Source organism: Indicator indicator, chromosome 18 (assembly GCF_027791375.1).
Source record: "Indicator indicator isolate 239-I01 chromosome 18, UM_Iind_1.1, whole genome shotgun sequence".
Lineage (NCBI taxonomy): Eukaryota > Metazoa > Chordata > Aves > Piciformes > Indicatoridae > Indicator > Indicator indicator.
This window is the reverse complement of record NC_072027.1, coordinates 11,195,727-11,317,622: the sequence shown is the minus strand read 5'-3', so window position 1 is coordinate 11,317,622 and position 121,896 is coordinate 11,195,727. Positions and strand designations below refer to the sequence as shown.

Sequence of the window (121,896 nt, the reverse complement as noted above, 5' to 3'; positions counted from 1 at the left end):
CGCCATTGGCTGCTGCTGGAAGCCCCCTGCGCGGTGACGCCTCCGATTTGGCTTTCTGGTTGAAGTGAGCAGCCCCCTGCGGGGCAGGATTGGTGCACGGGATTCTGCCCGTTGATTGGTTACAGCGTCCGTCCCTTTCTTCTCTGGGGCCTGTTCCTTCTGACGTAAGACTGCTTCCGGTCCTATACGCAGGTCACACCTTACGTGACCCGTGCGTATGCGGCGCGGAACGCTCGCGCGCAGCCAATCCCGGAGCGCCTGTCTTCCCCCATTCAAAGTCGGCGGGTGAGACGGCCAATCGCAGGGCGCACCGCGCCTCACGTATGTTGACAGGCGTGCGAACCGGCCAATGGGGCGCGGCGGGGTTGGGGCGGCAGCGGCGGCGGTGGGGCTCGGTGGCGCTGCGAGGCGGCGATGGCGGAGCGGGGCGGAGGCGGCGGCGCAGGGGCCGGTGGTGGCGAGGGGGAGGCGGCGGCGGAGCGGTACGGCAGCGAGCTCAGGTACCACCGGCGGCCGGCTTTTGGGGACGGGCTCTTGGGGGCGGGGGCCGCGGTCTGGCCTGCCTCTGGCGTGGTCTGGTCTGGTCTGGTCTGGCCTGGCCTGGCTCGGCCCTGCTCGGCCTTCCCCCAGGTCGCTCGTGAGCTCGGCTTGCGCCCGGCGGGGTTGCAGGCCCGGGGCTAGGCCGGGACCTGGGCGCGGCCATGAGGCGAGGCGGGGCGGGGCCGGGGCGGGCGGGCCGGCGGGAGTTGCTCTCGCCGTCTCCATTTTCTCTTCCCGCGTGCGCCCGCGCCGGACGGGCCCCGCGGGGCAGCCGAGCCCTTGTCGCCGGGCCGAGGCCGTTCACCGGGGAAAGCTCCGCTCCCGGGTGTGGAGTTGGGCTGAGGGGTTGGTCGGGGCGCCCGGCGGTGTCCCCTGTGCCCGCTCTCGCCGAGCAGCGCTGCTCTGGCCCTGCAGGTCAGCAGGAGCAGGGGCTGCCCAGCGGCCCAGCGCTGAGCCGCGGGGCTGTCGCTGTTCACCTTCTCATAACCTTTGTTTTTTTCAATTTTGAGTCATCATGCCAACATTGGTATTGCACTGGCACTAAATGGTGGGCAAAATTGTTTTCCTGAGAGCAGCAGAAGAGCGTTTGTTGGTTCCAAAGGTGAACGTTTTTTCTATATCTACACTTAACAAGGCTCCCTGTGTGGAGGGTTGGGTGGCACAGTGGGTTTAGCGCGATGGTCAGGGTTCACATCCTGTCAGAGGTCACAGATGCAGAGGATGTAGGCAGGCCGTGCAGAGACCCATTCTGCACAATAATTAAACCCTTGGCACCCGACTGACAGCCGGGCCGTGGCTTGAGAGCTCCAGGACGCACATGCAGACAGGAGGCAGCTGCAGGTTGTGTTGAAGGAGTGTTGGCAGATCTGGGTATGGCTCTGCAGTGCTTGCCAACCCTGATCCCATCTCTAGGTTATTCATTCCATGACTGAAAATTAACAGTGGAGGACTAATAAACTTGAATTGTGAAGTGGAAGAAATTGCTGAAGTGGTTTCTTCACTAGCTAAGCACGCCTAACTTGGTCGAGTCAAGCCTGGCGTTTTTTTTCCATGCCCTTTCCATTTTTATTAGGGTTTTTCTGTGTTTGCTGTAAGAATTGGTTTTCTCTACTCCTGAGCAGCAAGCAGAAATAAACTGTGTGCCTTTGGCCTTCTCCACAGGATGGCTCAGCAGCAAGCACTGAGGTTTCGTGGCCCAGCTCCCCCACCCAACGCGGTGATGCGGGGCCCCCCGCCACTCATGCGGCCACCTCCACCCTTCGGCATGATGCGAGGGCCCCCTCCGCCACCTCGCCCCCCATTTGGACGTCCTCCCTTTGACCCCAACATGCCTCCCATGCCGCCTCCAGGAGGGATTCCTCCCCCGATGGGACCTCCACATTTACAGGTAAAGAAGCGGGGGGGAAATCTCTGGGTTTGTTGAGTTGGGATTTAGGGCTTGGGGTTTTTCCTTTTTATTTTTTTTTCCCTGTTTGTTTGCATGTGTGGGAATAATGAAAGGAGAGCAGGGCATGATGAAAGCACAAAGCTGGTGCATGGTGTTGTAAACCTAATGCATACCTGTGGTATGTAAACACAGCTTGTTCAGCTGCTTGAGGCGGTTCTAAATGAACCAATTATGCAGTTGGTTTATGCTCACCAGCAGAGGCTCTATTAGAACCTGACTTGGTGCTGGTGCCCTGTGGCCATACAGAACATGAGGTATAGCTTGTGTGCCCTCATAGCCAGCACCTGAAGTACACACCAGCCTTCTGGGGCTACCCAAATTCTGCCTGTATGCCCTTGGAGAGGCAAGGCTGGAGGGAGGGAGGAGGTGCAGCTGAATCATGTGTGGGTGCCAGCAGAGCCACACCTGCCCTTGCTGCTGTGCTGTGCTATTTACTGCTGCTCACCAAGGGGTGGGTGGGGAGGGCGGGAGTCATTCCAAGATGTAGGAATCTGATCAGTGGTGAGGTGTGTTTCACTGCAGCACTGTGTTCAGGAAGGTTCATCAGAAGTTGTCAAAACAGACAAAGGAAAATCTAGCAATTAAAGAAAAATCTCAGAGTAGGCTCCATGTTTGGCTGGAGCAGATGAGGTGGCCCTTGTGCTGACATGAGATGACTCTTGGCAGAGGCAGAATGCTCTGCCTTGTGTTCATTGTTCTGCTGGTTGGTTTTTGGTTTAAGCTGAAAGCAGTCCTAGCACTTTCAGGGGTTGGGTGAGCCTGCTGTGCTCAAACCAGGTAGAATTCTGTCTGTATTTCATGGGGACGAATATTTAAGTTCTTTTGCCTGCTTTTCAGAGACAGTCTAACAGGCCCCACACATCTGTGAAGAGACCATAGCTTGTTCGTGTTTCAGATCCACTGTTTGTGCTAGAATAGTGACTTTAGTGGTGGAAAATTTACTTTGAAAAACAGGGATGTGGGCAAGATGGAAAGAGAACATGCTGTCTTGGGGTATTCCATGACATTTTAGGCCCTGCTTTGCATATGGTTTTTGGTAGCAGAGCTGTGGGAGCTTCCCCCCCCCCCGCCATTACTCTTATATCAGTTCACCATGTAGCTCTGTTTGGCTTGTGTTCTGAACATGCTGCAGCTCTCAGCTGTGCCATCAGAGCTGTTTTTGCCATGCAGTCAGGGTGTCTTCTACAACTCACAATCACATGTGGAGCCCACTCATCAAGTGTGTAAATGTTTCACACCACATCAGCCCTGTGCTTTGCACCAAGTGTTTGAGCTTCAGCTCCTCACCCTGTTCCTGATGCAAAGGAAGACAGGATGCTGAAAGGCCTTGTGTGAGGAGAAGATGTGCTTGGAGAAGAGCTGGAGGGTGTTCTGGATGCCCTGGCTGGACAGCCCTTACCCCCTTCTAGCTCCCAGGGCTGCCCTGTAAGGGACTAATCTCTTTCTGGGGGCAAAGCAGCAGCAGCAGGCAGAAATGAGCTCTGCTGGATTTTTCTCACAGACTGGAGAGCAGTGAAGAGACAATCTGGTGACAGGTGGAGGAGCTGTACAGGAGAATGGAAGGAAAGAAAGGCTGTAGTTACCTTGCTCTTTTGTGTGTGTGTTTTGAGTTCTGTCCATGTGCTCTGGACTTTGTAGCAGGATTTAACAAAACCCAGGGATTTAAAGAGCAGTTTAAAATATCACTCTTACAGCAGAGATTTTGATTTCAGGGAAACTTCTAAAAGAAGCCGAATGCAGATAGGTGGCAAGGACACAGCACACACTGATCACTGCCCTGAAAGCTGCACCCCAGCTCTTGGCACAGGGTACAGCCTGGGGTTCATGTCACACTGAACCACCAGCTCCTGTGGCACAGGGCTCACTGCACACCTCCCGGGCTTGGTTCCACTCCTGCTCTGTCATCAAGCAGAGCAGCAGCTCAGACATCCCTGCCTGTGAGCTGTCTTGGAGTTGCCTTTGTGAAGAGTAACCCTTCTGAATCAGGAGTTGAGTGAGGACTGAAGTGATGGAGGTAGTGAGGGCAGCTGTAGGTGTGTGCAGAGTGAGTTCAGAACTTGGTGGATTCTACTGACTGTCTTTTTATAAGGATGTATTTGCTGTGCTGTTTGTTCTCAGGGAAATCCAGAGCACTCCAGATGAGCAGAACTTGCTGTCCCTAGCCTCAGAAAGCAGATGTTTAGGGAGCAGTGCTGTGCAGGGGCACTTCTGGCCTTCTTGTGATGATGCAGAAATGAAAATGGAGCTTGATAGGTTTTTTTGTGGGTTTGTTTTTTGTTTGTTTTTTTTTTCCAAATTAGCACCAGTTGGAATTTTAGTAAATGGGAAATGGAGGCGTGTAACGGGTTGTAATGAAATCCACTGCTCTGCTGTGCTGATGAATTGGTGCTTGCTCATAAGTTAAATCTTTGTTCTCTTTCTTTAGTGGAAGGGCTGTTGCGTGACTGCCCAGGGATGTTTGATTCACAGCTGGGCATGGCTAAGTGCTGGTTATTAAGAATAGTTCTTCCATTCTTTTTCTTTCTTGCACTGGGATATTTTCTCCATTTCAGGAGAGTTTTCTTTCACCCCACTTCTTCTCATGCTGCATTTTTTTCTTATGCTTTGCATTTCTGTTAGCATCTCAGAAGTGAAGTGCTCACAGCAGCTGCTGTTCCAGGGCTGGTGCTTCGTCAGGAAGCATGTTCTCTGAGCTGGTAGCATTGCATCACTGGTTTGGGTTGGAGAGGACCTTAAAGATTATCTAGTTCCACCCCTACTCTGCAGTGGGCAGAGATATCTTCCACTTGACCAGGTTTCTCAAGGTCCCAGCCAACCTGGCTTTGAACACTTCCTAGGCTTGAAGTCTTCACAGTTTATCTGGGCAACCTGTTCCAATGCCTCACCACCCTCATGGGGAAGAATTTCTTCCTAATGTCTGGTTTAAATCCATCTTCTTCCAGTTTGAATCTGTCACCCCTCGTCCTGTCACTACAAGCCTTTGTACAAAGTCCCTCCCCAGCTCTTCTGTATCTCCCTTCAAATGCTGGAAGGCTGTTCTAAGGTCTTCCTGGAACGTTCTCTTCTCTAGGCTGAACAACCCCAACTCTTTCAGCCCCGGAAGGTGTTCCAGCCCTCTGATCATCTTTGTGGCCTCCTGGACCTACTCCCAACAGTTTGTTGTCACTCTTGTGTTGGGGGATCCAGAGCTGGACAGAGCTCCAAGCTGGGGTCTCATGAGATGGCTGAAGCAGCTGTCAGGCCTGGCAGAGTTTTAAGGTTGCTGTGGCTATGCTTTGTTGGTGTGCTAATGAAGGAAAGCTCTGCTGGACGACTACATTATCCTCACTATTGTTGTTATATGCCTTTAGAGACCACCATTTATGCCTCCTCCCATGGGTAGCATGCCACCACCTCCTGGTATGATGTTCCCTCCAGGAATGCCTCCTGTCACTGCTCCTGGCACGCCAGCAATGCCTCCAGCTGAAGAGATCTGGGTAGAAAACAAGACCCCGGATGGCAAGGTAAGGAGGCTGCCAGGGCAGCCAGGCGAGGGGCGGTTGCTGCTGGCACCGCAGCACAGCCAGCGCTCTTGGTGGCTGTTTGTAAGGCAGGAGGAGCTGCCTGCTGCTGGTGCAGAGCCCTGGTCTGACGGTGAGTTCTTGGCCTGCAGGTGTACTTCTACAACGCACGCACGCGTGAGTCAGCCTGGACCAAGCCGGATGGGGTCAAGGTGATCCAGCAGTCAGAGCTGACGCCCATGCTGGCGGCGCAGGCCCAGGCCCAGGCTGTTGGTGCCTCCACGCCGACCACCAGCAGCCCTGCTTCTGCAGCATCTCCATCCACCTCCTCCAGCACTCAGTCCTCCACGACCTCCACCACCACCACAGCCACTTCAGTGTCACAGACCATCTCCAGTGAGTAACCCAGGCTGTCTCCAGCTTCATGGTGGTGGGGAGCAGGTGGTGGGGATGCTGCTGTGGGGAGTTGCTGCAGCAAAATCTTGGGATCCAGGAGGAAGTTGTTCCAACCGAAAGTGGAGTATGAGTTTCAAGTACACATTTAATCCAGAAGAACCTTGCATGCGAACCTGTTTGGTTTATTTCCGCCCAAGTCTGAAAGTTACTCCAAGACAGTGATGCTAGATCAGCATGCAGCCCTTCTCCCTTAGGTCTTTTATATTTTCCCTCTGCTGTTACCACATCATCTCAAAACTGTTATGCATCCATTTTCTTTTGACTGTAGCTAAAGCTAATTTGTTTTTAAAAGCATTTCACTAGAAAAGTTAACCTGAGGTAGGAATTACAGCTGTAGCCTTTGCCTCTTTGTTTTCAACATGGCCTCAGTGGCTTTAAGAGGCAGGATCTTTGAATGCTGCTCCTGGGCTGGCAGAGTTGGGTGGTTGCAGCATGGAGCTGCTTCTGCTTTCATTGGTATTATTCTTCTGATTAAGCCTCTAAGTTCCCATTTGCTAGAGCTGCATGAATGAGGAAAAAAAATCCCTAGAGCCCTTATTGTTCGTTGTGACCTTTGAATAATAGTGTGAAGTTTGCTGCAGTTGACATGGGCTGAGCCTTTGCTTTTAAGGGTTTTCCAGCTGAGAGAACAAGAAGAGAAAAGGAACCTGAATCCCTGCAGCATGCACATGGTGCATGTTTATCCACAGTCTCTGCAGATCATATCAACAGTGTGAGATTTGTCCTATACTGGGGCTTATGGGTGTGCTAGCAAAGTGCCTCTGGTGCAGAGAGATGCATATTCCATGCTGTAGGCACACAAATGTGTCAGCAGCAGACAAGGAGTAAGATCAGCTGGTGTGCACAAAGCAAGGTGAGCTGGTCATGGAGCAGCCTGGGCAGTGTACCTGAGTGCAGGGCTGGTTCAGTACAGCATCTGTGCTGATCCAGGAGCCTGTTGTTGGACAGTCCTGGTCACTGGAGATGTTCTGACAAGAATATGGGCACTGAGTCAGGCCAAGGAGTGTGCAAAAGATGAGCAGCTCCTGAACTGTTGTCACTCCAGCTGGAGGCTATAGCTGCATCTTCTGGAACTCCTTCATCTTTTTCTTTCAACAAAGGAAACAAGTCAGGCTTCACTCAGAATCTAACCCAAACTTCAGAGATCTGTGTGTGAAAGGGAGTCAGGTTTTGGTAACTCTCAAATTATCCTTTCAGTTAACCCTGAAGGGAGGACAGGTCATTAGAGCAGCAAATTGTGTTGCTCAAAGCATTGTAGGGCTCCCCTTTAATTCAAAAGGTAGCTTAGTGCTGTGTTGTTGAAATCTGATCTACTCTAACTGTTTTGCTGAGTACCAAGAGCCAGGCAGGAGGTGAGTGTTAGCTTCTGGCCCAATGCCAGGCTTTTGAGAACTGGTCCTACTTTTGAACACTTTTCTGCACCTTCTCTGAAGCATAGTTTCCTAACAATGCTGAGAATCTGTCCCACTTCTACCTGTTTTACCTGCTAAACTTTGCCTTTGCTTTCAAGAACTGTTACTGTTGGTGTCTGTGCCTAGGTGATAAAATTCTATCATTTAAAATAATGACTCAGCCGTGGCCTGTAAAAAAATAAAATGGGACTTGTGGCTGAGCTTCATTCTTGTCTGGTTCTGGTATGACTTTAGGACTTAAATCACATACTGACTGTCTGCTCTGTTTCCCTCAATTTTAGGCAGTGCTAAGAACCTTCACTCTTTCTGAAACACTTAGAAACAGATCAAAATCTTTATTTAAATCTGCTAATAGTGATATATTCTTGGGAATGCCGCTGGTAAATGCTGAAGAAAATGCAGAGTGTGCCTGTATAGAGCACAGTCAGAAGTTGGTGTGCTTGCTTTGTATTTGATTAGCTCATTTTTTACAAAAGCTCCTCCTCCTAAATCTCCACCAAATCTCAGTGTGCAAATTGGCAAGGCTGGTGGGTGAGTTGAACTGGTCCTGGCCTGGCTCTGATCCTGTTTGCCAGTGCTGTGATGCACAGCACATGTTATCCTCAGCCAAGGGCTGATTCCAGTCATGCTGCAAGGATTATGGAATTGGATGCCAGCAGTGCATTTTCCCACTGGGAGGCACTGAAGACCAAGAAAGTTCCTGCAGCTTCTGAACAAAAGTACTTGCTTTTTCCTTGCTTATTTACACTTTTTTTAATTGGCATTTTTCCATTCTTGGATCACAGCTTACTGAACATAATTTTAGACGGACTGGTGTCATGCACATGCTGCTGCCATTGTTACCAAAAAGCAGAACGTGTTGATTTCACAACCTTCTCCCATTTGAAACACTCTGCAGTCTTCCCTGTCAGTTTCCCTGAGCAGGAATGCAGAGCACATTTCAGGTTGTGTTTGTCCTTTAAATCCACCCTTGTTACTGCTCTAGACTTGGTAGGTGTGAAGAATGGGACAAAGTAAAATCTGAACTTGACTTTGTGGATATTAAATGTTACAGAGAAGGCAAAGGTGTGTTGTTTTTTTCAGTCCAAGAGTGTCTTCCTGCTGATGATATCTGAGCATATCTGCTGCTGTAAGGTCTGTGGGAAACAGAGAGCCAGTATGTTTGCAGTACCTCTTTTGCAGTGTCGAAGATACAAGGTGTTCTTTGTTTTTTTTTATCAGCACCTACCACACAAGACCAGACCCCGAGTTCGGGTGTTTCAGTTGCCACACCATCAGTCAGTGTTTCAACCTCTGCTCCTTCTGCTACACCTGTGCAGACTGTACCCCAGCCAGTCCCACAGACATTGCCTCCTGCAGTTCCTCATGCAGTGCCGCAGCCAACTGCAGCAATTCCTGCTTTTCCACCAGTAATGGTACCTCCATTTCGTGTCCCCCTTCCTGGCATGCCTATTCCACTTCCAGGTAAATTGGCAAACTGTAACTGTCTTGTCTGCTACATGTCCATGTTGTCAATTTGTTTGCACTCATGTGTCCACTGTGTACGGAACGTTCCTGAATCCTCTCCACTAGAGTAGCTCTGAACAAATTCAGGGTCAGCAGACAGACTTTTGCATTAGAATGTGGCATTTTTTGACTTCTAGTCCTCAGAAAACAGCTGCATTTAGACCTGTAAAAACCTTTTTCTGTTAGATGATTGGAAAACACAAGAATTGCACCAAACACTTCTCAGTCTCATGGCACACATCTACCTTGTCATCCTAGTTAATATTAAAGGAGAGCTGCTAGGCATGGCCCATCTGTGACTGGGAATATTGTAGCTCTGTATTTTACTACTTCTACCTGCTTTATTTTGACCTTAAGTGTTGTGCAGAAGTATTTCTGAAGGAATGGATTATAGCTGAAGGAAAGGAAAATTATGCATTTATGAGCAGCCTTTCAGATACACTGTCCCTGAGTGATGTGAGGTGTCTGCAGTTCCCTGGGCTTGCAGCTGCCAGGGGGGATGGTGAGTGTGCATACCAAGTGTTAAGTTTGAGCTGGGGACTGTGATGGAGGTGTTCAGGATGCCATGATACTGCTCACAGGTTTTAGATGAAAAGACCATCAGGAAGAAATCTTGGGTGGCAGCCCACAGGTTCCAGGGTAAATGATATCCTCTGAAGTCTTCATCAAACATTCAGATGCTTAAGAAAGTGATTTTAGGCTGGCAAAATTTTGTGACTGCAGCAAAGCTCTTCCTGAGAGGTTGCTAAAGCTATTCCTTGGTTAAATACCATATACCAGCATGCATGGATACAGCTGAGTTCCTGTTCCAGCCTAGAAGTAATTAACACTTTTTCACTAAATATCCACCAAGAGCTGGTGATTTTCAGTTGCAGAGGGAGGTTCAAGACTGCAGTTATGTTGGATATGAGTTAGTTTCCTGTAGTTTCTTGTTAACAATCACAAAGCAGCAGCTCAGAGCAGCTTGCTCCCATTTTTTACTCCCTACAAGCTGAGTGAGATCACCACCCACCCAGTTCCTGCTGTCCTTTCAGTGCATCGATCAGGGATGCAGGAAGGGAGGCCTTGACCTTGCATTGAATTGGCTGGATGAAAAGTAATCCATCAGAATGCTCCTGATAAAGGATATAAGCACCAAAGGAGTTAAAATGGATGTTAGTTCTTATAACTGGGAGAGAGGAACAGCTTGTAGCTGCCTCTCCTGTTAGGACAGGCTTCTAAAATATCTGGGCAAAGCTCCTTCAGTCAGTAATTTGCTTGAAAAGGAAATCCCAGTGTAGTACACTGTGGTTTTCACAGTGTAGGGCTTGTTCTAAGACAGGAAAGAAATTCCATTCTGAACTTGATGTTCAGGGCTGAGCAAAGATAAAGGACAGAGGGAGAATTCTGATGCCTGTGTATTTGTGAGCTTTGGAAGAAAAATAACAAGAGTTAAGCCTTAAAGGTGGGCAGCTGAACGCTCTGAGCTGCAGTTCTGATGCTGCCAGGAAGGAAACAACATGGAGTGAGAGATCATTCCATATCTGTGAGGGATATCGTCAGGTGAAAGTGGTCAGAGCAGGAGACACACTGGGAGGTGTGCTTGGGTTGGGTTTTTTGGTAAGCTCTGTCAGTTTCGTGTGTAGTGCAGTAGTTTAAGAAAGATAGAGCAAAACCATCTTCTTAAACTCATGTTTGAAGGTGATTTTTTTTTTCAGAAGGTCCCTGGTAACCAGGCTTTGGCCTCACCTCACAGTGAGATGAGCCCATAAGACATGGGAAGGATACCCAGCAGTGCACTGTGTGCTTCCACTAATGAGTCTAATTTGTCATTTTACTGAACTACAGAATAAAATCAGTCTAATTCCTTCAGCTAATTCTGGCTTGACTTGGTTGTGGTGGTTTATAAGCACTGTAAAGGAAAAGGAAACCTTTAAAATATTTAACTAGAAACAACAGAGAAGTCAAAATTACTTCATGGCAGCGTAAGGTGAGGTCAGAAAGGCTTATGGAGGTTAATGTGTTTGGGGTTTGGCACTAGATACATCAGCCAGCTGGAGAGCCAGAGCTGCACAATGCTGCGGCCAAGTGACTGCCAGGTTAATCTCTGCATTGTACTTAGCAAGCCAGAGCAGTGGAAAAGTTGATTGGTGGTATCTGATAATCTCAGATCTAAAAAGTAAGGCTGCTCTCTCTTAATTTACATGTTAAAAGCTAGTTGTGTGGTTAGGAATGCACTTGGCAGAGGAAACAGCCTAGATATTTAACTGCTCTGTGCTGCAGTCTCTCTAATCTCAGGGAGCCCACAGATGGCATTATTTGCACTGACCCACTTTTAAGCCCTGCTGTAACTTCCTCAACAAAAGCAATTTTCAGATTCATTTTCAAGTACATCAAATGAAGGCTTCCCCCCACCCCCAAATGTAGACAAGATCTTCATTCAGTGATGTCTGAGTCAATGCTTTTATATCTCAATTCATACTTTTTTTTTTTTTAATCTAGTTTGGGATTCTTTCATTGGAATTATAATTAAAGACATTACAATTCTGCCTTCTCAGAAATATTTTCCCATCAATTGGCAGGATTTTTGTGTGATTTCCATACCAGATCTCTAATGAAGAAAAACAGAAATGTCTTTGGTTCTAAACCCAGGGGTTTAATTTCACTTTGTGCTGGAGGATTTCCAACCTCAGATGATGGAATTGAAACCATTTAAGGGGAAGTTTCTGAAGTATTTCAGTTTCTGAGTGTCCAGACTGGATGAACATAGAGAGAACTTTTACAATTTCCTTTCCTTCCTTTTTCAAATGCATTTCCCTTCCTCCTGTCTGATTTCCCACTGAATTCTGTGTCTGATAGAGGAGAATGAGATGCTTTCCTCTTTGTGGCCTGTGTTATTTCTTACTGAGCTGGAGAGCAGAACAGTGCATGATGCTACCTTTTTGAGGACTGGTTATGTTGCTTTAAGAGCATTTTTCAGCTCCTGACATTCTTGATTACACAAAATAAAGAAAATATTTGCTGCCACTGACCCAGTGCAGCTGCGTGCCCCTCTCTGTGCAGCTTCATTGCTTCTATTTCTCTTCCCTCCTTATTCCACCTCCAGCCTTCCCCTATGACCCTGTAACCTCAGCTTTCACTCCAAGTGGAGCTTGGCTTTTGCCCCTACATGCCTTGCTAGTCTGAGTAGTTCAATCTGTCCTTCTGCTCTTGCCACTGCCTTCCACATGCAGCAGCAGCCTGCAAGCAGCAGAGACCTTTGGGTTTGCTCCGTGGCTGCTCCCTGATGGCTCTGTCCCAGCAGAGTCTGTTGGAGGAGAACCACAGCCCCAGTGGGGCATTTTCCCATGGCACTGCCCTGCAAGGAGATCTGAGTTCCCCCCTTGGCTGAACTTAAACCCCTGAGTCTTCAATGAAACACCTTTTTTCTACTTAATGGCATCCTAATAAGGTGCTCAAGAGCTGGTTTAATGTAGGCAGAAATGGTTGCAGCAGCTTACAATTAGTTTTCTGTTTGATCTGGCATAAAACATCAGAGCAAAACTGATGAACATTTCTGGCTGGGAGGCCAGCATAAAGTGGCACCCTAAATGGTAGCAGGAAACCTGTAGCATCCAGCCCCCCCACCGTGGTAGCTGACCTCTGCTGGCAGCTTTCCAACATGCTTGCTTGTCCCTTTTGCAGGTGTAGCAATGATGCAAATAGTCAGCTGCCCGTATGTAAAGACAGTCGCTACCACCAAGACCGGTAATTTTCCAACCCATCTTAGTTCGTTTTGTCTGTAAGTTGGCATGGTAGTGAATGTTGTTGTTTATCTTTTCTTTATTTATTTGCTTCCCCAACTGAATGAATATTTATATACTTTTCTTTTTCAAACCAGTATAAATGCAAATATCCCGTTTGGCCAGGAAATCACTTGCCCACATAACTGGTAGTGTTAGCTTATTTCATACCCAAACTCCAGAACACTTTAATCACTCAGTTCTGTAACAAGTGTGAATCTCCTCATGCCCATTCTCCTGAGTTCTGAGTTCCTTGTGTGTGGGTTTTTGTTTTCTTACCTCCACATGTGCAGTGACATGACTGTGCTCGCATGTTGGTGTGCGTGTTTGTGCGTCCCAGTATGAATTTCATTCTTCAAACTGTGGGTTTAAGTAAAGTCACTTGCTGAGAGCACTTGCTGGCAATGTGCAATGTGTGCTTTTCTGGGATTTCCAAAGACCTTTTCAGAGAAATGCTAAAACCTCAAAATTATAATCTTGTAGTTCTAGTCCTATCCAGTTTGGGTTTCTAGACTTGATATCCAGATCAGCTCAGTATATCCATTTGGTGGGGATGACCAGAGAAATAACAGGGTAATGTGGTATTCCTTTGGATATCTACTTAAGGGTGTGAATAAAACTTGCTTAGTTGTTTTTTTTTTCCCATCAGTCTGTAGCACTGAACAAAATCACCACACAATTGGGAATTATATCCTTCACATCAGCTTTTATCCAATGCTCTGAATTCACATTAATTTTCCAAGTCAGGATTTAAGATTTCTCAGAGTTCTGCTCCATACTGTATGGCTCAAATTCAAGCCACTGCTGTATTTTTTTTCAAGGGCAATAGGAATCTCTCCTAAATGACAAATTAAGCAGAGGAGTTGATAATTTTAAAATAATTTTCTACAAAGATCTAATACAGACTTTTTTAGCAAACAGAACACTTAATTTTGAAGTCTTAAAGCAAACATATAAAACCTCTCAAGCATTGTGCAGAATTGCACATCAGTGTAAAAGTAAAAACCTGAGTGGGGCGTTGCTGGTTGTACGGGAGAGGAAGCTGAGGAGGGATGCAGTTGAATCTGGACACAATCTTTATAGGCTGATTATTTGTAAATGAAGTCAGTGAAGTGCTAGGGTTTTGCTCTTAGGTACTTCCTTGTCACTTACTGGTTTCTTTCCCTTTTCCTTTTTTTTTTTCTTTTCTTTTTTTTTTTTTTTCCCCTCCTTTTTTCCCCCCTTTTCCCCACAGGTGTCCTGCCAGGCATGGCCCCTCCCATCGTGCCCATGATCCACCCCCAGGTTGCCATTGCTGCTTCGCCTGCTACGCTGGCTGGAGCCAGTGCAGTCTCTGAGTGGACAGAGTACAAGACAGCAGATGGGAAGACTTACTATTATAACAACAGGACTTTGGAGTCAACGTGGGAGAAACCTCAAGAGCTGAAAGAGAAAGGTGCTCTTTGTTCTTACTATGGCTGCATTCTAGGCAAGGCTGCTTGGAGCATCAGTGGTTGTGATTGAAAAAGTGCAGCAGAGTATATCCAGTCCCTTAAGAGTGCTTTGAAATCCTGATCATAAGTGTCCATTTGAGTTGGTTTGCAGTCTAAACATTCCAGTTTCTTTGTTTCCCACTGTGTTTGGTTCTAGAGGTGTCCCCAAATCCCCTGGCACTTGGGTAAATGTCAGTTCCTACTCCAGCAGACAGTAAGTGCTTTATGTACTCACTGTGTGAAGAGATTCCAGTTGCAGAAAGACAGAAAGTGAGGGGCAAATGCAGATATTTTAAAGGCTGTGAACCAGGAGAGAATGAAGATTGTTGGAATGTTGAACTCCAGAAGCTAAGCATTTAAACACATTTGGAATATGAGGGGAAAAAAGTCCTATTCTGGTTGTGTTCTATGAGCTGTGTTTCTCTGAATCTATATCATGTCCATGGGTGGTGTTACCCTGGAGTGAAATTACTCTTGTGTCATAAACAAGGAAGAAGGGGCAAAAATTCTGTGGTTTTTAGTCAGTTTGCAGCCTTATAGGAACACAAATCCAGTTGGACTCAAATAGTTGTTCTTTTATTGCCTGCTGAATCTTCGAATTCCAAGGAATCTTTGTTTAGAGAAGTTCAGAACACTCACACAGCTAGGTTAGTTCATACTTGTCTTCCTAATCAACATTAAGTAGCAGATCTTTTGACTGAGGTAAAAACATCAGACAGCAAATATCCATTTTGCTGAGTAAAGATTATACATGTTACAATTTTCAAATGGGGGCAGAGCAATCCTCAGGTGATTCTCCATCAGTTTTCTCTGCTTTTTATGGGGTTTTGTCATCAACATTTCTAATCTTAAAATGGCCCTCAGTGTAGCAATGTGGGCTGATACTTTTATTGACGTTCCAGCTCTTTCTGTTGGCACATTTCACTTAGCTTTTTGATATTAAAGGACTGCCTTACGGCATTTCGTTTTCCAGTCCCAAGCGGGTCTTGGCGAAGGAAATAATTATGTCTTTATAAGCAGACACTGCAAAATCCAGGAAGGACAGAAAGTGAAAACACATTAAAATTAAGTTTTGTTTTGCTTGGAAAATCATACTGAGGAAAATACATTTGTTGTGGTTCTGGAATTGTTTTGGAATAACACTAAGGAAAATTTTGTCTTTATTTAGAAAAAATGGAAGAGAAGATTAAAGAGCCAATTAAAGAGCCCACGGAGGAGCCATTACCCATGGAGACAGAAGAAGAAGAGCCAAAAGAAGAACCTATAAAAGAACTTATAAAGGAGGTAAAAGATCCTTGAAAGCAAATAGTGTCAGCATTTTAAACCCTACAGCCTACCAGTGAGGCTGCATTTGTAGACCAGGCGTATTGACAGCAGCCACAGTTTGAGTTCTTCAGTTCCTGGGGTGATTTTGGATTCAGCTGCTTTGCTGCTTTTTTTTTTTTAAATTATGTTTTTTTACGTAAGGAAAAGAGACATTTAAAGCAAAAATACAGAGTATGTGAGCTAAAATATTAGTAAGAGCAAGGAAGTCAAGTTAGCTCATCTCATAGACATGATCTTGTCTCGCTGATTTTTAAGGTGTTCAGGAAAATGAAATTTGTCCTGAATGTTTGACATCCTTAATAGGTTTTTTTCTAGTCCTTTAATACTTCATTTTGAACAGCTTTAAAACAAAGCTCACATGTTCTCCATGTGCTGTAACTGATAAGCTGAGTCTGTTAGAAACATGTCCTAGAAAATGTCTGTAGTGCAGGAAGCAAAATGAGGTTTTCCTGTAAAATATTTTGTCCTACTGAGAAAGCCTAGTTGTAGAAACACTGAGGTGTTGGAATAAAAATTAAAGCTTATCTGCTGATTTCTATCAACTTCAATGTAGCTTTGTAGGCCAAAGCACAGAATTTGGTTGCTGAGGCTTATTTCCACTCTACCTTGTTGACTTTGGAGCCTCTGGTTTTATTTCTGCACAGTCAGAAACGTGACTGCAGATTTTTGACTGTTTTGTGTTCCCTGTCTTGTGTTCAAGTGAATTAGTTTTAAGAATAAGTCAGAATCTCTTTGTGGGAACCTTCACCCTTGCCCCTGTGTTCAGGCCTTGACTCAAGGACTCATGGAGGAGTTTCCATGAGACTTCTCTGAAGTCAAAAGTTCAGCTAACACTTGGAGGTTTTCTGAATGGAGAATTTTGAGCAGCAGTTACTGCTAAAATTCCCACACTTCTGTTTCAGGCATGGATGAGCTGCAGTTGTCAGCTGGTTACCCAAATATTGCCAGATGCATTTTCCTGTTTAAAACAAATTGGTTGCTTTATAGTAAATAATTGTCCAGCTGTGATTGCATGAACCCTCTAACTTGTGTTTTCCTTGAGGAGCCGAAGGAGGAAGAGATGACTGAAGAAGAGAAAGCAGCTCAGAAGGCCAAGCCAGTAGCAACCACTCCTATTCCAGGAACCCCATGGTAGGTGATGGTTCTCCCTATGACTGTTACTGTGGGACTGGAACGTTGCTGCCTGTAAGCCACCAGGAAGGCTTCTGGGTTAGGTAGAACAGTCTGTGAAGGTCCTGTTCTTGGTGTACTTCTGTCTCAAATGATGTTGAATTTCCTCCAGCCAACACTTCCCGTGGTGTCTGTGTGGCTGTCCTACCACGCACAAACCACAGTCCTGCAAGGGATGCTACCAGTACAGATCTCATATCCCAGCCCCCTTCAGCTGTTATCAGTTCCTGCTGATGCAGAATGAAATACTGGCCAAAAAAATAAAATCCTGGGCTTGTTTTGCCCCAGGAAGAAGTAGGTGCAGGGAAGGAAGTAGGTGTGGGGAAGGAGTAGATGTGACACTTGGCCAGAACAATCCTTTGGGGGTTTTCACTTGGCACTGATACAGGTCAGATGCCCCATCTGTTTGATGTCATGGTGAGGTTACTTCTGCTGTAGTACCTGTTTGGATGGCCAAGGTGAAAAATGGATATGGTTTTAATTTTTGCAATTTAGGCGTTGACACTTTTTTTTTATTGATGTTTGTTACCTAAAACTGTCTCTGTGGTTGTTTTATCCCATCCTTTTTTAAGTTCTGGCAAAATCATTAGGTTCCTTTTTCTCTCGTTTTGTGAGACAGTGATGAGATGAAATCAGTTTTATCCCAAAAGGTTATTCACCTGTCAAAGCCTTTTTCTGGAGAAGCACTGAGCATGCTGCAGCTCCTGATGAAGTCACTTTAACATTGCACTTCCAGTCTGCTAGGGAAGAAAAGCAGCGATTCCGTGTCCCATTTGGGCAGCAGGAGTGTCTGGTAGTGGTGCAGTGAATGTCACTGGGTCTGCCTGGGACCACTGGGCTTGCTCCATTCTGAGTCTGATATCAGGTATGGACAGCAAGGTGTGATCCAGGTCTTGTGTCTGACTGTTAAATCCCCAGGTGTGTGGTGTGGACTGGTGATGAGCGTGTCTTCTTCTACAACCCCACCACGCGTCTGTCCATGTGGGACCGACCTGACGACCTCATTGGAAGAGCTGATGTCGACAAGATTATCCAAGAACCTCCTCACAAAAAAGGAATGGAAGAAGCAAAAAAACTTAGTAAGAACATGACTGAATGGTTCTGTGATCTCCTTGTCTTCACTGCTTTTGTGTTGGCTTCCAAAGCTGGTAACATCCAAACAATCGAGAGAAATGTCAGGAATACTAAAAAGTGTGTCCAGCTTTGGAATTGAAGAAGGCTGTTGGGAATGGAGGTTGATAGAGTCCTTTGTGAAGAAGCAGGTTGTCAAGGAAAAGAAAGGTTAACTGTTTTCTAAATGACACCAGACTGGAAAAAAAATCCCAACATTCTTCAGTGACAAAAAAAAAAAAGGTTGTGTGTGTCTTATAAGCAAGAGGAATTTGGGGGCCAGGAAAGATGTATCATAAGGTAGGAATAGTCTCTCACAGAAGAGCATTTATCTTGGAGAACACCAACTGGGATGCAGCTTGGAAACAGCTGCCAAGAGCAGAGAACATTCAAGAGGCTGCTGAAATAAGACCTTTCTTTGGCATGAGTTCTTGTAAATGATCCTGGGAGGACAGGGGCTTGGTAGTTGGAGGTGAGCAAAGTTGCAAAGAGGTGATCAGGAGACCCAAATGTGCTTAACTGGATGGTTCAGCCTGAGGGTATTTCCCCTGGGAACAAGAGGTCAGTGTTTTGTCACTTTAAATCCAAAGCTGGCCACAAGTCAGTTAGCCCTGCCGGCAAGTTCCCACAGTGTTATTCTGAAAGCCCCATTATCTCCTTTGCCTGGACACATCATTGCTGCACACATTGCCCTCTGTTTGTGTACAGGTCTTCATTTGTCAGTTAGGAGCTTCATAAACATGACATCTAAAGTGTTGTTGCAATCTGTTACAGTCAGAGAAGAGCATGAATCCACAGAGGATGCAAACGAGGACGAGCCAATCAAAATCAAAAAGCGCAAGTAAGTTTGATCAGTGCTGAGGGGGCTGTGGGGATAAACACCTGAGGCTCTTCAGCTGAGCAGGGGCTGTGCTTGTGTTCAGCAGGGCAGTAACTGATAGAATCACAGAATGGCTTAGGTTGGAAGGGACCTTAGAGATCATCTATTCCAACATCCCCGCCATGGGCAGGGATGCCTCTCAGCTGGACTCAGCTGCTCAAGGTCTTGAACATGCCCAGGGAGGAGGCATTCACAGCTTCTCTGGCAATCTGTTCCAAAGCCTCACCATCCTCCTACTGAGGAACTTCTTCCTATGATCCAGTCTAAACCTCCTCTGTGCCAGCTTAAAACCATTCCCCCTTGTCCTATTGCTAGACATGCTTATAAAAAGTCCCTCTCTGGCCTTCCCACAGGATCCTTTCAGGTATTGGAAGGCAGCTCTAAGGTTCCCCCAAAGTCTTCTCTAGGCTAAAAAACCCCAGCTCCCTCAGCCTATCTTCATAGCAGAGGTGTTCCAGCCCTTGGACCATCTTTGTGGCCCTCTTCTGTCTTTGGTGAAGACAGTTATCAGCTTCCTGCTGTTTTACTTGGGCAGCTCAAATATTTCCCTGAGACAGCTGAAATTCATGGATAGAGAAATAGCATCAATCATCAAAAATGGTATCAGCTGCTGAATCCAAGGACTATTTTGAGTGGAGTTCAGCATAGTTTGTTTCTGTTGCTTGTTTATCCATCTTGTTAATTTCCGTGCATGGAGGTTTTGTTGCCAAAAGCTTCAGGCATGCAGATTTTCCTGGTGATTGCTCTGCTATAAAAGCTCTCAGAGAACGGCTCTCAGGATCTGGAAGCCTGTGCTTCTGAGGTAACTGGCCATGCCCATTCTGTCCTGGTGGAGTTAATTTCTAACCTGCAGGGTTTGTTACATCACTTCCCCTAGTTACGCTGTGTGTTTAATTTTTTTTCAGGAAGGATGATAACAAAGATATTGATTCAGAGAAGGAGGCTGCTATGGAAGCTGAAATTAAAGCCGCCCGAGAGAGAGCCATTGTCCCACTGGAGGCTCGGATGAAACAGTTCAAGGACATGCTTCTAGAAAGAGGGGTCAGAGAAATCTGTGTGTGTGTGAGGGAGAGGGGGGTAGAAGAGTGGTTGAGGCAGAGATTTCAGCTCTTGGGGAATTCAGAACCTGTAGTGCTTTGTGAGGCCAACAATCTTATCCTTCCTCTGCGCAATGGATGTGTTTGGTACTGGCTTTCAAAGAGCGTTGTGGTTATAGGAAACCTTTGATTTCCAAGAGACCAAAATTAAGCAGCATGCAGGCAGACTGATTTATTTTTTCTAAACTATTTTTCCAAGTAATTACCTAATTGAAAGCTGCCATAGAAAATAAAGCAGTCAAACTGGACACATTCTTAATGCTCCTATGTGAGATGAGCAGTGAGTTCTCTTTGCTCTTAGCAAAGCTGACTTTTAGTCAACTAAATTTGAAATCTGCTTGATGCCAGTCAGCTTTGACACAGAAATGAAGCTATTAGGATGTAAATGTATAGAGAAACTTGAAGTACAGTGGTTCCAGCTGCCTATGCAGCTTTTGCTTAGTTTCCATACTTGGGTTTATGTGGTTGTTTTGATAAAGCTTTATTTAAGGTGAGCACAAATCCATCTCTTGTGGCAGAACTTTTTGTGCTCAAAACACATACAAAAGATGCAGAGCAACTGTGGGCTATGATAAGAGAATCTGAAGGCTTTTTTCTGATGGATTGATGGGTTTTTACATGCCACACAGCAGCTGTAATTAAGCGTGTGTTGTTATTTATCAGTTTTCAGAGCCAATTAGTGTTGAATCATCTGTTAGTGAGGGAAACTCCAGGATGAGGTACTTTTCCTCTTTTTATTAGATGTTCTATAGTTTTCCAGCAAAACTGTTCAGCTTCTGTATGTTTGAGGAGGCTTAACCAGCTAAATTCTGACTTCTTTTAATTAAAGGTTTCTGCTTTTTCAACGTGGGAAAAAGAGCTGCACAAGATAGTTTTTGATCCTCGTTACTTACTTCTCAACCCAAAAGAAAGAAAACAGGTAAAAGAGAAGTTAGCCTCTTTCCCCATCCACACACAGATCTTTAATCCTCTGCTACTTCTGTCCCTGCTCACCTTCCGGGCTAAGCAGTGTTGTTAGGGTTTGTCTGGTAACAGAAGAAGCCAGCAAGAAAAGAAGCAAGTTGATGGTTTCATTTCTCCTGTGGTTGGAAGATCTAATATTTTAACAGTGAAAGTTGTGTACTTACGTAGAGCTCCCAAAACCTGGATGAGATGGTGGGAATCACCAGTATCTCTTCAAAATATTGGTGTAATGAATAATCTGTTTATGACAAAAAGTGGGTGGGGGAAGACCTAAAGTGCATTTTTATTGTTAAGGAAGTTCTCACTCCAGAAGCTTTTCTTCAGCTGGATGTAGGGAAATGGAAAACTTCAAGATTGCAGGAAGTGTTCTGCTGGCTTAAAGGTATGACCCAGAGGAATGTCAAAATACCATGGAGTGTAAGAAGCTTCACAGGTCTCAGGCTGTGTTTAGATGCAGTTCATGCACTGCGTGTTCAGCAGGTTGGGGTAATCTACATGTTCAAACACAAAGGGTCCCTAACCCTTCGTTCTGCCTTCTCTGTTGGGTCTGTGGTGAGAGGAGAAGAAATGGGAGAAAGGGAAATAAGAGAAAATGAGGAAAGGGTTTGGGTTTTTTTTCCCCCTCCCTTTTGCCTAGAGTTGAGGTGGCCTCAGGTGTGCATGCTCTGTGTTGGTGACTGGTATTTCTGTAGGTGTTTGATCAGTATGTGAAAACGCGAGCAGAAGAGGAGCGCAAGGAGAAGAAAAACAAAATAATGCAGGCCAAGGAGGATTTCAAGAAAATGATGGAAGAAGCAAAGATTAATCCAAGGTAAGAGCTTCTTTCCTGCTCATAGGCATAAACTCTATTAGAACAAGGTGTGTTGGGTGACATTAGGCAGATTAACCTCTTTCAGAATGGGCAAAGGAGAAAATTCACAAGATCTTGTTGAAATCCTCTTTTGCCTGCTTGTGTTCACATAGTCCTATGAAATAACAGACCCTGTGGTTTACAGTGATTGCTGCGGTTGGAAGAAGTCCCCAGCACTCTGGACTGTCAGACAGGCCTTGTGCTCCACCACAAGTTTTCTGTAATAGCCTTCTTCTGATCAGTAGTCCCTGAGAAGTGCTAGGGAGGTTTCTTCAGTGTGGAGGGGCTGAGGAGCATCTGTGGTTACAAAGTGTGCTCATGATCATAAGGCAGAATGTTTTGGTTGCTTTAATACAGAAATTATTACATACCCCTGCTGTGCAGACCTGCTTGCAGGGATAGCAGGGAGGCCATGCAGTGAATGTACAGAACATGCAACATTTTACTGCCTGGATTGTTTGTTTCCCAGCTTTCTCACACAGAGATCATTAGCTATGTGCCTGTGTTACCAGCTGAGCCCCAAAGCATTCTCTTTCAGCACCTCTTGGCCTAGCTGACAGGAATTCTTTTACAGTGAAATAACAACTCATTTGTTTCACTTCAGCTTCATCTTTTTTTTTTCAGTGACCCATTTTGGAAATCTGGGGGAAAGCAGTGTTATGCTAACTTTTAAATTGCCTCAGAAGTGATTAATAATTCTTATTGTTACACCCAGCTGCTCAGTTAACAAGGGTAGCAGTTTTGTAGTAGCATGGGAAGAATGGAGGCATGGAAATGATTAAAGAAAAAGCTCATCAGTCATAAGCTTAAATAACTCTGAGACTAAGGTGGGCTGTTGTGTTAGCTTTAGTATCCTCAACTTCATCTCCAGTGATTGAGACTGACTCTTATCTGATTATGGGCTGGGGTGGGAAAGAGAGTTCCAGCTGAGATACTGTCTTGTTTAATCTTATCCTTTGTCTTCTGGTTTCAGTGTTTGTCTAAAGGTATTGCTGTACTCCTGTGAGTGCCAGACTGGTTTTTTATCATCTATCTCAGTCCAACATGCTCAAGAGTTTGTGTTCCACTTCACTTAAACAGCTCTTGTTCTTCAATATAGCTGTACATTCACTTTCTAATCTTTTTGAATAAGCTACCAAATTCTCTTCTTGTTTCAATTTACCCTACAGCAACAGTAGGCTGGATTTTCCAAGTCTAATTATTTCCATGCTGTGATGAAAACATTCGTATGATTATAAGTGTCTCACGTATTCTTGGGGCCAGATTTGCATCAGAGCTTGGAAAAAGCACAGTAGTGGTTTTTTTCGAGGTAAGTGGCAGTACCACATCTACTGCACAGCTTGGAATCTGGCCCTGGAGGTGAGAGAAGGCTCAGGGAAGGCTGTGGGGATCATGGGCCAAAAGCCCTCTGCCTGTAGTGTGGAGATGCCTCAGCTCCCTGTGGTTTGAGGTCAGGCTGTGCAATGTTCACTGTAGGAGCGAAATAACGGTTCAGCCATTGTGACTAATACCAGCAGGTGATTTTTCTCATGGTCAACTCTTAGCATGGTTTGGCTGCAAGTGAGTGCACCTAAAATTTTCAGTTCCACAGCTCTGAGGTACCTGGGCAGGCTGGTGGCTGAACTGCTCACCCACAAGAAAGGAAGTTTTGTTTTTTTTTTCTTTTTGTAGACCACTTGAGTTTTTCCATTTCTTCTTCTTGGTTGCGTTGCAATCTCTCTCCTATGCCTGCACTTTCTGCAGGGAGCTGTAGTCCAACAAACCACCCCCACCCCTTTTGTCTCTGACAAAAGCTTCCATGTGTGTGCCTACACCCTTCTACATAGAGCAGTGATGGAGCAGCTCTAGTGAGCCTGCAGGACCTTGGGTTTGTTTTTGCACTGTGCTCTGGCAAATCCCAGCAGAAGGAATTTTTCTCTGCTGAACCTGCTCCCCAGCAAAGACAGCTCTGCCAAATGAGTTCACTTGCCATTTTGTTGCAGAACTACTTTTAGTGAATTTGCAGCCAAGCATGCTAAAGACTCGAGGTTCAAGGCAATTGAAAAGATGAAAGATCGAGAGGCCTTGTTTAATGAATTTATCACAGCGGCAAGAAAGAAGGAAAAAGAAGACTCGAAGACCAGAGGGGAGAAGGTAAGGAAACTCTTTTAGTCTTAGCAGTGTGAGTGGAGTGAGTCTGAGAGAGGGGTGGGGATGGCTTGTGCCTGCTTTCCAGGGAGCCCTCAGACATGGTGCTTCTCTCTCTGTAGAGATTGTGCAGCCTAAACACTTCCCACATGTCCCTTCGGTCTCTCTGAGCTGTACTGACTTACAGTAGAGAGAACTGAATTGTTAAATTTTTTCCTGAAGTGAGTTTACTTAATCCCATTTTTTTTTTTCATTTACCTAAGCAAGTAGCATTCTTATCTGTAATAATCCCTGATTTTTTTAATACATTTTTTTGTTTTATTACCCTCAAGCATTAGAAGGAAAAGGATTGGTGTCCTGTTTGGCCCCAGAGCTGGCCATGGCCTCTCTGCTCTCAGTGGGGACAGTGAGAACCTGCAGTTCTCTGTAGGATCCTCCATTTAAATTGCAGACAGCTTCCATACCCATCCAAAGCTAGCACTGCAGTGCCTTCTGAATCTTCCAGTAAATATTTTCTGTGTATTAACTGCTGCTTATCAGAGTGAAGGGTCAGCTGCTAAAGCCTGAGGAATTCCACATGTCCCTTGGCCCTGTTGGCCATAGCAGAGCAAGGTGTCAAGGAGGTGGCCTCAGGTGTTAGCGCAGAGTGCAGCCACTGCCCTGTGTGTCCTGTGTGGTGTGTGAGTGGGGAAAGTGACCTCTGAGCATGATCACTGCTGCCAGTTCACAGCCTGTAATATTTATTTTACACTATAAACTTACTGCAGATTCCACCTGCTGAGAATGCTCCCAGGTGAGAAAAGGCTGGGTGCCAGCTGAGATCTGGGGGCAGTTTGGTTATTCAATGAGTTCTGCACATTTTCAAACCCAGCTGCTCTGCTTTGATTCCATTTTACACTCAGCTTTTCCCCACTGCTGGCTCCTTGCTGACACCTTTTGTGCTATCAGAGGGGAGCTGGTGTAGTTCAAAGCCAGACTGTTCCACACACCCTGATTCTGTGATTCTATGCTGCATTTTGGTTAAGAATATGCCATTCTAAAGCCTTCTTACAGCTTAACAGTGCAGCTGAAGACTTGAAAACCCAGCTGATGTGTGTTGTTGTTGCATGATTGCTCTAATGCTGCAAAGTTAAACGGAGAGATTGTGTTTGTTTGCTTTTGAAATAATGTTCTGTTGTTGTTTTTGTTGGTTTTGTTTTTTTTTTTTTTTAAGCCTTTTGTAACCATTTTATGTATTCTGTTTTATAACAAGTGGATAGACTTTACAGTTATGTGCTGTGCGGCCTGTCAATCAGTTCAGTCTGACAGCTGTCAATCACTGACACGCAAATATTATGGGATTCCCTAGTGAGGAAAGCATTGGTATCTCTGTGTGGTGACTTTAGCCTCCCGCCCTTCCGGTACTTTACATTTTTATAGTTTTTTACCTTGTGAAGTGATGATGAGAGTTGTACCTGCAATGTGTTAACTGCCAAAAAAAAAAAAAAAAAAAAAAAAAAAGACTTCTAAATACACCTGAAATATTTTCAGTTTTATTTTCCTTTCGTTTTGAAAGTGCTTAAAACGTGAAAGAAAATGTTAAGGCATTTAACCTGAAGCTTTCTCAGTCTGTTTTAAAAAAAAAAAAAAGAAAAAAAAAGTCCAAAACCTTGATTAAGGAGGATTAACTTCATGGAAATCTTTAATGTAAGGGTTTTAAATCATGGAAAGGTTTGATTTTTTGCTTGCCTGAGGTGTGGCTTGTTGGGTGATGCTGCAGCAGCCAGCTCTTCAGTGGGTGGGGTTTGTTCATCTGGCACATTTCAGTGAGGAAATACAACTTCGATGGCAGAGGAGGAAGTGCAGGAGGGTTTCAGGGTGTGGAGGAGGGGACCTGAGCTGGTTATGCTGAGCAAACTACTGCTGTGCTGTCCCAGGTCACAGCACTGCTCTGTGTCCTTGATGTGACCCATGCCAGCAGCTGAGCCTGACACCCCCTTGTCACAGACCGAGAGAAACCTTCAGTTGCAGAGGACCCACAGTTCCCTGTGCTGGTGGCTGCTCAGCTGTCCTGTGTCACCACCTCCCAACAGCTCTCGTACCAAGCTAGCTGCTGTGTACAGATCCCTAACCTCACAACATCACAGAGCTGTGACCTTAACAGAGTGTCCCCTGGGAAGATGTTTTGGACTAACTTGTTTGAGTTTTCACCTATTTTTCAAATTGAAACCCAAGCTGCAGCACCTTCGTGGAGGGTGGCTGAAGCTAAACCCATGGTATAAGAGCATTAAAGGTCTGGAAGTGTCCCACTTGTTTTCTGGGGAGGGAGCTGGCTGTGCCCTTCTGGTTTTCTGCTCAGCCACAGCCAGCATCTGAGCAGGAGTAAGCACACAGCTTGAGGGGGCTCAGGTGGCTGCTGGTGGTCCCGTGGAAGCACCATTCTGCAGATCATGCTCTTGTTCCTAGGCTTGGGCTGTGCTGCAGTGGGTGCCATGGTGCTTCCCACAGTGTTGATGCTATGGAGCAGGGATCCATGGGGGTGCAGTGTTGATGCTATGGGGCAGCATCCATGGGGGTGCAGTGTTGATGCTATGGGGCAGATCCATGGGGGTGCACTGTTGATGCTATGGGGCAGCATCCATGGGGGTGCAGTGTTGATGCTATGGGGCAGCATCCATGGGGGTGCAGTGTTGATGCTATGGGGCAGCATCCATGGGGGTGCAGTGTTGATGCTATGGGGCAGCATCCATGGGGGTGCAGTGTTGATGCTATGGGGCAAGCATCCATGGAGTGCAGTGTTGATGCTATGGGGCAGATCCATAGGGGTGCACTGTTGATGCTATGGGGCAGGCATCCTTGGGGGTGCAGTGTTGATGCTATGGGGCAAGCATCCATGGAGTGCAGTGTTGATGCTATGGGGCAGGCATCCATGGGGGTGCAGTGTTGATGCTATGGGGCAGGCATCCATGGGGGTGCAGTGTTGATGCTATGGGGCAGGCATCCATGGGGGTGCAGTGTTGATGCTATGGGGCAGGCATCCATGGGGGTGCAGTGTTGATGCTATGGGGCAGGCATCGATGGGGGTGCAGTGTTGATGCTATGGGGCAGGCATCCATGGGGGTGCAGTGTTGATGCTATGGGGCAGGCATCGATGGGGGTGCAGTGTTGATGCTATGGGGCAGGCATCGATGGGGGTGCAGTGTTGATGCTATGGGGCAGGCATCGATGGGGGTGCAGTGTTGATGCTATGGGGCAGGCATCCATGGGGGTGCAGTGTTGATGCTATGGGGCAGGCATCCATGGGGGTGCAGTGTTGATGCTATGGGGCAGGCATCCATGGGGGTGCAGTGTTGATGCTATGGGGCAGGATCCATGGGGGTGCAGTGTTGATGCTATGGGGCAGCATCCATGGGGGTGCAGTGTTGATGCTATGGGGCAGACCCATGGGGGTGCAGTGTTGATGCTATGGGGCAGGCATCCATGGGGGTGCAGTGTTGATGCTATGGGGCAGATCCATGGGGGTGCAGTGTTGATGCTATGGGGCAAGCATCCATGGAGTGCAGTGTTGATGCTATGGGGCAAGCATCCATGGAGTGCAGTGTTGATGCTATGGGGCAGACCCATAGGGGTGCAGTGTTGATGCTATGGGGCAGGCATCCATGGGGGTGCAGTGTTGATGCTATGGGGCAGACCCATGGGGGTGCAGTGTTGATGCTATGGGGCAGGCATCCATGGGGGTGCAGTGTTGATGCTATGGGGCAGGCATCCATGGGGGTGCAGTGTTGATGCTATGGGGCAGATCCATGGGGGTGCAGTGTTGATGCTATGGGGCAGGCATCCATGGGGGTGCAGTGTTGATGCTATGGGGCATACCCATGGGGGTGCAGTGTTGATGCTATGGGGCATACCCATGGGGGTGCAGTGTTGATGCTATGGGGCAGATCCATAGGGGTGCAGTGTTGATGCTATGGGGCATCATGGGGTGCAGTGTGAGCTATGGGCAGCATAGGGGTGCAGTGTTGATGCTATGGGGCAGATCCATGGGGGTGCAGTGTTGATGCTATGGGGCAGACCCACAGGTGGTTTGAGCAGTGCTGCTGTTGAGACTTGGCCATACCCTTACCTTACAGACTTCTGTGGTAATGTCTGGGAGTCGTTTGACTTTGAAGGAATATTTCTCATGCCAAGGCTTAGAAAGCTTCACCCTTTTGATACTGCATGCTTGTTTTAAGATGTTTTACAACAAGATTCTTGATTTTACAATGAGTAAATGGTTTGCTTAGCATTTTGTTCAGCTGCTGTAAGAAGAAGTGCTAGTGCTGTATGTATAGAGCACCTTCCACTAGCACTAACCAGGTGTTTTCTAACCTCTGCTTGCTCTCTTCATCTCCCTGCTAAGATAGTAAAGGAAAAACCCTATGAAGCCTTTTATGTTTATATGTTAATATTGAGAAGAACTAAAATTATTTGGGGTCAAGGGTGCAGAGTGTTGGTTCTGATTTCATTTTGTTCTTGCACTCAGTAACTAAATGCCTTTTTGGGGAATGGGGCTGGGACAGTTCTCTGGCAAGCCAGAATTGGTCTGTCCAGCTGCTGCCTTCCCTCATGAACCTCACTGACCTCACTGTGCTGCAGCTCCACTGATTTGGTTGTTTTCTGTTTTGAAGGGGATGAGATGGGGAGATGAGTAATAAAAACTGAATGGTCATCCCTTCTAGGCTTGGGGGGTTTAATGAATGTGCCATCCAGAGGGGTTGATGCCATGGCCCAACAGGGTTTGGGGTGCTGTGAAGGCAGCATGCTTCACCTTCTGTGGGGAGTCACTGGAGGCATCCCCTGGCACTCAGTGAGATGGGGCTGAAGGGTCAAACCAGGCTTGGGATGAGATAAAATGGAGAAAAAAGCTAGGCCCCAAAGTGCAGCAGGAGTAAGGCATCATCTGCCCCAGAGAAAAGAGGTGCTGTTTCTAGGAGTTTGGATGAAAATGTGTTCCTAGTTATCTAGAACAAAAAAAACCTGCCATGACTGATCCTCTTTGCAGGGTTTGATGTGATGGGCAGAGTGCTGGCATGCAACTTCCCATTGAAAATGGAGAGTAAAATACTTCCTTAAACTTCCAGATATATCTGTGTGTATATTCACCTTAACTGTAATGTACTGTGGGTAATTCTTGTTTGGTTAGATCCATCTAAAGACACTGCTCTTTGTCAGCAGCTCCAAGTATTTATCTCTGTTCATTGGACACTGGTAGTCAATGGAGTCAATAAATACTTGTCTGGATTCCAGTTTAAAGCTGCATAACTTCTGTAGCATTAATGTGCAAAATGCTCTCATGAAGAGTCAGTAACTTGTCACTTTGAGATATAGATATGAAAGTGCAAGAAAGAAGCATAAATTGGAGCAAAATGGTAAAATCTGTATTGGGGTAACTTGTCACTTTGAGATATAGATATGAAAGTGCAAGAAAGAAGCATAAATTGGAGCAAAATGGTAAAATCTGTATTGGGGAATCATTTGATAAAGAATATAGTTCATCTTGGATGTAGCAGATCCTCTTAATACATCTGCTTTAGCAAAATTGGCCCAAGGGAAGGGGACTTGCAGGTGCTTTTTAGTCTAAATGGAGGGGTTTAGTGATTTCTTTGTTGTGGGATGTGATATTAATGTGCTTCCCTCTCCTGGAGGTAAGTCAACTCCTTTTTTCATAAGAGCAGACTGTTGAGTCTCAAAGGATCTTTCTCAAGCTCTGTCTTTCTGTTTCTGTCTGTAAAACAGATCAAAATGGACTTCTTTGAGCTCCTGGCTAACCACCACCTGGACAGTCAGTCTCGCTGGAGCAAAGTGAAGGACAAAGTGGAGACTGACCCCCGTTACAAGGCAGTGGATAGCTCCTCACAGAGGGAAGACCTTTTCAAACAGTACATAGAGAAAATAGCCAAGGTATGCTTGTGGCCTTGGATGTTCTGCTGGCCTTGGGGCTCTTAATGTGTGGAGCAGCCAACTGGAAGACAGAGCAGTCTGTGCTTTAGTTTCATGGAAAGAAAACTCTATACCTATGTTACTTATAGAAATACCCCAAAATGACAGCTTGAAGCCTGGAAGTGCCTAGTCCCAGGAGGTGCTGCTGCAGATGGTCATGGTACCTGTGTGTGCATGTCCAAACACATGGTACACAGAGAACTTACCAGCAGAGCAAGAGAGGTGGAGACTTCTGTAAAGCCCCTCTTTTTAAAAGTAGAGTAAAGCTTCAGGAAATGTAGACACCACTTTGATTGCATCCCTCCAGGGTGGGCAGGCTTAGCTTGGTGTAATTTTTCACAGAAACACGGAACTTTCTGGTTGGAAAAGACTTCTAAGGTCATTGAGTCCAACTATCAACCTAAGACCATCGTGGCCATCAAACCACATCCCATGTCCACATGCTTCTTGAACACCTCCAGGGATGGTGACTCCACTGTCTCCCTGGGTTAACCTGTTCCAATGCCTGACCTTTTGTGTAAGCCCAGCTTCCTTTAGGAATACAGATGGTGCACACACAATTCCTTCACTGGCTCTTCTCTCCTCATCCAGTATCCCTTCAGGTAGTTCATGGTTGAGAATGTAAAATTGGGCTCACCAATAGTGATTCCACTCTCTCCTGTCCTCCCATTACCACCAACTTGTCAGTGCACACAAAGGAGATGCTCCTGAGAGCAGTGGTTGTGCGCTCAGCCTTGTGACCCCCAGACAAACCCCACAGCGCTCAGCGTAGCTGCTGAAGAGTTTGTAAGCCCCAGATCTCGAGTCAGGCTGGAGCCCTTTGTTCCAAGGTGCCTTGGGTCTGATAACCCCTTGATTCACTTGTCTAATGAAAGTATGAAAGGTGATGTTTTTATTGAGCTGAGCTTGCTCTTGCACTCCAGAACTTAGACTCTGAGAAGGAGAAGGAGCTGGAGAGGCAGGCGCGCATCGAGGCGAGCCTGCGGGAGCGTGAGCGCGAGGTGCAGAAAGCACGCTCGGAGCAGACCAAGGAGATCGACCGGGAGCGTGAGCAGCACAAGCGGGAGGAGGCCATCCAGAACTTCAAAGCCCTTCTGTCTGACATGGTGAGATCTGCAGGGCCTTGCTCAGCTGCTCCCCGAAGCTCTGCCCAGTGGGAAAAGCTTTTTGGCATCTGTGGCTATGTTTATGTAGACTTTGTGGTGAAGCTGCCACAGTCACTTCTCAAAGGCTGTTTGGGTTTAGTTGTTTGGGGTTTTTTTTGTCTCAAAACAAGAGATAACCCAAGGCATACAGAAGAGATCCCAGTGAAATACAGAAAAAATGGTTTTAAAACCCAGTCCTCTCCTGGCTCAGGTGCGTTCTTCAGATGTGTCCTGGTCTGATACCAGGAGGACCCTACGCAAAGATCACCGGTGGGAATCAGGCTCCTTGCTAGAAAGAGAAGAGAAAGAGAAGCTCTTCAACGAGCACATTGAAGCACTTACCAAAAAAAAGAGGGAACACTTTAGGCAGCTCCTGGATGAAACTTCAGCGGTAAGAGCTCTGTACATTCACACTCCACATTCCTGCCAGCCCCTTGTGATTTCTCCTTCTCTGGTTTTGTGTCACACCCTCTGATTTGTTTGGTTTGATTTCCAGGGGCCCCTTTATTTCACTACCCTTTTCTTCTCCATAACAAATTTTTTGTGCATTCTATTTCCTTACCTGTTCATTGCTCTTTTGGCTTAACATTCAGTTCATTGACATTGGAGCTTCTAACAGTGATCTTTTTCTCTCGTGCAGGATGTTGCATTTCCTCAGCACTGAGTTATTTGATACTTTTTGTGGCATCTTGCTCTCTCAGATAGCTAGTGTTTTTGTCCTAATGAATGGCAGTTTCTAATTTTACCAAGTTCACCCCTTTTAATGTTCTCCTGCTTTATCTCATGCTGCTGAATCTGAACTTTTGTGCTGTGCGATGCTCTGGGAATCCATCACCTATTCTGTGTCATGGGGTTTAGTGAGTCTTGCTCCTTTTCAGTTGTGTGCCAGCTTGCTTTTAACCCCAAAGTATTTACTTTTCTACTTTAACTGCTTCAGTTAGAACATTAGGAAGATTTTGATGTGACATGAAACTGGAGCAAGTTTTCTGTATGTCATTTTTAACAGCATATTCATATCCATCAATATGTGCTAGAAAAGGATGCTGGGATGTAAACCATATTTGTGAGGACTTTGTGCTGAAAGTGCTATCTCCAAATACTAGAGAAAAGTAAATGTATAAAGTCATCTGACTGAAAGTACAAATGCTGCAGCAAAAATAACCAAATCCCAGCACTTACAGCAGCAGTTTTGTCTGTGGATTTGGGAAATATGTCAAAGCTCTAGCTAGAGGAATACTTACATCCCATCTTCTTAGAATCTACTTTATTTGGTGTTTTGTTTTGGTTTTATTTAACTGCTTTTGCTTTTTTTTGAAAGATAACTTTAACATCAACGTGGAAAGAAGTGAAAAAAATCATTAAAGAAGATCCAAGGTGCATTAAATTTTCTTCAAGTGACAGGGTGAGTGGTTTGCATCTCTGTGGCTGCCTTGCAGTGCAGGTGCAGAGCAAGTTAATGGCTGCAGAAAGGGTTCCTGCTATGTGAGCAGTGTCACTGCTGAAAATAAAACTGTGGAAAGGAAACCCAGAATTGAGGTGTAATTGCTGCTTGAGCTGTGTGAAGCACTGCACCCAGTGCTTGAAGCTTTTCTGTTTGCCTGCAGAAGAAGCAAAGGGAGTTTGAGGAGTACATCCGGGACAAATACATCACTGCCAAAGCTGACTTCAGGACGCTGCTGAAAGAGACCAAATTTATAACCTACAGGTGTGTGGCATGGGGACAGCAAAGGGCTCAGCTTCTTCTTGTGCTTCTCCATCTAAACAGCTGCAGCCTGCTGTTTTTGTTCTGGTTTTTGGTTTTGTTTTCTTTCCTCCCAGCATGAGTTGATAGACCTATTATTCCTTTCATAATCTGTCAGCAAAAATCTACAGCAGCTGGAGACCTTTTCTTTATTTTAACATATGTAGTGCAAATCAAACCAGCACAGGGTGAGATTCCCTTTGGCTCTGGAACAGTGCTCTGGGAGCAGTACCCTGAGCTGCCAGGTGTTAGATTTGTGTCGTGGTGAAGGACATTCTTCATGTGTGTGCTACCCCTTGCTTTAGACTCCGGAGGGATCCATCCTGAAATGAAGGCTCTTGCTTCAGGACTCTGGAACAGACAGCAAAGAAATACTGGTTTCATTGAAATGTTGTTAAAACCCCCATAACTAAAGTGCCTGGCTTCTGTGGGAGGACTTCTTTGACAGGGGCCTCACAGGTTTGCAAAGCACTGGCCTTGTCGCTCAGCTCCAGGGGATAGTGAGGCTGATGGAGGGTCCTGGGTATGGATCAAAACTAGTCTGCCAGAAACACAAGGCTGATTAAAAAGGAGGGCACTAAATGAAGCTCTTTGGATCCCAACAAACCTCTTGATGGTTAGTGCTGTTGTGTTGGGATTCTGGTTTTGGGTGGAGTTGCTGTCACTGCCAGTGTTTGAAGCCAGAGAGGAGGGAATAGAATAGAACAGAATAGAATAGAATCAAGAAGGCTGGAAGAGACCTCAAAGATCATCGAGTCCAACCTGTCACCCTAAACCTCATGACTATCTAAACCATGGCACCAAGTGCCACGTCCAATCCCCTCTTGAACACCTCCAGGGATGGTGACTCCACCACCTCCCTGGGCAGCACATTCCAATGGCCAACCACTCTCTCTGTGAAGAACTTTCTCCTCACCTCCAGCCTAAACCTCCCCTGGTGCAGCTTGAGACTGTGTCCTCTTGTTCTGGTGCTGGTTGCCTGGGAGAAGAGACCAAACCCCTCCTGGCTACAACCTCCCTTCAGGTAGTTGTAGACAGCAATGAGGTCTCCCCTGAGCCTCCTCTTCTCCAGGCTAAACAGTCCCAGCTCCCTCAGCCTCTCCTCATAGGGCTTGTGCTCAAGGCCTCTCACCAGCCTCGTTGCCCTTCTCTGGACATGCTCCAGCAATTCAACATCTTTCCTAAACTGAGGGGCCCAGAACTGGACACAGTACTCAAGGTGTGGCCTAACCAGTGCTGTGTACAGGGGTACAATGACCTCCCTGCTCCTGCTGGCCACACTATTCCTGATGCAGGCCAGGATGCCATTGGCTCAGCCAGTCAGGCTGGGCTGAACTGAGACTGCCACATCCAAATTCTAATTATTTGCCTCAGCTAGATGTCAATTTAAAACTCTGATTGTATTGTTTTGGTCTCTCTAGATTTTGGCATTTGCATAGCTCAGATAGTGTTGTGCAAGGCCACTGCAGCCAGACAGGAGGAGTCTTCCTTTGGTGTTCATCAGTGTGGCACCAACATAGGTGGCTCTGTCCTGTCCAGGGTGGTGTTGATGTGCCTGCTCCTGACCTAGAGCAGCTTCTTTGTAGTGACGATCTCCAGGTCTCTGCACCCTTTCCCTGCTTCTCCTCCCCACTGTCTCTACCTGTGCTTTCTTGAGGTGGGGGCAGCTTTGGGAGGCTCCTGGGGTGTTGTATGGGCTCTGGGTTGTTCTGAGCATCCCAGACCACACAGGTGGTAATTGTTACACTTACTTTCAGATCCAAAAAGCTGATCCAGGAGTCAGATCAGCACCTGAAGGATGTAGAGAAGATCTTACAGAATGACAAGCGTTACCTGGTGCTCGACTGTGTGCCGGAGGAGAGGCGCAAGCTGATCGTGTCCTATGTGGATGACCTGGACCGCCGGGGCCCACCTCCACCACCCACAGCCTCAGAGCCCACAAGGCGAACAACGAAATAGTCCTGAAATACTCCTCAGCTGGGGGTATCTTAAATCCAAAAGCTTGCATGAGCCATCTGTCAGGTTTATACATACACATTGCCGTGAGTACAGTGCAAAACCATCTGAGGAGCAGAGGAAGAAGCAGCGTTTGTGAACATGAAATGGTCTCCGGGTGGGTGGGGGAGAGCCAACAACAAAAAGCCCACGTTGAAGGTATTTATGAGCTTCTCTGGGGCATGACTGACAAGAATGGGAGTGTGTGGGTGGTGTTTGGTGACCAGCTCTGGAGTGATGCAGTGTCTGTGTGTGAGGTGTGGGTGGTGGGATGTGGAGGCTGCCTTCTAGGCAAGGTCCTAGGTGTGAGTCTTGTGGTTTGAACTTGTGTGGCATTGTGTGCCACCAGCTTCCCAGTGTTACTGTGGGCCTTCGCTGGGAAGAAAAGTGCTGCCCAGGACCTTAAATTATTGGTTACTGTGTTTTGGAGACACAGCTCCTAGTCCTCTGCTTGCCTGCACCCCTGGGTTGGAGCTCAATCCATCCCAGCCAGGGTTAGAACTGAGAGAATTGGGCCTGAGAGACCAAACCAAACTTGTTCACAGCTCTGCTTTGTTCCTCCCCCAACCTACGGGTTAGACACAGACCAGGTTGCTCTGCCCAAGTGAAGACTTATCTGATAGCTTCTCCCCGAGGCTGGAGCTGCTGGGTGAGTGCCGACACAAGACAGGACGGTTGTACAAACACCTTTTTCTTTACCATCAAGTGATCTTTACACACTCTGGATTAGACTGTGGATCTCCCCTCTGGGCAACTCTTGTAAACTATACTCCTGTTTTGAATGTTAAACTCGTGTTTCTAAAGTTTAATTTTGAAACGTTGGGATTGTCCAGTTTCTGTATTTGAACGACAATAAACCAACCCTTTTTATATATGGATTGTACAGGCCCAGCACCCCTTTGTGCTGCCTTTTGTTGGACTCCTGAATTTAGGAGTAAACAAGGTCAGGTGGTGATGGCAGATCAGCTCCTTTCAGTGCCCAGCTGCCAGCACAGAGTCCTCTGAACCCCCCAGACAGGAGAGACCCCGGCAAGGCCCATCCACACCCACCAGCCTGTACAGGGACCTTGTGTCTCCTCCCCTGCCTCCAGGCACCAACTCTGTGGTCACATCAGGGACACAGAAGGTGCCCGGAGCAGGACCCTGGTGGTGGGCTCATGGCACCATGTCCTTCACCATGGGAGCACAGGGCTCTGCTCTACCAGTGGAGGGATTCCTCCTGGCTCATCCCTGCAGGAGGCCCTTCGTGGTTTACGATGGCTTTAAAATGCACTGAACTCGTTCATTAAATGAATGTGATCGCTATTAATTTAAATTTATCTTGTTTATGGGCACCAGATGTTCATTAGCATTTATTTATCTGCTTATTCTGTGGATAAAGCAATTACCCCTGAGGCAGCAGGGGGGGTGCTGCAGCTGCAGGCATGCTGTGCTGGTGATTGCAGGACAGTGGGGAGCTGCTCTGTTGCCCCTGCAACACTCTTGGCATGGTCCCCCCTGCCCCCCCAGCAGCAGGGAGAGTCTATGGGATCCTCCTTCAGGGTTGCTGGCAGTGTTTCCCATACCTTTCCCATCACAGCCCAGCTTCACCAGTCCAGGACTGCAGCTGAGCACTCTGAGCCAGCAAGGCGGGAGTGAAATGTGAGGTCAGGAAAAAGAAAGAGACTCAGCTACTAAAAAGCCCAGCTCCTCTCGGGGCAAGAGTTGCAGCCCATCCCTGGCAGGAGGGTCAGTCTCAGGGTTCAGTTTTCGGGGCTGTGTAGCTGTTTCCAGCTGCTGAGCCGACCCTGTCACCACTCAGTGGTTTCTTCTTCCTTCTGCTCCAGGAGCTGGCACTGAACCTTGAGGGTTCTGGGGATTTCAGACACTCCTGAAACAGCAATAGATGAGACCCCAGTGAGGGGCTGGAGCACCATAGGGCTGTGTCACCTGCAGCTCCCCCACCTCCTGGGGACATTTATTATGAACTTTGTACCTGTACTTTGAAGCCACCCTCACTGTGTTGTAGGAGGGGGGCTGTGGTCAGTGGCTAATAACAGGCACAGGAGTCTAATTTTATCACATCTCTGCACTGGTGGGAGCAAGAACTTCCAGTCCCAGATAATCTGTTTAAAACTTAATGTTGAGCTGCTCTGTGCTGGCTTTGTGACAACACCCTCTGTCTGGCCATCACCCTGACGCAGTAGCTGAGGCCTCTGGGTGTGTGGTGCAGGCCACTGTGGGCAGCACAGCTTCCAAGGCTGATTTTGTCCCTGAGACTGGTGCCAGTCACTGGGGCCTCCCAGCTCCTTGGTACTGCAGCCCCTGCCAGGCCTGGCCCTGCAGCAGCTGCAGCACCAACTTTCCCCCACAAACATCCTGAATGGGTCAGGGCTGTGGGGGACAAAGCCATGGGGCCATGGACAGGTCCTTAAACCATGGTATGAGGAGAAGACCATCCCCCTGGATGCACCCCTGTGTCTCTGCTGCTCATCCCACACACTACCCAGCAGCAGAATAGGAGTGGGGGGATGATTGCCCAGCGCCCAAGGACTGCTAGAGTGAGAGCCTGGATTCCCACACATTGCTCTCCAAATTGCCCTCACAGCCCCTACTCTTACCAGGAATCAGCACCTTTGGGGGCTCTGGGCCCCTCCAAGCTGTTCCTTGTCAGCAGAGACCCAGCAAATCTCAGTACACTGAGCAGGGACCTTCAGCTATGGCCTGGCTGCCACAGAGCCACCAGTATGAGGGGCACAACAAGCAGTGACTCCACACCAGGACAGGTTTGGGACAACTTTACTTCTGAGAGCAGAGTGCAGGCTTTCTGTACAGGAACCAAAAAAGAGCTTTTTTTTTTTTAAAAAAAAAAAAAAAAATTAATTTACTCTTGCTATTTTATTTTTTTAACCGTTTCATTTACAAAACCAAAACCAAACAGTTACTCCCAAAAGCCATCAGTTGTGGTACATCTATGAGCCAGTGCACTCTGTTCTTCCCATGTGGTCGCTCCTCTGAAGGTGGCCAGCTCTGTCCCGGTGCTCCCAGGCTCCCTCCAGGGGCCAAGGTCTGGCTGGGGTCCCCCTGCTTCGCAGCTCCTCTCCTGTGCTGAGTGTGGCAACTGGGAGGCCACAGCAGGACATGCTGGAATGCTTGTGGTGCCCCACAGAGACTATCCCAAGAGGACATTTGGCCTATGGAGCTTCCTGTGACTGTCCCCCCAGGGCTGCCAGTGCTGGATGGCTGCTCTTAGGGAGCCACTCCTGCAGTGCGAGCCTTGGCCCTTAACTGACTTCATCGACTCATTTGCTTTTCGTTGCAGGAGCAGTTTGCAGATTGGCTGAAAATTCAGCAGTTCTGTTTCTGTTGTTTTTTTATTGAACAGTCGCTCAAGTGGAAGGAGGAAGGGCCTGAGCAGTCTTTAGAGTAGAGAGGGGCAGCCTGGCCATGCAGAGAGGAGAAGTTACTGCTTTTGTTATCATTATTCTCGTTATGATAAGGTAGGACCTCAGAGGGCCCCTCGCTGAAGCAGTCAGGCGCTAACAGCAAGGTATGGTTGGACTCCTTTTTTTAAGAAGGTCATAAATTAGCAACTTTTATCTTTAAAAAAAAATCTAATAAATAAATAATTAAAAAAGAGAAAAACAGAGAGAGAGAGAGAAAGAGAGAGACAGTCACGACATGCAAGAGCTCACAACAGAACAGGTGAAAATGACCAAAGCAAAAGACAGGAGCTGCAGAGGTTTGCCCAGGCTGGATTTGGTTTGCAGTCAATGCAGTTTGGAAGCATCATTTATAAAGGTATTTCATATACCAAGAAAGGCACCACAGTATCTACAAAGCCAAATCCTCAGGAGGATGTCAATGGGGTGGGGGGAGGCAGCAGCCTGGCCAATGTGCAGCAGATCCCCCCTGTAACCTTTTCCCTTGCAACTCTGAACTGTCCCAGGTTAGGGTGGGTTTTGCTGTCTTTTGGTGAAAACACAGTAATAAAAAGACAAATGTGAAAAAGGGCAACAGGGACAATGTTCTGGTCTTGCAACATGACAGGTGGAATGGTGCTCAGGTCAAGTGTGAACCATCAGAGAAGGACTCACTAGAACCTCCCATGGGCACACACACCACGTGCCCCCTCCCTGTCCATAGCTGACAGCCCACACCACCACTTTGTCCGTGACCAGACACCTCCAGAGCCACCTGAGGACACTGGGACAGCAAACACTCAACACCTCTGAGCTCTCAACAGGAAATGGGGGTGTCTCAGAATTGGGTGTGCCCCAGAACTAAGAGTGCAGGGCACTCCTGCACCCTGTTCAGATGCTACCTGAAGAGCAACAACTGAAGGAAGGAAGAGGAAGGAAAAGGGAAAAAGGAGGAAAGAAAGAAAGAAAGAAAAGCAACACTTGAGATCTCATGTGTGCTGGTGCCCATACACAAGATTCCTAGGGAGCGCCGTGTCCTCCTAGTTGACCTTGTCCTGGAAGATGTACAGGTTGTTGGTGGCTGCCACGGCGATGATGTTCTCAGAGGGGTGCCAGGCTGTGTGCAGGATCTTTTTGCTAAAGTCCAGGCTGTCCACGCTGATTTCGTCTTTCCGCCGCTTGCCGCCCACGCAGACCTTGCGGGGCTTGAGGACGGCGCGGGGTTTGCTGTTCTCCCGCGAGGCCTCCAGCGTCACGTCGCGCTTCGTGTTGCGGTCAAACATGCGGAAGAAGTTGTTGTAGGAGCCGGTCATGATGACACTGCCAGCAGGGGACAGGATGGGTCACCAGGAGCGGCCCCGGCCCTGCTGCCAGCCTGCCCACAGTACCCCGGCTCTGCCCGACACATGGGGGCACAACCAGGCTCCCCACCAGCTCATGCCCCATTCTGCACCGAAAGACTCAGGCTCAGCCACTGGAGCTATGCCCTCACCATGACCTTGTCCTTCAACCTGGGGCTATGCAGACAGGGGGGACAACTCCTCTCAGGAGTAACAATGCAGGCAAAGCTTTAGCTGACATGGCCCAAGGGGCTTCCACCTCTTTCTTGAGGCAAACAGCCTTGTACTAGAGGATGCTGAAAATACAGAGGCAAAAATGAGGTTTGGAGTCTGGCCCAGTCATGCCTCCTTAACTTGCTCTGATGGTGCAGAGCAAAACCCATGTCAGCCCTGCCTGGCCACCTGGCCATGTATCCTTCTGCCACCTTCATCAGTGCAGCCCATGTGAGGACAGGGTCCCAACCCCAGGCTTGGCAAGCTGGACCCAGATACATCACTGCTGTCTTCCAGGTGTGAGTGAAATGGAGACAGGAACCAAACTCAATCTAGAAGAGAGCTGGAACCCCACCAGACCCCTCCATCAATATTTGGATTTGGGGCTCCAGGTTCAGGTGATCCTCGTTGTACTCTCCAGACCCCACAGCCAGCCGCAGCCTGGGGAAGGGACCACATGGGTACACTGGAGCCACCAGGACACCCCAAAGGTGCACCCACTATGCCAAACTGGGCACCTGGCAGGCTGGGAACCTGCTGCAGCTGCAGCACCAAGCACTCACCTGTCAGAGCCGTTCCAGACGCACTCAAACTTGTCGAAGATGCAGTCGTTCTCGTAGAGCGAGCACAGCTTGCTCCGCAGGTAGTCATGAACCTGCCAGCAAGGAGAAACAGAGCATGAGGACCCAGCACCAGCTGGCACAGCCCAGCCACCAGCTAATGCCAGCCTGGTGCCCACCAGGGGCTGAATCATAAAATCATTTTGGTTGGAAAAGTCCAACCACTAACCCAGCACTGCCAGGTCACCGCTAAACCATGTCCCTCAGCATCACATCTCCAGGGCTTTGACACCCCTCCAGGGATGGGGACAACCCTTTTGGGAAAAAAAATTGTTTTTCATGTTCAACCTGAACCTCCCCTGGTGCAACGTGAGGTTGCTTCCACACCGCAATTCGCCAGGCCACTCAGTCCCACATGTAACAATTCTTTCTCTGCTTTCCATGACTTAATGGCTCGATGCTCCCACCCCTCACATTTGTACTGGCTTGGGAGCACAGCTCAGGCAGCAACGCTGCAGGTGCCCAAGCACTGCTGATGCCCAGGTGTGCCATACTCACCTGGTAGGTCTCAATGGGTCGATTCTCCATGTTCAGGTCCCACACCTTGACAGTGAGATAGTCACGGGTCATGATGTACCTTCCACTGTGACTGAATTTGACATCAGATATTGAGGAGATGATCTCAGAAAAAAATGACCGGTTACTGGGGTCTTCAGGCTCTTCAAAAACTGTGGAAGGGCAAAGGACAAGTCCTGCCATCAGCCACCACTCAAACACCCTCTGGAACTAAGCAGAGGCACCGTGTCCCTGCAGGACATCACCGCAGTGAGCTGGGTGAATGCTCCCCACTGCTGGGTTTGGCCCAGGCCAGACAAACACACATGCTTTAAGGCTCTGACTGGGCACAATGGAAGCTCCTGTTTTGGATGTGTGCAATAAGCAGGAGGGATGACTGCAGACCAGCCGTCAACAGCTCCACGGAAGCCCAGACAATTTAGAGCCCTGTGTGTCATTTCTGCTCTCTGGAAATCGATGTGAAGCATAACCGAAAGTCAACGGCAATATTTTACAGCTGCTGCAACCTGCAGATGGAATCTGCTCAGGCTGGGTAAATCATGGTTTGAGCAGCCTGAAGGAGACTGATGAAGTTCCAAATTAAATGTATCTACAAATTTGATTTCAAAGCAACATCAGCTGGGCAAGTGTGGCTTTGGAGACCCATCACAGAGTGGCAGCAAGACAGCTGCTGCTGACATGAGGCCGTCCATCCAGCCTCCTCTCTCCACAGCTCTCCAGCACAGCACTGGTGGATGCTGCTGGGCAAGCTGGAGGAGTTCACACTGCTTCTCCACTGGAGAAAAACCCAGCTGCCAGCCACGCTGCCTGACCCTTGTCTCCAGGCTCTGTTACAACCCCTCTGCCATGGTGGCTGCTGGCTCTGACCAGCCAATGGCCACAGCCAGGGATGTGCCAGTGGCTCTGTGCCTGGCACAGTGCTTGGGCTTATCATCCCCTGGCCCCTGCACTACCGACACCTCAGAATGAGTACGGAGGAAAAAGCTCCTGAAGTGCCAGTCCACATGATCTCTGCAAATCAGCAATGGCAGTGCCCACGTCAGGACCCACTCCAGCTCCTTCAGTCACCAGCAGGAGCGCTGACCACACTCTGGGGCTGTACAAGGGAAGTGAGAGCAGCCAGAGAGTAAAAGGATCCCAGCAGTCTGGGGAGAGCACTGAATGCCACTTGTCTGTGCTGCCACCATGTCATTGCCCCCTGAGCTGTTTTACTGGCACGGATCAGGGTGTGTGGGCTTGCGCCAGGGCTCTTCTGGAGCCTGGCTCAGCTTTGCAGAGCTGGCACTTCAGTGCCATCTCTGCCTGTGCCAAGGGCACATGGCAGATGCCCACTCCTCCATGGGATGCTCAGACCCTGCCCAGTGCCAGTGCTGGAGCAGCAGGGCTCTGCCAGAACTGGGGTCACAGCATACTGGTAATGCCACCAGAAGCAGAGTGGACACTGGGCAGGGGCTTGTGGGGGGCTATTTTTGCTTCCCAGCTGAAGGCTTTTGTGTGGCTTCACTCCCACTGCAGAAGCAGATCTGTGCTGCTGAGCCAACGGATTTCTGAGCACTAATCCTGTTACACAACCAACCCAGTGCCCTCTGGCACCAAGATGCTCACACTGTGCCAGCTCCCTCTGCCCGCAGCCCTCAGCACCATTGGGCACAGACCAAACCAACGCCAAGATGGCCAAGAAAGGCCCACAGGGTGCTCCTGCTCACCTGCTTGGAAAGCCTCAGCAGTGCTCAGTCAGGCTGGGTGTTCCCCACCAGGAAACAACAGCAAGCATGAGAAGCTTCAGAAGCACTGCAGGCTGCAGGTAAGACTAGTGAGCTGTCCTCACCTCACCAGAGCATCTCCGTGGGCTGCTTATTCCTAACCAATGCTTGAACTGTGGTGTTGCTGTAACACAGTCAGCAGTGACAAGACAAAGGTCCCCTTGGGATTGCACCTGGAGCCTTTTGTTCCAGGAGCTTGGGAAGTACAACTACAGGTGGCTCCTAAAACAGAATTGAAAAGCCCAACGCCTTTGCTAGGGGAAAACAACAGCAGGAAGCCCCAGCAGGGCTCCTCATCCCCTCCCCACGTGCTTTTCAAACAGGTCACTTTTGCCAGCATGAGCAGGTACTCCAGGAACCCCAATCTCCCCTTTGGCTTTCCCTGGGGCTTTGGACAGCATGGGTGATTGTGCTTGGTGTGCCCAGGGAGATGTCCCCTCACAGCACCTCTGTCCCTCTAGCAGGTGCTCCTCCATGGGAGCTGATGCTCTCTCCCAGCCCAGCCACAAAGCTGCAGGTGACACATGCTGTGCCACACATCACACAGCCTCAAATCAAATGGGCAAACAAAATCTAATAAGAGAAGCAGATGAGTAAAAGCTGGCCCCAAGCAGGCAAACTGCATCCATCGAAATGAAGAGGGTGGGATGTGCAGGGCTGTCCCCTGGATCTGTATTAACCTCTGACAGTTATTAAATGTCTCTGCTGCAGGATTCGCCTCCAGAAGCCAACCTTGCTTTTCATTTTGAACTTTGATGAACTGTCTCAATTTCCACTCACGCCTCTGCTGAGCTGAAATTGACTGAGGCTGATGCTTCTGAGGGGCTGAGGGAAATCAATAAGGAGATGTCACAGGGGAGGTCAAACTAAGCCAGGATTCACCACTGGGATTCACCACGCTGCTGAGCTCACCCAGGGCAGGAGAGACACCACAGCCCCAGACAAAGGGAAATGCTGGGGGGGCCTCTGCTGAAGTGTGGGGAAGATGAATTTTGAGCCTCAGCTGGGAGCTGTCAATGCAGGGCTGCCAGACACAGTCAGGAAATGCCAGCCCAGAAAGGTGAGTTCTGCTCAGGATTTGGGGAGTATCACTTGCTATTTCAGCTCCTCCAAAGTGATGGAAGCTTTTGCCCCCATCCAGTTTCCTTCAGTTTGGAACAGGTATCAGATGTGACCACAGCTCAGAAGCCCAACAGCAGCAGCTGGTGTGTAATTCGCTCCAGGAAACCTGAATCTGACACAACCCCAGAGTTCCCTTGATAGAGATGACTCGTGTGGGGCTCCAGTAAATCCCACCTGGCTCACGCATCTTGACCTGGTGACACAATCACACTGTGGGGACTGAAAACCTCCTCAATTCCCCACAAGACAGTGGCCATTTTCTGCAGAGAACTCAAGCATGCCCAGGACACAGAGGTTTAGCTGTCCTGTCACACCACAGTGGCCCTTGCTGTCTTTAGGGCAGACCTTGAACTCCCCCAGGTCTGCCCCATCTTTGTGTGCTGTTCACACCCCACACAGCACAGAGCTGCCTTCCAGGAGCTGAGGGAGCACGAAGAGCAGCAGCAGGCAGCCACCAGCCCAGCCAGAAGTGCTGAGGGTGTCCATGCTGCTATTCCACCAGCAGCTGCTGGTGAGGACAATATTCCCAGTGACAATCTCCTACCAGGCTGAGCAGGGGCTGAGCCCCACCAGCTGCCTCAGCAGCAGCTTCTGCATGGCACCAGCCTAGGGAGGGCCAAGGACATGCTCCTCAGCTGCCCAGCTTACTCCAAACATGGAGAGGGCTTTCCTGCACATCCTGAGCCCTTTGCATCAGCCACCAGTGACAACAGGTGATGGGGCTGTTTGGACAGAACCTGAACAAGCCCAGCCCTCCCTGGCACTGACAGCTCCACAGTCACTGCACAGCGACATCCCAGTGACCCCCTCAGACCTGCTGCTGCTGGAACATCACTGAGGGGTTTCCAATGTGCTCCCCAAAGAGTGTGGGGCCAGGCCCCAGGGGATGCTGCTTCTCTTGGGGACACCAGGCAGCCATGAGAACACCCAGTGGCAGGGAGGACCCCGAGGAGGGTGGGGTGAGGTGGCAGGGCAGAGCTGAGCCCAGGTGTGTCTCCACACTCCCTCTTTTGGCCACTCTGAGCCCTGAGGCGGGGCACACTCACACTTGGCGTGGCGGTCGCAGAGCGCGGCGGTGCGCATGTCGCAGAGCCGGATGGTGCCCTTGCTGCTGCTGTAGACGAAGGTGTTGCAGTGGTGCGGGTGGAACTCAGCCGCCGTGATCACCTCCGTCAGCTCCTCCATGTTGGCTGGCTTGATGTCCACGATGTCTGGCAGGGCGAGTCAAGGACCCACACAGAGCCCAGCCCCCATAGGGTCTCCTCCTGCTTGCTCCTCCTGGTGATGTCTCTGAGCACCCAGGCTGCCCCTGCTTTGCGCCAACCGGGTGTGCCCAGGATGGCAGCGCAGTCCTGGGGCAGCACTGCAGCACAGCTGGGACCAGCCAGTGCCAGTGTAGGGGTCAGACAACATCTGTCACCTTTTCTGTTCAGCCAGGGACCACAGCTCCAGTACCAAGGCCTGTAGCCCCTCTGCCTGGCACAAGACCTGACTGTGCACATCTGGCCCCAGGCAGAGTAAACAACTTCTGTGGCAGCGCCAAGGCAATAAAAGTGCACCAAAACCAAAGAGAGGGAATCAAAACCCAGGGCACAACGACCAACAGAAACCCACCACAGCCCCAGGACACATCATTTCCAGAATGCTGTAGTGCAATGGGACACCTCAGTGACACCTTTTTGGTGGTGAGATTTCTACATCAATTCTTATCAAGCATTTTGGGTGCTGCACTTGCACCTTGGCCAAACTCCTCAGGTCACCTGAGCCCCCTGAGGTTTTACCCAAGTTCAGTGCTCCTCATCTTCCCCAAAACACAGCACCCTTCGCAGCCCTGCTCAGCCACAGCCACATCAAGATCCCAACAGTCACCCTCCTGTGACTGCTGAATTCCTCTCCAGCTGCCTAAATCTGCCCCAGGCTCTAAGGATCTCTTGCTGGGAACCACTCTAACCCACCCCTGCAGTGATTAGTGCCCCGCTGTGATCGTTCCTGATGCGGCTGTTCCTGGGGTGACTGGCAGGGCCTCATTTGTGCAGCAGTGACTGGCAGCCTGTCACCCTGCTGCAGGGCAGAAGGGAGCCTGCACCATTAATGTATCCTGTCTCTTTCTTCCCCAAGGCATCTGTCTCCTCCATCACCCACAGACCCTCTCCCTCCCACCCACCCCACAAAGACCCTGCAGGCAAAACTCCTTAACGTGTCTCCCTCAGCAGGAGGCAGCAGCTGAGTGATGCCAGCTGAGCCTTGGGGCTGCTGTGACGCAGGGTGTGCCCACTGGAGACAGCCTGGTGTCGGCCTGGCAGCACGGGCAGAGGCAAACCTGCTTCAGCAGGGGATTGGACTGGATGATCTCCAGAGGGTCCTTCTCCAGAGGTCCCTTCCAGCCCCCCAGCATGCTGGCATTCCAGGATTCTGTGAGAGGGGAGTGCCCTGGCAATGACACCAGGGACGGGGATTTCAGGCGTTCTGCAGCTGGACGCACAGCTGGCAGCACTGTATCGTACAGCTGAGACCCTGCCAGAGGGTGAAGCTCCTGCACCAAGGAACCATGAGCAGGGTGTGGGGACATGACCAGGTGAGATGTTGTATTACCTGCTTGGTCACCATCACAGCAGACAGGGGCACAGCCCTGCAGCACACACCAAAGGATACTAAAACTCTGGTTGGTGATTTCAAAGTTCCACAGGTTTATCCTCAGGTCATCTGCTGACATGTAGGTCTCATAGTCGCTGTTGACAGAGATGGAGTTGATGTGGTAGGTGTGCGCGTTGGCAAACACCCTCCGTGGCGTGGCCTCCACCATCAGGTCCATGGGCCGGAGCACAGGCACCTGTGGGGTGGGAGGCAGAGAGTCAGCACCCAGGGACAGCATCTGGCTGTCCCACCAGGCCCATGCCAGCACACAGCATGGGGGTGAACAAGCCTGTGGCCACAGCAGCAGCTCTGGCTCCCCGTGCCCCATCCCAACCTCCATGCTCTCACCAAAGAACCCTGATGTCTTCATAAGGGAAGGAGCAGAAGGACCGGCAGACACAAAAACCTTTTGATTTGGAAAGAGGAACCAGCATGGTGAGGCTACGGTGAGGCTACAGTGAGGCAGTGGGAGCCCAGTACTGGGCTCAGCTCTCCGCTGCAGCAACCATTCCTTTGGGAAAAAAGAACCACTCCAGCCTTGTTTTGCCACTGCTGAGCAAAGCCTGACATTCCCTTTCTAACAGAAATGCGTTTCTTCAGAGCCAGGTCCAGTGCAGACTTTTCACTCCTTTGCATTTGTTCTACAGTGAGGTGATGGAGATAAAGGATGAGATGAGACAGGGTGGAGGACAGCACCAGGCAGGGACGGATGGAGGCGCTGGGAACAGGGCAATGCATGTTCACCTTCAAACTGACAAACATCAGCCCTGTAACCAGCAGGGGTGCAGCAGGTGAGGAGCCACTTCAGGCATGATGCTTACCAGGCAACTTCATCCCCTAGCAAGGTGCCAGCCTGGGCTCCAGTGAGCTCTCCCCAGCCAGCTCTCTTCTCCAGCCACTTCATTACCCTCTGTGTTATCTGTCTGCTGCCCAAAGAGATTTCCCAGGGCTGCAGTGGTGGGGCTGGGAGCGTGACAGCCAGCTTGAGTGACAGGAGAGCGCAGGGAGCGCAGGCTCAGAGCCTAATGTGACAGCCTGCCTGCTAATCTGGGCTGACACGGGCAATGATGCAGCGTTTGCTGTGGAAGGGCTCAGTGCAGCCAGCTGGGGATGGGGCTCACCATTTGCTGGGGGATCACAGGAGCTGGGCTGTCATTCAGAACGACAGAAACATGATGGTTGTGCAAAGGGAGAGGGCTCCACGTCACACCAGGCCTTGCTGGGGCACAAAAATAACTCCTGCAAAGGCTTCAGCAGTGGATTTCTCCCAGCAAGATGATGCTGTGCCAGCCCTGGTGCCCAGCAGTGGGCATCAGTCAGGGCAGCCCATGTCTGAACTGCAGCAGTGCAGCCATCTACAACCTTAGGCACCCCAGCACAGCTCCCTGCCCAACTCTTACATGGCAGCTACTCACAGCCACAGAGCTAAGAGGAACTCTTCAGCCAAGAGAGTTCTCCACACGCTACTTCAGAGCCACACTCTGGGGAGTTTTTATGTCTGGAACTTGGTACCTCAGCAGATAAAACCCCATTGGAGGAACAAATCTGGTCATCCATGAGTGTTTTGTTAAGGCAGGATGTGTCATCTGCTGCACTGGGAAGAATCTGCACTGGAACATGGTAACCAGCAAGTGTCCCTGCCCCTCCTCACCATGTGCTGCTTGAGGTTGTCACTGAAAGCAGCAAGGGTTTGGGGCAGGAGCAGCCAGGAATGTGCTGGGAGTTCAGACCAGCCTGGGGATCTCATCCCAGGCAGTAGGACTCTTTTAGTTGAAACAAACACAGGCTCAGGTGAGCAGCTGCCAGCACAGCCTGGGTTTAATCTCCTCTCTGCTGAAGCCTGTCCTGAAGCTGGCTGGAAATGGCCACCACAGGGGAAGCTGACAAAGGGCCATGCTGATGGCTGGACCCCAGTATTGGCATTTGACATCCAGATAATGGGCAGAGAAGAAGATCCTTCTGGTCCCTCTCCTGCTCATCCTGCTCTTCGTCACAGGCCTGCTCCTGGATGTATCTCTCCCAGCATGCTGCCTGGTCTCCAGCAACATAACCTCCAGGACCAGGACCCACTCCAGTGCTGACAGCTACCTGCAGCAGGTTTCTGATCAATGTCCAGTAAAAGGACAGAAAGGGACAGGAAGGGTGATGTGCAGGGAGAGCCTGCAGACTGCTCCAGGAGCGACAGACATGCCCAGCTGGGCAGGCAGGCAGCCCACAGTGGCTGTGGTCAGTGACAGTGAAGAGAAAGTACCCACTGAATGAGGCAACAGGACAGCAACTGAAACTTGGGCTTTTTGCTTTTCTTGAAGCACATGAAGTCAGCACCAGCAGCCAATCTACAGCAGCCACCCCCAGCACTGCCAGTGCACAGAGCCCTCTCAATGTTTTCCTCCCTGGGGCAGCTCTGGTGCCACACACCCACTATTAGAGGGTAATGCAGTGTAACAAACCACATCAAGTGCATACAGAGGCTGTCAAATAAAATAAACCACTAACAAATTAAATTACTGCCTGTTTTCAGGAAGGGAGGGGGGGTGCCAGTCATTTTTCATTTGAGACAAAATATATCTTAATTTTCTTTCCTGCCTTCAGCAGGCACCCCCTGCATGAGCGTGGGTGCCACTCACCCACGGCACATGAGGCACTGGACTCCTCTCCTGTCTGGCCAAGGCTTCCCCATTCCCCAGATAATGAGGCACTCATCTGCCCCTGAGCTGCAAAATTCATTTTCTCATGGCTGGGGGTGGAGGGAGCCAGCACATCCTGGTCCCCCCGCCTCTGCCAGTGCTCCAGGTCCTTCTGCCACCTCCAGCCGCTGAGCCAAGGACCTCAGCACTGGTCACACCATGTCAGTAACTGCTGTCCCTTATTCCCACCAGGTCTGCCCCTTTCACTGTCTGTCATTTCTGCTGTCACCAAACACAACCTGCTCCTGGAGGAAAAGCTTCTCCTGGCAGAGCTTCTCCTTGTCAGTTCCAGTGCTGTGATAGATGCAGACTGAGAAGATGCAGAGTTTGTCAGGAGAACCCAGAGGTGCTCCATGGATTGCAGCATCTTCCAAACACGTGTCCATGTGCCAGGCAGACGCCCCAGCTCCAGGCTGGTGTGGCCACAGAACACCAGCACAAGTCCGACACATGCCAGGTTTGAACTGCCCATTACTGGGTCAGACTGGTCATACAGAACCTCCCCCCACTGAGCCCTGCAGTGAGATGGGACTTGGCCACCACTGCTGGGATCCTCCTTAGGGGCCACACTGGAGGCCAGCTGTATTCCTACCAGCTGTGACTACGACAGGGCTGGCTCACAGAGGGGACACCCAGTGCGGAGAAGCAAAGCAGTGGTGTCACCTCTGCCCAGATGCAGCAGCTCCCAGCATCGCCCTGGCATGGGTTCTGTGCCTGCCCTGCACAATGCTGCTAGCCACTGGCAGATGGGAGCCAGGGCAACCACTGGCTCACAGAATGAACCCATTCTGTGTGACGGAGAAAAAGGTTCTGCTTCTTCAGAACAGCAGTGGAAGTTCTGCCACCACCTGCAGGACTGGCAGCAGGGCAGCCTGGCAGCGTGGAAGCCACAATGTCAACTGCAGGGCAGCTTCCACCATGCCCCTTCACAAGCAGCCCCATGCCCACCAGCCCATCAGCCCCAGTGAGCTGCAGGATCTGGACACAAGGGATTAGCTGCAGCCCAAGCCCAGATTAACCCAAGCCCTGGGTTTGCAAGAAGGAGAATGTAATCCAGTTCCTGGCAAACCAGAGAGCAAAGCCAGCTGCTGGGCACAAATCTGTCAGCTCCTCACCTGCTCCAGCAGCTCCTCTGACTGCTCCCCATGTTTGTTTCCTGCCTACAAAAGGCAGGCTCTGCCACCAGCCAGCACTGCCTGCAGGTGAGTATCTTGCAGCAAGATGTGCTCCAAACACCATTTCCACGGCAGATGGACAATTTCACACTCTTCAGGATTTCATCTTATTGGACCTTCCCCATGAAGTGTGGAAGGTGGCCTCCCATGGGAGGATAAAGCCACTAGCTCATTACTGCTCCATACAGCTGACAGAGCTCCTGGGCTCATCTCTCCTCCCTAGAAATGTCCCTCCCTGCTAAGCACCACGCTGATGCCACTCCTCCTGGTGCTGAGCATTTTACTACAGAACAAACCAGAGGCACAGCCTCACTGCCAGCTGAAGAGTCACTTTCACCTGTGCAGGTCCAAGAGGGACAGGCTGCCCCAAAAGGATCTGGGTCCCACCCGGGGTCCAGGAGCAGGGGGAGGACTGTGGGCAGCAGGTCTGCAGGGAGGACAGTGCAGCCAGTGCTGAGGTGCTGGAGTCATGTGCAGAAGCTCAGTGACTGCTCCACCATGAAGGAGGCTGCTGGCACACCACAGGGCATTGGTGCAACACTGGGCACTGGCACCAGTACACTGCAGGGCACCAGCAGGCACTCAACATCCATCTGCAGGAGCTGGAGGGGGAGAAAGTCTCTTCTTCCGTGAAAGAAGCAATAGGACAAGAAGAAATGGCCTCAAGCTGCCCCATGGGAGGTTTAGGTTACACATGAGAGGAACAATTTCTTCCCCAAAAGGGTTTTTAAGCCCTGGGGCAGGCTGCCCAGGGCAGTGGTGGAGTCCCCAGAAGCAAGTCCTTACACTACCTGCCCCATACCCTCCCAGAGCCCCTCACCCTGCTGAAGGGCCGAAGCAGGGCCATTGTCCTGTCTCCAGCAGAAGACAAGAGCTGTTTGTAGGCAGCAGGTTCCAGCCACAATGAAGGCTGAGTTGCAGGAGCTTCTGCTCTGCTCCATCAACACCAAGATGCAGAGTTCAGAGCCTGGAGTTAGTCCATGTGGGCCAACTTCTAGGGACCATCAACACAAACACCTCCCATAGGCACACCAAAACCAGAGCCAGTTCATGAAGGGTTTCAAGCACAGGGCTGAGCATCTCCTGCAAGTCCCAGTTCACACACCAGATATCCCATTCTTTGTGCATTTTTATAGCATTTTGTTTGTTTGTCTGTACTGGAGAATTTGTCCTGGTTCAGCTACTTCACTCCAGGATCCCCTTCACCAAATTCTGAAATGACTTTGCAGAGGCCTCAAAGAAGAAACAAAACATTTTCCTGCAGTTCAAACCCTGAACTGCAATCCCTTCACAGCAATCTCATTAGAATTTCACTTCTCTTCAAGATGTCATTGTTTGAAAAGATATTTTTTAACCTCTTTCTCCTGATGAAAAAGAGCCACTAGCAGTGAAATCCCAACAGGCAGCTCACAATTTTCCTGTTATCCCAGGTAATGTGGACACAAGCACATCCCTATTACCTTGGAGCAATCCCAGCACGGGGGCAGGCAGAGAGGCAGGCAGGGGGGCAAGAGAGGGGCTGGCAGGAAGAGGGGGAAATGGGAAAATCTTTTTTTTTTTTTTTTTTTCCAATCTCTGTAGCAATGCTTTGAGGAGGATCATTTGAAATTGATTAGTTCTTCCATGTGCATTTTATAGCCAAAAAAAAGCCAAATGCCTGCCATTACCTTGTCATTCAAATAGTAATGCTCTGGAGGATGCATGCAAGCAAGAGGCAGACAGATCTCTGCTGGAGCTGAAATGCAGCAGCACAGCAGCCCCTCTCCCAAGCACCTCCATCCCTCTCCCAGCACACAGCCCCATTCCAGGGCACTGGGTGCAGAGGGACACAGCAACAGCCCCCACAGGAGACTGCGGTGGAGCTGAGAATTCCCAGATTTTGGCAAAATGGGGGATAGAAAGCAATGGCTGATGAATTGTGCTGGAATCGAGTGAAATGATAGCTCCTAATCAGAGAGCTGGCAGCTCCCAGTGTGACAGCCACAGACACCAAGAGCTGGGCACATAAGGGACCTGCTCATCAGCCCCACATCATGGAAGGTCATTCCTCACCTAGGGAAGTACCCAGTAGAGACCATGGGAAACCATCCTCTCCTGAGTCCTCAGTAACCTGGGTGAGACACAACCCTGCACACACTCCATGGTGCAGACACAGCTCTGTCTAAGGACATATCTAAGGAAAACCATCAGACTCAACTGGACGGGAGGGACTCCTCCTCTGCCCATGCTGGGCACAGGCTAGCTGGGTGGATGGATGAGGAAACCTCAGGCTGAGTGCTTGCTCAACACCCAGGATGATTTCTGGCTCTGCTTCAGCCCTAGGGTCACAGATTCAAGCACCAAGAAAGGGTCAGACTCAATCAGTTTTCACCACGGCAGTCAAGCTGGACACTGTGACACCTGCAGAGCTGAGTCAGGTCAGCTCAAGGGATAGAAATGTGTTTTCAAAAGGTTCACAAGCTTCACTGCAAAATTCAACACTCAGTTCTCCCAGAATCATGGAATCATAGAGCTGGTCTGATTGGAAAAGACCACTGAGATCATCCAGTCCATCATCAACCCAGCACTGCCATGTCACCACTAAACCATGTCCCTCAGCACCACATCTCCATGGCTTTGAAACCCCTCCAAGGGATGAGGCCTCCACCACAGCCCCGGGCAGCCTGCACCAAGGTTTGACAACCTTCTGGGGAAAAGAATTGTTCCTAATGCCCACCCTAAACTTCTCTTGGTGCAACTTGAGGCCATTTCCTCTTGTCCTGTCACCTGTTCCTTTGGAGAAGAAACTGACCCCCTTTAACTGGCCTGCCAGCCCTGCAGAGAGTTGATAACCCAGCTCCAGCAGCCCAATGCCAAGCAAACTCCTCCAGCATCTCTGTGTCTAGGTAACACTGCCTGAAATATGACAGTAGCTACACCAGAAACCAAACAAAACATTCTCTTGCTCTGCTGAGGAAAATGCTGCCAGCCACCAGGAGTGACTAGGAGGGGAGGTGAGAATTAACTCCCTGTCTGGGTTTCTCAATGGCTTCATCTGCTCTGGAGCTGAAGCCCACAAGGTGAGCCCTGGGTCCTTACAGTCACAATTCCATGGGCACAGATACAACCCCCTCAGGGATTCCAAATGCAAATCCCAACAGGATGCTCATCAATTACAGGCTGGGCTGGGTTGACTCATGTCAGGACAAAATTACTGTGCTCTTGGCATGTCTGTGGGCTAAAGGGGTCATTGTTTGTCTCTGCTCTAATGTCACAGTGTGGCTTCTCCCTGTTTGCTGAATGCCCTGCTCAGGGTCTCCAGAGCTGCCTGTACCCACTGCCTGTATCCCCTGTGCAGCTACCAGAGCTGTCAGGGCATGGGCTGAGCTCTGATGGAATGCATAGGGCTTGCAGTGCCCAGGGCTGGAGCTGGCTCTCTATATGCAGATTGAAGATCCCAAACAGCTACCCTAGGGCAGTTCTGAGGAAAAGCCAGCCTGTGGGCACTGCTGGCCAGGTACAGCCACCTCCCTGGGCACAAAGGCATCCCCTGGCCATGCTTCCCAGTAGCCACACAGAACAGCAGCTCTAATGGGGACTGTACATCTGTGCCCATGCAGTAAATCAGAAACACAACCTCAGGTGTTCACGTTTGACTGGGGAGGTTTTAATCTTCTTAAGCCAGGAGCAAAACTCATTTGGAGAAGGTACTTGTGCTCCCCAAGCTGTGCTGGTGAGTGGTCAAAGCAGGACAAGCTCACTAGCCATCTCCTCACCAGGACAGGCATGCCAGGCAATGCAGCATCACAGCAGGAGGCACCCAGCATGAGACAAACCATGGCCCACATGTGCCAGAGTTGGCACAGCCCAAGCACTGCTCTGGCAGCAGCTCCCACATCCCAGCCAAAGCACACCCCTCTGTCCTCCAACACCAAGCCACCAGGGCAGGATGGCATAACCAGGACTGCCACCCAGGGGATACTGGCAGCAATTTTCATCAGACCTTGGAGAAAGGCTCCTCAGCAGCCTTGGTCTGTCCCACTCACCCGCAGCATGGTGATCATGGAGGGGTCTCGGAGGCGACCATCCTCGTCCTTCAGGTTGTAGCCCTCGGGCCGCTTGTCCCGCTCGCTGACCTTCCATAGCTTCACGGTCTTGTCTGGGGCAGGAGAGAGCAGGGGGTCAGGCCTGGCTGTCCCCTCACTTCTCTTTTGTCCCCACCCACCAACCAACACAGTCCCAGGGGAAAACATCCTCTCAGAAGCTGCCCCTGTCACCACAGCACTGTGTCCCCAGAGCCTTGGCTTGCCTCTTCCTGCTGGACAGCCATTGGTATGTTGAGTCCAGACATACAGCCTTGGTTGAACAAGGGACCAGAACCAGTGGGTTAATGGAGGAATACCAGGAGAAGTGATTTCCCAGGGAACAGAGGCTCAGAGGTCATGCCCTGAGTGCTGGTGTTCAATACATTGAGTGACAGGGCTGAGCGACCCCAAGGAGGTGGCAGCTTGAGCAGGGCTAGGGAGCTGAACCCAACATACCAGCAACAGGCCAGCACCACACACGGATGCTCTGCTCCATTCTGCCACCAATAGATGTGTGTCACACACCTGTGCACCCACCCTTTCCAACAACTACACCCAGAGCAGACTCCCATCTAAGATCTTCCTCCCCCATTTCCTAGGCCATGCAGCAGTTACTCAGGGGGCACCGACTGCTTTCCAAGAGTAATTCCCAAATTCATTTCACTTCCAGCCATTGCAATCATTAAACACCAGGGATGCCCCAGCTCTGTTTCTCTTCCTCTTTGACCATCACACTGCAAACACCCCGTCAGCCACCCCTGGCACCAAGGTGCTGCCTTCCACACCTCAGCCCCACCACTGCCCTTCAGAAACACAAGAGGAGGGATGGGGATGCCTGAGGGTGGCTCTGGCTGGTACCACCCCACAGGTGTTGGGTTGTTGGGGTGTTTGGTGTTGCCACAGCAGTGTCCACACCAGCAGCAGAGACCAGGAGCTCTGCATGGCTCCAAAGCTCACCAGGCTCAGGGTGTCACAAGATGAGTCCCTGTGCTCCCAGCAGAGCTCCTGCAGGAATCCAGGTGGCAGTGAGCAGAGCAGCAGGTGATACAAGGTGCCAGCAAGCTGCTGGTACCACAACACCATGAAAGAACAAAACTCATGGAGTGGAGCTGGCCATGGGAGCTCCCCAAAGGGGTGAAATGGTGCCTGCAACTCACCCCAAATCCATCCTGACATTCCATACCCAAAAATTGTACAGAGCCCAGCATTTACTCTGGGCTGAATGCAGCTCTGAGCCTCCCCCAATGTCCCATCCCCTCCTGGTGTCCCACCACGCTGTGCCACAAAGCCCCCAGGGCACAGAGCCCCCAAAACACAGGGGTTTATTCTGAATAATGGTGTTTTCTTTCCCCCCTTCTGGCAGAGCTCTGTCCATAGTTTATCATCACCTTCACCAGGTCTCTCACACAACCCCATCATCCATCTTCATTTCCTGCTCCTCACAGCAATTCCATCGAACACCATTAATTTTGTGTTTACTAACCCCCTCTTCTTTGCAGAGGGGTGTCTGTGTCTAATGTTGGTTTAGCACCAAGAACAAAAGGAGACAGCAGAACATGGGAGTGTTTCTAAAAGAACTGTTTTGACAACCTGCTGGTGTAGGAGACACCCTCCCAAATGGAGAGATAATATCCCTGTTAATCAAAAAACTATTTAAAAACTCAATTAACACAACATTACGCTCTATAATTAATCTTCATTGCATTTCAGTGATTCTCCCCCCAAATGAGTTTGGATTTTATTACAATGATCAATAGAGTCAATTCTATGATACAAAGGAAGTTGGTTACGGAAGATAATTAGACCCCTCCTTTTCCCCTGAAGTAATTAAGTCACATCCATCTTAAGCTTCTATTCATCCCAAGCAATACTCCCAGATCCTGCTGGCATTTATCTGAGCATAACATGGAATGGCTGAGCTGAACCCAGCCGCAAATGGAAACAGATCAGCTGCAGGTTCTCTTTAAAAAAAAAAAAAAAAAAATAAATCAAAGAGTGAATAAAAGCCCCAAAAAGCTCCCAGGATCCAAAGAATAGAAAAGAAAAGCTGCTGGCAGGGGAAAGAGCCTCTCTCCCTTGCAGGGGCAGAAGGACAACACTCGAGCACAGAAATCAAGCTCTCCAGTCAGTTTTGGACCTGTGACACTTGTGTCACCCTGGAGGGAACTGACATTTTTTTAACATGTTTGTTTTGTTTTGTTTTGTTTTGTTTTTTTCCCAAAGAAACACAGAGCTGAGGGATCTGAGCTGAGGGAATGCTAGCGCCGGTGTCAACGTGTGCCCGGCCGGCCCGGGCTGCCCGCGGCCACCTACCGTTGGTGGAGAGCAGGAAATAGGCTGCGTTCTGCTGCGGGAGCCATCGGATCTTGTTGATCTTCTCCTCTATCTCCAGGCTCTTCAGGTAATCGAACTCCGGCTCGTGGCTCTGGAAGGTGCTGTAGACATTGTACTCGCCGCGGCGGTGGGGCTGGTGCTTGCTCTGCGAGGGAGACAGGCGGCCGTGAGGCCCAGGGTGAGGGACAGCCCCTGGTGGGGCTCCAGGGATTGTTAGGTGACACCGAGCGCCGTGGTCACAGTCACACGGCACCGAGCTGAAAGCCAAGGCATGGCCACTGCTGGTGCACAGGCTCCTGCATGCTGGTGGGCTGGGTGGGAACAGAGTAGGAATGGATTGGGAAGAAAGATGAGAGCAGGAATGGAGAGAGAAAAGTGTGAATGGAATGGGAATGGAGTGGGAACAGAGTAGGAAAAAAGAGCAAACAGTGGGACTGGAATGGGAATGGCGTGGGAATCTGTTGGGAAGAGAGTGGGAAAGGAACGAAGACAGAAGACAGCAGGAATGGAGTGGGACTGGAGTGGGAATGAAGCAGCAGCTGAGCAGGAACTGAGCAGGAATGGAGCATTTGTGAATCCCTGCTGGTCCCTGGAGTGCAGCAGTGCTCCAGAGCAGGAGCTCAGCAGAGCATGCTGGGCATGCTGCTGGGAAGCTGAAGTTCAGGGAAAGCAGTGGAACAATGAAATAGGAGATGAGGAATGGGATGGGGCTGAAAAGACTGGTGAAGCACCCGTGTGTGGAACTCTTAACCCAGCAGCTCTCTCCCGCACTGGCAGAAATAATTTTGAGGCTCTAACTTTGAGAATAATGTCATACAGCTGTGACTGCTTCATCCATCCAGACTTTCTGGCTGTTTTAGTAATGTGGGAGGGTTTTTGGGGGGGTTGGCCATGAGATGGGCACACATGACACAGCATGACACAGTCAAACCCACCAGCCCAAGGCACATCCAGCTGTGAAGAGCTTCAAACAGAGCACAGGAGATGCCACATGGCTCTGGAGGTGCTGTACCAGCAGGTACCTGGGCAAGCTCATGGTGACAGTCACTTGTGAGACTGGAGTCTGCTGGGAGAGATTGGGTCAGGAGTGACACTGATGGAATTAGGGCAGAGAGCAGGAGCTTCTCCTGAAAGGATAAAACAGGCACTTTGCATTCCCTGTCTCTTACCTCCTGCTCACGCTGGAATATCACAACTCGGCCCCCTTTGTCCCCTGTTGCCAGCAGCTCTCCAGTGTGGTTGAACTCTACTGTAGAGATGATGTCAGCTGGAAGAAGACAAAGACCATTCCAGTCACAACAGCTTGGCTCTTGCAGGCACTGTGCCCATGCTGCCTGCCAGCACCTTGTCCCAGCCCCTCTTTTCCATTGCTGTCACAGTAATGGCCATGACAACTTGGAGGACTGTGGCCATGACCCACGACCCACCTACACTCCCGTCCCTTGCCCCAGCAGCCAAGGTCAGGGTCAGCATGGAGATCCGTGCTGAGAACAGGCAGGGAACCACTGCAGGCTGTAGCAGCCCCAGCTGGTCAGCATGGCATGGCACAGCTTGGCATGGCATAACTTGGCATGGCACAGCTTGGCATGCTCTCTTTGTGCCTTGTGGAGCTGTACCCACCACTCTAGGTGATGTGACAATTCCTGGGCCCTGGGGAGGGCTCAGTGCCACCTGGCACCCTAGCACTTTGTCTCAGCACCCCTGCAAGGGGCAGGTCTCACTACTACCTGGCTCTTTTGCTTCCCTCTGGCACTTTGGGGGGTGGCTTGAATGACCCTTGGAGGAGACAGAGCAGATGGATGAAGGTAGGAGTCAGTTTCTTCTCCCAAGGAACAAGTGATAAGTTGAGAGAAAACAGCTTCAAGTTGTGCCGGGGGAGGTTTAGGTTGGACATGAGGAACAATTTCTTTGCTGCAAGAGTGGTCAGGCATTGGAACAGGCTGCCCAGGGAGGTGGTGGAGTCACCATCCCTGGAGGTGTTCAAGAAACCTGTGGATATGGCACTTGAGGACATGGTTTGATAGCCATGGTGGGTTTGGGCTCATAGTTGGACTTGGTGATCTTGGAGGCCTTTTCCAACCAAAACAATTCCACAGCTTGATGATTCTGTTGTCCACCAGACCCCCCTGACAGAGCAGCCCAAGTGACACATCACCTCTGCCACTTCTCTGTGCTTGCTGCTCAGTCTCCCAGTGACACCTTTCAGCTCTCTGTCACCCTAAAAGCCACCAACCTCCACCAGCACCTGCCGTGACAGGGGATGTGAGAGCACTTCCAGCCTGTGACCCATGCTGGCTTTGACCTGCAGTGCCCACCTGCCAAGCACAGCCAGCAGAGCTGCTAATGAGAGGATTGATTTGGTCTATTTTTAGAAGCAGGTCAGAGGTTAATTCCCCAGCAATTAGTGCCCAGCTGGTGCTCGCCCATGGCCAGCAGCAGCTCTGAGAGCCAAGGAAGGGATGAGCAGACAAAGCCCCAGACACAGTGCTGGGCACAGGATGGGGTTTGCCACGAGAGGCACCTACTGTGGTAAGAGCAGCTGGCTCCAGCTGACAGTCCCCACATGTTGGCAACTCTTTGCCCTCTCAGCTCTTCAGCCCCTCCACACTGACTGGGCTGTACAGCCCCCACAGCCCTAGGAAGAGGCAGAGTACCCCCTGTGCTTGCTGCAGCTGCCAACACCAGCTGTACAGTTGGGGCACCAGTGCCACCCAGACCACAGCTCTGGCCCCTTCAAAGCCACTGACCAGTGCAGTGACAGCTCTTGCTTACTAACTCTGTCACGTGCCAACAGAGAAAAACTTCTTGTCCAGAGAAGCTGTGGATTCCCCCTCTCTGGAGTGTTTGAGATCAGGTTGGATGGGGCCTTGAGCAGCCCGGTCTGGTGGGAGGTGTCCCTGCCCATGGCAGGCAGGTTGGAACCAGATGATCTTTAAGGTCACTCCAACTCAAACCATTCTATGCTCTGGACTACACAGCCTGAATTGTCCTGTCTCTTTCCAAGCATTTTTATCCTTCTCAGATACTCCCTGGAGAGTCACCACAGCATATCAGAAAAGGATCAAAACTCCACTGCCCCCAAACCAGCAGCTGGCACAGGGTTCCAGAGCCACTGAGGACAGTCTGTCTTCCAAGACATCAGCAGAGGCAGCACGCCCCCGTGCCACAGTGTCCCCCAGGTGAGGCACCTCGGAGTCCCTTCCCCAGCTGCAGACTCCCCTAAACCAGCCCATCTTCACCCCAGGACAGTTCCTTAGCTGAGTGACTCAAGAGGGCCTGGCAATCAGAACAGCTGCCAGCAGCAGGTTGTGGCCAGGCAGCCACCATGTGCCCAGCACATCACCAGCACCCAGCACTGCTCCCTGGTGCATGGCTGCTCACCACATGCCAATGCACAAGCAGCACCCTGACCTCAGGCACACCCCAGTAGCCTCAGCTCACCCTGATCATCATTCAGGGGTTTCTTCACTTTGGGGTTAAAGTCACTGAGTGGATCTGCAGTTCTCCAGATCACCTGCTCCTCCTCTTCTGCATGGGTTTGAGCTATTGGTTAAAACATTTTTCTGTTTAGCAACTGGGAAAACAGGTCATGGAAGGCTCTCAAGATGGTTTTTATCTGGTTTCCCTTAGGCAACGGAATCTACACACACTTCTGGGTTGCTTCTGCAGTTCAGAACATGCACTGGAGGCACCCAAGATGTCCCCACACTGTATGCAAGGTGCTTCCCTCCTCCCATGCTCCTACATGAAGCCACAGCACACACACAGTTGGGCCTTAGTCCCGGCAGGAAAGATCAACAACCTGCTCCCAGAGCTCAGACATGGTTTTGATGCTGCTGTTAAACAAGGACCTACTTACAGAAAAAAAACCTCTCCTGTAGCTACCCAGTCCTTTACCCTTGGCTTTGACTGACCAATGGACCAGAGCAGCAAGGACCCACAAAGTCCTCTGCATGAGGGAAAGCTCTGCAAAGGGACTGCACTGGAGGTGCAACCTCAGAAATTAAATGAGAAAACATCCATGAAATGAACATTCACCCAAGAGAGTTCTCTTTCTGCAACCTCCACATTCAGGCAATACATCTCAATGGGCAAGACAGGTACTTTAAATATCTGTGAAGGTTGGCAGGGAACCCCTGAACAGGGCACATCCCACCCATGCTGCAGTGAGCCTGTCTGACCTGTACGGCATTTGAGGACCCTGCAGAATCTGAAACCAATCTGTGATCAGGAAAGGACACCAGGTCTAACACATACAAGAACAACCAGACCCCTGAGGAGCTGCACCAAAGGCCATCTCCCACTCCCACAGGTCACTGCACCTATATCTGCAGGCAGATGCCACAGCCAGAAACAAATGTGCTCCAGCACTGAGAAATTCTGTGTTTGGAAAAAAAGCTCAGCTAAGCCCCAGTCCAAGCACAGGTTTTCACTCCTCTAGCAGATGACCTCCACCCTGGTGAGCATCACAACGTCTTCACTCAAGCCCTGCATCAGCAGAGGCGTCAGGTGGAGAACAGACCCGGGACAGGCTCAGAACAGAAGCTGTAGCAGCTGAGGAACAGCAGAGGCCATTGGCAGGCAGCACTCGTGCCACTCACACCAAGGGGTGTTCTTTCCTTCTAAACCCACTCGGTTGGAAATGTACCTGCCTCACACTATTTCATCTACTCCAGCTGCTGGTTTTAGGTCATTCACTTCTCAATGGATTAAAAATAACTTCCCATGCTGCAGTCAGATGGTTTTCAGACAGTGCCTGCTACTCAATGCATCATCCTGTCAGCAGAACCACCACCTGAAACTTCAGGCTGGGTACTACAAGGGTCCTTGTGTCACTCTGGCCCCATCAGCCATTTATTCTGTGCCTGTGGGGAAGGTGGATGTGGGTTCACAGGACCTCACAGGTGTCCTGGACATCTTTGCTCTTGTCAGCCATCAGGATTTCAGACAAAGATAGCAACACGCTCTTACACCTTAAAAAACCACCACCAGTTCAAAAAATCTCTTGTAAGTGGAAGTATCAACCCAACCCAAACCCACCACCACCAACAGGAGCACCACCCCCACCACCCATGGGTTGGGCTCTCCTCCACCTCTCTGGGTCTAGAATTACACAGGAGAACTTCCCCAGGGGTGGAATCGAGGAAGCTCTGAAGGGGCTGAGATTCAGGAGCACATCTTAGCATCAGACCCCTTCCAGAGACATCTCTCAGCAAACTTGGGCCCCTCCAGCACAGGCTGGTGGGTCACAGGCTGCTGCCTGCCCATCCCCACACCCCAAGACACGACAGGGAGATAATGAATTAAAATTCACATGGATTTGCATCCAAATGATCAATAATTTACACCCATTTCTCCTAAGGTTCCTACAGCATTTTTGTGACAAGAGCAAGCAAAAAGCCTCTCTCTCTTTGCCTCTGCATTTCCTCCATCACCTCCCACTCACTCCATGCCCCCAAAGTGGGAAGCAGCAGAAAGCTGTTTCCATGGAGACACTCCCCTCGCCAGCACCGCCCGGCCTCCTCCCTCGGCAGCAGCTCCTCAGCCTCCCTGCTAAAAATAGCCCGGACGGGATCTGGTTTCCGCCGTGGCCACTCGGTTTTATCAGAAAATAGGAAATGTATAACACACCCTCCCCCCGCCCCCCACATCTCCCCGTGTGGAGGGAAGGCTTCCCGCCAGGAACACGAAAGCAAACCCCTCAGCAGAGGGCATGTCAGAACCAGGGCAGCTGCAGTTGGTGCCCAGATCTGCATCCCTGGAGCAGCCTGGCCTGGAGCAGGGAGCTGCCCATGATGCCATCCCTCTCCTCCTGCTCAGTGCAGGGGCCTGGGTGCATCTCAGGAACCTCATCCCACTCCCTAGGTACCTCATCTCCACTCCCAGAGCATCCTAGGCTACTCATCCTTGCTCCTGGAGCATCCCACCCCCACCTGGGGCTCTGCTCACTGCTATGTGCCCCCATATCCCATTGTCAAGAGTACCAGGCACAGAGAAGTGGCTCATGCCCAGCACAGCCCAGGACCGTGCCTCTCCTGACTGGCACAGCTCTCCAGGGCCTGCCTTGCATAGAAGTGCCAAGTTTTTCCCCTTTCTTCCAAAGTCAGGCAGTTTCTAGGGGGAAGAACAGTTCCAGCTGGGATGTGATGGTGCAGCCCATGGCACATGGCGAGATGGTAGCACAGGACCAATCCGATGTGAAGAGCCCTGTATGTCCCTCAGAGCACAGCGAGCCAGAGAGGGTCACAGTGGGGACAGGTAGGGAAAGCCTACCTGCAGGCTTCAGCTGAGGTAGCTGTGTTCCAGCACCTGCAACCCCAGAGCCTAAACTACCATCTCCAGTCAGCCTCTCAGAAATGTGCTTCTGCTGTGCTCACCATGACAGAACCTGTTGGGTGTCAGGCACTGGCAGCAAGGGGCTGCCAGCATGGCAGTGCCAGCATCCCACACCCTGCTGCTGCTGGCAGCAATGTCACAGAGGCGCCCATCAGCATACTGCTGGCACCCACCTCATGCTGCCTGCCAGGAAGTTCTGGGCACCCTCAGCCTAAAGCCAGGGACACATGGGTCACCACATGGCAGCGTCTCCCTGGGTGCCTCTGCTGCCACATCCCTGCATCCGTGGCAGCCAAGCAGCCTCCCATGCCACCATCCACCTACAGGGCAGCTCCTCCACAGATCCACAAACGTTTCTGCAAAGCTTTTCTCCCCACTAGCCCCAGCCCCAGGCATGCTGCAGCCCTGGCTGCTCTGCTCTGCACCTCACAACTGATGGTCCCCAGGACATGTACTCTCTCTGTAACTGAGGGCAATCTGCAAACACCAGGAGTTCAGAATGAGCAAGAAAGACTCAATCTTGTCACTCATTCCTGCATCTCCTTCCTCTCTGGCTGCTTCCCCAGTGGGACAGGACTCTCTGGGGGCAGGCAGTGTGGTCTACCATGACCCCATACCAACAAACAGCCTCAAGAGCTGTACAAATGACACCATCAGGCTAATTCCTTCCCCCAGTTCCTCAAGGATGGAGCTCTGCCTTCTTCAGGCATCTCCTGACCTGTACCAGATGGCCCCAGCTTGCCAGCATGCTCCTGGCCATCTCTGCCAGCTGGGGTTGGGCACCAGGGACACTGTGAGGAGGCCTGTGTCCAGAGTTTGGCTCTGAATGGCCCCTTCTCTTTATTTCATATAAGTCACCCCAGGATGACAGCCCCCATCCCTGCAGATGATCATGAACTGGGCAGCACCACAAATAACAGCAAATGGGGCTGCGAATGGAGCAGCGTTTGGATCATTCCCATCCCAGGCTGTGATTTGCTAAATCCAGTTCAATCCTGTAAGTGTGGGATAAAACCTCACCACAAACACGGTCCTGCTCCCCCCATGCCAGCCCCTCACACTCAGAGAGGACAAGAGCCATGCAGCCCCCAGCAGGAGCAGCCCTGAGCTGCAGCACAGCCACCTCCCCCAAGCCCACTGCTCAGCTGCGATGGAGACAGCAAGTGGGACACCGACAGGGGCTGCCAACTGGAGAGCAAAATCTGCATCTGAAACCACTCGGGTGGATGCAGAAAGCACGAGGAGGTCATGAAAAATTAAAGGGTTAGGGAGGGGAATGAAAGACAGAGCCATGGCTGGTGATGGGAGAGACAGACCACAACCCATCCATGGCCCTCTGCAGGGTCTCAGAGCAGCAAAGCTCCACACCTGCATCCCAGCACTTCGTGACCGGAGGTGGATCTGAGCTCAGAAGGGGCTTTCAAGGAGGCAGACCCTCGAGTTTCCACTGAATAATGCAGCACAAGCCCCAGGAGGGCTCCTGGCTCTGACCCACAGCCTGTGGGTCTTGCCTCGTTCCGTAAAGGAGCAGACGTTGCATGTCTCTGTTTACAAGAATCCCTTTGGCTTCCCTGTCTGCATCTCCTGAAAACAAACCCAAGTACAGAGTGAGGGGTGGTTTTTAATAACTGCAGCAGACTGGCAGCAGGAGAATTCACACTGCACATCAGAGCTTCACAGGCAGACTTGGGGAGTTTCATGGGGAGTTGTGAACATGCTGGCTCAGACACTGCGAGGTGTTTTAAAAGGAACCAGGACCTGCTCTCCCTGATAAGTTCAGATTCACAAAACACAATCCATCCCCAAACCAAATCCATACCCAGCCAAGCCTCACTCCCAGGCTTAGACTGTCCAGTCAAGCCTCTCTGTCCTGGGGACCCTGGCCAGCACACAATGAATGCTTCTGGGCCTTCTCCTGACCTGCACACAGAGGGAGCTCTGCACCAGGAGGGCACCCAAGGAGCCATTCTGACCATTCAGGGACTGGGAAGCTTTACGGTTCCCTTCTTGTGTGGACAGCCAAAAGAGAACACCTTGGGAACACCTCCTATGACACAAAGCACCCAGCAGTTCCAGTGTGAGCTGTGGGAAGAGTGGGACCAGCCTTGTGCCCCCCCCAGCACGGCCAGCAACCATAGCAAAGCCAGAAGCCCCTGTCCTCATGCCACAGGCAGAGCAAAAACCTTGTCCAGAGACCTGAATGCAGCCTCCTTCCCTGCCAGTGAAAAAGTATTTGCCAGGAACCAGACTGGGGAGGACTCCAGGGCCCCTTGGCCACCTAAATAAGGGGCTGAAGCCTGGGCAAGAAGACAGAGCTGGTGCAGACAGGAAAATGCCATCAGAGTCCCTTCAGAAAGAGGCAAAGTGCCATTCACAGGGTGGCACAGGCTGAGCCCAAGCCATCAACCCTCCCCAAACTGTGCAGCCCATGGCGGGGGAGCAGCAGTATGAGACCAGCAGAGGACAGACTGGGATCTGATGGCATGCAAAATCCACCCATGATTGATCAGCATTGATTTTCCACTGCTGAGGCAAATGATAGCCTGGCAAATGGGAATCCATTCCGCTGCATTAAACCCAGTAAGGATCTGGTATCATCAGCAAAATGCTCCGAAACACCAACACCATGAAGCACAATGCAGCATGGCACAGCATGGAATGGCACAGCATGGCACCAAGATTCTATGACTCATAAGGCACTTGACAGACACACTTCTTTGTCACCTCAACACACCTTGACTTCAGAGGGTCCCATCACAACAACCAAAAGGCAGGATTGTCCACCTCGAGCTTCCATCTTTCCAAATCCTCCTTATCCCCATCCTCCCTTTCTGTCCTGCTGGACCCAAATCCATCCCTGCCTGGCTGTTGCCACTTGTTGCTAACTGCAGGTTCTCCAAAGCAATTTTTCTGGGCTTGGTGGAGTCCGGGATCACAACCACAGCTCCAAAGCACTACAGGAATCCCAACTAGAGAAGATTTCTGCAGTCAGAACTTCTGCAGTCAGCCCAGCACAGAGCAGAAACATGCCCACTCTCACTCTCCCTACAGAAGGTGAGGCCCAGGAGATGTGAGGAGCTCCAGCCCCTCACAGCATGGCTGTGACCCTGCATCACAGGGTCACAACCTGCACCTTCTGCCATGAGGTAATGGACAACTGTCCCCAGGAAGCAGGAGAGGAGGGAAAAGCTACAACTTGATGGTGAAGGTGTATCCTGGGGTCAGCTGTGCCTCACCCTTCCAGCTGTGCAGGGACAAGCAAGGAACAGAGCAGAGAGGGGAAAGAGGAGGTGGAGAGGTGCAGGGGGTTGGTCTGTGTTACAGGCTGGGCCAAACCTTCCGCCCCTCTGGGAGGGACACACCAATCCTGGTAAGCTCAGGAAACACCTGTCCTGGGGAGCTCTGGCTGCTTGTGGACCTCCCAAGAACCCACAGTGTTTAGTGACCCCTCTGGGTCCCACACCTGCACAGGTGACCCAGGATCAGGAGCTCACAGACACTGACACACAGCTTTCTGGGCTCACAGATCTTTACTCTCAGCAGGAACACAGTGACTGCTTCTCTGACAAGACCCATGCCATCGTGGCTGGCTCTGGTTGCTGGCACACAGGGGGACCCTCAGGGTAGCATTAGGGTGCTGCCCTGCAGACCCAGGACACCCTGAGCACAAGGTCAGGGCTGTGGTAGGAGGGTGGGTGCAGACCCCAGGCTGGCAGCTGTGCCAAGGAGCAGCATGCCACACACACTGCCTCTCGGTCACCTCGCTGACACCATCTGTTCACTGAGCAGCCAGACCTGGTGGGTTTTAAAAATGTTAATTAGAAGTACCCAAATGTCAGCTAAACGAGAAAAATTTGGAAGCAGCAAGCCTTCCTCTCATGTAGAGCAGCTGTTTTCAGCTTCTGACCAAAATTTGTTATCAGCTTGCACTGATGTCACTCTCTGTCACATTATTGCAGCCTGGTGTCCCTGGCAGAGGAGCCTGGGCTGAGCATGGAGGTGCAATATGCAGAGATCTCCTCCGAGTGGGGTTTCTAACGGGACTCTGACACGGAGCAACCAGTAACCAGCACCCCCAGCAGAGACTCACTCCATGAAGGATCACAAAATGCTTCACAGACATGGAGAATCACAGCACCAGTTTTACCAGTGGGCAAACCTGAGCATGGGACAATTCAAAGAGCTGCCTCAGTCCCTCAAGTCAGAGTCACTGTTTGGGCTACTCAGCTCAGAACTTCCCTCCTGACAGAACTTCTCCATTTTCTCTTCCTTCCCAGCTTTCTAATACCTGGGTAAAGTTGAGATCCTGCAGCCAGGAGTGGGATCCTGCAGATCCCCTCAAAAGTCTGCCAGAAAGGGTCTCCCCTGGGCTCCTCCAATCCAAAGACCTTCTGGCCACTCAGCTCTTCTAGATCTTCAAGCTCTACAGTGTGTGTAAAAGCTGTCACAGGCGCTGGCACTAGCACAGCCCTTGGGTGCTCACACAGGCACATTTCAGATCTCAGGATTGCAGGTTAGGCACAGGATGGACACCACAACTGTTCCATTGCTCTGAGGTGAAATACTTCACTCTTGTCTCTTCTGAAGCTCCTGGGACCAGGGCATCTCCTTTCCAAATATCATGGTTGGCAAGATGCATGCTTGCTGTTCAGCAGTGCTGGAGATGGCAGCCCTTGGGGCTCAGGCTGGTCACAGATCCAGGATATTCCCTCCCTAAAGATCAAAAGCTACAGTCATAGAATCTTGTTGGTTGTAAGAGACCATTAAGATAGTGAAGTCCAACTCTTAACCTAGCACTGCCAGGTCACCACTAAACCATGTCCCTCAGCACCACATCTCCCCAGCTCTGAAACATCTCCAGGGATGGGGACTCCATCACTGCCCTGGACAGCCTGGGCCAGGGCCTGGCAATCCTTTTGGGGAAGAAATGATGGTGACACCACTCAGAATAAGCTTTAGAAAGCCAACACAGCAAACACCACCACCGGACAAGGATGGCCTGTTGCAAGGGGACACCTTGTGCAGACAAGGTGGACCCACTGCAAAGTTTTCACAGACACCTGAAAGCAAGAGCATCCTTTGTGCTGCCAGTCTGGGGACAGCCAGGGAGGAGAGTGCACAGGGGGAGAAAGGCCAGCAGGTCAGCAGTGAGACATGGGTGGGCTTGACACACACCAGACAAAGAGAGGAGGCAAACAGGGAATGTCCTGGTCCAGTCCCATCGCCTGTGGGTCTTTGTGTCCGTCCTCCAGCCCAGGGTCCCCTTTCCAGGAGGTGGCATGGCCCCTCAGCACCCACTACATCCCAGTGCCTTCAAAGATGAGTGCAGCATGCGGTCCTGCCTCCAGGACATGTGTCATTCCCATGGCTGATGGCCACTGTCAGGCTGATTGGGCTCTGCAACATCCCAGGCCCAACTATGATGTCCACCACAGCTTCGCCACTCCTCAGCTGGGGCACAAGCCCCTCACATTCACCCAGTACAAGCCTGACAGAGCCACGCACAGGGCCAGTCCCCAACACACATTTTGTCTGCTTGGTTTAAAACCCACCATACACAAGATCTTCTGTCTGCTCTGAGATCTCCTGCAGCAGAAGCTGGCTGAGCCATCTCTCTCAATCTGCCCCTGGAAGAGCTTGTCTCAAGGCATTTTCCATGCAGTATTTTAATTAAACTTTCTTTCCTTCACTTCAGCATTGAGTTCATTAAGGCATGTTCTGAGCCACTGAAATGAAATGCTTCAAGTAATTTGTGCCGCAGCCAAAGGAGGAGCTGATGGCTGCAGATGGGGCCAGCTCCTGAACACTGCCTCCTTGGCTGGTGACAGCAGTGTAGGTACATTGCTGTGCCTGGCATCTCTGGGCACTGTTTGAGGGAATGGTTCAGAACATGTAACTAGCACCAGCCTCCAAAGAGCCCAGCCCAGTTCCAGTGTGACACAGGAGGATCCTGCCTTGGTGGTGCTTGGTGGGCTCAGCACCACACAGCAAAGCCCAAAACTGTGCTGCCAGGGGAGAAGAGAGCACCTGAGTGATGCACATGCTGCCCTCACCCTGGGGATGGCCCACAGTGTGTCCAAGAAAGCTTTTGGGGGCCTGCTGGTAAGGAAGAGAATGAAACTTTCCTGGTTTGTAAACAGCAAATGTAAATAACTAATATTTGCTTTTGAAACCCACCAGGAATGTCACCTGGAATCTTGTTCTTCTTCCAGCCCAGATAAGATCTAAGGCACTGCTGGAACATCTCCTCCTGTCTGCCCAAAAAAGAAATCAGCCCACTGCCTCCCTGAGGGATAAATCACTGCTCAGTCTGGGTCTGGAGTGGAAAGCTCCTGGTCAGGATATTTTTAGGCCCTGCTAGGTCATGATAAGAAGAATTCATCTTTCATATTTGCTGTCTTAAAGCTTAAGGATGCCACAGTCGGCTCCTAGCTAGGCTGCTCACCACCAGCATCTGCAAGAAATGCATACAGCAGAATTCTGAAGGACCCTTCAGCAACAGGACAAGAGGGACCTGCTGATTCCTCTCCAGCTAAGCCTTTCCATGAGCACAAACCAGTTTGGTGACTTTCAGCAAAGGTTAAGCGTGCAAATGGCTAGGATTCCAGAGAGCTGGAAGAGTAGAGAGCCTCTGGAGAGCTCAGGGAGGTCCCTGCTTCTCTGCTGACACATTATGAGCACTTAACTTAGGGTTACGAATGGGGTAGATGCTGTGTGGGTGGTGCACCCCTGCATGGGACCCCAAGCTCCCACCACCCTTGTGTGAACACAAGCCAGTTACCTACCCTGGGAGGACTGTCCCCAGAGCACCAAGTGACCCTTTGGCTCAATGTGCCTTTGAGGACATCCCAACAGGAGCATGCTGGTGTCCATTCTCCAGGTGACCAGACCAGCTCCTCCATGCAGAGCAGGTGGACTGCAGAGCACCTCACCAGGCCAGCACCCAGCCTGGGGCAGCCGTGGGGCAATGTCTGCCTCACCAGCAAATGCAGCTGGCAATCCCCCTTGCTCCTCATTTGCAATTATCCATCCTAGCATGGAATTTTCCTCTTGGAAGGAAAACTTGCTTGATTTATTTTAATCGAGCTTTAGTGGAAATAGCAGACAAACCTTGCTTGTTAGCAGGGAATCACCTCCAGGATGCAATGGAAGCATGGACACTCAGATCAAAGGAAACCCCCTCCCAGTCAGATGGGATTAATTAGGTAACTGGAGGTCTTTGCTGGGAGGTCTGTCTGGTGTGGAGCTGTCATCAAAGCTAGCACAGCACTTCCCCAGGGACTAAATATTTTGGACAAATTCATTAGACTAGATAATCCTGACATCACTTATCTGCCACAGTGCAGGAACCAGAGGTGGACCTGAACCTGGTGGTTCTCAGTGAGGTCTTAACACAGTGACACAGGAAAACAAACCAGAGAGCAGGGAGAAACTGCAGACAAATGCAGAGACCACACCTCTGCATCGTGACAGGGCTGAGCAGCAGCAGAAAGCCATGGCTCATCCAGGCAAGCCCAGGAGTTGGGGCCTCATCACTAAAGAAGGTGGAGAAGTCTTTTCCTTCTCTGTCCACACTTTGTTTGAACAAAGTTCTGGTTCATGGTGAAGAACATGACTGACATGTCACAGATAAACAGCATGGCACCACGAGCACAAAGCTCATCAACACAAGGCAGTTATGAACACAAAGAGTGTGGGAAATAGCTGTGGTCCAGCAGACAGGGCTTGTGGAGTGTGTCTCAAGCACCCATGGCCAACACCAAACACATTATGCAACATCCAACACTTCCCACTGAAAGCCCACAGTAATAAACAATCTCTTCTCTCACAGACTACCTTCTAGAAAAGATTTCAAGCCTTTACACATACTGCTCTTTTCCACACCTCTGTGAGATAGGGTCTAGGTACCCTAGCTCTAGTCCTCCCTGTGTTGTCAGTGAGAAAGCTGGTTACCAGATCCCACCAGATGTTCAGCAGTGCTGCTTTTATACCATGGCCTACCCAAAGACAAGGCACTGGGCTTCCCTCTCTTCACATGGCTGCCCACTGAGGTACACCAACAAGTGAGTTACATTTTTTGAGTAAGGCCATAGTAGAACAGATGTAAACCTGCTTTAAGCATGAGTCATCACCAGCTTTGTCTCAGCTCCCCATCCAGACACCACAGCTCACCCACCTCTGGTGACCCCCAGCATCACTGGAGCCCACTAAAGTCTTCTCTGCTCTGTTGGTGCCCTGCACCCCTCATGACTGTGGGACAATCTCTGCCACAAAGAGGGACTGGTGCCACAAAAGTTCACACACACCTGCCCTGGGTGGGATGAGGCAACATCCCAATGTGGCACTCAACAGTGATCCATAGAGGAGGAACAGCAGTTTCTGGTGCCAGATGACATCATGCTTTCAATGTCACATCCTCCTTACACCAGTTTGTTGCCTGCCTGGTACAGCCTGAGCCAGGTTTAATTGTTGTGCTGGCTTCCACTGTGCAGTGATGGGATCAGCTGGGGGTTTAATGTAGTGGAGCAATGCTTCAGGCATAGCAGAAAGATGCACTGAAAGGAGAGACAGGGGATCTTCATCCTGGACACAGGGGACACAAGGAGCAGCACGGTCCCCCAAAACAGCCATGGCAGCCAGAGCGACTGCAGGACACCCAACACTGACACAGCCCTGTCCAAGCAAAGGGTCAGGGCATGGATGTCAGCAGCTGTAATGGAAGCTGCTCCCCACCCTGATGAAACCTTGGCTCAGAATGGGGAGCTCAAGCTGCCCTATGCTGGGGCTTCCTTCAGAAGGGAAAAAGTGAAATCACTGATTAACCTCAGCTGCTGGAAGAACGCCCAGCAGGAACGTGCCTCAGAATGGTCACAAATCATAAAATAATAATAATAAAAAAGCCACAATGCTCTGGGGACATGAAGAGATTACAGAGAGTTGTTATTTGGCTGATTTTCACACTTCATTAGCATATGCATAATTTAACAAGTGAACGTGCTGAGGGCTGGCAAGACATAAGAGCCACTTTCTCCAAACAGAAACTGCAAATTGGGACAGCCACAGTTGGATTGGGTTTTAAAATTATGATGGAAAGGCAACAGACACCAGTCCTAGGCCTTCAGCAGAAGGTGTCGTCCCCCCCCCCCATTTTCAGGGATCGAGAAGCAAGCAGAGAGCTGCCATGGGAAGCAGTAAGGTGGCACCAGCGGGGTGTGGGCACAGCAAGAAAGGGAGAATTGGCACAGGAGAGCTGCAAGCTGAGGAGAGCTGTGAGCTGAAGAGTACAGTTCACACAGTGGGCGCAAGCCTTTGCAAAAGCAGCACCTCTCACTCCTTTGCCCTGCTATCCGTGGCAGCCACATTTCTAGCTGTTCCAAGCTGTAATTTCTCCATATTTTAACAGATGTTCTGTTTATGGAACTGCAAGAGGATTTAGGACTTATGAATAATGCCATGAGGTCTGGGAGATGTTTCTTTATTTGATTAACTGACCACAGACCATTTGTTTTACAACAAAGATGCTCAGCAATCCATGCACAGTGAGTTATTCAGACCCTGTCTATCATGATGGTTGACATCTCCCTGGTACCCTTCATTAGGATCTACACGACGGGAAGGATGCAGATGATGAGAGCACGTCCCCACTGCCCTCCATGATCATCCATTAGCCAGGGCAGAATCAATCGGCAAGAGACCCAAGATCGTGATGGTGGGAACCGAACACACAGACCAGATCTGACAAGCAAAGCAGGCTTGGGGAAGTCCTGCTCTCAGGGCACCCTGGCGCTCTGCTCACAGAGCAGCTTTGCACCTTTCACTCATTTCTGACTTTGGCTATAACAGTATTTGCTCCAGAGATAACAGGCAATCTCTCCACCACCCAACCACCTCTCAGTGGGACCACTCCCCATCACACTGCCCATCCCCACTGCCCACTCCACCCAACACCACCCAGCAGCAGCTTTGTCTTTGCTAATGGAGCTGAAGGAGCAAGGAATATCCCGGAGTGACAGGCAGGCTCCCAGACACGAAGCAAGGCCAAGCTGACCCTTTAGCTGTGAGTCTCTCCAGTGCTGCAGAACAATCAAACTGTGAGAAGCAAATGACAGCCTTGTCATATCCAGCACTGCCTGACATTGTCCTCAGTGAAATGTCACTGCACCAAGGCAACCTGTGAGCATGGGCAAGTGGAGCTCACTCTAAATCAAAGTGGAACTGACAAATGCACCTTAATTGTCCAAATTAAACTGCTGAGGGCAAGTACCTGGCACCACCCAGGTAACACACAGCTGCTCTCCACAAGCATCTGATTCTGACCAGTCCAAGTTCCTGAAAAGGCAACTATCAGTGGCTGCAGGAAGGGTTATTTTTATTCTGTCTTTGGCTCTCAATAAATGGACAAGAAATTTTGTGTTTGACTGCAGGAGGAGAACTTTGAGTTTCTCCATCAGAGGGAACACAGCAATGCCTGGCTGGCTCTGGATGTGGGTTTGTTTTGCCACACACAAATAATTACGAGTGAGGAGGCAGGACTTTGAAGTTGGACTTAGGAGCATGAGCAAAGCTACACTGAGAGTAATTAATTATGCAAAACTTATTTGTGCCTGGAATGTCAATACTTCAAGATGATGCAAATATGCACTTTTTGAACCTCTTCTAAAAACCCAAAGAATCCTTGGGATCAAGCCATATGGTCACAGTCAGCTTCCCAGAGCAAGCTTAATGCTGCCACCAGCCAGCAAGGATTTGGTCAATTAGTTTATTAAGGTGTTTATGCAAACACAAAGAGTTGGGGAAAGTCTCCTCAGTTTCTCTCTGACGACCTTACTAAGCATCAAAGGGCTGAAAAATGTTAATCTATAAAAATTAAAAAGAACAACCTTCTGCATCAGTCCCAAGGATTGACTGGCAGAAGAGATGAGCTGAAAGAGGCTTGAGAAGAGCTGGGTCCCGCCAGAGGTCACTAGGAACAGGCAAGATAGTCCCTTCCCACCTTGGAAACCTGTGAAATCTTCAGCAGAAAGCTGGTGAGTCAGCCAATTTATTATTATGTATCCCTGTCTCAGAATGAGGAGTATCTAATTACACTAATTGCTTCTGGTTTGGGAAGGTGCCTCTAAACAAGAGTGTTTCTGCCTGCTCAGGCTGCGGGTCAGGTTTTACATGCTCTGAGCAGATTAACTTTACTCCTAGTGAAGAATTTAATTACAGGAAGTGATTAGCCAAGTGCTCCCCATCAATGCAGCTGCAGCAGGAGCTGCCCAGGAGTGCTCCTGCTGCTTGGGAAGCCCAAGAACGGTAGAATCACAGCAAAGGCATTTGGGGTTTCAGTGCTCCCAGCACGACCTGGATCTCCACAGGCCAATTACAACATGCTGACTCAGGCAGCATTCAGCAGGGCTGGAAAGAGGGGAAACCAATAAAAAGCCAGCAGGAGACTGGAACTCCATTTTAAAACACAGGAATAACATCATTTTATGGGCTTCTTGTTTTCTAATTGCAACACTCCAAGAATCGATGGCTTTTGGAAAGTAAACGCAGACAGCAACCGCCTGCAACCCCACAAGCAGAGAGCAGCGCTGCTGGTCGGCACAGACATTGGCTTCCCCGTCTTCCAGAGGGGGATGGGACAAAAGGATGCCTTGAGTATTCCCCATCTGCTTTCACGTTTTTCACTACAGCTTAATAACTGTGGCAGCAGCTCCTCGCCAAGCAAGCTAAAGCTGTAATTAAATACACCTAAAATAGCCTCCCAGCCTCCAGACAGCTCTGCTGAGAGCACAGCAAAGGTGGCTCCTGCCAGGCACTCCGTCGGCATGCTCAAGCTGGAGGTGCAAGGGTTACACCAAGCCTCTAGTTCAACGTGCCACCATGCAGAGACCATCTCAGACACACCAGGCAAACACAGTCCCTGTTCATCAAGCCATCTCTGCAGCTTTTGGGGCACCCGCAGCCCCCTGCACCCACTGAGCCACCAGAATATCTCCTCTGCAAGGATCACCGAAAGCAATAGAACAGCTACTAAAACCCCACCTAAAAGCCAACATTAACTCTGCAGAATTAAAGTCTTTCCAAGCACTCTGCCAAGACGGGGTTTTCCCCAACAAACTACAGATAGGATGAGAGGAAACTGCCTGAAGTCGTGCCAGGGGAGGTTTAGGCTAAACGTGAGAAACAATTTCTCCCCTAAAAGGGTTGTCAAGGCCTGGCCCAGGCTGCCCAGGGCAGAGGTGGAGTCCCCGTTCCTGAAAGGGTTTCAAAGCCAAGGAGTTGTGTTGCTGAGGGACATGGTTTAGTGGTGACTAGGCAGTGCTGGGTTAACAGTTGGACTCAATGGTCTTAACGATCTTTTCCAAGCAAATGATTCTCTGATTCTAGCTCACAAGGACAGTATCACAGCATATTTTCTTGTGCTCATTATCACCTGCGTCTCTTTTGAAGCCTGCACATACACTGAAAAGGTATTGCTGGACCCATGAGCCAGGAAGCCACCTGCTGCTAGCCAATGCCTGCAGCCACCGCTCTGAACCTGGTATGCTGGGTATCAGCTATAGGTTCTTCAGGGGAGAGGGTTTCATCTGAAGGCCAGAGACTGTATGTGCAGAGGGAGAAAGGCTGCTTTTTCTGGCAAGTCCTAGTCCACCAGATTTCATCACCTTGTCAATAATTTCACACGTTGTCAGAAACAGATTGCAAGGAAAGAAGGAGGTTTGGTGAGGCAGGAGCTCTCACAAGACGGAGAACAAAGTGCCACAGAAGTCAGGGATTCAGGACAGTGTTGCCTCAAACCAGGGCATGGCTTCTCTCCAGAGCCATGATGCTCATTCCTGGCCAGCCAAGGGAACAGCTCCACAGTCTCCGGTCTGGCTGCCTTAGCACTGCATGAGTGAAGATCCATGGGCAGAGCGAGCAGCTGTGGTCCCGTGGTCAGAAAGGGACACTGGCACCAGCCATACTCATCACAGTGGTCACTCCCTGCATCCAAGCCATGGTGTAAAACACACCAAGGACTTTGGGCAGGACCCTTCACCCGTCCCCAGTAAGCACAGAGACAGGGCAAGACCCCATGGGGTCAGACACCTCCTGTGCGCTGGGACATGAGCATCCCTATGGTGACACTTCCTCCACAAAGTGCAAGGAAAGGTAAAAGGGATCCACAAACAACCTCTCAGTCTCAGGGCAGGGTCCTCTATGAGGAGAAAGCAGAGCTCTGCCACAATTAAAGACCAGACCTGCAAGAATGAAGCTGCCAGAGCTGCCAACCTTGCAGGCTGCCAGGGCGGCAGGGTCCCTGGCAAGGGGAAGCGCACCAGACGTAAGCACAAGTTGGAGCCAACCTGGCAGTTCTCTCTAAACACAGCTCTGTGCAGAGTCCCTTCTGTAGGAGGTCCCTGTCATCCCACACCACTCTCCTGCCACTCCATCATCAGCAGGTCCCTCACTGGACTCACCTATCCTGCAAGAAGCTGGAGAGCTGGGGAAAGGCAGGTGTGAAAGAAGGAGAAGGGCAGGAGCAAGGCATGGTGCCCCAGCACCAGAAACTACCTTCAGCACTAGAACATAGAGGCTACCATTTGAGAGGACAGATGTCCTGGTTTCAGCAGGAATTTTAGCAACACTCTCAGTCTGGGATTAGCCACACCAACCCCCACAGGACACCTGCCCAAAATACAAACTGACTGATTCCTTCTGCCCCCATCACATTTGTGTCAGGAGCTATTTCTGATTGCTATGAACACTGCAGCACAGGAGCTCTGTGACGCTCACAGGCCCAGGAGGTGAAACTCTGCTGGAATCCACATTATCAGCCACTTTGCAGTATCTCCAACTCCCCTTCAGGAAGGATCTCCATAGGTTTTTTCATGTTTTCACAGATAACTTAAAGGAACATGTTCACCAGAGTCCCACCTCTCCCGCTCCTGCAGCTCAACTGTTAACACACCAGGCATGGACCTATCAGCTCTTCCGTGAATGAACAAAGAAGGAGGAGGGTTGGGAGTGCTGCCTGGCAGTTGATGAGAGGAGGACCCTAGACATAGACATGAAGGCAGAGTCACATGACTGCTTTCTCCACTTTTCTGTGAAGGCAAATGGCCTAATCCTTCACATTAGGTCAATTGAGGAGATCTCCATTACTGCCTTGGGTGGGCCAGAGTCCTCTGAGAAGAAACAGAGATGGAGGTGCCTTTGTGAGAGCAAGGCAAAGATGCCCTCCAGACTCCTGAGCAGCTCAGGGAGGGACATCCAAGTGAGGGATCTGCAGAACAATGTTATGAGTTTGTAGCCTTAGCAACAGGTTGGCACAGTTATGGAAAGACAACACAAAATACAGGAGTTCTGAAGACTCCAAGAAGAGCAAAGACAAATGCCAAACTCCACAGCTTTGAATTTGTCACGCTACATGCCACCAGTGTTTGAGATGGCCATGATGTTGCTGCCTACCATGCTGTCCACATGCCTCACAAGGTTACACAGCACTGCCTGCTGGGCACTGCCTCAACCATGGGGATGGGAACCTGCCACAGGAGCTCTACCTGCTTCACTGAGCTGTCCTAAGGACACTCCACACAGCCTCCCACTACCCCCATGCTGAGATGGTTCATTTCTTTCTCCCTTTTTCTTCTCAATCAGTGCCCAGGCAGGAGCAGGTTTGCTCATGGCCACGACAAACCCACGTCTGTGCAGTGAAGCACATGGGCACACAAGGTGGCAAGTGAAGACACAACCAACCACCTCCAGCTGTGTGGGCTGCTGGATTTGCAGCTGCTCCTCCCTGGAGAAAGGGTGTCCCAGAAATGCTCATGAACCTTCCTCTGCCCTCCTGTCTCCTCTCACAGGTGAAATACCCCCCTCAGAATGAGAGATGGTGTCCAGCTGCACACAGGAACCCCTCGTGTGACAAGGGCAACTTGCACTATGGATTTTCCTGCTAAAGTAGACGGTAGGAAAGTCAAAGACCTCCACAGCCATTGTCTACAAGCCAGACAGACAACCTGAGGAGAGCATCAATTCTCCTGTCCTGGGGCCTAAACCATGCAGGACAGCAGGACTGCAGGCACAGATGTGTCAGGACCAGGATGTCACAGTGGTATTTAGCAGACAGACAGTGCTGGTGACAAAGTGCCACAGCTGCATCTGCATCAACAGCTACGAATGACCAAGAGATGTGCTGGTCAGGGCCTGTGGGCCAGGACACTGATTGGTAACCTTCACACAGGAACAGAGGGCAATGCTTGGCTTCAAGAACCCAAAGCTCAGCAGGGCTGAGAATCCAATGCCCAGCAAGGCTGAGAACCCAGAGCTAATTGCACTGAGCCCAGGGAGCTGCTTCCCCTGTAACAAGGTTAGGCTCCGGGAGCTGCAGATCCCATCTGCAGGAGCAGGCTGCCGAGGATCCTGCTATTAATAGCCACTGGTACACACTTACCTCCAGCTGAGGGACACGAGCAGGGAGGAGACAACCAGATGGATATAATGCATTAGAGTGACACAAAACCAAAAAAAGGATGATCCACTTCCCCACATCCTCACACACATCTCAGGCTTGCAGCTGGGCACAGACAAAGTGTCACATGTGATTAACTCGTGAACATCCTAATTAGAGAGTTCTTAGGTTAGATCAAATGTCCAAGCATGACAAGACCTCCCTGTCTCCTCCCAAGAGCCCTGCACAGACAAGGTAATGCTGCAGACTTCAGCTCCAGCTTCAACAAGCAGTGCTGAGCCTGGTAGTGCCCTAATGGGCAAGAATCAGTAAATCCAGTAAAATAGGAGCGAGAAGCCACAGCTCATTTGTGATGCACTTTGAGAGTTGCTGCTGAAGGAGGGCTGAAGGAAAAGCAGGAGCTGCTGTTCTCTTGCCAACATTACAGCTGCATGGGGATTCCTAAGTGCCTGACTCGGGCTGGATCCCCATGCCAGTCTCCCAGCAAAGGGAATTGCCACCTGACAGGCACCACACTGACAGGGAATACTGAGCTCTGACCATCTCAGGACCTGTGGGGAGAAACACATCTGGCTCCATCAACACCAGGGACAACCCTGGCTATGAGGTAATCTCAGCATGGCATCACAAACACAATCTTGGATGAACTAAACCAGTTAGTTCCACCAGTATTGGCCTCTGACTTAATTTTTATGCCCAATGACTAAAAAAAGATGCTTCTTTGCTACTTGCATCACTGAAAAAAAACTGAGTAACCTGTTTTTAGCTGGAGTTGCTTCAACAGTAACACCAAGCTGCTGCATTTCACAGGACTCCTAATGAAAATATCCCATTACGGTGCCAAACCACCAAAGTGTGAAACAGGATCCATAACCAAAGCACTCAGCTGAAGGAACCTCAGACCTAGCTGGGACTGGGGGAGAGGGGCTTGCAGCTGCACACTGCTGGATGTGACACATCAGGAGATACCTGCACGGTGCCAACAGCATGGCAGACAGCCCAGTGCTGGGCCAGCCTGGCTGAGAGACGACTTCTCTCTGGCTTTCTCATTCAGCATAGCCTCATGTGCTCACTAGCAGCAGTCAAGATCTTCCTTACAGCAACTGGGCCTCCAACACCTAGCCCCAAGTCTGCTTCCTGCTCTGACATAAAGAGCACAGGGTTGAGGAAATCACAGGCTCAGAGCATCGTTCAGTGTCTTCCAGCCCAGCAAAGCTCCTGGGACTCAGAGGCACTGCCAAGGTGGTCAGACCAAATCAGGGCATGGCCATGTGGAATCACACTGGTGTGGTGGCTGCATAGACCCTCAGCCAGAGAGCATGACTAAGGATGGGGTAGAGGGACACCTTCTCCAAATTCGAGGCAGAGTTCAGCAGCACATCACTGTCTGGAGATGCACAGGTCCTCATCCATCCCAGTGCCTCCTCACACACCCGCTTTGTGCAGAAGGTAGCTGCTGCAGGGGTGCTGGTGAAGATTTTGATGGGTTTATGCAATGACACTCTGGCTTCTGCCAAGAAAGCAGGCAAGGCAACCAAGCCAGCCCTGGACACCTGCGGTATTTGTCTGCTCCAGCTGAGAGCATTGCCCCGAGCTGGTCTGCCCCAGCGGCAGCAATTGCGAGCAGACAGCTGGCACAGCACTGCTGCCAGCCAGCGATTTCAGTGGGGAGCCAGTTACAGAGCACCGCTGCTCATGCTGCTGCTGTAATTAAGGGTCTGCCAGCCTGCTGCAGCCAGGGCCAAGTTTATTCAGGACTGGGAAGGAAGGCTCTCAGAAACCACCTCTCTCATTCTCCCTCCTTCATTTCCCCAGTCTTACACATGCACAATTCCATGAACAGCTTGCCAGCCAGATCAGAGCAGCTTCCGCCTCTGCTGATGTCTAACCTCCAGCAGCAGACCACACCTCCTGCTTGGAACAGCAAGTGCAAGGGTTCCGTGTCAGAAGGCACAAATCACCTCAGAACAGAGGCTCCCTCCACCTGCCAGCAAGGTGGAAATCAGCTGACACCTATAGGGTTGGAAGGGAAGAAGGACAGAGAGGAAGGACTGGCTCCTCTGCTCCCCCCGACCTCCCTCACCTGGTAGAATTTACTCAGCCCACCAGTGCAGCCTCTGCCACCCCAGATAACACTGCCCATCAGCTAGGAATGGTGGGAGAGTGGCAGCAGAAGGGACTTGGCTGGATGGCACTCAGTGCTGGTTCAGCACCAGGCTTGTCAGAGAGCTCACTTTGCTTACAGAGCTAACAGAGGAACAAAGGACATGCCTCAAGACTCACCACCAAGGCTGCTCACTCCAGGACTGCCTGGTGATACAGCTGACCACAGGTAGTGTCTCGACCACTGTCCTCGGCCCTGGCCATGACCAGGGGACACCCAGGACACCCAAGACAGCAGCACTGGGCACAGAACACCAGTCCCAAGCTGGCTGTCACGGGGTGCTGCAGTGGGCATTAACCCAACCCCAAGGATGGTCAGAGGGCCAGGGCCAGGCAAGGCCACTACCCAAAGAGGTACTGACCACAGGGTCACACCAGCCCAGAACATGTGTTAAACAACAACTCAAATGTGTTTATCTGGCCATCAATGTGTATGTCTCTGAGGACTTCTACATCCAGAGTGAAAACACCAAGATGGAGCTTGAACACTCCAGTTGTCTTCCAAAGTCTACAGCCCCCTGGAAAAGAGCATGCTAGGGAAGCCACATGTGTGGGACCCGTGTCACTGTAGATGCATCACAAACAGTGGCTGTGCCAGGTCTGGCTCCACTGATGCTGTGCTTCAGAGTTTTGGACAGTTTCCATTTCAGTACCCCTGCACTGAATGAGCTGCAGATCAAACCAGACAGCCAACAGCATTTTTAAATTGAACTACAAAATTATTTAAAATACCCTTTGAGGATGTTATCAGAGGGTTAACACCCACTCTGGCTCCAGATAACACAGCAGCGGGAACTGGTAATGGGCACCACAGAACATGATTTATTTTTGCCGAGCAGCTTGGCATCTATAAATCTCAGCACTCTTAACAGTTAAAGTTGTTATTCTGATGACAAAACAGACATGAGGGAGATAAGAGCCTTTATCTCCATTAATGTTTTATTGTTACTCAGAAAGCAGGGATAAGGGACAGGTCCAGGAGCAGGGATAATGTTTTATTGTTACTCAGAAAGCAGGGATAAGGGACAGGTCCAGGAGCAGGGATAATGTTTTATTGTTACTCAGAAAGCAGGGATAAGGGACAGGTCCAGGAGCAGGGAAACCACAGCGACTGGTTTGCATTCACGGGGAGTGGAGAGCATGCTCGTGTTTTACGACTGCACTAGGGAATCTTCTGGGACCCAGGGCAAGGCAGATCGAAACGGGAGGTTGGCTGCTGCTTTGGTTTCTGGTTTCTGCTCCTGTTACCTTTCCTTTCACAGGATCTGCTTTAGCTCAGGGGATTTAGTCCCTCACGCTGCACAGCCACTGCCACACTGCACACAAGCAAGAGAGGAAACAGTTTTTAAAAGAAACAAAAAGGCTGCAGAGCATTTCTGTGCAATGCAGACAAACAGCCCTGCCACCAAGGCAGGACCCTGCCAGACCCACCAGCCACCTGGGAAACACTCTCTGGTCTCTGCCAGGCCCTGCTGCCTGGATTCCTGCAGCCCCCCACCAGCTTCTAGCCCCTCTGATATCTTCCTTCCCAAGGCACACATCACACCTCAAAGATCTACCACAGCCTGATGAGCTGGCCCCAAAACAGAGTGAAGCTTCAGTAGCAGGGCAATTGCAGGAAGCTTGAGCAGTTAAATCCTGAGAAACAGAAAACCTACACAGATCACACAGCCAAGTATCAGGCCCTGCTGTGCCAGGAAGGGCTATAGCCAGGGGCTCACAGCCCCATTGTTCCTCCTAATGACTGTCACTCACGTTTGCTGCACACTAAAAGACAGAAGAAGCATCATGAGCCACCCTCAGCAGGTGTGTTCCTGCTCCATGGCTCCTCCACCTCCAAACTCCCCAACCAAGCACTGCTTGGGGTGTCTTACATTGACCTAGAGTGGGCATGACACCAAGGAGCAGTGGCTGCTCTGGGGTTTCCTTCACATATGCCCATCTGAACTCCAGGCAAAGACCAAGAAGCTCCCCTTAGATCTTGGCAAAGCCTCCATCCCCTAGGCAAGCAGCAGGCAACACCCCAGGGCATCCACCAGCACGGGCAGGGTCAGGCAGTGTGGGTAAGGACAGGCAGCACACTCCTCCACCAGAGCATCAGTGACAAAAGCCCAGGTCTGAGATGTGCCAGCCCTGCCCAGGCAGCACCACACTGCTGAGTGGATTCAGAAGCCAAATGAACCAAGCAGAAGCCTGAATTTGATGAAGGGGAAGTGCAAAGCCTGCATTGCTCATTGGAAACACCCAGGCTGTAGAAAAGCCTCACCAAAACTACAAAGTTCTCCTGCAGGGTGTTACCCCAGCCTGTGCCACCCACCTGGCACTGTGCTGTGCTTGCCCATGCTGCTCCTGGCAGAGGGGCCGAAGCTCGCTCAGGACAGGAGCTGTCTGAACTGTCAAGGGCAACATGAACCTCATTCAGCTCAGGCAACTGCTGAATATCACTGCAAATCTGGCAGGGAATAACACAGGCATGTCAAAGACAACAACAGCACCCAGGACTCCCCTCACTCACTGACACACCACACAAAGTCCTGCCAGTCCAGTGGAATTCGAAAGGCACAGTGCAGGAGGAGCAGCACCACTCCCTGCTCCACCAATGACAGCAACTGCTGCAGGAGACAAACTGCCCAAAGCCCCTCCAAATGCTTCCCCTCGAGAAGTCAGGCTCACAGAACATCAGGTGAAAGACAAGCAGGGTGCTGGAAGAACAGCTCTGACTGGGGACATTGACTCCAGTGGCTCAGTTATGCCTTTCCAGGGACACCAGCTGTGCTCAGCACTTCTGACAAGCTATGAACAACGTGCTCAGTGTCTCCAGTGCCCAGCTGCAGGGGCAGGACGGCCACAGTGGCACCTCACCCTGTCCAGGAGTGCTGGGGCCAGACACAGTGTGCCCAGGCCAGTCCCAGGTTTGCTCTGCCCCAGCTGCCCAGCTCCAGGGCAGGGCAGTTGCCAGTCCCCCAACTCACAGGGACTTTGGAAGGACTCAGGTGCCACTGCACAGGGCTGCTGGGTGCCTGGCAGTCACAGCAGCACCACACTGATGCTGAGAGGAGAAGTCAGAAGGCATTGTTTGGCACCCCAGATCCCCACTCCAGTCCCGCAGCAGCCAGCACCTGTGTGGCACTGCTCAGCACTCCCTGCAGTGTCCACGCTCGATACAGCCCTGCCTGCAGCTGGGTGCCTGCTCAGCACCTCGGTCTTGGCACTTCCAGCTCCCAGTGGCAACCCAGATGGGGAGGAGCAGGGTGGAAGCAGCTCCTATTTTTAATTTGCTGGGTCAGCCCCCTGCCCACCAACATACCTTGGCTCTGCCCGCCTCACCCCTGTGCCAGCCAGAACACACCTCCTGTGGTGGTTACAGGAGCCACCAGCCCACACCAGTGGCCCAGGAGCTACGACTTACCTTCTCAAAGGATCTCTTCCACAAACCTTTATTACCACAGCTGAGCACCACTGAGCCCTGTGCCAGGGGCACACCTCTGCTCTAGTTCCCACAGTTTAGGGTGGCTGATGATAACCTGAGTGCCATGGCAGACCTCCTGACCTTCCAGTCACAGGACTTCACCAGGTTTTGTGGGAGGAGGCACTAGGGTTTTGGCAGAGAGCTGTGGTCTCTTGTTCACAGAAGCAACCCCAAGAGCCTTGTCCAGGAGCAAGGCCACACTGGATCGAATCAAAAGCACATCCAGCCCCATGTTTCATCTTCAGCAGACAGCACGAGATACACACAAATGGGACAATCACATAAGTTGTTTCCACTCATATTCTCTTCCACTCTCTAACAAGGTGCAGCTCAGGGGCCTCCAGAGCTTGACAGTTTCCATGACTTTGTCCAATCTCTTCCAGATGCTGAAAGATCATGAGGGTTGACTATCCCATGGGAATGTTTCCCAGGTCTGCTCCCCTTCATATGACTGCAGCCCCACTGGACCTTCAGAGGTTTCACCCCGGTGCTCATGGTGTCTATGCCACAACATAGCCTCAAACACATGTCAACGGCTGCAGGGCAGGAGCACAAAACACTTTGCATCAACTGCCAACCTCCTCACACCCCACAGCACCAGCACAACATGGTCACTCTGAGCTGGAAAGATCACCCCAAGTACCCAAGAAGCCCTCTGATAAGACACCAGCACTCTACAGAGCCTGGACACCACCACAGGAGCTGCCTGAAGAACATGCATGTCCAAGACAAAGCACAAAATGGAGGGAGGCACAGAGGGGACAGGACAGGAAAAGCATGGGGAAAGCCCCTGGGGCCTCTGCCACCACTTGACCAAGTGCAACAGTCCCACGTGGAAACCTGAGGACCAGGTTTCCAGTGCCACCACCCCTGGGCTCAACATGTGAGCACCCACAGTGTGGCCACAGCTTGAAGGAAAGTCCAGTGTTGGGTTATGACCTGATGCAGCTGGTCCCAGAAGATGGGCCCCTAAAGCAAGAGAGACCAGGGAAATGCTGAGGTTTAGGGCCAGACCACTCCACACTGCTGTCCACGCCTCCCAGGGCTGACTCAGCTTTCCCTATCACCAGAGAGGAAGTAGGTCCTGACCTGGCACAAAGATTGGAAGGCAGACACGCCGATCCCCGTCCCCTGCAGACAGTGTGAGCCCCACAGAAGCCATCACCAGTGACCAGGGGCTCTCAAACCCATCTGTGGTGGGTCCAAGCCACATTACTGCCTGCTCCCAGCCCCTTGGTAATCCCGGGATTACAGACTCCCCAGGCACAGCTATTCTCTCATTAATCTCTGGATTAAAGTATCCCCAAGTCGGCTTTGACGCAGGGCACTGCCGGGGCCGACTCACCGCTCTCCTCCCAGTGATCCCTGGATTAGAGAGAAGGAGCTGTGTCCGTGGGTCCTTCCCACCCAGCTGGAGCCCACGCTCAGGAAGAGGAAGGGAGGACTAAGCACAGGACACTTATGTACTTCAAAGCATAATGGACAGATTGTGTTTTGTAATCAAAGTGCTTATGTGACAAAATAACAACTTCGAGGAGGTTCCCAGATTAATGAAAGCCCAACCCAGCTGATCCCCAAACAGCACCTCGCTGCCTTTTGACACAAACACCCCACAGCTCTACCCTGAGGAAACACCTCACTCACTGCTGGGCTGGGGACTACACATGGGTCCCCCAAATGCCACCACAGCGGGCTCTCAGCAAACTGCCCAGCAAAGAGAAGCTTTCAGGGTCTCAGCAGAGACACTATGGGTCTGGTACAGCCTCAGGCTGCTTCTGCAGCTCATCCCAGGAGGATGAGCAGGAACCAGGGATGTGCTCCCCATGGACAGCTGGGAAAGGCTAAGGGGACCCCCAGCTCAGTCCCAACCCCTGGGATGGGCATGGGGAGGTAAAGACTAGAAAAGCCCTGGGATGGGCACACAATCAGCTGATGAGGAAACTTGTGACCAGCTGGTCAGGTTGTAAAGACATTGAATGCTTCTCTCTCCCAAAACAGAACAAAAGGGCCTGAACCTATCCTCTGCCATAAGTGGAAGCTGTGACACATCTGACAGTGCTGGGTACCCAAAAGTCCTTTGGAGGTGCTGGTGGAGGTACTGCTGTGGCCACATCCCTGGCATCAGGGTGGAAGGAGCCCATCATCAGGACTCCTTCCCACAGCACGATGGCAGGGTAGGGATAAAGCAGGATGGGAATGACTGAGAGAAGTGAGGGGGTTACAGCTGGAAGTAACAGGATTAATGCAGGAAAAGGAAATGAAGGCTTAGTGATGGATTTATCAACAGCAAAATCTATTCAGTTTGGGAAGCGCTCCTCAAGGAGATTAAGGACTGGCTGGGGCATCAGCCAGACCCATGGGAGAAGGGGTGCAGGGAGCAGCCATACAGTGGGTATGCCATGTCCCCGAGGCCATGCAGCCCTGGCACAGCTGTGCTTGTGTCCACAGAGGAGATGCTTCCTCAGCAGAGCTGTCGGGAGACAGGGATATTCCTCTGTGGGAGGTCAGGTTGGCATCAAGACACAGCTGGCCTCACACCATGGCCATGAGATGAGAGCCCTCCCAAGGTCCTTCTATGGGCCACCTCCCCCAGGCAGTGCCAGGCAGTGCCACCACTCCTCCTTCAAGCACACTGATGGGAACCGCATGTGCCAGGGTAGGACCCAAGCTTGTACACCTGCAGCTGAGGCATTTGCACCAGAGTATAGATGAGGTGCACAGCCCAAAACACACACCTCACTCAGAAACTCCTCCCAGGGCCCTCCCTGGAGCAGGTCCACAGTGCCTGGGACAGAGGACAGTCACACTGCAAGAGATCTTACTGTTGGCTGTACCAAGCCATGCAGAAGGGGCATCTAACCATGGATACTGTGGGCCAAACCCTGGCAGGCTCTCCACAGAGAGCCCAGGACATCCCACAGCATCAGAAGGAAGTAGGAACAGAGAGAGAGAGAGCAGCCTGAGGAGAGATGTGCACAGTGGTTATGCTCCTGGTCATGCTCCTGAGTGGTGCCAGCCCAGCCCAGCCCCAAACCAGCCCTGCCACCAGACCCAGCTTCCCCCATCCAACATTCACTCTCCACCAAAGACCCTGCCCTGCAACAGGGTGGATGTTTACAGAGATGAAACACCCTCATTCCTCAGGTGGTGTCCTCCCAGGCTAAGCCTGACTGCCAATACTCTTGTCCCACCTGAACCTGCTGATCACAGGGCCTTGGTGACCACTGTCACTCTCATCAGGGCAGGTCACACAGCAAGGGATGTTCACATCATTCCTCCTTTGTTTGATGACATTTATCCAACTATAAGGCACCAAGAAATTCAGAGACTTGCCAGGTGGCCAGCAATGCAATACAAAAAGGTGACACTCACCGCTCAAAGCACAGGAGATGGGCATTTTGGGTCAAGCTACTGGAAATGGGCCAGTGCTAGGGGGTGTGGGTGGGTCTGAAGAGCCCTTCAACATCTCTAGCAAGTAAGTCTAAAAGTGGAAGCTACTCAAGCAGTTTGTTTTGTGTGCAAATAGTCTCAGTTTGTCCTACTTCTGGCTGGGCACTCAGCAGAACAGCGAATGAGGATGGATTTATGCAGCAGAACAAACCAAGCATAGTCTCTGGACATCCTTCACATGAGACTGCTGTTCCGGGGCAGCACTGTGAGCTCCGAGCCAAGAACAACACCCTGGAACCAGCTCTCACAGCTCCTTGTGCAGGGTGAACCCTTGCCACAGCAGCCCCACAGCATGCATGACATCTCAGTGGCAAAACAGCCCCTGGCAGCCCAAGCTCAGCAAGCACACGGACTGCACTTCCTCCATTGGCAGTACTCTGGGCACCACCACACCAGAGGAGGCGTTCAGCTGTGCCCTCCTGAAATGCCATCCTCACCCCACATTTGCATGAAAATACCAGACCTACTTAAGTGACAACAACATTTCAGTAAACCAAATTACATAACCCCATTTATTCCCTCTGTTGACACCCCAGAGACACTTTCATTTCCAAAGCCAGTCTTCACCTCCTGGACAGGACCTAGAAGGACTTTTGTTTGAAGCAGAAGATGGGTTACCAACCACATCACTTTAGGCACATGCTGCTTTCTTGTGTAGAAGAAATAAAAAAACTTTTTTTTTCCACCCTAGCAAGATCTGTCACATGGAGAATTAGAAGTCTTAAACACAACAAAGTGAGCAGAAGCTCTCAACCAACAGGGAGCCATGAAACACAGGTACCTCCTCCAGCCCCACCACAGCTATGGGACCACCACTGCACAAGAACTTGTGGGTGTGTCAGTTCTACAGAGAGGTTTGCTGCAGGTTTCTGGTATAACACACAAAGTTATTCTGAAAATGCCAGCATACATCTTGGGGAAGTTCACCACAGATTACTAAACAGGCTGGATGTTATCACTGAAACCTTGGGCTGGAAAATCCCCAGATCTCCTGGTGCCACAGGCTGAAATCACTTCAGGCTCCTCTCAACCCTCCATCCTTCTGACCAGAAGAATCAAGTACCCAGCAGGTCACAACAGGGCAACTGCAGACACATCTTTCATTTGCTGGCTACTGCAGCTGCCTTTTCTGATGCAGCAACAGCAAAATCATCCTTTCACGAGGCAGAGCAGCAGGTGATGTGAGCCAGGTGCCTGGGAAGCCTGGGAGCATAGCCCCATTGTGCTCTCCTGAGGCACCAGCTTCTGCCATCCCTCTCAGAAACAGCCCTGGCCAGTGTGGCCTCCCTGCCCACCTGCCACCAGCCCCATGGTGTCACCTCTCTGACCCTGGGGGCTGTCAACACCAGCACTTACATTTCAGCTACACACCAGCAACAGTAACTCACAGAGGATCATTTTCCATGGCTCACCAGGTATCCAAAGCTTTCCATTACTATATTAAGCCAAGATAAATCCTCCTTTAGCCATGCGCCAGAGTCATAAAATTCCCAAAGCCTGGTCTGCGTTGGCTTTCCTCTAGAGCCTTAGGAGGATCAGACAGTAAGGGAAAGCCTCTTCAGCGACTAATTAAGCTATTAATAAATCTGTTCAGACTCTCTGGTGTGGAGCCTGGTTTTGAAGTTCCACGCAAGGGGTCAGTGCTGCCGGGAGGGATGGGGGTGGTGGCTGATTTTGCCTCACAGCAGCTGCATTTCCCTCCTGAAGCCGGGGAGCAGAAGCAGGTTGTGGTGGAGCTGCTGTGAAGTCACCAGCTTCTCGACTGGCGGCAGCTTGGTCCCCTCCGTCCCCACCCGGCTGTGGAGCCCGTCTCTTTGTGGCAGGCTGCAGCGTCATGTGCAGGCTGCATCTCCCTTCGCGATGAGCCGAACATGGCCACACCGGCTGCTCCCGAGCCATCACGGGAAACCGGGCTGGGCTGCACCCGCGGCTCGGCCGGGCTGTGCCACTGCCCATGGCCACAGCCCTGGCATCTCCTCGCCCCTGCAACGCGCGGCTCTGCACAGGCGTCTCTCCCTGCAAAGGCTTTGCAGGAAAACCAGTCCCGACACAGCTGCTCAATGATGTTCGTTAACAGGGGTGCCAGCGGCAGCCGCCCGTTTCCTCCCGGTGCCAACACAGCCCCGGCCACGGGCTGGGCGCCGAGGCCATGAACGCAGCCTCCCAGTGAGCCCAGCAACCACCAGCAATTCCTGGCCCTAGAAGGGCACTGGCCCCGCTCCGCCGAGGAAGGGGCTGCGGAGGGTCCCGTGCTCGTCCCGCTCCCGCCCCGGCGACCAGGGTCGGGGGAACCGGCCGGGCGGTGGAGGCTCTGTCCCGGCCCGCTCCAGCTCGGGAGCGAAGACGAGGGGCTCCTGGCGGGAGGCTCCTGGTTCTCCGGCTCGCCACCGGCCGCGGCTCCGGTGGCATCAGCCCGGCTGAGCGGTGCGGAGGTCCCGGAGCCCCGCAGGATCGGCTCTGGGGAGCCCGCCCCGGCGGGAGGGACCCAGGGGGACCAGCGCTGCTGAGTCACCTGAGCGGGTCCGCCGCACGGCGCAGCCCGCACGGACGCCCGGGACCCCCACGCCGCACCCGGGCCGCGCCGCCGCGGGGCTGCCCAGTTCGGTCCGGCGAGGAGCGATGCCCGGCCCCGGCGCCAACAGCAGCCCCGCAAGCGCGGCCAGAGGTGCGGGGAAAGCGGCGGGAGAGGGATGGGGCGAATGTAGGCAGAAGCCGGGCCCGGGGACCGGCGCGGGGCGTCCCCCACCTGCTGCGGGCGGGCAGCGGTTTACCCCCGCAGCGGCTGCCGCTCACCTTCCGTGGCATAGCTGTGGTCCCGCAGGAAGCTGCCGCTGATCTTGCGGCTCTCAACGTCCTCCTCCATTGACGGCGGGCTGGCGGGCGCGGGGCGTCAGCAGCCGCAGCCGCGGATCCATCATCCCCCCCCGCGCCCTGCTCCGGCGGCCGGCCGCGAAATGCGGCGGTGGGGGGGGGGGGCGCAGGGGCGGCGGAGCCCGCTGGCTCCTCCCATACGGCACGGAACGGCTCAGCTCTGCACGGAGCGAATCTGTACGGCCTGGTTCGGCATGGAACGGGATCGGCCCGGTGTAGCGCCACGCTCCACCCGTCCCGTCGTGCTCGGCACATCCCGGACGGGCGGGGCGCAGAGCTGCCTCTGCCCTTGCCCCGGGGAATGGTCCTGTCCCGTGATACGCTCCTGTCCCGGGGATGCTCCCGCCCCGACTGCACACCGCTGCCCTAAAGAGGAACGGCGTCTCTTCAGGTGAGTTTTGTGTCCGAGAAGAAATGAGCCTTGGCACTGGCCGATCCACTGGTGACACAGGAGAAACTCATGGAGTGCAAGACCCCAACTCCACTCCTCTGAGCTCCTGCACCCGCGGTCAGAGGTAACACCTATCAGCAGCCCTCGCTCATCATTGCTGGACATTGGCTGGGTGCCACAGGGGAGATGGGCACAGGCCCCATGGCACCTTTACACTCTGTGCCCACTTGCAAGCACAGTAACCTGGCATCCCTTGAACCCCTCACAGCACGGGACCAGAGCAAGGCATAGGAATCACGGAGTTCAGCACCTGCCTTGGCAGAGCACAGTTCTGCGATGGCACAGGAGCTGTCCTGACAGCCCAGTCCCCCCAGCAGCAGGTTGCATTATTGTTACTGGGGCCCATGGGGAGCCAAAGGATGCAGGGGAAATGGGCACCAGTGCTGGACAACGCTGTCCTGCAGCAGTGACAGTGCTGTGCTGCAGCTGCAGTTCCTCTCCTAACTGTACTCACAATCAGAATCTCATTGGGAGGCTGCAAGATTTTACAGCCCACATGGTTCTGTGGAAATCACACTGCCTGCCTGGGAGCTGCTACTGCAGGGGAAGTACCTCTGAATGAGGAGACTCAGGGATTCCAGTACAGCCAGTAGGCACAGCTCGTGGACTGGTTACTCCACAGCACCTCATCATCGTCACTCCTCAGCACCATCACACTGCCACATGCCTTCTGGAGGACCATGTGGGTCCTCTCAGACAAGAAGCAGAAGACAGGAAAAGCTCTTTGTGACCAGGTGCTGTGACCTGGTGAGGAAAGGTGACACCCCAGGGTGAGAGCTGCCAGCCTGCCCAGCACACTTGCTGACATGCTGTCATGTAGGGGCTGACATGAAGTGATGTAAAACTGCACCTTGAAGAGCTTTGGCATCGCTCATGTGTGTCTGTACCTTCAGGGATTTGTCACTCAACCATGTCACTCCATGGGCCATTCGTTGCTGTGGGCATCACTCATGCAACAAGCCAGAAGCACTCACCAGCCACACATGAGCCTGAAGGCTCCATGCCCAGAGCCATCACTGGAACATGAGTTCCTCACTGTAATCATCAGGAACTTCTGGAAAGCAGGCAAAGATGTTGTAGTGGTGGCTGAGGCTGCTCTGGATGAGGTGGCTGAGATCCACAGGTTGGTCTGACTGCCCACTGTGATGCAGCCCAGGACCTGGCCATGATTCCACAGCAAAGTGCAAAGGTGCATTCACCAAAGCTCTCTTGCAGGACAGAAGGAGTCACAGCACAGTGACATCACCCTTTAAAAAACACCTCCATGTGGCTGGTGGCTCTGGGTTCATGCTACAGTGCAGGGAATACAACCACACACAGCACCACAAGACACAGAACTGCCGCTGGCTCTGGGCAGGGAACTGACACCTCTGTGCTTGTGGTCTCCACAGGAGACAGGAAGGGAACAGACTTCCCATGGGAAAAGAGAAGAAATGTTAAAACCAACCCAAACCTCACTAGACTCAGGAATGGGATCACCTCTACCTGCTGGCTCACAGCTGTGTAGCTGTGTGAAACACAGGAGCATCAAGCTCAAACTGCACTCCAGAAAAGCAAAGTAAAGGCAGGTTTTCAGTGAGCCAACACTACCATATCTCAGACCTCATGGGGCATGCCCTGGTCACAAGGCAATACCCAGCCGACCCACAAGCCTCTGCCATGCTAAGCAATATCTTCTAAGAAGTACAAACACAAACAAAAAACCCCTTCCCCTTCTCAGCGGGCTCCATCTCCACTGTGTTTCCATTCCAACATGTGCTGAGCCCTTCCTCCTTTATTAACCAGAAAAATTATTCTGCCCATTGTGCAAGAATTAAAATTATGCATGCACAAGTCCTGCAAAGTTTCTCTGCACCCCATGTCACTGCCACACATCAGCCACCTGTTTATCATGCATGGCACATAGGAACTGCATCAGGAAATTCATTTATCCTCAGCTCTTTAAAGCCCAGGTGCAATAACTGTGAACACATTCGCTATCCTGAGCAGGGATCCATTTGCAGATTAAATTCACCAAAGGTCAGCTTGTAGCTGCCACAGTTCTCCAAACCCCAGTGCCTGCCCTCTTACAGGCTCTGACATCTCCTGAAGAGCCAGAACACTTTCCACTCTACTGATTTTTGCTTCAGTTATGAGAGGCTGGAGAGCTCCCATGTGCAGGTTTCTGTGGGACTGAAGCAGTATGTCAGGAATAATTGAGTCAAACCCCTGATCTGATGCTGAACACAAACTTCCTCCATTCATTCACTCTGCTCTCACATCCACGAGCACTAAATCTGTTCTCCTCATTACTGCTCTGGGTTACAGCACTAGCCCCATATTTTTAACCATTAGATATATTATTAGATAACAGAATTTCTGTTAAACTTGTGGGAATCACATCTTTTGATGAGCTGATGGCTGGCATGGTGCCATTGCCAAGGGGTGCAGCCTGTGGCAGCAGCCCTGCTGGCAGCCCTTGCAGGCAGCCCCTCTGCCCTAGTCCAGCTCACACTGCTGCTCAGGTCCCAGCTTTGATCTGGCTGAAGGTTCTGCCACAAAACCGATGTTCTGGGAAGGAGAGCAGCTAAAGCTCTTTCACCATTTCTCTCATCATGTCCAGTTCTCAGTGCATTTATGAATGTGCTCCACACCACACTGGCTTGCAGATTCCAGTAGAGAACACTTCCAGTAGAGAGCACTTCCAATCTGAGCAGCTAATTAAGCAGCACAAATGGGGCAATTACATTCCTATTACCCCACACGCAGTCGGTGTCAGCCAGTCAGGCTGGTGGCTGGTCCCTATTTAAGGGATGACCCAAAGGGAAAGGGGCTGTCCCTTTGCTGAGCCCTGTGCTCGGCCCCACCATGATGCCCAATACTCTGAAGCCTTCTCAAAGCAGCACCTGGTCCAACACTCTGGTGGTTCAATGCAGAACCAGAGGTGCAGACAGCAGGGCAGGCACATTTCTTTCCAAAGGACCACCAGCACTCCAGCCCTTCATGGCAGGTGAATAAATATCTCTGCTGAGGAGCTGAGCATCCTGAGGGATCAGCATTGCCTGTGCACAGCCTGAGGAGTCCAAGGAAGGCTCATGAAGCACACCAACTTGTGATGGCCAGCAGAAAACATTCCCATCTAGCCACTGAGGGTGACACAGTGCAGGTAAACATTCTCCTGCTGAAGATCTTGTGCAGGGCTATCCTCTTCACCCGCAGGCTGGGCTGCTGCACGGTCACCAGAGAACATTTTTGAATCCCACTGCACGTTACCAGGCTCCTGAGCTTCCTGCACATTCCCCAGCCATGCTCTGAAACTATGCCCTTAGGTTTCTCTTCCAGCACACTCAAAGAGCCAACTCAGATTCCACTATATTAAGTCAGTTTGCTCCTCACATTTTCACCTACAAGTCACATAAGCAAGCTGGGTAGGCTGTAAACCACGTCTGGGATGATGTCCCAGTCACATGAACCTTAATTAGCATGACTGCACAAAGACCAAGATCAAGAAAACTGGGACATCAGGTCATGGGCAGCAGGCAAACTGCAGCCCTCTTGTTCACAAATGACAGAGAGTGAGGGTCAAGACCTCAGGGCAGAAAAGGGAAGAATCAGTTCATTGAATGCAAAGCAGGCAAAGACTTCTGCCTCCCAAAGGTCGAATGATAAATGGATCTACTTGGCCTTCACCCCTCCACTGTGCTGTTCCTGGTACTGGTACAAGCTGTACATGATTAACAGCACACCAGTAGCAAGCGTGGCCACACACCCAGTCTGGCTCAGGGAATAGCTGCTCCCCAAGTGCCTTCTCTTCTTCAATGAGACTTACCAGTTCTGTGGTACTTTAGCAGGAATTTCTACATTTTCACTCTTTCCCCACTGGCAGTACATTACAGGGTCTGAAAACAGCCTCCCTCTGCCCATTCACTGCTTCTGCCCTTTGGTCAAGCTGCCCCAGCCAGTGGTCCTCACCCAGATTCTTCTGAGGCAACATTTTGCTCTCCCCTTGTTGTACCTAAACAGCTAAAATGGAGCCAGTGGGACAGGTCTGTCAGTGCAAATCACAGGCGTTTTGCACAGGTAGTGTCAGATTTTGCACGTGTCAGTGTGTCTCTATGTAACCATGCACGTGGTGCATATGCAGTATGGACAGGTCACAGAATCACAGAAACATTCAGGTTGGAAAAGACCCTCAGGATCACCAAGTCCAATCAATAACCCTACTCTACAAGGTTTACCTCTAAACCATATGCCCAAGCAACACATTCAAATCACCCTTAAACACATCCAGAGTTGGCAACTCAACCACTTCCCTGGGCAGCCCATACCAATGCCTGACCACTCTTGTCCTGAAAAAATTTTTCTTAATGTCCAGTCTAAACCCACCCAGTTGCAGCTTGAGGCCATTCCCTCTTGTTCTATCACTAATTACCTGGGAGAAGAGACCAGCACCAGCCTCTCTACAATGTCCTTTCAGGTAGTTGTAGAGAGCAATGAGGTCTCCCCTCAGCCTCCTCTTTTCCAAACTAAACAGTCCCAGCTCTCTCAGTCACTCCTCATAAGATTTTTTTCTCCAGGTCCTTCCCCAGCTTCATTGCCCTCCTCTGCACTCACTCCAGCACCTCCACATCTCTCTTGTATTGAGGTGCCCAAAACTGAACACAATACTCAAGGTGTGGCCTCACTAGAGCTGAGTACAAGGGACAGAGCTACTCCTGCTGGACACAGCGTTTCTAATACAAACCAGGATGCCATTGGCTTTCTTGGCCACCTGGGCACACTGCTTGCTCATACTCAATTGCTTGTCAATTAGAACCCCCAGGTCCCTTTCTGCCAGACAGCTTTCAAGCCACACTTCCCCTCATGTTACCATGAGCTCTGGATGTACCAAATGGGGCCAGGCACGCTCACATCAAACCCACCACCCCTGATGGCAGTAGAAGCATCTGGAAATAGCAGCTTTTCTAAAGCCAAGGCATCTTTCTCTTTCCCAAGTCACTCCTACAGTGCAACCAATGCCCTCACCATGCAACTGGGATGAACACAGCACTTCCAGGAGAAAGATGTGAGGAGTTACTTCTTCTTGTACTCTGCAGATGATCCAGCCATAATAAACTCATTTTCTCTATGCTATTACAAATTCTATTATTTGTAAATCCACTGCAGAACATGTACAATGCCCCAAACATGGAATGAGGCACAGGATATTTCATGAGGGTCCAAGACTTGAGTGCCCTTTCAAGGCTACAGGGTGAAGTGTTTGTCACGTGTTCCTCACATCAGAGATATAATTAGCTTAAATACTTACACAGTAAATAGGATTTGCCACTTCTAAGGATTAAGGCCACATGTTACAGCACCAGTGCATCTGAACCAGCTAAGGAAAAAATTTTTGCTTGAAAGCAGCTACTCTGAGCAGAGCCGGAGATGAGATCTTCTGTCAGCACTGAGGTCCTGTTTGCCCCTTTGCATTTTGATGGAGTCACAAACTCCACCACAGCCCACAGTGGAAAGCCAAAGCCTGCCTGGAGCTGGCTGAGCATCCAGTCATGAAACACCGCTGTGGACACCAGCACAGGAGGTCTCCTGGGGACTGCAGGTCTATATATAGAGCACATAGCACCACACAACACACAAATACTGGCTCCTTGCCCCTAAGTGCTCAATGTCTGCTGCAGAGAAATGCAATACAAGGGACAAAGATGACAGCAGAACATTGTTCATAAGATAACCATTACAAGATGTCTAAAGCTGAATAACTAAATTTAGTGAGCACAGAATGGAAAAATAAAGTCAGTAGTTTGTTTCTTGGATTCCCCTCTTGGCTTCTTTTGAGTTGGTGAACACAATCACATGCTAATTCCACTATTTTATACCAAGACAGAGCTCCCCAAATGGTCTGCATTAGGCAAGGTCTCCTATTGGAGGGGAACATGAACTCACATATGTATTTGAGAAGATCAGGCAGTGAGTGCAAAGCTCTACTCATCTTCAGCTGGTTGTACAGCCCAGCCATGCACACCCCTGGCACCAGATGCTCACTACACACAGGCCTCATCCCCATGGGGCTCCAGGGACCAGTAGCTGCTGGCAAGAACGTGGATGGGAGCTGCCTTCCACAAACCGCTTCATTCAGCACTCCCTTGCTCAAAAAACTTCAGTCATCAAAGGCAAAAAACAATTCCATGGAGCCAAGATGACAATCACCCACCACAGTAATAACAAAAACCCAAGCCCCAAATCTTTGGAAAGCTCTCAAAGGACCAAAAGTCTGCACACCAAAAGTGACAAAGGGAGAAACCGAGCTCAGTTTGAGTGCAGATAAAAACTGTTCATGACATCATGTATTTTTGCTGAGCCCTCAGACACACCCCACACACCCTGGGGGGGAGGTGTGATTTGGCAGGATGGCTGTTTAGTTCTTTCCAATTACTATTAAATACACAACATTCTGTGTGGTCCCAAAGGTAGACTTGATTTGAAAGGATGTATGCCAACACGAGACACCAACACATCCAGGTCATTTTGAATCCTGTATCCTGAGCTGCGGTTCCTGCACTGCCTTCATTTAATCTGAGCATGGACTACATCAACAAGTAATGAAATCACAGTAAAGATTAAATTGGGCACATCTTGTAATACAAGCACAGCACTTTTCACAGCATTGTGAGCTTGGTGCTGGGATCAAAACCATTCTGCTTGTCCTCAAATGTCATCGGGCAGCAGAAGGAAGAGAACACCCAGATGCAGCCTGGCCACCCTTGTGAGGTGGAAAGCACAGAGGCTGAGCAGCCAGAGGATTAATTCCCCAAAGCAAAGGAAGCTGCATGTCTGGTGAAGCAGCCACTGGGACCTGTACTGGGATCAGCTGAAGTTTCACAGCCAGTGAAAGGACAGACAGGGTCTCAACACAAGGCTGGTGGGCAATGCAGAGCTGGGTAAGGACAAAGAAAACAGTTGTTGGCTGCACCACCAAAAACACTACTGGTAAGTGGTGATCTGCTTGTCAACTGCTTCAACACTCACAGGGGTTTGTGAACTTGTGGTGGTACTTCACAAAGCGACACCAGCCATGGGTGAAGGGCTGGCACCTGATAACCATGTTGGCTCCCAGCTGCCCTGGCAGCAGGACACGGTCTGTTGGCAGCGCACTGCAATGAGCTGAGCCTGAAATCCAGCTGGAAAGCCAGCCCAGCCTCCTGCATGCTCTGGTGAACTCAGGATGTATTTTAAGTGTGAAACACTTTTGGTATGGGAAAAATCACCAGAAGTCATCACAGCAGGCTTTGCTTCACCCACCCCATTGGGACCACGTGGCCACATGCCCCAGAGGCACAGCTTGGATGCCTCACAGGACGGCAGCTGTAGCATGGGGGCTGCCCTTGAGCCCCTGTGCAGGAGCTGTGAAGCCCAGAGCCCTGGATGGGAGCACTTAGGGCCAGTGGCTGCGCACCTGTGACCCTGCACCATACTCACATCATGCTTGTGTCTGCATACAGTCACACACTCTGTTATAACAGCCTACAAAGAAAAGCACTCAAGAAGGGAACCTCCCAGCTTAAACCATGTTGGAAGCACCTGAGCAGTACCTGAGGGTCACAGAGTGTTGTGCTCCCCCAATTCGACTTTCCTCACGTGCACAGGCTCTAAATTCAGTCCTCAGTACTGAACCCCCATGACTCAGTGCCACAAACTGGGAGCAGCACATGAGGGCACACAGGGTGGCTGGGACTGCAGCCCTGCGGGCAGGCACTGCCTCAGCACAGCCCTCCCACTTCATCCCATGGCATTCCTCTCTTCAAACACCTCCAATTCCACATTGGGATTTCATCAGTGGCTCCTGGGACTGCACTTCCTGCTGCACAGGACCTCCAGATATCTCCAGTGGAGATGGTAGCACGGGGAAACACAGGGCTTGGGCTTGCTGGAGCACCCATCCCTGTGTGTGCCCCAGTGCCTGGCTGCTCTAGCACAAAACATACATAACCTGTTTTCAGTGTCCCAGCATGAGGGACTGAGTTGTCACCCCTGAAAATGTACCCTGCTCTGCCCTGCCAGCCTCTTGCCACCAGGCAGGACAAGAGAGCTCGATCTTCTGTTCATCCCCTCAGTCACTGCACAGGAGCAGCTCCCAGACACTGCCACATCCCAGCACTGGAGAAGTCCTCTCTCCAGTGTGTACTCATTTACATCAGTTTCCACTTCTAGAAATCTCCAGGAGGAACGATGGGATATGAGAATGATGCAGGGATATAAATGGGATGGAACAACACACATAGGCAGGATGAACATAGAGAACGGCTTAGGACAGCAGCCAGGTCTGTGCTCTCCTTACATCAAGGCTTTAAAAAACACAAACCCAGTGGTGCTCTGGACAACGATTATGAAAGCACAGCTTAGAGGAGAGAATAAAAAAAGACAACACCATGGGGAGCCTTGAAAGTTTGCATGATTCTCAAAGCACTAGAACTGCAAAACCAATATTTGTGTGCCACCAGTATTTACATATAATCTACCTCATGTCATTTGGGAAAACAAACCTGGAAAACTGTTAATTCATAAAAGATATCATGTCTTATTAATGTTCATACAGTAATCACAAACACCACAAATCCGTCTGTTAAGTAGTCAGCAAACAAGACAAATGACTGTGTTATGTTAAATGGATTATAAAATGCCTGAGGGAAGGAAACCTCCCAGCCCCAACCAAGCCCTGACTCCAGCAGCAGGTGGGTCACACAGGAACATCAGTGTGTCTGTGCTCACACCCTGACCTGCCGTCCCAAAGCCTTCTCCTGAACACTGCACAAGCAACAGCATAAGCAATGAGGTCAGTGTGACACTGTGTAGATGCACACTGAAATTTGGCAATGTGATCATTACCATTTTACTGTCCTTTAAAAGAAAATTACTTCCTGAACCATCCCCAGCATGATAAGACTGGAGCAACATGCAAAGTAACATCAAATCCAATTGCCCCTGTCCACATGGGAATCCAGTTGCTTTAATTCAATCTAATAAACAAAACTGATGTAATTCCTGTCATGTTTTTGAATGATATCTGAACGTTCAAGGGAAGAAACACTCACACATGGAGAATAATTGATTCATTAGCACGAGCATCCCCCACCCATCAGCATGTTCTCTGGACACAGCACAGTGCTGAGGCATGAAGCACTGAACATCCCATTCCTCGTGCAGTCTTACTGTGGTTACTCACCTAAAACAAACAATTGTGCTCATTTAAAAAAGGTATTTGAGTGGCATTACCCCGAGTTCACACGGATTAGTAACTCACTCCACACCCTCAGAAGAGCGTCCTGGGCAACACCCAGCTGTGCTGCAGACACTAGCACCTGCAGCTCTGGGTCTCTACCAGCCTATCCCAAGCATCTCCCACGCTTCATCTCTCTTTGCCCTTCCACTCCACTCTACATCTGACCAGGGAAGAGTCACTTACAACCCTGCAGAGCCTGTTTCAGATCCATGCACACCATCATGTGGAACTCTTGCCAACAGCCTATGGCAAAGAGGCTCCAGTGCTCCATTTTCTGAGACCTACATTTAGGGAACAAAATGTCCAGAGTATAACAGCCATGTTCCTTCACTCCTGCCCTCAGATAATCTGTGTCAGAAAAATATGGCCATGACATTCTATCAAAAACCCTCTCTGCGGTCTCCTCAGCCTCACATGTGAAATTTCATCAGCGTGAGGTTTATGGCTTTTAAGTTTAGACAACAGGGAAAGGGATGTCAAGCCCAGCAAACCTGCAATGATTTTCTTCTCAAGGACAATCATCCTTGAAAAATCACAAAGCCAGCAGAAAAATGAGAAGGTTTGAGGGCAGCCCAAGCAGTGGAGGACTGTAAATGGATTACCTGCAGGTGATGAGCCTGCTGTGTAGCTGTGCATGCTCACAGTCAGGATACAGGACCCCAGAAGACGAGGAAAAGCTGTTTGCCTCCCCAGTGAGAATACAGGGAAGGCACAGGACCCCTTGGGCCATGGCACGTGTCTGGGCAGCCTCTGCTCACCCCCATGCAGGGCCAAGCCTCTCTCTTTTCTCTGCACCAGGCCCCCTCAGGTGCTGTTCATGCACCAGGAGCTGTCACTGCAGTCCTGCACCTCTCCTGAAAATGAGCACCTCTGGGTGACTCCTGACCCTTTCCCATCATACTACAGAACCTACAGAGCCTCCACTCAGGCTAGGAGTCCCCCAGGAGCACCCCCAGGCACCACCCTAGGAATGCAGCTATCCCAGCCAGGGGCAGCAATGGCCCACAGTGGTTCCCACACCCATGGGAACACCACAGACAAGAACAAGCACATGGCAGCATTGTGTCTCCCTAGGCACAAACACTTTTGCCTCTCACTCAGGCTACTCCTGTTTCTAATCAGTTGGATTATTTGTTTTCTTCTCCAGTTATTCTGCCACCTGAGGTTAACAGTGTGGGTGGAAATAAACCTAAACTGCTATTAGGTCAGTCAGGTCAGTTAACCTTTGTTTCAAGATAATAACATCCAGCTACGTGGCGGTGAGTCAAAAAATGCACCTTGGTGGGTTTTCATCGTGGGATAGAGTGGTGGGTTTGTTGCCATCTGCTTGTGACTTGCTCACTCATTTCAGCTGAGGAACATCGAATTTAAAGGCAGAATCAAGGCAAAAATAAAAGAGAAGCCTCCTCATCAGCTTCTGCTCTTGAATGCACTGGTTTTGTTTTGAAATTTCCACTTCAGGACCGTTACTAAGAAACCAGATTACCGAGCAGTAAAACCAGCATGCAGACTGGTGTCAATCCAGGATCTGCACACACGTGCCTGCCTGTCTGCGTGGGCGTGCACGGATGCCCCACAGCTTGAAGAAGGAAAGAGGGCTCCAAGCTGAGCTCTGCCTCACAGACACCTCTCTTGGACCAACACGCTTCTCAGCTCGCTGCTTCCCAACACCTGGGGATCACTGCTGTGCTGTAAGCTGATCCAGCCCAGACCAAGGGATGGAATCCCTACAGACACCCATTGCAGTAAGTCCTTTCTCACTGGGTAGCTCAGGCTTTAAAGACAGGCTTCCAATGCCTGAGTACCAAGGTCCTCAGAATTTCACAGTCCCAGAAGCCGGCAGCATCTTGATCTCTGAGCAAGAGAAGTGCAGAAGGGAGAGACTCAGAGGAGTCCAGGCAAAACCTGAACATTTATTATGCATTTATTGTTTGTGGTTGCCTTAGAAGGGGACCAATACCCCTTCAAACCTCTTCCAGAGAAGAACCCAGCCCCACAGGGACAGGATCTCCTACAGAAGCATCTGGAGGACACAACCTGTCAGCTGTGCCTTTTGCACAGGCCAAGCCCAGCCATGGTGCTAAATGAAGCTCAGTGAGCGCTGAAGGGCTCTCACGACATCTCTTCCTCTGCAAATCTAAAGATATCCCCCCAGTTGCAAACAAGAAGATCAATAAAGATCAATAAAGACAAGAAATCAAGAAATGTAAATCCTGTGCCTCACTTTATAATGTTTTTTTTATTTATTTTGTTTTTAAATAACCTTCATCAAGTTCCCTGCCCTTTCAGATACAGAGACTTTACGCCTAGACCACCAGTGAGTAGTAACCAAGTGTTTAGCCCATGGCTGTGACAAGCTCCAAGACTCAAGATCTCCAGATGGCCAAGAGGATCTCCCTCTGCCCACACTCCCACAGAGCTGGAACCTTCAAGACCCCCAGACCTCAGCCAGATCTGGTGGAGCAGAAGCAAGGCCAGGAGTACTGGACGAAAGCAGGTCTGGCTGCCACACTGACACATGCCCTGAGTGTGACCTTACAAACCCCATTTCCAGAGGAGACCAAGACAAAAAGTCATACTGCTGTGCCACACTGCACGGAAAGGAACAAAAGCAGCCAGCAGCACCAGAAATGAATCTGTGCAGGGACAAAAACTGATGATGAAGAACACAGGACTCTGTAAGAACCCACTAATGTAAGTGATTAATGATAGTGCTGAATACGCGTTGCCCAGACAAGAGGTGGCCTACGACAGCAGCCAGCTGACCACTCTCACATCATCTGCTGGAAAAGGAAAAAGAAGCAAAGAGTGCTGAGCTGTATACTGGAAATGTATCACTAAATGCCACGAACTTGGGTTTGAAAGGAACTGCTGATTGTGAATAAATACACCATATGGCTTTACAAAGCTGATAGCACATTTATCTCCCAAATATAGCACGATCTGCCTATGACAGTCTGGGCTGCTTTTAAAATCCACATTAGAACATTGTTTAGAGTATAGTATCAACCAGGATTCACTGGTTGCTGTTGAACAGTCACTAGCATAAGGCTTTTATGGTCAGAACAGGGTCCTGTAGATGGCAATTACCCCTGCACAGCTTCACCATCACATCAAACCATTTCAGGAATTTCTGGGACTTTCCTGGTGAGATGGCTTTAGCAAAGCTGTCTGCAAAGAAGTTAAAGGTTAGTCCTCAGGATGCTGCTTCTGTGAACACTCCCGTTGACAAAAGGAGAGCTATGACCCTTCATGCCTTCTGCCAGTGCAATAGCTTGTGACATTTCTGTGCTACCTCTGGCTACTGAGCATCAGGTCTGGCAGCCCAGGGCAGCAGCTAAACATGTCTCTAGGTTTGATCAGAGGCACTGAGCTGCGTCTCTGCTGTGTGCCAAATGCAATCTGTGCTGTGGGGGGAGCAGTCTACTGCCCTGGGATTACAGATCCAGCAATCCCACCAACCATGGGCAAAGCTGTCCATGGTGGAGCCCAGAAATAGACACAATTTCCCCACTTTCCCTTACAGGTAGGTCACCCTGACCACATTCATCATCTTGCCTTCTCCCAAAGCACTTGAAATAACTGCACTTGGAGCCAGGCCCCATGCCAGAGCTCAGGCTCCCAGCCAGCTGCTTTCCCTCTCTCCCACTCAGAAGCATCTCTAGCTGTGCAACCCTGCAACCTCAATCAGGTCTCTTCAGAGCGGGAGGGATGACAGAAGGTACCTTTGTGCTGATTTAAGCACTAACTAAATATAGATGACTGGGAAGCACAGCTGAACCCATCTGTAGTGAGTGAAGAGCAGTCACACAATAGAAACATCTCCAGAGCCCTGGAAACATGCTGCAAACGTGCTCTGTCTTTGCTGGAGCAGGTTTGATGTGCAGATCACAGGAGGCCCAGCACCAGGAGCCCGATGGTTGCAGGGTAAGTTGCTGAGCAGCACAGAGGGGTGGGAAGCAACTTCCCGACCCAGACTGGGAAAGAAGGAATATCATCTTCAAAGTCCTCTGACAGCAGGATGCACACCCACAATCACAAGTATTTCTGACTAACCCCCCCAATGACATTTTTTGTAACGAAGGAACGTGCTGCTTCAGCCTTCTGCGGGCACTCGTCGTGAGGGCACACAGGGGCAGGAGTGAGGTCCCACCGAGCGTCAGGTGGGACACGCCAATCCAGGAGCACTGCTGGTTGGTGCTACTCACGGGTGTGACTTCCCCCGCCAGGTCGGGCAATGAACTGACAGTCCCGGAGAGCAGAGAGCTCGGCCACGGTCACGTTTACCGGCGCCGGAGCCCTGCCGAGTTCCCCACGGAGCGAGCGCTCGCCGTGCTTTGCTTAGAGCCGGCCCTGCTCCCGTCCCTGGCCCCGTCCGAGGCTGGGCCCGCTGCAGGCATCACCGAGCCGCCTGCCAGTGGCACCTTCACCCGCCACGCCGCGCTCGGTTCTCTCCTCCTCGGGGGTAGAGACGACCCGGCTGGTCCGAAGCTACCAGCAAAGGCCGAGTGGCACCGAGCCAGCATCCCTCGCAGGCGGGGAGGCGGCAAGCAGATCTCCCGGGGGTGCCACCCAAACTGTCCAGCGTACCCCGAGACGTGCCGGGGAACCCTGCCCCGGGAAGACCCCGCCACCTAGGCGGCTGGGGCGGCACCGGCGGTGCCACCGGCACCGGCAGACACCGCCCTCGCCCGGCAGCCGCCGGGACTCGCGGCGGGCAGAGCGAGGCGGAGCCGGGAGGGGCGAGGAGTGCCGAATAGCGCCGGCCCCAGCCGCTGCGTTCGAGGCTGGGCAGTGCCTGCTCGGCACGGGAAGAAGTAGCAGGGACGGAGACAGGACTCGGGGTATCTGGGGCTGGGCAGCGCCGGGACAGGTCCGAAAGCCGCGGGTCTCTCCCGGAAGGAGTACGGGGACAGTGCTTACCGACAGTGCTGGGGACAGTTCTACCGACAGTGCCTACCGACACGCGTCTCGGTGACAGCAGCACCACGAGCAGGGAGAGTAGGGCTGCCTCAGGGCCCGAATCCCGCTCGTGTCTCTAACCGGGTCTCTAACCCTTCTCGGCTGGAAGAACCCCAAGTTCTGCCAGGTACCACCCCACTGGGCATCCCGGAGCTCCCCACCAGCTCTACTCAGGGCAAGACTCACTATCTCTCGGGATGAAGAAGTCCAGAGTCATGCCAGGGGCTCTCCCTGCCCTTCAGCTGCAGGATGTCTGCCCCTCACAGCTGGCACTGCACAGGGGCTGGGCAACATAGGGGGATCGTAGCATCACAGAACCGTTTGGGTTGTAAAAGACCTTTAGGATCACCTCATCCAACCATTCTGTACCAAGGCTGGTGCTAACCCATGTCCCTCAGCACCACATCTCTGCCTCTTTTAAACACCTCCAGGGATAGGGATTCAACTACCTCCCTGGGCAGCCTGTTCCAGTCTTTGAGAATCCTTTCAGTGAAGAAGTTTCTTCTAATGCCCAACCTAAACCTCCTCTGGGGCAACCTGAGGCCATTTCTTCTCATCCTATGTCTTGTTCCTTGGGAGAAGAGACAAATCCCCACCTAGCTCTAACCTCCTTTCAGAGAGTTGTAGAGAGCGAGGTCTCCCCTCAGCCTCCTTTTCTGCACCTCCTGTGGGGGAACAGGAATGGAGAGAAACAGATGTGGCAAAAACAAGGCCTTGAGTTCAGGAGGATGTGAAACAGTTCTCACACAACAGGCTTTGTTTTGCCTTTGTGCCTACGACTTTGGAGAGGGCATTTGCCTCTTCTCCCCCAGCAACAATTCATTTGTGCACAGTCACCCAAAATTAACCTCACTAGATGCTATGGAAGGCCCAGACCAAGTGGTTGGGTTCCTGCTCACAGCACAGGTTCTGATAAATGCAAGAGCAAACATTAGAGCAAGTCTGATGTTCCTCACTAAAAAGCAAGGGTTGGTATGGCACTGAGACAGAAATTAAAGTACAGCTAAATCTGGAAATGCAATTATTGCAGAAAACTCAATCTTAACTCAGTGTTCTTCCCCCATCAGCCTTAAACTAATGGCCTCTCTTCATGTAATTATAGACTATTAGTTACACCAAACCCTATTTGCATAGTTACACAACCTCGCTGTACCTCTAACACACATCCCCTTCTGTAGCGTTAATGCTGCTCCAGATTTAATTGATGTGGGGTTTACTCCAGGGTAATTCAGGACTTCAGCGAAGCTCCTGACTGCCAGTGCCTGATTAACTCGGGTCAGAACCATCAGAAAAATAAACCCACTTGTGCTCAGCACAGCAGGGACAAAACTGACCAGCTGATGGTAAGTGCAAGGGTCATTGTAACAACAAAGCTAAAGTCTCCAAAAAAACCAAACAAAAATTACATATTTCAGGTTCATTCCAAGCCAAGGATTTGGACTGTAATTCCTGTTGTCCTAAGAGTTCTTCAGCACCCAGAGCAAGGGTTGCTCTGCAGAGCCACATGCAGGGATTAAGTGCTGCCAGAGGAGACAGCCAGCCCTAGCCTGCTGGTTCATGGACACTAAACATCCCAGACCAGGGTCACTGCTGAACATGTGTCTAAATCTCAGCAGTTCCCAAGCAGACCTTGCCTCACTTACCCAACTGTCCTATTCAACTGAGCTACAGTCAGAGGTAAAACCTGAACTTTCTTCTTATGGTCACCCACACAGGAATCCACTGTCTGCAGCCTATCAGAAAATAATTATTTTTTACATGCATCACTCAAAATATTCCAAAGACAAAAGCTCAGCCTAGAGGTGCCCCTAAGGTAGAGAGCTTAGTTTTAAGGTGCCTCTGGCTGAGCTTTTACGTTAATGATCCCTAAAAAGCTAACCCTCTAACTTTAGGGCACCTTTGAGCTAAGCTTTAAAATCAACTCAAATGTAAGTGATTAAACATCTTGGCCTTTGTGTCACCTAGTCAAACACACACCCTCACCCCCTTGCATGAGCAGGGACATCCTCCAATAGATCAGGTTGCTCAGAGCCTTGTCAAGCCTGACCTTGAATATCTCCAGGGATGGGACCTCAACTACCTCCCTGGGCAACCTGTTTTAGTGTTCCACCACCCTCATGATAAAGAATTTGTTCCAATCCATGCCCTGGGATAACTCTTTGGCGGGCAGTAGGGACCAAGGGCTGTCTGTATCTGTGGCAAGGCAGAGTAGGTCTGCACCAGGGGCTGGTGCCCACCCTCATCACAGTCATGCTCTGATCTGTGCCTCTGCTCCCAGGAGAGCCAGAGCTGCCAACCAGAGGCACAGCCAAGCAGACAGTGAGTGCAGCCACAATGATAACGTGATAAACAGTTGAGATGTTGACCAAGGAGACTCAGACCCAGATGACAGCCTGTGGTGGCTGTACAGCCAACCCTTGTTTCCATCCCTGCAGCTGTGATTCATGACCTTCCCGTGCTCCCTGCACTTGTTCTCCAACACAAGTCACATTTGAGCAGTACTGCTCCTCTCACAGCTGCCTCTGATGGCAGAAGGATGAAGCACAACAGGGTTCCAGAGCCCTTCACCACCTTCAGCAGCTCTCCCCACTGGTATCTCACACAGGCTGGTCCTACCCCTTGTGCACTGTCTCAGTTCTGGGTACCCTCATTACAGGAAGTTTTATTTCTCTGTCTTCTATTTCCCAGGCAAACAGAAATCTACTCACAGTATAACATGAAGCTGTGTTGTCCCCCATGACAGAAAAAAACATCCAGCATCAGAATTCCACACCCGTGATTACAAACCTTCTGCTTGCCAAGGTTTGTAATGCCCTACCACCAAAACTTTCTATAAGCTGCTGATTTACTCATTCTAAATTATTTGCACGAATAAAGAACATTCAGAAATGAGCTGCAGAGCAATAACAAGCTCCTGGGGGACTTTTCAAAGCAAGAAATACCGAGACTTGCTGGTGCAGAACAACCAGTGAGTTTATTGCTCCCACCAGTAAGTTTATTGCTCCTACCAGTACTGCTCGAGCCTTCTCACAGCCACAACTGAGCTCCAACCCTCTGGCCTAAGGTGACTGGAATTAATAAAATGGTACAAAAACTCATAGCATGCCTTTGTGTGGGGTCTGGCTTGAAAGCAGCAGTGCTTCTTTGGTGTACACCTCCTCAGCTTGCTCTCACTGGACTGCCCAGAGTTTCAGCACTGCGGTATCAAATCTGCATCATTATTTTTCTGTTACCAAAAAAAAAAAAATCTAGACCTGAGCAGTAAATTTAAATGTTGGATAAAGTATTTAATATTAAATAAAGATTAATATTTAAATGATCCCTAACTAACACACTATTGCACAGAGATCCCACCACTGTAGCAATGAACAGCTGCACTTACCAGAGTGATATGAGACCTTCAGCCTAACTCAATGTCAACCAAATCTGGAAAAAAATTAAGTTACTGAAAATGTATCCAAGGTGCTGGCCTGTCAAATTAACAATGCAGTTAAAGATCCCCCAAGCACAGTAACAGATTTCAGGACAGGAAATAACTATTACATGTCTAAGCATCACTTAAATTATCCAAAAGAATCAATACTTCCACAGGAAAAGCCAGCACTTCAAACCTGCTCACAAAAGTACACAAAAACACATTTCTGTTTTAGTTCTGGAAGAAAAACATATGCATGACTAAAAGTTTGGCAACTGCATGACCTCAGAGAACTCACTTCCCATCTTTGTGCTTGCTTCCGCCTCTGCAGGAAAAGAGATTGTTTTCTTAATTCAAAGGCTTTTCTCTGAAGGGTTGCTTAGCTAAGGGTTTAAATGATCTTTGATATCCTGAAGTTGAACATGTTGCTGATATAAGAAAGGTTTGCATTTAAACCCTAGGCACAGTGTGACCAGTACAGCTATGTTCACTCTGAAGGGGTTTATTTTGCAATCACAGAGTCTTCCCTGCTGCAGCCTCCCCACAGTCCTCACAGACCTGACAGAAGCATACACACGTTTCTCCCAGGGCACCGGCCCCTCTATCACTCTGCCCCTTTTCAGCAAACAATGAAGGACTGAAGCCCACAGGGCAGGCTTCGCATCAGGGATGTGTTTGGATCGATTTTCAGTGCCCACACCACCTTGAGAAGAAGGCAGATTCAGATAGTTGTGATGCATCTTAAGTAGCAGACCAAGAACTGCTTTCTTGCAGCAATGTTCCTTCCCATTCTGGCACAGCTCTGCAGAAGCAATCAGGGTCCCAAGGGCAGGGTGGTGAGTTCAAGTTCTGTCAAACTGCTCAGCCAAGCTACAGTCTCTAGGGTCAACAGAGCACAGCTTGTGTCCTATGTGCTGCTAGGCTGACTGAATTCAAACATGCCATACTGACCACTCATCTGGAGGCCTCATTGAGTTGTGCTGCTGAAGCCCAGGCAGTATTTCCACAGGGTCTCCAACCACAGTGCTGTACTCATGCTAGGACACATGCCGTGGTACAGGGAGGACTGGCATTTCTGGACAGCACCAAGTACCGGCAGTGCAATTGCAACAAAAGGTAAGGCAAGTGAAGCCATCACACTGCCTGCTCAGCCACCATATCTACCACCTAAGGCACTTCACCTGCATCAGCTTTCTCCAGCTGGACCCTCTCCTCCCCATCACAACCCTACACCTCCAGAATAACAATAACAATTCTGGATCATTTCCATGGGCAGTCAAGGGCCACGATTTCCCAGCAAAGCAGAGGCCAACAACAAACTGGTCTACAGGGAAATAAATGAGTGCTCAGCAGCAACCTTCTAAACCCACTTCATAGGCACTGCCAGAAGAGGATAAACAAGTGTGCTTGAACTTCAGGCTTATTACAGTTTTGTTCTCTGTTCAAGGATCTTTGCTGACCCAGATCTTTTGCTGACAGCTTTGGGAATTTGGGATGAACAAAGAAGGAATTCTTACAGTGAGATAATGGAAAATGCATTGAGATTTCAGGTCTGGGTCTGGATGGAGCCAGGATCAGAAGGGTCTTTGGAGGAACATTTCAGCAGGAAGGGGTGAGCACAGAGAGTGCTGCAGAGGCACAAAGGGACACCTCTGCCAAGCTGGGGCAGGAGAGCAGCCTCTTTTCTCTGATAGGGATAATTTCATCTGTTTAGAACTTCAGAGAACAGGGAGGGGGAAAGTTCATACTGTCTTCTTGGACTGCAATACAGCAGCCTAAGTTAATACCATAACGTAGCCTGGAGTTACTGCCTAGTCCCCTGCCTGAGCTTTCCACTCTGTACCTTCAGCCTTGGCCAAGGCATCAGGCGCCATGGTGAGGTTCTCCCCACAGCTCTGCTTTTTCTCTGGACACATGGTGGGCAGCAACTGAGGCTAACCGCCTCAAACCCATCCACAAGCCCATATCTGACAGCCCTATCACACGGGCAGCAGGACAAGCACTGCTCCCTCCACCTGGGCGCACACAGCGCTGGAACTCTGCATTAAAGTTCACTCAGTGCTGAGCAGGTTTCGTTTATCCCGGGTCGCTGCAGAGCTGGTTTGTGAGGGCTGCAGGCAGGCTTTGCTTTACCCGGTGTGGAGAGGCTGCACATGTGCAGTGCTTGACGGGATTTGTTCGTTTTCGGGCGGCAGACAAGTTAAAAGCCACCGTTACAAACGACAAACACCTACAGAACACGCAGCAGAACCACAGCTAAAGTCCTCATTCCGCGGCCCTCTGTTTGTTGCAGTCAGAGCAGCGCTGGCAGCGCTCAGCCCCAGCCCCTCACCCCGCCGTGACAAACACCCGATAAGAACCTCTGAGCCCCGGCCCGCAGCTCCCCCCGCTCCCCGCCGCGCTCTCCCCGGAGACTCTGCGCGTACCTTCCGCGTGGCAGCTGGCGGCGAGAGCGGAGCGGGGCGGGCGCAGCAGGTACGGAAGGGACCGCCAGAAGCACCGCATCTTCCCAGCCCGTAGTTAAAACAGCGAGGGAGGGGGGTGAAGGCAGACAAAGCTAAAAGAAAAAAAAAAAGGGGGGGGGGGGAATCCCACCAAACCAACCAACAACAACCAAACAAAACCACCAAAACAAAAAACAAACAAACAAACAAACAAAAAAACAACCACAAAACCCAAAAACCAGCCGGCAATAACGTGGCCCCGGCTCAGCCCCCTGTAGCCCTGGCAGCTACACGACAGCAGCGGGGGCTCGGCGCGGGGGCTGCCCGGCGGTGAGAGCCGGCCGGAAGCTGCCGGTGCCGCCGCTCCCCATGCTGCCGACTCCAGCCCGCCCGGCTCCGGGCTGCTGACTAAGCCGGTCCCGGCCGCGAACACGGCCCCGGGAGGAGCAGAGCCGGGCGGGGGGCCCCGTGGGCAGGCTGTGGGGATTCCGCCGAGCCCCAACCGCTCCGCCCCGCAGCCGTCGGGCTCCGCAGCCGTTCCTCGGCTCTGGCCCCGGGAGCGCAGTGGGCGGAGGGGCAGCCACCGGGACAGCCACCGGGACAGCCACCGGGAGAGTGGCGGGATCCTGGCGTCATTTCTGCTTTAAAACTCTGCTGCGCTCCCGAGCCATGAGTCGTTCCCGTGGGACTCCCGAGCCCTCGAGGCAGGAGCAGCCCAGAGACCCGACGACTGCTCCAGCCCCCGCAGCCGGGAGCCCTCTTTGGATCGGGAGAGAGAACTGAGAGGCATCGGAAAGGCACCTCCAGCCCGGAGTACGCAAACTACAGCAGAGATGAGAACGCGTTTTGCTGTGTTAGGGATTCTGTCAGGGCGCTGCTGCCAACTCAGGTCCTGCAGCACTCAGTAAGTGGAATGGATCGGGATCAATATTCCCAGAGCTTTTCCAATCACGGTCCAGAGATCTCTCACAGTTTGGCGCACTCCAAACCCTCCCTGCCACGGCCTGCCCAGGTGCCATAAAAGAACATACCACAGCATCAGAAGGGCAGGTTGGAAAGAAATGATGAGAGAAACCACTGCTGCTCACAGCCCTGCTTTCTGCTGATTAATTACTCTATGGACAAGTTTTGGGGTTAGGACTATGCCACTGGCCACCCCTTCCTGATGCTGAGTCCCTGTGTGGAGCATAGGCTCATTCTTCACCTGATCTCAGCATCTGGCTGCAGACTTCTAATTCTGCTGCTGCTGGCAGATGACAGCACGACTGCATCTATACTGGAGACATGCAAAGCACCTGTGCCAGTGAAGAGAGGAGCTTTTCATTTCACTTGAATATCTTTATTCAAAATATCCTTTCTGAATTTGAAAAAAATCAATTCAGGTCTGGGCTGCAGGCAGTGCAAAGCCTTCCTGCTTAAGAGTTGATGGCTGAAGACCAAGTACTGCTGTGTATCCAAAATCCAACCCAGGAAACAAGGGATGAAATAAAGAGACAGTATTTTATAAAGTACTCTCACTTTGTGTGTTCATGCAGGACTGACACAATGAGATTATTTAATGTACTTGCCTGGAAATGCAAACCACTGTCTCTAAAGCAAGGACTGCTGGTCAGCTGTGCCTGGAAACTATGCATGGGTTTACCCAAGGAAGTGATAAAGTTGTCTCTTGATTCCACAGAACAACACAATCACTTTTGTTACTGGTTTCACTGAATATGGTCTTTAAGTGTCATCTTCCAGCCTTTACTGTTCTGTGAATCCAAGTTAGCCCAAGAAGAAATCACAGTTCTTTGCTGTCCTAATCCCTCTGGATTCCTCCTGCACTAAGTCTCAAATGGGAAAATAAAGTAAATTTTTAAAAACCATGGTACAGTTCCATTAACAAAATGATAGGGAGTAAGAAGAGGCAGCCTCCCATTTTATTAACCCTCCACTAACAAACAAGCACTCGTGACCACTTCAAATGAACTGCAGATTCACACACTCCCACCCTCACCCCTCCAAAAAAAAGATTTAACAAATTGTTGAATATTATTCTGAGTTTTGTGCCCCACTATGATCTCCAGAGGTTATAGACTGAACCTCCCTTCTGCAGAAGCAGCCTAAGGGAGAACAGCTGCTGAGGTGGAAGAGGGGACAGTACTGGACAGAACCACATCCCTCCTAGAGTAGTCAGAGCTCTGCTGTCAGCATGGGCTGACTTTGTCCTCTTCCTTGTCTTAGAAAACTAGGCTTTTAAATAAAGCATCCCACAGGAAATACAACTAAATAGAAGAAAAAGATCTAAGAGGCCATCTCAGTTCCTACATTCATTCTCTCAACAGCTACCCAAGGATCTGTGAGTGTCTGCAATTCCAGCAATGCTTTCCCAGACACTGCTGCTCCTATTGGCAAGCCCTTTCCCCGGTATTATCCTCATGTCCCAAACCATTTAGGTGGAGGATGAAATGGTACTGGCAGTCTCAACACTGTGGCTTCAGGCAGAAAAACATTGACAGGGTTCTGCAAGTGCAACTAAGCCTTGCTGGGCAGCCACCTCATAGGCTACCTTCTGATTCCAGCTTGTCCATGGTGTGGTCCACTCACAGTGTGATCCCAGAGAACACCACTCATGTCCTCTGGAGCTCCAAAACAGCACAGGCCGTTACATATGAATGTACAAGGTCACTGAGGGACACAAACCAACCCACTCCAGACACAGGAAAGCAGGATTCTATCACTGCTTGCTTGGCCTCCTTACAGCACAGGCCAGTGGATCTAAATTTAGATGCCTAAATATACTGTGAAGTTAAGAAAAGAGGGATATGATAAAGATTTTGCTTATTCTTGAGGGATAAAGAACATATAGGGAATAAAATGTGAAACAGAAAGGGAAAGGAATGAATGGATTAATGGGCAATGCAGTAAGAGAATATGAAAGTGAGAAATGAGAAAATGTAAGAAAATGCCTAGCAAGAAGTTTAAACCAGAACAATCACAGGGAGAATGGAGCTGAATGAATAAACCCAGCTTTAAATTTGGAAAATTGACCGAACCTATTTCATCTCAATTGTCCATGGGTTTGCAGCCCACATTTTGGCTAACTGCTGGACAGATGTGCTTGCAGAAAGAGAAGTGCCCAAATGCCTGAGGAGCACAAATCACCCTGAAAGCTGCTGGGTGTGCTCCTAAATTCCCCAATTGCCTGCATCATCCCTCCTGCACAGACACAGTTCTGTACACACATATGCACTGCAGCTGAACTTCAGACAGCAGAACGAGCACCAAGTTTTAGCTGAATTGCCCAGAAACAGAACTCAGCTGTTTACAGTGGGAGAGTCTGTCTCATAATTCCCTCAAAGATTCTGTAAGTAACAACGGAAAACCCAAAGGAAATCTGTTTCAGAGATATCGATGTGATTAAGCCATGATGCCTTCAAATTAATTTCTTGGATCAATAGCTAATTTTAGTGGCCCATCTCTTTCCAATGTGTAATTACTTACTAAAGGCAGAAAGCAGTGTAACTCAGCTCTGTGCCAGGAGTTTCCAACCACAGGTGAGCATCCCCTCACACACTGATCAGGAAAGTTGTACAGGACAAACAAGTTGACTCTGGATCTCAGCAGCAAAAGATAAAAATCAGCTTACCTTCTGTCACTCCAATGTCTATAGTTCCCTTCACTTGACTAAAGCACCACAGCACGTCCTGCATGAGGTTTCCAAATCCTGCCAGGGAAAGCATGCAGAAAGCAGCTAAGACAGGATCACACTGGTACAGAGCTTGTCCCTTTGCACATGCATGCACACACACAAACTGGCACATAATATCTGCAGCCACTGCATGAAGATCAGCCTCTGCTCACCTGGTGTCATTCTCTCATGCCAAGCTCAGCGCTAGCGCTGCAGGACCGAGCGTGTGGCGCCGGAGCTATGAATGCCCGTCTGTGCTCCCCGTACCATGGCGGGGCTATTCCGAGGTGGTGCAACTGGACCCAGCCCCCCCATCACTGGCAGCAGCACAGAAGAGTCAGCGGGCCTGCAGTCACCCTCTTTGTCACAGCCTCTCCCCATCAGAATACTAATGTCCCCCATTAGCAGCAATGTTGTTGCTGCTAAACAGGGCAAGACAGGAAAAGAGAAATACTCTTGCTGCCTCCAAATTTTTATGCAGTTTGTCGTCACTGTAATTGTGACCTGCTTGGCCACCAACCCAAGCAGAACAAAGCTGCTTTCTAGGACATCTTGACCTCATCAACAACATTTGCCTGGAATCAAAAGTGCATGGTAGCTGCTTTAAAAGAATCCCAGAGGCATTTTGATCACAAGGCACACGATGAAACTGTAGCGTTCTCAGCTGCACTTGCTGCTGCAGCAATACTCTGTGTTAAGCTGCTCTGAGAGGAATAAGGATTTTATCTACTGCTGCTCCTCATTTTCTTGACAGCTCAGCAGAGCTCCCCTTTCTGTAATGCAGCCTTCACTGTACCACACAAAATCCACTGCCTCAGAGGGCCACTTGATTCCTTTTATCCTAAGACACACTTTATTTCAAGGAGTTTCCAGACATGAAGAAAGCAGCATGGTGGAGCCACAAGGAGAGGAGATGTCATCTTACCTCAGTTACACACAGGTGATGTGGCACAAAAAATTGTCTTGTAGTCGTCTCAGTCAGGGGGTGGTGCTCGGGCACTTGTTACTGCCCTGCAAAAGGGAAAACACAGGACAAGGAGATAATGTATAACTGGAGATATAGGTCAGTTAACTGGACTACTTTATGGCCTACCCAAAGGTCTTTGTGAGAGTTCTGATTTATTTAAATCATAAGGTTTTGTGTATGAAAACAGATCCATACATATAATCTATATTAAACATAATATAATTGACTTAATACATCATAGATACAAAGTCTAGAACAAGTTTTATTGGCTGATTCAAGCCAAATCCAGGGGGAAATTGAGTTATGAGAGCATGAAAAAAATCTAGACTTGAAGGGTGTGAGACAGTTTGATAAGATAGTGAAAGAATATTAAGTTTAGTGAGACTTGTAGCTTCAGATACCAAAATAACAGGAAGATGCAAAAAATATGACATCTACAAAAATGGGTCTTAACATTTGCACAAACTTGAATGTTTCCTAATTTCCGTCAGGCTGTTTCAAAAGCAACTATCGAACTTGGTGGTTGAGAGGAAGAGTATCATGATGTCCTTTCCAGAAAGATCTTCTCTGCTACTATCTAATTCAACTCAGAGTTGCTTCTCAAAGGAAAAGGGATTTGTAACTTAAAATTCTCCCTCCTAGTCTGGGAGTCTGATGACACCTAGCCAGTTGCTGAAAGAAGGGATTCTTGTGTTTTCCAAAACGCTGGCTGCTCATAGAGCAGCCATGGGCAGGAGAATGGACAGACAGCAGGACACCCCGTGGGGGTTTCCTTCCTGGCTGCTTTCCCAGCTCCATTCAGCATTGTTTGCAGCTCTCGTCTAAGAAAAGCTTCTCCGTATTAGAGCAGGAGTCGGTTTTTCTTTTGTGTTTGTTTGGGTTTTTTTTTTCATGAAAGGCGAAAACTGAGGTTTTAGAGAAATTATTTATAACTCTCAACTTTTTCAAGAGCCCTGGAAAGTGGCACCTTTAGCATTGTATTGGCTGGGCTGCTGGGAGATCAACAGGGTTTCTGTCCGTTCACTGCATGCTACAGAGCAGCTGCTAACAAAAACTCCTCAGGCACTGCCTTAAATCCGAGGACAAAGGCAGCATCTAATACTTTACTGCTTGGGTTTAGTAAGCCTTATTTTGGCAGATTTCTACTAATAAAAATGCTCCCATTTACTTACAACAGCTGAGGCTCCTACACTTCTCCTGTTGTGTGACCCCTGGCCTCAGAGCTCCAGCTTTAGAGCCCAAGAGCTGTTGATTGGGGTGTGCCCGTTGCAGACGGGTATGTTACAGGAGTGGGAAGAGGAAGGCTCTTTTTGCTGCTTAGCCCGCCCATTGACACCTTTTGAGGCAGTTAATTCGAGGTGGTTACCGTGGGGCTCTGTTTTCTCAGTGAACGGAGCCCATCGGCTGTGAGTTACTAACACCCAGCTCCCTGGAGCAGAGCTGCTACTCACTGCGTGCTTATGCACAGAGCTATTCACATACTAGTCATTTCTGCAGAAACTTACTGAAAACTTTTTTTTTTTTTTTTTTGCTGTACTATGATTTTCTCTAGCTGTTTTTCATGATCGAAATATCTAGAAATTTATTTTTAATCAAGAAAATCTGCTTTGCCAGCAGGCTCCTTACCATCGTGCCATCTCTTCACCAGCAGCACTATTAGAGAGAGAGCATGGAGCTTCGGTTAATCACACGATCAATACAGAGACGGTTTTCTCCAGCAGTCTTCTCTGCAGAGCATCTCCTCCCTCGGAAGAAGCTTCAGCCCGGAATTCTGTGCTTCCTGGAATTCGAGTGACCTCTAGCTGGAGAGATCCGCACCTCACCGCTGCAGCCCTTGGAAGCCAGGAACCTGCGAGTTTTCCAAGCTGCTTTAGAAGTTTGCTGGTATTTAGCTTTTAACTGACATCGTTGTCTTTTGCTCAAAATTTTGACAGAGGTCATCTTGCGATTTTAGGGGTTGGGGGGCGGGGGTGTTGATTTTAATTTTTTTTAAAGGCAGTTTTGACTGAAAAGGGAACACACAGCTATGCTCTGATATTCCAAGTTTTTTAAGGTACCATAAATGGGATCCAGCTGCATTTGATAACACGATGATGTCAAAAGTTAAAACCTGCAGAAGGAGAGTAGTTTAACCCCAACAATGTCTTCCTTTGCCTTTCAGACTTGCAAGTAGAGAGTAAGCTCAGGGACTTTTGAAGCAAATTTTGCTATCAATTACAGGTATTTCCACCTGAGCATGCTTCAAGGGTAATAATGCACAGAGGAGAAGGGTTGGGTCCTACTCTGAAATGCTGGAGGGTGATCAAAGCCACCCAGAGCAGACCAGCCTGAGGCTGATACAGTATGGTGTCTGTCAAAAAGCAAGCTCAGTTTACTCAGACCATTATTACAGAAACCAGATACAGGATGTGGAGTATCACTGAGGTTAAAGCCCTGTGCCTATCTAAGGAGTTTTCATGGAGTTTTATTTTGTTCCAGTACACAGCAGCTATCTGGATTTTGCTTAGCTGAATTCCAGTATGGACGCATGCAGCCTAAAGCATTGTGTGCTGAAACACCCAGCATGTCTCAGGGGTTCTTTCACAGGCTCTGGTGAGATACCCTGTGGTCCCTTAGTGTTATTCCAGCAGCACTTTTGTGTGCATAGTGCTTGAGGGGGTGGTACTGGAGACATGTCATTGATGCTTCAAAGTGCACTTCCTCAAAGCCAAGGAGCAGCCTTTCCTGCTGCATTTGTACATGTATTAGTATGAACTGAGGGAGCTGAACAACATGCTAAATAAAGCAGGAAAAAGATCAAGCTGTAATGCAGGGTGATTATGCAAAAGATGAACGAGGACATATTGTTTTCTTTTGTGAAGTCTAGGAGGTCAGATGGCCAGCTGTGCACTCTGCCAGGGGAGACCCTGCCGCAGGTTGTGGCTTTGAAAGAGCAGCTTCTCACCTTAGAGGTAATGTTTGTCTAAAAATCAGGCAAAATTTGTGTAACCAGTGTTGCAGAATATCGTCTAACCAGGATCCCCACCTCCCTGCAGCAGGCATCATGGGTTGCTTCAGCTCCATCCCTGCAGGGGGGTGCTTGAGTGTTTCCTGTCTTTTTTTTTTTTTTTTTTTTTTTTTCTTTGCTCAGAGGTCCGAAGGAGGAGATTCTTGGTCAGAGTTCAGAAGAGCTATGAATATACATGATGGTGTGGAAACCCCTTCTGTCCTGGGGTCTGGGATCTTTTGGCACACCAGTGAGGTAAAAGAAAACTTTGCACCACAGTCCTGCTACAGCAATAGAGGCTGGATGTCATATTCCTGACCCTGGGCCAGAGACACAGAAGTCCCAGGGGAGGCAGGTGACATGCCATGATCCCAGCACCAAAACTTTTGCTACACTGACCCACCATCTTCCAAATTGTTTAATGTTTTGTTCTTTTCTGTTTAAAGCCCAGACCCAGAACAGACTGGAATTCCCCATACCAAATTCCTATTGACTGTGGCAGAAATTTAGACTTTGTACCTCCCAGGGCTGGAACATTTTGATTCTTGAGCAATTATGTGTCAAGTATAAACTAAAATACTCTTCCAAACTCTAACAAACTCTTCATTGTTTAATTTAGACATCTCTGCCTAGAGCTTTGCAAAGCCTTTTATTCAAGGCAGTGTACAGTATTGGCACTGTTTCACATGATCTGCTGAAGACAACGATCTTTTTGTTCACTGTCACACTTGAAGTTTTGTCCTTGGAGAAGGAGTCACCTCTCTTGGTTTTTCTTAAGCAAATCTCATCTCTCATGACTTCTAAGACCCCTTCAGAGGAATATTATCATTTTACCTGCCCCTGCAGTTTGTCTTTTAATAGACAGGAGTTTGATCCTCAGCTGGAATATCTGAGTCCTCACTTCCATATGGGTTAACTAATAACAGGGACAGACTCACCCGTCTAGTAAGACCTAATTGTAGTCTGTGGGAGAGGCAGTGATGCTAGAGGGCAACCCTGGGGATCTGTACCCTCATGTAGCACTAGGGACAGTGAGGGGAAAAGGCTCTGGAGCTGCTGCTGCTCAGGATTTAGGGATTGGGAGCCATCAGCTCCCACTCATGATGCCTGCACGAACAGAGCCCACTTTGCATGGTGACACTGGGTGCAGGTATCTGCAGCAGGACAACATTACTTGCCATGGTAGCCTTGTCAAGGAGAGCATGGGTCTGCAGGGATGCTCCATGGCCCACGGCAACACTGCTGTCCTCAGCTGCAGCCCTGTGCCCCAGTACTGAGCCAGGACAGGCAGCTACAGGGATCTGCGAGCCCTGGGGAAAATAAATGATATAGGTTAAAATACACAGCGTACCGGTTGTAGCTTGATTAGACACATGTATTGCTATCTCTGCTCATGAACAGGCATCCAGCTGCAAAGCATCCCAAAGTAATTCTGGCTGGGTGAGGGCTTTGGGCACTCAGGTGAAAGAGAGCCCACTTTGACCACAGATATGCCAGCAGAGGCTATTAAAATCTGTCACATGAAGACATACCATGACATTAAAATTCACCAGAGGGTTACAACTGCTGAATGTAATTTCACTATTTCTGTGGCTTAAGAGTTCCAGGAAATAGGTGCTATAAGCACGGCTAAACTCTGTTTTAGTAAGCCACTGATAAAAATCGGTTTGGCACTCAAACCAAAAATACAGTTAGAGGAATAGTTTAAGCTGTAAAGAAATACAATGGAATAACCTTTTGTTGTTGTTTTAATTCAGTGGCAGCAATCAGGTATTTCGTTCCTCTGCCCTTTGCAGAGCCAGAGGGGGGTTGCCCTGTGCACAAAGCTGGGTTGGGATGAGTGGTTTCAATATGGGTAGAGGTGTAGAAAATGTTGGATTTGTCACTGGAGCCTCTGCGAGGAGAGGGGCTAGCCTTGCCTCTTCTCCATTAGAAGGCACCAGAGATCTACTGTGGTGCTCCCTGGCAGCAGCCGAGAAGGCTGGAGGTGGCTGTTTGGCACAGCAGGGGTCCTGGTGAGTCCACTCCTCTGCCCCAAGCTCCTGCTTCAGTGCAGGCAGCCCCCACCACTGCCTCTTCCACACAGATTGCTCTGCTGCTCCGAGGAACCATGCTCCTTCACAGCTCTGACATGTCACAGGAGCACGTCTGCAGCTGTTGCCCAGAGATGTCCTTAAGTGGTGGGGATCTTCTCCAGGTAATACACGAATGTGGCTAAAATTGGGTAATTATTCTGACTTCCAGCTATCCTGGAGCAAGGTCTGCTGTTCCTGGGAGCCCCAGGAGCCTGAACCTGCTCCAATCACTCAAGGAGACAGGAAAAGGCAGTGTGCACAGAATAGACAATGCGATGGGAACTGTGGGGTCTGTCTTTCCACAGGATCCAGCCAAACAGGATTGCATCCAGAGATGGTGTGCCCACTGGAACCTGGCCTTCCAGGAGGCAGAGTAACTGGGACTGTGTTCTGAGGGGACTGCAGGTGTCTCCTCAAAAGGCAGAGAGGGTGGCAGTGATTCGTTTGGGCATTACCTAACGAGGCTGGGCTGGAGGCTAAGTGCTGAGCATCCTGTGGGACTGAGTTCCTCCAGAGCAGGATGACACCTTGTGCTGAGAGAGGGTGCACCCGAGTGGGGGAGTTTGGAACCTCACCCTTCCCTTATCACAAGTAATAAAAATGTATGAGTTGAAAAGAAGGAGTAAACCCCAACCTGACCCACAGCTAAGGGCACAGGTCAGGGACACATCTCCAGTGGTAGAAAGGGTCCCTCACTCAAGGAACAAGTGATAGGATAATATAAAAGTGGCCTCAAGTTGCCCCAGAGGAGGCTTAAGTTGGACATGAGGGACAATTTCTTCCCCAAAAGGGCTGTCAAGGCCTGGCCCAGGCTGCCCAGGGCAGTGATGGAGTCTGCATCACTGGAGGGGTTTCAAATCCGTGCAGATGTGGTGCTGGTTTAGTGGTGACCTGGCAGTGTTGGGAGAATGGTTGGACTTAATGATCTTGGAGGTCTTTTCTAGCTCAAACGATGGTGCGATGGGACAGGGTCACCCTTTCCCCGCCGCAGGAGCTGTCCCAGCGCTGCCCGAGGAGGGGCCGGGAGGCACCGGACACGGCGGGGCTGCTGCAGCGGGAGCCGCGGACAGGCGGTAACGAAGAGAGGGCCGGCCCCAGGGGCGCGGCGGCGTGTGCGGGTGCGTCCCATGTGTGAGTCCCCGGCTCCGCTGCCGCAGGCTCCGCCCGGCGCCGCTGAAGGGGCACCTGGCCAGGCGGGGCTGGTCGGCACCCCGCGGGGCCGGTGGCGGAGCGGCCGCTCCGGCTGCCACGGCTTCCACACGGCGCCGGCGCCGGGGCTCCAGCTCCGGACTCCTCCGGCTTCCAGGCTGCTCCGGTTCCCGTGCTCTTCCAGCTCCAGGACTCCTCCGGTTCCCGGGCTCCTCTCTTCCTCCTGGCCGCTGCCGGTTGTAGCTGCCGACCAGTCCCTCCCGCAGCCCCCTCCATTCTTCCCTCCGCAGGTAGGTGCCGGCAGCGCTCCCAGAGCGGAGCTACATCGCCCCGCCCGATCCGCTGCCCCGCGGCTTTGCGGGTGGGGGACGTTGCTGGCTGTTATCTTGGGGGTCCCTGGGGGGCTTTGCTGAATGTTGTCTCGGGGTTGCGGGCGCTGACCCGGTACCTACCCAGTGCGCT

The 121,896-nt window shown here is 50.5% G+C and overlaps 2 protein-coding genes across 6 annotated transcripts; one reads left to right on the top strand and one right to left on the bottom strand.

The window, feature by feature from the left end:
* Positions 1–1,701: 1,701 nt before the first annotated feature.
* TCERG1 (transcription elongation regulator 1) lies at positions 1,702–35,272 on the top strand. Of its 3 annotated transcripts, none has more exons than XM_054389172.1 (20): positions 1,702–1,927; positions 5,338–5,490; positions 5,640–5,883; positions 8,577–8,819; positions 12,525–12,587; positions 13,857–14,057; positions 15,263–15,378; positions 16,463–16,551; positions 17,509–17,669; positions 18,475–18,541; positions 19,486–19,621; positions 20,507–20,596; positions 21,333–21,451; positions 23,473–23,623; positions 29,372–29,536; positions 30,499–30,681; positions 30,932–31,111; positions 32,039–32,122; positions 32,325–32,425; positions 34,219–35,272. In XM_054389172.1, exons 1-20 carry the CDS (start codon positions 1,703–1,705, stop codon positions 34,418–34,420), a joined length of 2,973 nt encoding a protein of 990 aa, XP_054245147.1. In that variant the 5' UTR covers position 1,702; the 3' UTR covers positions 34,421–35,272. The 3 variants fall into 3 exon arrangements, with proteins under 3 accessions (XP_054245147.1, XP_054245146.1, XP_054245148.1); XM_054389171.1 differs by having other exon boundaries at positions 18,454–18,541; XM_054389173.1 differs by lacking the exon at positions 12,525–12,587 and having other exon boundaries at positions 1,703–1,927.
* A 2,959-nt stretch (positions 35,273–38,231) lies between these two features.
* On the bottom strand, positions 38,232–114,440 carry PPP2R2B (protein phosphatase 2 regulatory subunit Bbeta). Of its 3 annotated transcripts, XM_054389407.1 has the most exons (10): positions 114,431–114,440; positions 114,216–114,293; positions 57,495–57,592; positions 56,305–56,470; positions 53,953–54,065; positions 46,084–46,261; positions 44,478–44,642; positions 40,529–40,698; positions 39,974–40,065; positions 38,232–39,177 (listed from the first exon to the last, which is right to left on the bottom strand). In XM_054389407.1, exons 1-10 carry the CDS (start codon positions 114,438–114,440, stop codon positions 38,898–38,900), a joined length of 1,350 nt encoding a protein of 449 aa, XP_054245382.1. In that variant the 3' UTR covers positions 38,232–38,897. The 3 variants fall into 3 exon arrangements, with proteins under 3 accessions (XP_054245382.1, XP_054245381.1, XP_054245383.1); XM_054389406.1 differs by lacking the exons at positions 114,216–114,293; positions 114,431–114,440 and adding an exon at positions 89,982–90,051; XM_054389408.1 differs by lacking the exons at positions 114,216–114,293; positions 114,431–114,440 and adding an exon at positions 57,874–57,898.
* Positions 114,441–121,896: the final 7,456 nt, after the last annotated feature.

Bases quoted from the DNA above. Each gene is read 5' to 3' on its own strand.
- TCERG1 (XM_054389171.1), top strand. From the start codon at position 1,703: ATGGCTCAGCAGCAAGCACTGAGGTTTCGTGGCCCAGCTCCCCCACCC. The intron at 12,588-13,856 runs GTAATTTTCCAA...TTTTCCCCACAG, and splicing joins AGTCGCTACCACCAAGACCG to GTGTCCTGCCAGGCATGGCC. The intron at 20,597-21,332 runs GTAAAAGAGAAG...GTATTTCTGTAG, and splicing joins ACCCAAAAGAAAGAAAACAG to GTGTTTGATCAGTATGTGAA.
- PPP2R2B (XM_054389407.1), bottom strand. The intron at 40,699-44,477 runs GTGAGTGTGCCC...GCCCTTCCACAG, and splicing joins CTGCGACCGCCACGCCAAGT to TTTTTGAAGAGCCTGAAGAC. The intron at 39,178-39,973 runs GTGAGTGCTTGG...CCCTGCTGGCAG, and splicing joins GTCTGGAACGGCTCTGACAG to TGTCATCATGACCGGCTCCT.